This window comes from Chelonia mydas, chromosome 1, assembly GCF_015237465.2.
Source record: "Chelonia mydas isolate rCheMyd1 chromosome 1, rCheMyd1.pri.v2, whole genome shotgun sequence".
NCBI classification, from domain to species: Eukaryota; Metazoa; Chordata; order Testudines; family Cheloniidae; genus Chelonia; species Chelonia mydas.
This window is the reverse complement of record NC_057849.1, coordinates 261,961,914-262,106,092: the sequence shown is the minus strand read 5'-3', so window position 1 is coordinate 262,106,092 and position 144,179 is coordinate 261,961,914. Positions and strand designations below refer to the sequence as shown.

At 41.5% G+C, this 144,179-nt stretch overlaps 1 protein-coding gene across 13 annotated transcripts; it reads left to right on the top strand.

The window, feature by feature from the left end:
* Nucleotides 1–29,096: 29,096 nt before the first annotated feature.
* On the top strand, nucleotides 29,097–143,272 carry CNOT4 (CCR4-NOT transcription complex subunit 4). 13 transcript variants are annotated; one of them, XM_007069281.4, is made up of 13 exons: nucleotides 29,206–29,499; nucleotides 77,275–77,541; nucleotides 95,820–96,017; nucleotides 100,177–100,263; nucleotides 100,852–100,953; nucleotides 101,518–101,643; nucleotides 104,934–105,058; nucleotides 109,288–109,443; nucleotides 112,685–112,742; nucleotides 113,104–113,353; nucleotides 115,731–116,228; nucleotides 140,911–141,123; nucleotides 141,901–143,272. In XM_007069281.4, the coding sequence occupies exons 2-13, from the start codon at nucleotides 77,368–77,370 to the stop codon at nucleotides 142,200–142,202; spliced, it is 2,289 nt and encodes a 762-aa protein (XP_007069343.2). In that variant the 5' UTR covers nucleotides 29,206–29,499; nucleotides 77,275–77,367; the 3' UTR covers nucleotides 142,203–143,272. The 13 variants fall into 13 exon arrangements, with proteins under 13 accessions (XP_007069346.2, XP_007069343.2, XP_007069344.2 ...); XM_007069280.4 differs by having other exon boundaries at nucleotides 29,225–29,499; nucleotides 104,934–105,067; XM_007069282.4 differs by lacking the exon at nucleotides 109,288–109,443.
* Nucleotides 143,273–144,179: the final 907 nt, after the last annotated feature.

The window sequence follows — 144,179 nt, the reverse complement described above, 5'->3', positions numbered from 1 at the left end:
GACATTCTAGGAGCTACCTACTATAATACAAATAAATAATAATATACATAGACATCATAGTTGTGAGCTAAACCACACATTTATAACAATGGGGTTATTTTAGTATCTTTTTCAATTTACCATAATTTCTTTTCTAGGCTTAATTATTAGTGGCCTTGTTATCACCTGCAGCTTGATGAGTCAGAGTGAAAATTAAAAGGCATTTCTGCATTGTAGCAAACAAAAATGGCTTGTAAAAGAGGTACTCCTTTATGCAAGTACAGTACATTCTTTAAATTGTGGAATGTGCTTGTGCATCCCAAATGTTGGAAGAGATGTGGTGTTGACTACTGATCAGAGCACAAGAATTTCTGAGACCTGTCCCTGCTCTGACATTGTCTGTGTCTCAGGCCTGGTCTACACTATGAGTTTATGCTGGATTTAGCAACATTAAATCCAAATTAACCCTGCACTTGTCCACACAACGAAGCCATTTTTTCGACATAAAGGGCTCTTAAAACCGATTTCTGTACTCCTCCCCAACGAGGGGATTAGCGCTGAAATTGACATCGCCGTTTCGAATTAGGGTGAGTGTGGACGCAATTCGAAGGTATTGGCCTCCGGGAGCTATCCCACAGTGCACCATTGTGACCGCTCTGGACAGCACTCTGAACTCGGATGCACTGGCCAGGTGTACAGGAAAAGCCCCAGGAACTTTTGAATCTCATTTCCTGTTTGGCCAGGGGAGCTCATCAGCACAGGTGACCATGCAGTCCCAGAATCAAAAAAGAGCTCCAGCATGGACCGAACGGGAGGTACTGGATCTGATTGCTGTATGGGGAGAGGAATCCGTGCTATCAGAACTACGTTCCAAAAGATGAAATGCCAAAACTTTACAAAAAATCTCAGAGGCTATGAAGGACAGAGACTACATCAGGGACGCAACACAGTGCAGCATGAAACCTAAGGAGCTCAGACAAGCGTACCAGAAAACCAAAGAATCAAACGGACGCTCCAGGACAGAGCCTCAGACATGCTGCTTCTATGCTGAGCTGCATGCAATTCTAGGGCGGGCCACCACCACTACCCCACCCCTGTCCGTGGACTCTGATGATGGGATACTCTCCGCCATGCCTGAGGATTTTGCGGATGGGGAAGATGAGGAGGAGGAGGACGAGCTTGGGGAGAGCACACAGCACACCGTTCTCCCCGACAGCCAGGATTTTTTTATCACCCTGACTGAAATACCCTTGCAACCCAACGAAGCCGGAGAAGGGACCTCTGGTGAGTGTACTTTTTTAAATATAATACATATTATAAAAGCAAGCATTTTTAATGATTAAGTAGCCCTGAGGACTTGGGATGCATTCGTGGCCAGTATTGCTACTTAAAAAGTCTGTTAACGTGTCTAGGGATGGAGCAGGAATCCTCCAGTGACATCTCCATGAAGCTCTCCTGGAGGTACTCTAAAAGCCTTTGCAGAAGGTTTCTGGGAAAAGCAGCCTTGTTCCGTCCTCCATGGTAGGACACTTTACCACGCCATGCTTGAAGCAAGTAATCTGATATCATTACATGACAAAGCCTGGCAGCGTATGGTCCTGATGTTTGCTGGCATTCAAGCAACATCCGTTCTTTATCTCTCTGTGTTATCCTCAGGAGAGTGATATTGTTCATGGTAACCTGGTTGAAATAGGGGAAATTAATTAAGGGGACATTCAGAGGTGCGCGTTCCTACTGGGCTGTTTGCTTGTGGCAGAAAAGAAATCCTCCCTGCAGTTAGCCACGCGGTGGGGGGGGGGAGCATTGGCGCTGAGCTGTTCGCGTTTGGCTAGCAGGGATCTTCCCTGATACCAGCCAGGTGGTGGGGGGAGGGGAAAAGCGATCATCCCAGAGAATTGGATGGGGGGAGGGGGTTAGTTTGGTTTCTGCTGCTGCACATTAACAGGAAAACCACAGCACTAAATGACCAACTCAACAGGCTCTGCTTGGTATGGGAAAGGAGGGCGCTGCTGTCATGAAGGTTGCAGAAGCCGAAAGGCTATGGCTTACCATGGCCGCCTGCAAGCCGAATTCTGTTGCCCGGCCCTGCATGTGTGATCTCTAACACCAAAGCCGCAGGCACTCAATATAAGATGCAAAATGCGAGCTTGTACCAAAATTACATGTGCTATGTAATGTGAATAGTATTGTTCACCGTGAAAGAGTATAGCCATTGTTCTGTAAAATGTATCTTTTAAAATACTTCATTCCCTTTTTTTCCTCCAGCAGCTGCAAATGTTTCAAACCTCCCTCCTTCGTCCCAAAGGCTATCTCAGATAAGGCGGTGAAAAAAATGCATGCGTGATGAAATGTTCTCTGAGCTCATGCAGTCGTCCTGCACTGACAGAGCTGTGTGGAGGGACACAATAGCAGAGTACAGGACAGTGGCCAATGAACGTGAGGAGAGGTGGCGGCAGGAAGATCAGAGGAGGCATGAGGCAACGCGGGGCCTACTGTGGGATCAAACGGACATGCTCCGGCATCTGGTGGAGGTTCATGAACAGCAGCAGGATTACAGACTGCTGCTGCAGCCCCTGCTTAACCGCCCTCCCTCCTCCCCAAGTTCCATAGCCTCCTCACCCAGATGCCCAAGAACACGGGCGGGGGAGGCTCTGGGCACCCAACCACTCCACCCCAGTGGACAGCCCAAGCAACGGAAGGCTGTCATTCAACAAGTTTCAAAGTGGCCTTTCCCTTCCCTCCTACCCTCCTCCCACACCCCACCCGGGCTACCATGTGAGTTATCTTCCTATTTTTATAATCAATTAATAAAGAATACTTGTTTTTTAAATGATAGTGACTTTATTTCCTTTGCAAGCAAGCTGTGATCGAAGGGGGGAGGGCGGGTGGCTTACAGGGAATTTAGAGGCAACCAAGGGGGCGGGTTTTCATCAAGGAGAAACAAACAGAAGTGTCACACAGTACACTGGCCAGTCATGAAACTGGTTTTCAAAGCTTCTCTGATGCGCAGCGTTTCCTGCTGTGCTCTTCTAACTGCCCTGGTGTCTGGCTGTGCGTATTCAGCGGCCAGGCGATTTGCATCAACCTCCCACCCCACCATAAACATCTCCCCATTACTCTCACAGAGATTCTGGAGTACACAGCGAGCAGCAATAACAATGGGAATGTTGGTTTCGCTGAGGTCTGAGCGAGTCAGTAAACTGCGCCAGCGATCCTTTAAACGTCCAAATGCACACTCTACCACCATTCTGCACTTGCTCAGCCTATAGTTGAACAGCTCCTTACTACTGTCCAGGGTGCCTGTGTACGGCTTCATGAGCCATGGCATTAAGGGATAGGCTTGGTCCCCAAGGATAACTATAGACATTTCAACATCCCCAACAGTTATTTTCTGGTCTGTGAAGTAAATCCCTTCCTGCAGCCGTTTAAACAGACCAGAGTTCCTGAAGACGTGAGCGTCATGAACCTTTCCCGGCCATCCCACGTTGATGTTGGTGAAACGTCCCTTGTGATCCACCAGTGCTTGCAGCACCACTGAAAAGTACCCCTTGCGGTCTATGTACTGCCTGCCCTGGTGGTCCGGTCCCAAGATAGGGATATGCGTTCCGTCTATAGCCCCACCACAGTTAGAGAATCCCACTGCAGCAAAGCCATCTAATATAACCTGCACATTTCCCTGAGTCACTACCTTTGATAGCAGCAGCTCAATGATTGCATTGGCTACTTGCCTCACAGCAACCCCCACAGTAGATTTGCCCACTCCAAATTGATTACCGACTGACCGGTAGCTGTCTGGCATTGCAAGCTTCCACAGGGCTATTGCCACTTGCTTGTGAACTGTGAGGGCTCCTCTCATCTTTGTATTCTTGTGCTTCAGGGCAGGGGAGAGCAAGTCACAAAGTTCCATGAAAGTGCCCTTACGCATGCAAATGTTTCAGAGCCGCTGGGAATCATCCCAGACCTGCAACACTATGTGGTCCCACCAGTCTGTGCTTGTTTCCCGGGCCCAGAATCAGCATTCCATGGCATGAGCCTGCCCCATTAACACCATGATCTCCAAATTGCGGGAGAACGCAGTTTTAGAGAAAAGTGTGTTCATGTCCTCATCACCGCCCTTCCATCGCCTCCTTGCCTGGTTTTTCATGTGCTGGTTCTGCATAAACTGCACGATAATGCGTGAGGTGTTTACAGTGGTCATCACTGCTGCGGTGAGCTGAACGGGCTCCATGCTTGCTGTGCTATGGCATCTGCTCCTGCTTGGGCAATCCAGGGAAAAGGGTGCGAGATGATTGTTTGCCATTGCTCTGATGGAGGGAGGGGCGACTGACAACATGGCTTACAGGGTTGGCTTACAGGGAATTAAAATCAACAAAGGGGGTGGCTTTGTGAGAAACAGAATGGCTCCCTCAAGGATAGAACTCAAAACCTCAAGGATAGAACTCAAAACTGGGTTTAGCAGGCTGTTGATTTCACAGAGGGAGGGAGGGAGGAAGGGAGGAGAAAATGAATACAAAACAAATCTGGTCTATTTCTTGTTTTGAGCCACTTCATCTATCTTTATACATCTTGCTGGCAGCAGACTGTGCAGTACGACCGCTAGCCATCGTCATCTCCTGGGTGCTCGGTAGAAGACGGTACAGTATCACTGCTGGCCATCATCGTCTCCTGGCTGCTCATTAAAAGACGGTGCAGTAGGACTGCCAGTAGGACTGAATCGCTATGAGATGAAACTTAAAAGGGTAATGACCTGACTGAGTCATTCCCATGTTTGCCCAGGCGCCCCGACCTCATCAAGGTCGGTTAAAAGAGCACCCTGGAATACGTCGACAATGGCTACCAGTCATACTGCACTGTCTGCTGCCAAAAGGCAATAAACTGCTGCTGTGTAGCAATGCAGTACCATATCTGCCAGCACCCAGGAGACATACGGTGATGGTGAGCTGAGCAGGCTCCATGCTTGCCGGGGTATGGTGTCTGCACAGGTAACCCAGGAAAAAAGGCACAAAACAATTGTCTGCCATTGCTTTCACGGTGGGAGGGAGGGAAGGGGGGCCTGATGATATGTACCCAGAACCACCCGCGACAATGTTTTAGTCCCATCAGGCATTGAGATTTCTACCCAGAATTCCAATGGGCAGCGGAGACTGCGGGAGGTGTGGGATAGCTACCCACAGTGCAATGCTCCAGAAGTCGACGGTTGCCTCGGTACTGTGGACACACTCTGCTGACTACATGCACTTAGAGCATTTGTGTGGGGACACACACAATCGACTGTATAAAAATGCTTTCTACAAAACCAACTTCTATAAATTCAACCCAATTTTGTAGTGTAGACAAGGCCTCAGGTGTGTCTACACTACAGAGACTATGCCAGCATAGCTATGTCAGCGTAGCTGTGCTAGTATAACCCCATTGTATAGACACAGCCTGCACCAATGGACAGGGTTTTTCTATCTCTGTAGGGATGTCACCTCCCTGAATATCTGTAGCTAAGTTGACAGAAGCATTCTCCCATTGCCATAGCAGCGTCTACACTGGTAGTTAGGTTGACATGGCTCCAGCATTCAGGGCTGTGTTTTTTCATATCCCTGACTGTTGTAGCTATGTAGATCTAACTTTTAAGTGTAGATTAAGTCTCAGTTTACTCATCTGTAATAAACTGGTATAATATTTCACAGTAGGTCTGGACTGCTGAGCAATTGGGTGGTTACTATGGTAGAGATTGTGTCCCTGCCTAGACTTGCAAAAAAGGTGTATTTTTCAATTGTGTTAGCTCAACTGCATGAAAAAAAAAACCCTTACCACTTGTTAAGATGCAGGTTAACATATCTGAAACCTTGTTAGCTGACTGTGGCTATGTCTTCTCTGAAAAAAAGCTATGTTTTATACATCAGCTGTCTCAAAGTAAAATCTTAGTGGAGGCAAGCCACAGGTAGTTTTTACCTCAGTGTAACTAGATCAGCAGGAGGTATAGGGCTACAATGAGGCAATGACTACAGTACCTTGTCTCTAGGAGGATTTTACATGAGTTAGGGCTTGTCTACACTTAAAATGCTGCAGCTGTGCTGTTGTAGCACTTCAGTATAGACACTATCTATCTAGGTAATCCACCTCCACAAGAGGCAGTACCTAGGTTGAAGAAAGAATTCTTCCATTGACCTAGCACTATCTACATAGGGACTTGGGTCAGCTTAACTATGCTACTCAGGGGGGTGGATTTTTCACACCCTGACCAACATAGTTATGCCCACCTAGTTTTCTAGTGTAGATGAAAAAAACACAGCTTTTTTTGCAGTGACGACATTACCTGTGCTGTCACTTAGGGAGGAGCAAAAAGAAAAGGAGTACTTGTGGCACCTTAGAGACTAACCAATTTATTTGAGCATAAGCTTTCGTGAGCTACAGCTCACTTCATCGGATGCATAGGGAGGAGCATAGATTTTAACTTTATCAGTTTAGCAATTGCAATTTCTATGTCATGACTAGAGTTTTAGAATGTGTTAATCACACCTCTGAATCCTAATTTAGACAAGACCTTTAGCTCCATAGGTTTTCAAAAAACAATGTATCTCTATCTGGCTTCCCATCCTAGGTGCTTCCCATGATACCTAGACTAGTCAGGAAAACCATACTAAGTTGTTGCTAGCATGGTTTCAACTGTAGCAAGGAGACGGGTTCTTCCTACTCCAAGGCAGAAAATGGGCTGAAAGGTCTCAGCGTTTCTTGAATAACTGCCTCAGAATCTGCATGGGGGTGAACATTGACATCTATTGGCCCTCTTACCGGAATTGCAACAATTAGCAATTATTATACTAATAATATCTTTTTGAAATAATTATTTATTTGCTTAATAAATAATACCAATAATCTTTTCTTTTCAAAGGCTGGATCTCTCCGATCATACATTCATGCTAGAGCAGTCAAATTAAATTACTATTATTGGTCAGATGATGCATCCTGATTTGTGTGGAGAATGGGACTTTTCATTAGATAATTCCTGCTGGTTGGTCCACTGGTCTGTTGATCTTTTTAATCTTTGTTCCCTGGCATGGGGTTAAGAATATGTTTTGCCCCCCCTTCAGAAACAACTTCTGATTTTAGCTTCTAAAGGGAAGGGGGGTGGGCCCAGGTCTCAAAAATAATCTGATGATTGTGACAATTTATCAGATGGTGGCTGATGAAAGAAAACATAGTTAACATCTCCCTGTTACCACATAAACTGGGATTCTCCCATAAAAAGTGACTCTAAAAATGGCAGTGTGGAGTTCCATATTACTACTAGTAATTTGTATTGTAGTTGTGCCTAGAGCTTCCAGGCCCCATTGTGCTAGGCGCTGCACATATGTAAATAAAAAGACAGTCCATGCCCCAAAGAGTTTGCAATCTTAGCATGTTGTGAGAGATAATAGTTGGGTAAAACAAACAAAAGGGAGAATGAAGCAGGAGATCAATGTACAAGGTATCAGGTAATTATAGGTCTATCAACCTGACATTACTCCCCGGGCAAGATAATCAAGCATGAAGCATCTGCGTGAAGGAAAAAGGGATACCATTCCCCTGAGTCAGAAGTCCACCACTGGGTATCTGGCTAATTAGCCCAGCCGCTGCACCTGGGAAAAGACCATCACACTTAATTGGCTGATCTTCATAAAAAGAGGAGCAGGAAACAGAAGGGGGTTGCAATGTCTGTCAGAACCTGGAGCAACTGCTGGGAGGAAAAGTACAGACAGGTAAAAGGAAGGTTGGGGAAAGTCCTGGTATCACAAAGCCTCTAAGATAAGAACCAGGAACTTTGGGGTTGATGAACTTGTTGGGTAAGGGACAGGCTTGGAGTAAGGGATTTAATCCCTACAGACTCTGATGGGAGAGGCTGTGAAGGTTTGGTCCTGTTTTTGTTAAGAAGGTTGAAATAAAACCCACAGCAATTAATCTGTCTGGAAACTACCCTCCCTGGATTCTGTGAAATGGCTCCAGGCAGAATTTCCCTGGGGAGAGAGTGGTCTCAGCTGGAACTTGTCTAGGAAGAGCTGGAAGAGGGTGCTATAAGGTAGGCCCCAATCCTTTAATGTCTGGCACAGGACTTGATTAGTAAAGAAATTAAAGGAGGTTAATGTAACTTAATGCAAATCAACATGGGCTTATAGAAAATAAATCCTGTCAAACTAGCTTGATACCTTTTTGGATGAGATTTCAAGTTTGGTTGATAAAGGTGATCATGTTGACATAATATATGTGGATTTCTGTACCACATTTTGATTAAAATTAGACCAATATAAAATTAACATGGCACATGTTACATGGATTAAAAACTGGCTAACTGATAGGTCTCAAACTGCAGCTGTAAATGGGGAATTGTTATAAAGGGGGTATGCTTCCAATGGGGTCCCTTAAGAATTGGTTTTTGGCCGGGGGGATGAGTTATATGGGCCCATGGTGCCCGGGCTCCACCAATATTATATGTGCCCATGGTGCCCTCGCACGCCTCCCCTGGAGTATCGCTGCCTGGGCGCCAGCTCTGCTGTGCCGCACTGTGCTCCTTCGCCTGCTGCTGCTGGCCACAAAAGGGGAGTGGTGCTGGCGGCAGGCTGAGGCGGCAGCTGTGCCGCCACCTGTGGGAGGGGGAGGTGCACACGTGATAGCAGTGGATGCGAGGGGGCTTCCTGGACCTGACAGGGGACCTAGCAGATGTGCAGTGAAAGTGGTGTGGGGTGAGTGTGCTGGAGAGGGGGGCTGCTGCCCTACAGAGCTTGCTGAGGCTGGTGGGGAGAGGGCTGGGGAGAGTCCTCTCTGGAGCAGCCTGTCTGTACCTCCAAACTCCTGATCCCTGGCCCCACCCCAGAACCTGCAGCCCCAGCCCTGAGCCGCTTCCTGAACCCCTCGCAGTCCACACCCCAACCCTCTGCCCTAGCCCTGAGCTCCTCCCAACTCCCTCAGCCAGAGCCCTCATCCCCCTGCAGCCCAATCCTCTGCCCTAGCCCCCTCCCAAACCCCCCATCCCCAGCCTCACCTCAGGGCCCCCACCCCCAGCCAGAGTCCTCATCTCCCCCCTCCACACCCTCCATATCATGCAATATAAGAAAACTGTTAAATGCTTATTGTTTCCAGTCCATTTTTACATTTAAAAAATAGATATCGGCTTACAAGGTGGGTGGGTGGGACCTGTTCTGGGCACCACCAAAAGTATACAAACCTGCCACCCCTGTTCTTGGATGACCCACATTGGAACCCATAGGGGATATCCTCAAAGAATTACAATCCATACTCGATGGGGACCACGTCCTGAAAGAAATCTTTTCCCAAACTCCCTCTTCTGGCCTTCCATCAACCCTCCAGCCTCACCAAGCTCATCAGAAGCAAGCTCCCCACAGACCAGGACACACCAATTCAAAGTGGCACTGGACCCTGTCAGAACAGCAGATGCAAAACTTGCAGATAAATCTCCATTGTAACAATGATCAATACCCATCTGTCAAGATTTATGGGTCATACATGTGCATGTCACAACAGGTGGTGTACCTCCAGTGCATCAAATGCCCCAACAACAATGTGGGTGAAACCAGACAATCACCATGCTCCCAAATTAACTCCCACAGAAAAATGATAGACAAAAACTCCATATCACCCACTGGTGAAAATTTTTCATAAAGTGATCAGTCCATTTCTGATCTTTCAATACTCATCTTTAAAGGAAACCTGCACAACATCGTCAAAAGACAAACTTGTGAACTTAAACTCCTAGCTCTGATAGACACCAGAAACCATGGACACCGGTTTTACAGCTCATTACAACAATTTGTAACTCACCCCAATGCCTGCTCTTTACTTGCCCTCTTCAAACTCCTTATGCATAACACTCTAACCCTCACTTGCCCACTTTTTTCAAGGGGCATCCTACAACATTACCCCTTATGTTTAACTATCTGTCCCAACTTGTATTTAGCTCAGACACTATTTATTCCTTTTCCCCAGACCTGAAGAACAGTTCTGTGTAGCTCAAAAGCTTTTACCTACCAACAGAAGTAGGTCCAGTAAAAGATTTTTACTGCACCTACCTTGCCTCTCTCAAATACAAATAGGCATATGGACCCATCTGAAAAGAGCTTAAAAGAGGAAAGTGGTGTTCAAGTGGATTTGAAGAAAGAATAGGAGGAAGTTTGGCACAAGGAAAATGGGGGACTTCACCAGGCAGGAGAGGCAACATGGAAGAGATAAGACCAAGAATAGGAGGAGGAGGAGAGGATAAGGGAGTAGAGGAGTGAGGGGAAGCAGGGTAATGAGAGGAAGTGTAGACAAGTGGGAATTGTGCAGAGGCTTGAAACTAGTAAAGTGACTTGAAAAGAATGTGTAGCATATCGTGGAAACTGCAGAAGACATTATATACACACAGACCATGAAACAAAACTTCCTCACACCCCACTCTCCTGCTGGTAACAGCTTATCTAAAGTGATCATCAAGTAGGGCCATTTCCAGCACAAATCCAGGTTTTCTCACCCTTCCCCCCACCCCCCCCCCCACACATACAAACTCACTCTCCTGCTGGTAATAGCCCATCCCTCTTTGAAACCTCTCTTTATAATGCGCATGATGGGGGGGGGGGGTGAGAGAACCTGGATTAGTGCTGGAAATGACCCACCTTGATTATCATGCGCATTATAAAGAGAGGTTTCAAAGAGGGATGGGCTATTACCAGCAGGAGAGTGAGTTTGTATGTGTGGGGGGGGGGGGAAGGGTGAGAACCTGGATTTGTGCTGGAAATGGCCCTACTTGATGATCACTTTAGATAAGCTGTTACCAGCAGGAGAGTGGGGTGTGAGGAAGTTTTGTTTCATGGTCTCTGTGTGTATATAATGTCTTCTGCAGTTTCCACGATATGCTATGCATCCGATGAAGTGAGCTGTAGCTCACGAAAGCTCATGCTCAAATAAACTGGTTAGTCTCTAAGGTGCCACAAGTACTCCTTTTCTTTTTTCTTTTTACGAATACAGACTAACATGGCTGTTACTCTGAAACTTGAAAAGAATGGTGCATTGCAAGCAGCAGGAAGTACCTTTGTCTTGTCCACTTCACCTGCATGCTAAAGTTGGTTTGAGTTTTGTAGAAGGAAAGGATTCTCTGTAAGAACTTTGTCAAACTGCAAATATCCTTATATTAGATGATTCCATAGTCCTTTTGGAACTAAAATTGGAAGCAGAGATTAGAAACTTTTATAAATGAAGAGCTAATTGGTTTCTTCTACAGGCTCTATGAATAATTCAGGATCTTTAAAGGAGAGAGCTCAAACTGAGCCTATCCTTGCATTCCCATTTCCTTGTTTTTCTGTAGATACTAAGTATACTTAGCATCATTTAGATATCATCTTAGTAATTATAGGCCTGTTAGCCTGACATTGATCCTGGGCAAGATAAGGGAGCTGCTGATATGAGACTGGATTGATTAAGAATGAAAGGATGGCAATGTAATTAATTCACATCAACATGGGTTTATGGAAAACATATCCCAGCAAACTAACTTGATAGCTATCTTTGAGATTACAAGTTTGGCTGATAAAGGTAATAGTTTTGACATAATATATTTATATTTCTGCAAGGTATTTGACTTTGATTTTAAAAAAAAAACTAGAATGATATAAAATTAACATGGCATATTAAATAGATTAAAAACTGGCTAACTGATAAGTTTCAGATTGTAACTGTAAATGGGGAATTGTCATTGAGTGGGTCTGCAAGGATAGTTCCTTGGTTCTATGATGATATTTTTATCAATGACCTGAAAGAAAACATAAAATCATTGATAGTGTGCAGATGATACAAACATTGGGAGAGTGGTAAATAATGAAGAGAACAGGTCACTGATTCAGAGCAGTCTGGATAGCTTGGTAAACTGGGCATAAGTAAACAATATTGTGTACATATTAAAACAGATCTAGGATCAAATGTAGGCCCTACTTACAAGATGGGGGACTCTACTCTAGGAAGCAGTGACTCTGAAAAAGATTTGGGGGTTGTGGTGGATAAACAGCTAAACAAGATCTCCCCATGTGAGGCTGTGGCCAAAAGAGCTAATGCGATCCTGGAATGAATAAACAGAAAGGTTGTTTTACCTCTGTATTTGGCACAGGTGTGACTGCTGCTGGAATACTGTGTCCAGTTCTGGTGCTCACAATTCAAAAAGGGTGTTGATTAAATTGGAGAGGGTTGAAAGAAGAGTCATGAGAATGATTAAAGGATTAGAAAACATGCCTTATAGTGGTAAACTAGAGTGAGCTCCTTGAGTCATCTTAACAAAAAGAAGGATAAGGGGTGACTTTATTACAGTCTATAAGTATCTACATGGGAATAAATATTTAATAAAGAACCATTCAATTTAGCTGAGAAAGGTGAAACATAATCCAATAGCTGGGAGTTGAAGATAGACAAATTCAGGCTATAAATAAGGTGTACACTTTTAATAGTGAGTAATTAACCACTGGAACTATTTACCAAAGGTCCTTGTGATTTCTACATCACTAACAATTTTTAAATCCAGATTGGATGCTTTTCTAAAAAAGATACCCCAGGAATTATTTGAGGTAAATTCTCTGGCCAGTACAGGAGGTCGGTCTAGATTATCACAATGGTTCCTTTTGGCCTTGGAATCTGTTTAGTATAATAAATTGCAATGTCAGCAAATCAACTGCCTTATTGGTATTCATTGGGTTCAGTAATTTCCATATCTAATTTGCAGGCAGTAGATGGTTTTTTTTTAACTGACAGCCCCACAAACTCAGTCTGGGTTTGGACAGTTGAGCTGGGTTCTTTCTATCTTGCATATCATTTTGCATCAGTTGTATAGCTTCTGCAGACTAAATTATGCCCTCAATTACATTTGTACAATCCCATTGATTTCAGATTATGAATTTGGTGAAATGAATGTGACCCAACATAAAGGTAATGAGATTGCACAGGAATCGAGAGCATAATCAGAAGGTAATGGGATGCAAAAGCATATCTGTGGTCACAAGATAACCTAGTGCAGTGTTTCCCAAACTTGGGACGGCGCTTGTTCAGGGAGAGCCCCTGGCAGGTCGGGCTCGTTTGTTTACCTGCTGCATCCGCAGTTTCGGCCGATCGCGGCTCCCACTGGCCGCAGTTCGCTGTGCCGGCCAATAGGGGCCTTGCTGCTTTCCCTGAACAAGCAGTGTCCCAAGTTTGGGAAACACTGACCTAGAGGGTCTCTATTACTGCAGGAGATGAGGGGGGGAAAAAACCCAGCTTGATAGAGCCCATGCTAAATTGGCAGAGCTGGCAATTTAATACTTGCAAACTAAGCACACTTCCTATGGGAATAGGTGAGACTCAATGAATATCTACCCCACATTTTAGGGTAGAGCCATGTTTTAAATACTTCACAAATTATATTGCTATGCCATTCATTATTTTGCAAGGTGCAAGTTTCTTTAGTGTTCTGCATGTATTCCTATTCCAGTAGGAAATCTGAAACAAAGCCTTGTTTGAACCATCTGCAGAATCAGTACAAGGGTAGGAAACTGTAAATGGAAGGAGCAGCTTTCTGCTCAGACGTTTAGCACCTACTGGCTTGGTTATAGGGATGTTCCATTTTGGTTCCCCTGAACCTGTCTATGGACCATGTCATAACCATACAGCTAAGAGTAGCCTAGAATTCCTCCTTACCTGTAAGGGGTTAAGAAGCTCAAATAACCTGGTTGGCACCTGACCAAAAGGACCAATGGAGAAAGAAGATACTTTCAAATCTTGGAGCGGGGGAAGTCTTTGTTTATGCTTTTTGTTGGGTGTTCTCTCTCCATCTCCTCCAACCAATCCTGAACCAGTCTCTAATATTACAAAAATAGTAAGTAAAGCCGGGCAAGGCGTGTTAGATTATCTTTTGTTTTATCTTGTGAATTTTCCCTTTGCTAGTGGGAGGCTTATTCCTGTTTTTTGTAACTTTGAACTAAGCCTAGAGGGAGTTCCTCTGTGTTTGTGAATCTTTTAACTTTACAGGATATCTTTCATCCTGATTTTACAGAGGTGATTCTTTTACCTTTTCTTTAAATAAAATTATTCTTTTAAGAGCCTGATTGATTTTCAGTGTCCTAAGACCCAGGGGGGTTGATCTGTGCTCACTTTGTAACCAATTGGTTAGGATATTATTCTTAAACCTCCGCAGGAAAAGGGGTGTAAGGGCTTAGGCTCCAAGTGACCCTCCCTGAATGTTTGTTTAAATCACTTGGTGGTGCCAGCATACCGTCCAAGGACAAAAGGGATTTGTGCCTTGGGGAATTTTTAACCTAAGCTGGTAGAAATAAGCTTAGGGGGTCGTTCACGTGGGTCCCCACATCTGTACCCTAGAGTTCAGAGTGGGGAGGGAACCCTGACAGACCACAAGGGTCTTTGTTTATGCCTTGGCAGAAATAATTTAAAGGACACACAAGCACTGAATCTAGTCACTGATGGGACAACTCTATTAGTTGATTGTTTCTCATTAATCTTTCCACACACAGACCACATGAAAATGAAAGAGGGAACTGTAATGGATGTGTGGTTTGTAATTCATTACTTTTTTAATTGGAGTATGAAGTGTTGTTGGTAGTCATGTTGTTAACTGGAGGTCAGACACTAGAGTAGACACAATCTCAGCTACTATGGGGCTATTATTGAGACTACAGACTCAATAATTCCTAGTGAGGTGACACCTTAGATGTTGGGAACATTGAACTACCTGATGTGCTTGGGTGATGAAGGCTGAAGTTTATGGTTCATGCTCACTCAGTTGCTCAACTGCTTACTAGTGGGGTAGGTAAAAACATTTTTCTTCAGTGCAGGTTTCTTGAGTGCTTGGCATTTGTAACTCATAAATCTCTGAACAATGTTGGTTAGGTGGTCAAAATACATGGTTGTGACCCTCCCTAATACTAGAGAACTTTCCTATCCTAAAAAAGGCTGGTTCAGGGAAGCTAAATCTCTGCCTTTAAAATCTGGGGCTGAAAAACAATTGATAACTAGACCAAACTTTAAAATAAAATGAGCACCAGCCATTAAACAAGATGAAATTCTCAGTGTTAAATTTGTATGCCTGAATTAGCAGCAAAAGAATGGCTCATTGATGTAGACAGCAATGATATGAATTTGAAGAAATGTGGACCCTGTTTCTTGATACATTTTGATAAACAATGCTGCAATGGGTCAAATGCCATTCCACCTGACCTGTCTGCTTTTCCCCCTTCTTCCCAGCTCTCTCCTTTCCTTTTAGGCCTGTTTGTCTATTTTTTCATTTTTTTTTTTAAATTGTTACCCCCTATCCTAATATATTCTCTATTAATATTGTCTGATTTTGCATGGCCAGGTCTTTGTCAAGTTGTATATTGCATAACTGCTATAATTTTATTAACTATCCTGTGAAATGTTATTTGTTACCATATTCAAGGTGCAAGTTGTTTACCTCTTTTTTTGTTTTGTTTCTCAATTTAAATTCATAAAAATTATTTACAGAAATACAGTAACAAGTGTACAGTGACAAGCACTCTGGAGTGCCAATCATTGACTGGGACTGCTAGGCTCTTCTGCAACCCAGATAAATAATTATAACAATCATCAAGTGAAGCTTAGAGAAAGCATAAAGGAAGATGAAACTTAATTGGGAGGCTATCCCTGTATCTGTCTTCAGTGTAAGATCTCAATTTGTACATAAAATATTGGTTTGAGAAGCAAGGTTTCAGAGCTTAAGAAATCTCACATCAAACAGTGACCCACTTCAGTTGTGGGCTTTTGTCTGCACAGAGACATCACACCAGTTGTCCTGTAATATTGTGGTAACTGCAGCTTGTGAATATGACTTCAGTAAATATAAGATCATAAGTCTTTTGTCTTTACAGAACTCAATAAATACTTGCCTGACATTACTTCTCTAAGCACTCAGTAAACATCACTGTGTTGCATCCCTAGGTGACATGATCTCATTAATTACATCATTTCATAGCTTTTTTTATGTCTCATTGTTTTAGCATTACTTAATGTACAACAAGGCTGTACAGTTTAAAGGGTAGGGCAGAGTAGGAGCTGGGAAAATTTTGAGTTATTGATTCATTGTACAACACTGGGGATGAGGCTTGCTTTATGCTCACTCAAAACAAGCAGCCATATGGGGAGAACCAAGCTGTAAGAGGCCATCAGAGAGGGCTTGGACTTCTTTGTAACAAAGGCTTCAGTGTGCCTTTATTTGGGTTACAGTGCTCTATTCTAGAGATTCTCCAGGTTTTGCTTCCATGAACAACCTTATAACTGAAGGATCCTCCCAAAAACCCAATCCCTCACTGTTTGGTTTTCTAACATCTCATTCTGTGTAGCATCAAAAAAAGGCCTTACAGACATGTTTGAGAACCACCCCTCTAGACTAACTCACCTGGTAGTGGTCCTGATTTATATGCAGCTGCCTCCCCATTAAACACCATGTTAAAGAATACACATCTGTGGTAACTTTTGTAACAGTTGCCACTAGAGGTAGTGGATACTGAACTGTCATGTGACAGAGGTACTCATCCTTTTTGTAACCTTAAGCAATGCCAGGTTCCTGGAGCCAGGAAACAAAGTTTAGGTTTTTATCAGTGCTCCTGTGTCACACCTTATTAAGCTTTACCTCCAGGCCACTGCACTGCAGCCATTAGCCCTCTACACCTTATATTTGTCTCCCACTAAAATAGTCATGGCTCACTTTTAGAGTGTGTGTTTGAATAGCTGCTGTTGGTTGGGCCTATGATTTTAACAGGGGTAGTGTTTTTACTTTTGAATCTCAAATCTATTAATGTCTCTGTCAATCAGTGGGACCGGGAAACATAGTGCTTTCTCTTTACAGCTTTTTCTTTAATAAGTCTTAAAGCTTTAATTTTGTTAGTAAAATCTCCCACTAAAAATTCCCTTGCCTTTGACCCCTTATGGAGCACTAATAGGTCACTTTAGGTGCTGGGGGTGAGATCTTTGGACCTGCTCCAGCCCCTCAGAGGCAGGTAAAAGGGCTGGAGTGGTGTAAAAGGGATCTAAAAGCCCCTCTAAAAGTTAGGGTAGAATCCCCTAGGTGCAAGCACTGAGCAAGACAGCATCCAGCTCAGGCTGCCTTCTGAGCCTCCTTCACAAGCCCTGCCATGGAGGATGTTTTGGGAGCAAAACATAGACCTACTCTGATTATAATCCTAGCTCTGTCACATACCTCAAAGTAATCCACACACATCCTCATGTCACAAATATACCTTTACCAAGTAGGCCCAACTACTGCCTCTACCATTTTGTGTAGGTACACCAAACACCCAGTGTGCTCACTGAACCTATGGTGTATTCAAATAATTCCCATTGGCTGCTGCCAGGGGAACCGAAGGAAGGTGGTGTGTGCCCCGACAGACAATATCCTGAACACTCCCTATGGAGTTAAGATAAACTTTACTGAATGAAGATAAACCTTACTGAGTTCATTGTATGACAAATGCAAATGTTTATGTACTGTTGCAAGATTGTTTGGCACTTCTTTACCAGGAAGACAAGACTAATGCAATCTCTGGAAGGTATGAGGGAGTTCAAAGGACTGTTTGGAACAATATGTGAAGTGGATTTCCTTAGGACATACACTGAGGTGAGGGGAAGAATGTGTTCCCATCTGAAGTCAGCTGTTTGAAGCGATGTCCTAGGGTAAGAGCCTCTTTGTATACAAATGACCTGCTTCTGAAAACTCCAGTTCAAAGACTCTTGAACTGTATGAAAAGGAAATTGAACATGTTATGCGGGTGCTTGTTTTGAGCTGAAAATACGAACGTGTAACCCCTAGGATACCCATAGGGTGGGGCATTTAGACAGCACTTGCTGGAACTCTTGTGAGAATTGGGATGAACTTTGGTAAGCTCATTAGCATGTGTAGGTTCTTATTTTCTTTAATAAAAAGAGAAGGAGTACTTGTGGTACCTTAGAGATGAACCAATTTATTTGAGCATACGCTTTCGTGAGCTACAGCTCACTTCATTGGGCTTATGCTCAAATAAATTGGTTAGCCTCTAAGGTGCCACAAGTACTCCTTCTCTTTTTGCAAATACAGACTAACATGGCTGTTACTCTGAAACCCATTTTTTTAATGTTTTGTTTGTAATGCTTTGTACCTTAAGAATAAAGTAAGCTTGCTTAGAAAACTGTGTGGTAACTTTTGTCTGTAACAATTACACTGTTATCAGACTCTGGAGAGAAAGCAAGCAGGGCAACCTATGTGTGCTGGGAATGACACAGTGAAAGCAGGGAACTGTTCAGCCTGAGAATGCCATGGTCCAAAAGGAGATGGGTGTATGATTCTACCAAAGAGGCAAGAGCTGGAAGCCTGATAGTGGGTGCCCTTGTTGAACCCCTGAGCAGAAATACACATGCAGTTGACCTCAACTATGACAGCGTGAACTATCTTTTTGTTTTGGGGTTTTTTTGGTCCTTTAATAGTGTTAGATGGAATCCTGTGGGTGAGCATGAATGGGTTGTAAAAGGAGGTGAAGAGTTTGTACATTTCAGCAACTGTGGGGTTGGGGCATTGCTGAAAGAGGGCAGAGTTAAATTTGCATGGGCAAGCTTAACTCTGCATTTCCTGGTTTTCAGAAGTTGAGTTTTGCTCAATTCCGTGTTCTGCAAAAGGGATGGCGTACCACCATGCAACCTGAACTTTGTGACAGTTTTTTGCCATTGAATTCGTCATTACTTTGCACATTGTGGAATCACTTATACCTTTGAAAAGAGGGTGTAAAATGCTACCAGATCAGTATGGGAAATGTCTATACAAGATGTAATAAGTGGAGAATCAAGCTTCAGGAACCCTAAGGTGCCCTTGCTTGGACAAGTTATGACTTCTTTGTGCCTCCATCATCCAAGATGTAAAGCTTTACTGTACAACTTGGTGTACCTACTCAAACTACCTACTCAAACTAAATACAGTATGACAGATGAGCTTTCCTAGCCAAATAAATTAACCATAAAATTTTGGCTGTTCAGTTACATCAACAATTATAAACTTAATGCATAATAAATCTGAATTAAGCCATCTATTTCTCTGTTGTGTAATCGTACAACAGAGCCATTGTTACCCCCTCAATGGTTCTATTTATATATTATGACTCACCAAGAACTGTGTGTGGTGGTATTCCACCTTTTGTGAAAATAAGAAGGTCCATGCAGCAATCTACATAGGTTTTTATGCTGCTCCTGATGCAATAGTATCAACACCTAATCAAAGGGTGAATGGGAAATGTGAAACTGAAACAAAGAAACATTTTTCTTTTATTTGTATCAGCTGTTCTTCATAGATTCCAAGGCCAGAAGGGACTGTCGTGATCATGTAGTCTAATCTTTTGTATAACAAGACATAGAACTTCCCTAAAGCAATTTATAGAGCAGAACTTTTAGAAAAAACATTTATTAATGTAGTTTAACTGAAAACAAGGCTTAAAGGTCTTGGAAAGGAAACCAAAGCCTAAGGAAACCAATGAGGTAATATCTTCATTGGTGTACAACCCCCCCACCCCACAAGTGTTCTTGTCACACAGTAATTAACGTAAGGTAAATCCTAAGGAAGAGAACTCAGTTTGTAGTTTTCACATGTGTTAGCAGGTTGAGGCAAAATCTAGGCTCCCCACTAGTGAACGTGTGCTGCTGGTGGCCTGCTTCTTCACTCCTATGTTTAAGAGATAAGAGTCTATTCACCAGCCTTGCTTCCTTCAGTAGGATTTTATCTCATGTTACTATGAGTTAGCTAACCCAAAGTAAGAACACACCTTTCATCCTAGCAAGCACAAGGCCCGAGGCTCTTTCCATCGTTTTCCTTGGCTTTTAATCAGGTCCAAAGTGAGTAAAGGTATGTTTTATGCCCATTAAGGAAGAAAGGCTCGTCAGTAGACTCCATCTCCAAAACTTGCAAGTGGAGAGGCAGGCCACCAGCAGTTCATCTTCTTCCACCGTCCTGATTTCTGCAGGAGGAGCAGACTTTCAGCAATCTCTCACTGCAATCCATTTGTTATCCGAGTGGGAAGAGACTGATTCGCAGCTTTCACCTATGATCTTGATCCTCTTCTTTCCATGGGGGAGGAGGGCGAACTGACCACCAGGATCTCACATGAAGTGGCTTTCTCTGAAGGAAAGCAGAGCTGTTCAGTCACCCCATATCAGAACCTGCTGGCACACATCACATCACCTTGGGTATCTTGCAGTATTGTAACTTCTTAATACTTATCTCAGCAGATTTTTAATTACCTAGAATTCTTCTCATTGTGATTTTTTAACCTGAAGTCTTTCTAAAATGTATCAGAACACACAATTAAACCTGCTAAACTATGAATAGGTTTGTAGATTACATGTTTTGTTGTTTGCATCCTAGTACTTGCACATTACAGCCACCATTTTCTGATATGGATATTTAAAATTCAGCACATAAATCCATAAGTGAATGACTTTCAGAGGTGCTGAGCTCTCACTGACATCACTTGAAGTTGCAGATGGTCAGCACATTTAAAAATCAGACTTTTTTTATGCCTAAAATGTGGATTTATGTGCATAAATTAGACACCCCATTGATAAATGTTGTCCTTCAGATATGGAAAATGATTATATTAATTATGAGGGCATTTGTATAACTGAAAAAAAACCTCAGCACTAGAAACTTACTCTAAAAGTTGTACAGTACTTGTACTTGTACAGTACTCTAAAAGTTGTACAGTACTACGCAGTTGTACAGTACATTTCCTAGGTTTGGCCCAAATTGAGTTTGTACAGTCAAGCTGTTGAGAATGGCTCCAGACCATGAGTACCAACCTCAGGGCAGATTGCTACAAACCAGGGCACAAACCCCAAACCGGTTGTGAGTTCCATACATAGATCTCACGAACCAAGCATCAAGCGTGAACGCCTTAAGCACTATGACAGCCTTAACATGGAGTCAATCCCTTTGGGTAGTCTGGTCTATCTTGACACCCAGGCAAGCTTGCCTTTGTGATAGGTGGTCTCATACACTGAAAATCATAACAATATTCAGCTTGCTTTGTCACAAAGGCCCAGTCACTCACCTCCGGTCAACAGCATGTTACATCTCACACCACAGACAATGCTTGTAGCTAATCCATAATGAACGAGCTAAAGATTTATTAACTAAGAAAAAGAAATGACTTATTTCCAAGCTTAAAGCAGGTAAACATACACACACAAATGAGTTAGTCTTAAGTTTCAAAAGGTGGCAGATGCTTCTATAATAAGAAAATAATATGTCTTTTAGGGCTAACCAAGGCCAAGCATTGGGGATCTTTTGCTTATGCTTTGTAATCCTTGCCCCTCAGAGTCCAAGCAGCATAAAAGGTACAGTTTCTCCTTGTCAGGGATTTTTACTACCTTCCCCTAGAGTTCAAGCTGATGGAACAAGTGCACAGGCATGTCTTCTCTTCATGGGTGTGCATGGCAGGGGGGGCATGGCAGAATCTCTTGTCTGATGTTCCACAATGGTTTGTCCAGTGTCTATGGACCTTGTTTTGTTGGGCAGGAGATATCGCCTCCTGTGGCAAACTTGTATTTCAGTTGGCAGTAATGTTTCTCTCCTGCCTGGTGGTTTAGTTTTAGAGCAAACATTTTTACAGTTATAGAGCAAACACTTAAATATTTACCATATAACATGGGATATAGACATTATAAGTGAGATTAATACATGCAGCAACATACCAGCATTTTATAGAGGCTAAACACATTCTTATAAACCTAACATCTATTTTAACAATGCTAACACACAAGTGAGCCAAACTGGTTTCCAACTACATATTGGTCAATGTTCAGTGTAGGTCTATGGGCCGACACATGAGTTGGCACCTGGTCTGCCAGCATCACACAAACCAGTTATAAACATCTCAAAAAAGTGTGACACAGTACCATGGAAGAGCAATGACAACAACTTTAACTTTAGAGCCGCAAGAGTTGCTATTGTGAAATGGGTTATCAGTCTTATTTACAGCTGAAACTTTTATACAGTTATTTATTATAATAACTGTATAGAAATTTTCTACAAGTAATTCCATTTTGGTTTTTAAGATATGATATACTGCCACAATCAAATTGCAGCTTGCAAATAAAAAACACTAACATTTTATAACCAAGTTATAAACTCAAGTAAAACACGGCCTCCTCCTGTATTTGACCTACAATTCACACTTGGCTACTGCAGGCTGAGAACTGAGGTGTTTTTGTCTATTTTTTTTAAAATCCAAATTTGAGTAATATTTATTAGATCTATTCAACATTTCTAATGTACAATTTGTCTTGTAGCACTGAATTCTAATATCACATAACATAGCAAATATTTTAAAAATTCTGTAGAGGAAAAAACACATTCCCATAATATATTCTGTTAGTTTCCTTGTTTAACACACATTTTAAACCCTCTCCTAAAATATAAACTTTTAAATCCTTGGTGGTCATGGTACCAGGCTGGCATCTTTCCCCTCTGGATATATGCCCTGCCAACGCCTTCAGTGGCAGTCAATCTGCCCCTGTAATGCCAAATGGCACTCAAGGGACCTCAATGTAGCAAGAGAACAGACCAGAAAACAGCACATAGCGTAACCTTCAGTCTGTCAACATGTCAAACACAGGCTGTAAAAACAAGGAAATGTTCTGTAGCAGAATAGAAAGCTCTGGTTCCTTTGTACAGCAACCAAATTTGTATGTCATGTAGTTGTGATTAAGGCTCTGTCTATATGCAAGACAGATCTTATTATTCTAGGCTCTCTAATCTGTCCTCATTGTAATATGTTTCTTCCAACTCTGTAGGAACATCTTCATATTCCTAGTTAACATACTTTGGCTTTCTATTTAATCTATTTTAATTTCTCAAGCTTCAGAGGGGTAGCCGTGTTAATCTGGATCTGTAAAAGCAGCAAAGAGTCCTGTGGCACCTTATAGACTAACAGATGTATTGGAGCATGAGCTTTTGTGCGTGAATACCCACTTTGTCGGATCCAACGAAGTGGGGATTCACCCACGAAAGCTCATACTCCAATACGTCTGTTAGTCTCTAAGGTGCCACAGGACTCTTTGCCGCTTTTAATTACTCAGTCTGTCTAATGTCAGACTGTCTGTCAAACATCAGGATTTATAAATCAGTTGTGTTATCTAACATTTCTCTGGCAAAGGAAAAATTAAGCCTGGACAACTGCAAATTATAGCTGGAGCTTGTGTGCTGCTGTGATCTTTTTGCTAGTGTGTATGTGTACCACTACACATTAGTGAAGGCAATGTCAGACCTTCTCTACATGTGGGATCATGTCACACCCAGCCCATGGAGGATGTAAGTCTTAATGCTTAGAGTTAATGGAAATTCTCCTTTCCACAATGGCCATGGAATCAACACACTGGGCAAAGTACTGCATTTTCCCAGTTCATGCAGTTTTTACTTAATCTCAGCAGAGTCCTTACATCTGAAGCATTTTTACAAGAGAGCTACTAAATTGGAAATCGGGAGGAAGTACTACATGCTGTTGAATGCCAGCATGGGGCAGTGGAGAAAAAAAATAATTTCTTTGACTATAACAATAAATGTACTTAACTTACAATAATACACAATACTTTCTTCTTATAATGTATGTTATACTCTTTTTAAAAGCTGATCACTCATCAAAAATAATAACCAATATTCTGCTTAGACCTTGTCTAAATGGGAAAGTGTTTTTTGGAATAATTAGTTTTTTCCCCACATAAACAGCACTGTATCTAAACACAGTTCCCACCCCTCCCTGAATTAACCTGCTTTTTATTCCAAATTAATTAATTCACTTTTGAAGTGAAATACTCTGAGTAATGATTTTTTTTTTTTCCCAGAATAAGGTTTATGTGGATGCATGTGGCAGTTGTCATATTTCAGATTAACTATTCCACTTGTGGCAGTTCTCTCACTACTATCCCATGCTGCATTGCTTCTTGCCTGGCCTGGTCTGTGTGTGCTTTTCTGCTCTGGGATCATCTTGACCAGAAGTTTCCTCCCCATTTAAATACTGGTGTGCTGCCAGATGTATCCCTTTTGTGATACCAGCTTGTGGCAAGTTCACATATCCAGAATCACATACCCATTGTTGCAGCCATGCCCTGTGTTTCTAAGCATACCCCGCGGGAGGTCCTGGACTTCCTTGCTCTCTTGGGAGAGGAGCATGTCTAAGCTCCTCAGAACAGCAGTCACCAGAATCCCAAGATCTACAAGTGGCTGGAAGAGCAACTGCAGGAGAAAAGGTACTCCTGGGACATCGACTAATGCCGTATCAAAAAGAGCTCCAGCAGAACTACAAGAATACAAAGCACAAGAACAGGCCCTCCAGTAATTCTACCTACCCATACTATCAGGAGCTGGACTGGACTTTTGCAATGGAGGGCACAACTGAGCCCTGGCATGGGGTTCTGAATAGTTTGGGAAGGAGAGCCTTGGAAGGCACCCATGTGACACTGAACCTCAACCAGGAGGAGATTCTTCCAGACAGCCAAGATCTTTTCAGCACATACCACACTGTAAGCCAGAGATCCAAGTGCTGGAGATGGCCTCCAAAACCCAAGCAGCAAGCTAGCCTGCAAATGCTGCATAAAATGGAGCACTACTAGTAATGTGCTGTATTACAACCATATAAGGGGATTTAAACCATATAAGGGGATTTGTTCTGGGTATCTGTTGGGTGCTGCCATTTTGGCTGGATGTAAGCTATGAGCCTTTCTTCACCTGCTTGGCTTCCCCGCCATGAGCATGCTCAAAATGTCATCCCACAGCTATTGGCCAAATGTTCTGCCCCTCTAACCTCCTTCCTGTGTTGCTCAATTCTCCCTCTCTCTCCCGGTCAACCACGGCACCACAGGAGTTAAAAATCAAACACAATAAACATGAGTACCATGCAATGTAACAGCAGATACAGAAAGAGGAAAAAGCATTTTGACTGTGTTTTTACATTTTGCGAGGTAAACTGCCAAAATTAGCCCTAGAGATTATAGTCATGGCTATTTTTCATCAAAGCCTCAGCATTGTTAACCCCTTGGTTTCAAACTAATTACTTCAAAAGTCTATTTATTTTGTAGTGCACTTTTAAAGAGCATTTAAGGCAAATTTCCGTTTTGACATGAACATTACAAGGTAATGCAGCCTTCTTGGGGCAGGAACAGCCTCAGCCATTTTGCCAGTTAGAGCAGAAAACACTTCCTGAGCAGCAGAACAACAAAAAGAAACTTATCCCCTCCCACCAAAAAGACTGAGTGCAGCAGTTCACTGCCCTGAGGAAGTTGGTTCTGTCATGTGCTGCATCCCCCTAGAACCATCCCTGCTTCCTGGGGATGCCAGGATCACCAACACCAGATGGTATTCACTCAAGAGTATGGATGGAACTCCAAACATGAAAGTGCAGAACTACTAACAGTAGTATGTAACCTATTGCTTAAATCAGACTCTACTCCAGATGAGTACTGGCTAACTAACGTAATGCCAATTTTTAAAAAAGGCTCCAGAGGTGATCCTGGCAATTACAAGCAAGTAAGCCTATCTTCAGTATCATTCAAATTTGTTGAAACTATAGTAAAGAATGGAGTAATCAGACACATAGATGAACACAATATGTTAGGGAAGTGTCAACACAGCTTTTGTGAAGTGAAATCATACCTCACCAGTCTGTTACAATTCTTTGAGGGGGTCAACAAGCCTGTGGACAAGGGTGATCCAGCTGATATAGCATACCTGGACCTTTAGAAAGCCTTTGACAAGTTCCCACACCAAAGGCTCTTATGCAAAGTAGGTAATCATAGGAGAAGCGAAAAGGTCCTCTCATGGATCAGTAACTGGTTAAAAGATAGGAAGCAAAGGGTAGGAATAAATGGTCAGTTTTCATAATGGAAAGAGGTAGATAGCAGGATTTCCCAAGAATCTGTACTAGACCCTATGCTGTTCAACATATTTAGAAATGATCTAGAAAAAGGGGTGAACAGTAGAGGTGGCAATGTTTTCAGACGATACAAACTTACTCGATAGCTAAATCCAAAGCTCACTGTGAAGAATTACAAAGAGATCTTATAGAACTGTATGACTGTGCAACAAAATGGCAGATGAAATTCAATGCTGATAAATGCAAAGTAATGCACATTAGAAAATATAATCCCAACTATGAATACAAAATCATTCAGTCTAAATTAACTGTTATCACTTAAAAGAAAGAGATCTTGGAGTCGTGTATAGTTCTCAGAAAACACCTGCCCATTGCACAATGGCAGTCAAAAAAAGTAACAATGTTGGGCACTATTAGAAAAGGAATCGATGATAAGACAGAAAATATCATAATGTCACTATATAAATCCATGCCATGCTCATACCTTGAATACTGCATACAGTTCTGGGCACCCCATCTATTTTAGAATTGGAAAAGGAACAGAAAAGGGCAACAAAAATTATTAGAAGTATATAACAGCTTCCATATGAAGACAGCCTTAAAAAAACCTGTTCCAATTAGAAAAGAGATGACTAAAAGGGGTTATAATAGAGGTCTATAAAATCATGAATGGTGTGGAGAACAGGAATAAGGAAATGTTGTTTACTCCTTCACATAAAATGAGAACCAGGGCTCATCCAACTATATTAATAGGCAGCATGTTTAAAACCAACACACAGTCAACCTGTGGCACTCATTGTCAGGGGATGTTGTGAAGGCCAAAAGTATAACTGGGTTCAAAAAAGAATTAGATAAATTCATGAGGACAGGTCCATCAATGGCTATTACCTAAGATGGTCAAGAATGCAATCCAGTGCCAGAAGCATGACAGGGGATGAATCACTCGATAATTGCTCTGTTCTCTTAATTCCCTCTAAAGCATCTGGCATTTGCCACTGTGGGAAGACAGGATACTGGGCTAGATGACCATTGGTCTGACCCGGTATGGCCATTCTTATATTCTAAGACAGGTGGTTTTTCCGTTCCACTCCTGTACCAGCTAGGTGGACATCATCCTGGTAAACAGCAGTGCTGCATATCTTCCCAGTTTGTTCACTACCTTTTTGAATAAGACCCTGCCCTACCTCTTGGGGACATGGCTTACAGTAACATCCTCCAATGTAAGCATAGCCTGCAGAGATACACATGCAATTACTAACCTGCACCCTGCTGCCTCCCCACCTGCCAACACTGACACAGCATTGATTCAGGGATTCTATAGAAAGGAGAAGTAAGGTAGAAAATGTCTTACCATCTCCAAGTGCACCCCATACAGGGAAAAGCAGATGGCAATGACATTGCAAAATTGAGAAAAAAGAAACTTTTTATCATTGTTCACATGAAGACTAGTATTGGCACTCAGGAACTGTGGCAGAAAGAGGAGACTGTTTATAAAGTGGGGAGATTTGTGTGAGGTGCTAGAGAGAGACAAAAGCAAATGTTAGCTGCCATTGACTACAGGGCACAGGTACTTTACTGGACGCTTCTGCATGAAGGTTGGTGTGCAGTTTATTGCTACCACTGCTCAAGAAAACAGGACCTAAGTATATTTTGTAGTTAAAGAAATTACACCAAGAAAATACCCCACTCAATGTCACCTATTTCTATTCCAAATGAGAAACTGACGTGCAAGGCTCTAAAAAAATGCTACTGCTCAGAAAAGGGGCAACAATATTTAAATGATTGTTACCATATAATAATGAGGTCTGTGCACACACAAATGCTCAGCAAAAATGGGGAGGAGGTTTACAGTGATGCTGAGTATGCCAGGCAAGGCAGAATGACAGCTTCCACTGGGGCAGCAGCAAGAAGTGGAGCAGTATCAAAGGCTGGGGCGAGGTGCAGTGAAGACAATGGAGATGACGGGCAACCTGATTGGTGGAAGAGGAAATCAAATTCTGCAGATTCAGAGGCAGATGTCTTCAAGAAGATGGTATCCTGTCCATCAGGAAGTGCTACTTGATCTCTATTCCCAGAACATCTCTGCAGCTGTGGGGCTAGATTAGGGGGATTGGAACATGGGGGAGGAAGGAGACCCACCACAGCTGGGGACTATGGCAGTCAATTAGAGGATATTAAAAATGGAGAGAGCTGTGGCACTGAGTCAAAAAGGTGGCACAGCACCTACAACTTGTAGGGTGTGTGAAGCCATCAGGAGATGGCTTATGTATTCACTATACAGAATAAGAAACCACTACAGGCATCCCTAGTGTACACCACAACAGGGTTGGGCAACAGTGCAATCTGTCAATGGGAGGTCAGGGTGCAAATATATGTGATCCCTGATAAAGTAGCAAACCACTGAGAACATAATCTCGCACACCTGAGATGTTATCATAAAGATTCCCCGCTTTTCTCATGCCTGTAAAATGAGTAATCGTTGCTACAAAATGTATTTCCATTTAAGTCAATGGCAAAAAACATCCACTAACATCAGCAGAAACAGGATTGGGCCCATAAAACCCACTGAAATCAATGGGCTCAGGCTCAAAACTATTCACAGTAAGGATTTTAACAGCTTTCCTTAACTAAATCCTATTGCTTGAAATATACCTGATAGCATGAATTTTTAAAAGAGAGTTAACTACATGGACAATCTAAAGGAGTAAGTAATAACCAACTGGTTTTGATCTAGGGGAAAACGAAGCCAAACTTTTAAATCAGCATAACTTTTGAATGAGCTGTAACAACAAAACAGTTTGTTGTCTTTTCAGCTGATTTCGCAGAAACGTTCCTCCTTTGCCCTTTAAATAAGTGTGGTGAGGTCACCCAGTTTTCAGGTTTGGTGCAAACCGTGGCCATGGCAAGTTAGAGTGGGGGTGAGGCTGGGAAATGGAGCAGGTGAAAGCCCGCGGCAGGTTGTGGGGAAGGGCAAGGTTGGGAACTGGAGCGGGTCAAAGCCCATGGCAGGTTAAAGTGGGAGAGGTAAGGCTGGAACTTGGATGAGTGCAGGATGGAGCAGACGGTGGCAGGGCAGCATGGTGCAGAGACAAGAAGAAGGTGACAGGAGAAAGTAGACACACAGCGATGCAGGGTAGAGGGGGCGCAGTGGGGAAGGAGAGGCAGGGTGATGCCAAGGCCTCAGACAGAAGCTAGCGAGAGAACCGGACAACCCCAGCCCCAGATCCGCAGCTGGCAGTGGCAGGTTAACGCAGCCCATCGCCACCCATCAACTCCCCCAGCCGCCTCCGTTTCCTGCCCAGCCAGACTACAAGTCCCAGCGTGCCCCGGGCGGCCGCCTCCCTGGCGGCACGTCTCCTCTACCCCGCCCCCTGACGGCTGATGCGCACGCGCGTTGGCGGCGGCGTCTAGGGCAGTCTCCCTAATGTAAGATGGTGGCCGGCCTGGCGGCGGAGCGCACGGAGCCCGGAGATTACCCGTCTCTCACATAAAGGTCGTCGGAGGAGCTACTCCGCCCCCTCCCGCCAGGCCCGGCGCTACCAGAGGTCCCGCCCGACAGCGCTGCTGCTCCTGCCGCCCGCTCGCCGGCCGCCGTGAAGCAGGAGAGACTGCGGGCGGGGAGGGACGAGGAAGGCGGGTGAGTGTGCGAGCAGGGGCCGGGGGAGCCGGGCTACGAGAGAGCGGAGGCTTCGCAGGGACCGCGCAGGCCTCAGTCCACCCCCCTCCCCCGGTTCGGCCCCCGGGAGCGGCGGGACCCCGCTGTCTAGGGGGAGCGGAGGCGCCCTGCCCGGGAGGTCGCGAGGGGCGCCCAGGGGCTGCCCGTTTTCCGGCCCCTCGCGGCGAGGGGAGTGGGGGTGGGAGGGAGAGCTCGGGGCCGCGCTCGGCACCGAGGGGCTGCTGGACTGGGACGTGGGAGAGGAGGGGGCTGTGCCCGGGAGCGTCTCACCCCACCCCTTCTCTCCAGCCTCCGGGGGAGGCCGCACTGGCTTGGGTTATCTATTTCAGTGTGATTCTCTTATGGCTTGGTGGAAATTTCCTCTCTTCCTCCTCCTCCTCCCCAAAACTGGGCTCCATTTGTTCTGATTCTCACTTTTGTGGGAGACAGATGGTAAATGGCAGCCGTCTCTTTTTTCCTATTATTTTGGACAGTTCATTTAACCTTCTCAGATTTGTCTCTTAGCACATCCGTATTTAACTTTCCAGGGCTTCTAAAACATGCTCAGTCCTAGAAACCTTTTCATAGGCTGAGTTAGGAGAAGGAAATGACAAGGCTATGGGCTCACATCGTGTTCCATGGCTTGCCATATGCTCTACCTGCCAGTTTCAGTGTGAGCTGGTGGTGCTTTCATGTGCACAATAAAAGGAGGAGGTGTGCGCTGGATAGTCATCCTGGAACACTTCACTGCTACAGTTCAGAGGATTCGTATGGCTTTGGCCTGTGTGCTTGAGACACTATCAAATGCGGAGTTATTAGGAGGGCAATGAATGCTATGTAGGGCAGTGGTTCTCAAACTTTTGTACTGATGACCTCTTTCACATAGCAAGCCTCTGAGTGTGACCCCCCCCATATATTAAAAACACATTTTTATATATTTAACACCATTATAAATGCTGGAGGAAAAGCAGGGTTTATGGTGGTGGCTGCTCGCGGACTCCCCCCACCCCGTAATAACCTCGTGACCCCCTGAGGGGTCCCGAACCCCTGATGTAGGGTATATGTTACATATTATTCTTTAAGCTGGATGTGCAAGTCCTGAAAAAGGTTGGTTTAATTTTACCAAAAGTTGTAAAGGTTATGTTAGCATATAGCATGTTTACTGTCTCTGTACTTTTTTCTAGCTTATTGTGCTTATCTGCAGTACTGCCTGTGTTACATTCTATTTTAGTTTTAAAATATCTGGACTTCAGTGAACAGATATTTTGACATCACACTTATGTAAGCATGATCACAGGCATTGACTAAAGGATAAACAGTAATACTGAAAGACAAATATGTGGAAGAATTAAGTTGTTTTCCCCTCCCCACTTTGTATCTGGAAACTCAGGCTACGAAAAGGAAGAGCAGAGCGAAGAAGTAGTGTACCTTAGAGGTTGGATGGCGTTCAGGTGGCCTATGAATACTCCAAATATACATCTCAAGTATACTTTTAGTTTTTCAGTAGCATTGCTAATAAAAGGAGAAAAAAAGTAAGTGCACAGTCTAGAAGTCAAATGGAGTCAAGTGTATTACACCTCAGGGTTTTTATGGTCCGGTAATAGACTCTTTCCATTCCATAAACAAGACTAACGCATGTATGGGTTTAGAAACATTTGGCAGTCAGTCAGACTAGACTTGACTTGGCTGACTGGCAAGGAAAGCTCATGGTAGGAGAGGATTGTTTTTGTATGGTAAGGGGTACTGACTATAAAATGCACTCTAGTTCTAATTAGCATGTTTTCCTTTTAAGTTCCCATTAAAAGTTTTTAGGTGGCTAGCTTAGTTTTTTCTTACAGAAAATGCTATAGGTGCTTGTCAGTCTTAGGGCTCTAGTTTTTTTTTAATTTGGAGCTGATTATTTCAAATGGATGACGTGTAAACATACAACTTCAAATTGTCTGATTATAAAATGTATTTTAGGCCTTAGACAACCAAATCCGTCATTTATAGACCTGTCTCAGGGTACAAGACTGTACCTTGCCATCTGGTGCAACCAAGCAAAATTGCTTGGCAAGGCCACTGTATCAGGGGTTCTCAGACTTTCACAAGGGTGAACAACATCTTAATAGACTATCTGGACCACCTTTCATCCCACTTGCGATTGCATAACATCCCTGTGTCAACTTCAGCAATTGCTTTTTTTGTAAAGTAGTAATAGGAAAGTATTCATATATTTTTAGCAGTCTTTAGTATGCGGTGTTCTTTTTTGAGAAAGTTAATGACACGGTCTTTGCCATTCAGTTCAATACATCTCCTTCTTCACTATCTGTTCTTTTCCTCTCAGCTGGAAATGGCAAGAAGAGTCTAGGCCATAGGACTGCCCATCTCTGTGAACTACTACTGATCCTTTGACCACAGTTTGGGAATCTCTGCAGTAGGTTACAGAAATAATACTCGGTTCTTATATACTTTCATTTGTAGGTGTCAAAGTGCTTTACAAAGAAAAGTAGTAGTATCCTTGAATGACCAATGGGGAAACCAAGGCATAGAAATAAATGATTTTCCCGAGTTCACACATCAGACATTGTTGGAGCTAGGATTAGAGCTCAGGTCTTTTGTTTGCTTAGCAGTGTGGTGGGCCTTCTGTCAGGCTCTGTGTGGTTCTACTGTGCAGGAGGGAGTGCAAGATTTGAGGCATTTACGGAGGTTCTTATGCCAGGTGAAATGAAAGGACAACGTTGGTGATAGATGGTGGATTGAATAAAAGCATTTCTGTAAATAAAACTGCATTGTTCCAGGGTAAACTCTTTGGCTCAAAGATAGCAAAACCAGATAAAACACACACTTTCTACAGATATCTACTGAACCAGAAACTTCCATTATAAATTAGTTATTTTGCAGGATATTTCCCTAGTTCAAAATAAGCAACCTTAGAGCAAAAATTGTCCAGGCCCCACATCCTGTGTATTTTTCCATAGTTGATGCAGTGGTTTTGAAGCTACTTCAAGTATCAAATTGTTTCTAGTAATGCAGTGAACATTTACAATCACAGGCTTGACTTCTCACTCTGTTTGGAACTCTGGTCAGCTTCACATTAGTTAGTGGATTGACCTCCTGTTTAGCTTTGATAAAGAAATTACAGTGCTCAACCGAGTCATTTGTAAATGGCAGGAGAATGAAATTCCATTATTCGAGATCTTTCTGGTGTTCTAGGAACATTGTAACTAAAACGCACTATATAATTTCTCAGACTTTCTTCATCCAAACTAAGCCCGTAAGTACTTCTACTGGAGGAGGCTTGAAATATTCTGGAATTACAAAATAGTACTTGTGTGACCTAGCAAGTTTAGGAAGCCTGTGTCCAAATTTATACAGGAATTCAGGGGCTGGAGAAGGACACTTCTTTCCATCTCCTGCACAATCTGTGAGATGTGTACAGTTTTTTGTTTCTAGATGTCATCTTAGTTACTTCCATAATCTGTTAAATACATAAACAACATTTGACAAACCAGTCATTAGATCACAAGGCAGAAGACTTAACTTGCTATGAGTACTCATACTGGGAACTGGGGTTGAGGTGCTGGTGGAAATGGGGCTGTTATATCTGAAGCAATTTTAGAGCTTTTTACAGTTCAGAGGTAAAATGTAGATGGATCCAGAAGCTTGAGTAAACACTACTGAGGTGAGTGGAGACAGGTCACGCTTCCTGGAGAAATCCTGGTCCCTCAGCAACATAGTGGGCCTTGTGTCAGGATCTGTGCAGGAGGGAGTGCCAAATTTGGGGTATTCTTGCGAGGGTTTCCCATGTGCTGCTGCATAAAAAGGATTTGGGGTGTGGACTGCTGCTATACCTCCCCACGCAGGGAAGATGGCTCTAGCCATAAGCTAAACTATTGGCTATAAAGAGGCTTCACTATTGTATTGTGGTGAAGTTTTTTGGTGGGTGTGAGGAAGGGTAATATATACCTTCTCCCACTCCAGTGTAATTCCTAGGAATATCTGGGCCTTAAACATTTACACCTGTAGAGTTTCAGGTTGACTGTCCAGATGCATGAAAACCCTACATGCATTTGATTGATACTTAGGTTTACTTTGCAAATAAGTGCTAGAAATGCAATTATTTTTAAAACGAAGATTACATGCTGATGAGTAAGTCTGCAAAGAAATTCGTGGCTAACTGCCTCACTTTTCAGAGAGTGGCAAGTAGAAAGCTGGTGAGTAAATTTATCAAACCCTGAACATAATACAAGCAGCATTACAGTAATGACCAAAAAGTTGTGGTCATCTTGTGACAGCATTGGAAATGAGCAAGTAATTTAGTGAGCATCCAAAAAGTACTTTATTCCTAGTTGTTGGTTCTGCACACTTCAGGTCTTTAGGCTACAGGCCATCTTACTGTAATCTTGTTAGCCAAAGATATAATTTGTTTACTAATGCTCGTTAGAGAGAGTGTTATAAGTGGCAATTTAACTTCTCAGTGTAAGAATACTCCTAAGCAATTTTGTCATACTCTAAACTAGTCTGTATTAAACTGGTAATCATAAAAGGAAAGCAGTGATTTAACTTTCTGTAGGGTAAAACAGTGACTGCTGCATGAGAAGGTTCATCAGCAGTAGCCCCTCTTGGCATACTGTAGAAGTGATAAGGTGGTCACTTACCTGCTGCAGTGAAAACTTGGCTGCAAAAAAAAATCTAATTCATTAGGTGAGCATCAGTTGAAGGCAGTTTATCTAGTAAGACTTGCAGTTTTAAAGGTTACTTTGCTGTTGACAGTATAGATTTAAACTTGAATTCTGCTTGGGTGGTATATATTAATTTTAGATTAGATGGTCAGTAGCCCAAGACTACTGAAGGTATAAAATACAGTACTTCCCATAAAGATGGGTTTTTTTATTATTAGAATCCAGCCTATTAATGTCACAGTTGCTTACCCCCTGGCCTTTGGAGAGCTGCTCTGCTTTACAAAATATTTAACAACATTTGAGGACTGGAATGCGAAAGGGTAGTGTGTTGAAACAGGGGTACTGGTAACTTAAATTGTTCGCATTAGAAAGTTCCAAGTGGGCGGGGGTTTGGTGTAAGGAAATGCTTGGGGTAAAAAATGGAAGTGTGTTGTGGCTGTCACTCAAGATTTCTGGTTTGCAGTACAATTTAGAACAACAACAAAATGAGGTCAGGAGGGAGTTCAGCAGTAACAACTAAATGTCTGTAAAGTGTACTTAAAGGTTTGTGTTTCTGTTGGTTCAGCGCAACAAATAAAAAGGGGTGAACTGACGGGCAGTGCTACAGTAAAAGATCTGAAGCTTCATTATGATGAGTAGAAGTTACCCTAGGCTTTCAAATATATTATCAAGCAGAAACCTCCCTCTCCCTCCATTTATCTCCTGTTTCATCGCCAGTGGTGCTTGGAATAAAATGTAGACTGAAGGTTTGTCTTCATGTACAGTGCTACTGTGCCGATGGGAGACCTCCCATCAGCGTACTTAATCCACCTCCCTGAGAGGTGGTAGCTATGTTGATGGGAGAAGCTCTCCTACAGATATAGGTCTGTAGTGTTGACCTGGCCTTAGTTTTCACCATCTATTTATACTGTCATTGAGTCTTCTGGTAATCCCTAAACTAGTAAGAAAACTGTAGGTCAGAATTATGTTATAGGTCAATTTACCTTGTAGTTCAGATCTGTTTACATGTTTTTCCTATTTTATTAATATTATGGACCTGAATCTCATTTACACTAAGGCTCCTTTATGCTGCCAGAATTATGTAAAGAGGCCTTAGTGTAAATAAGAAATAAGCCTAATAAAACACCTCCAACTTGGCTAGTGACTCAGTCTCACCGCTGTTGTGGATCCATGCAACCATTTTTCTGTAAAGCAACCCATTTTGTAAATTGTCTGTTGATGTCCTCCCTTTAAGTTGGAACTTTCCTTCCAGCTTTTGATAAAACACAAGGATCGTGGCATTTGTAACGGAGAAAACTTGTTTTCAAATGATAGCTCATTTTTGTCCTTGAAAGCAGCAGTAAAGAAATTTTCAGCACTCATCTGGCAAAGGATATATTAAGTTGAAACTTCTTGTATGGATAGCTTCATCATTAGTAGCAAACTGGCTCCAGAACAGCAGATTGGAAGTCTCTGGAAATTAAATGATGAATTATACAGTTTACAATAGCACACCAATTCTAGTTCAATCATTTTGTGTAGTTTAAACGTTATTCTTTTAAAATATTAAAGACAAAAGTTGGGAAATTCAAGCAATTATTAGCATTTACAATAATCTGCAGAAGTTTAAAAAAAAAAAAGTAGCTTACAGCTACCTTCTTTCCTATATGGGTGGTAGCTGAGTAGGAATTAATACTAGAACGATCATGTGAACAGCTCACAACTATAACAAAAGGATTACTGACATTAAGATTTTTAAAGATTTGTTACTTAAAAACTGCAAGATTTGAAGTCAGCTAACTATGCCCTATGGCAGGCCTGTTGTCCTATCTATTTGTACTGTGGCTAGTGCACTGAGACCCTAAGTCTGACCTGAGGACTTAGGTATTTCTGTTTATATAAATCTATAGCACAGTGAAACTTCATGCAGACCACCTGCCCTTGGTGAGCACTCAAAGATCTTCCTAGATAACACTAAAATGCTAGTTTTAAGAGAACATCTTTCTGTGATCAGAGACAGCCTAGAACTGATGCCAAATACAACCGTACCTTTTTGGGGAAAATGGCTCAACTACTTTTGACTTTGCTGTCAAGTGCACACTGTGTATAGTCTTTTCACAGAGAGTTCTGCATTTTCCCTAACTCAATGTATTGCAGTAAGTTTTTTACACTGAATCACTAGAAAGTAGTTAAATGTAATAGAAATTACGTTTTTATTTCACCTGTGCTGAATAACTGATGGACAGAGCATTATTGGCTGCAACAAGTAACCTGTTCTACGCTTAAAAAACAAACAGCCCCTCCCCCCAATGCAATATTTGTATTTGATTTTTATAAACTACTTAATCTAAATGTTGGTATATTAAGTGACTTGCAAACAATAAAATAAGTTTTGGAATCAGGTGTAATTTGGTTTTGTGTGATTCCTTTCAGCTTTCTGTGTTAGGGTCTTTTAATAAAGACAACAACTTTTTATAAGTCCTTGAGTGATCAGTTAATGTAGTTTCCCCTGTACTTAAAATGTCTTGGCTGGGAGAATGGTGGAAGATAAGTTCATTGAAAATTGGATTAGCATTTGACAGCACCAGTTCATTGTTTGATGTTTATAGTGGGGTCAGATACTGCTGAAGACCAGAAGGTTGCCAGTGTATAGCCGCATAGGGGGAGGGGGAAGGGAAGGGTGCAAGTGCATTGAGACAACTAATTCTGTTATGTACTCTATTTCAGAGGTGACTTTTCCCTCAGTCTGATTTAGCACGAGCAGAAATATTTTGGGGCTTTCTTAGTGTCTACTCCTTTGATTTTAGACTTGTGCTTACATACTCAGTCTTTCTAACTGTTCTTCTCTTGACCTTGTTAAGCCAACCTTTTGCATGTTGTGTGTTAATATATTTTTTCTGTCTGAAGGAATTTGTCCGCTCTGAGGGCAGTAAAAATGGAACAACTGTTTTATCCTAAGTAGAAAATGACTCCAGGATCCAGCCTTTAAGTAGGCAGATGGCTGAGCCAGTATGTTTGCCATTAACTTTCTTTTCAGACTAAGGTTTTTTTGCAGGATACATTTGTGTGTTCATAGACTAACAGATAACTTGCTCAAGGTGTTACCTTACAAGTTTTTGTCATGCAAGAAAGGTCTCAAAAATTTTACCTACCCAAATAGACCCAATCAGGTGTAGCTAGACAATTGGGGTGATGATGGGTAGTGAACTTGTTACTGTTTTTAGATTGTAAAAGATATTTGATTTAATGCTTTGCTTTTTGGCACTTTCCTAGAACGCTGCCATCGCTGATGCTTCTTATAAAAGATTACTTAATACAAGAAAACCACTTGCATAGGACTTTTTGTCCCTTAATAGTTCAGGTAACTTTTAGGTTTTCTTCCATTTCCCATTTATCTTCCCTCCCATAACCTTTAAATCCATGACAATGTCCAGGTTGTGGTGGACTCCAGAATCTGTCAAATGCAGCATCTAAGATGTCTAAATGTTTATGCCAAGCAGTGATGCACTCCTTTCTGCTAAAAGTGTTTCCTTGAAAGTGCTCCCAACTTCTTTGACCTTGTGTAGTAACACATTTGTATTTCCTGGCATAGTGGAACCAGAGGCTGACATTTGGTGTGCCATCACAGAAATCCCCATTGTCCTGCAACTTTTGCAGTTTTGAGTGAATCTTGCTTAAGACCATCACGCTTTTCTGGGTTACCCATAGGTGTACAGGGAAGCTGCTAAAGCATCCTGCAATCCTTGTAAGTTTTACCTGCTTCTGTTACCACAGTGGTGCATAAGCATTAAGTGCAAGATTCCTTCATTTAGCACTTATAAGTATGTGACTGTGTAGTGGTGTTGTAATCTTGATCCAAGTTTAAAATAGCCTTCCTAAAATGTTGCTCTTCTCGTTCGTCAAAAGACAGAAATGACAAGGCCACATTAAAATTCACCTTTCTTATATCTAGTCCTGTTTTTTTTTTAAATTTAGACTTGTTTAGACACAAACAACTATGTCTTGTTTTGTTGTAACCTGGAGGATTTTAACTTCCAGTTGCCACCTCCTGCTGAGGGCCTGTAAAACTGCCATTATTATTAAAGTGTAGGACTATGTGATGCTGTTCTTGGAGCCTGTAAACTGCACCCAGTCAGCCACAGTAGCAACATTTGAGTAATAGAAAACAATCCTTCCATCTGAAGAATAAGCTTATTTCCCTATGGTAGGACTTTAGCTACTTTAAAGTCTTCTACTTGTGCATTTGTCAGCCTTTGTCTTTGTCTCTGTTCACGTAGACTTGGTAAATTCCTTACCCCTTATTTCCCTTGGAAATATACTATAATTACTAATGTGGGAAGTGTAGATTTTTTTTCCCTCTCAGGCTGTCCATCTTGACAAAAATCACTGGCAGCCTTTTTCTAAGGATATAACGTGGATGTTAAGACATCTAGACTTGTACTTCTGAGACTTGAATCCAAAAATACCAAAAGTGAGATGTGACTTGAAAATTGTAACTAAGGTTGTACAGTGTTTTTATTTAAATTAACCTTAAAATTTAAATCACTTATTTGCATTTTGTTAGTTCTTCACTTTATTTTGTTAAAGTGAATATTTCTTTTGCTTGTTTTCTTGGAATTAGTGTCATTAATAGAATTTCAGATTTTTACGTAAAGGTTTTCTCTTAAGCTTCTCACTTATTTCTAATTCATGTTGAAAATGGCCAGCCCATTTCTTACTGTGAGAACCAAAATTTTCCTCCAAAATTGATCTACTTCTCAAAGCTATTAATTGCCCCTTTAACCAATTCACTGTAAATCTGCCTTCACATCCCACTTTGGAAAAGTCTGGCAACAGTTTCAGTGTATGCTTTTCTCCTTTTGTTGCCTCTGGGGAAGTACTCAGGGCAAAGACCAATAGCTCTGGTATGAACCGTTGGTGGCATTGTTCTGTAAGACTGTTCTGTTCTTTTACTGAATTGTGAAAGGAAGATATGGGATTGTGGGTACCCCACACCAAGCTGGTCATACTTTGTGTGTATGAGTCTGCTTGTTTCATAGAGGTTTGGAAGTTGTGTTGTCTATTGACGGACCTATATGAAATGAGTGACTAGCCCTAGTGTGTGTGAAATGGATTGGTAGCTTTAGCATAGAAGAACCCGCTTATTGAATGGAGACAGACTGAAAATACGCTCTCTTCCTTAGAGGTATTTCTTGACGTGAAGGCTGAAACACACTCATGTGGTATAGAGAAATCTGTATTACCATTGTTGCATCTGATCTGTTGCTAGAAGACTTCAGTTTGTAGAACTGTCAGTCCAGCAGCTTTCAGAAAGGCAACATTTCAAATCCAAAATGAAATGCACAGTAGTGGTAGGAAGGTAACCCTCTTACTTTCCCATACCCTGTCCATGGTACTGCATGTATGTGTCCTGCGCTTAGTGAGTAGAGCAAGTCTGAGAGGGTATTTGAGTCTTGGCTCAACAGCCTATCACTTCTGCATCTTAAGGCTGGAGCAGAGGTATGTGTATTAGTCACAAACTGCGGCAATGATTTTTTTGTTTTTGGTTCAGATTATGTTTCTCATTTGCCTTTCGTGCTAGGTGCTAATTTTTAATGCCCCAGGAAATAACAGTGGCCTGGCATATGGTTAATGCTATAGATGATGATAGTCCCTTCTCTGTATGGTATATATGAATAACTTAAGTGAGACAGATTGTCCACTATTTAACCTTAATGTATTTTTACATTAAAAAAACTCCAAAGTAGCTTATGCAGTTTATTACTGCAAAAACATCAGACTGATTTGTTGCAAAATGTGAAACTACTTGGTTTTGTGGTTCAACTAAGAAAGCTTTTCATTATGTTGGGGTCAGCAGTAAGTTTTTTTCTTTTTTGGGAACCAAATTCTAGATAAAAATTCAAATTGGTTGCTGAAAGTAAATAGAGTAGTTCACTGCTTGTGCAGGAAATGCCCAGAAAGAGAGGGCTGTCTGGCCTTGGCATATGTATATTGTTTTTTGCTCTGGATTGGACCTGCCTGGTCGTGTGAATTATAGCATTAGTCATGGATTTGACAGGCACTATCTACAGATTTGAGGATTTGTTTTTATGCCACTTAAGAAAATGTTTATAATTAACTTAGTCATGTTAAAAATGTTAGATTATAGAGCTCAAGGATACAGAAATAGCTGCAGTTTTTTTGGGTACTTGAATTACTGAGTCAGTAATTGAGACTAATAACTCTTTACTCCTTTAACCCAACCTTTTAGTCATACAAATGTCAGAGGTTTAGGGTGGGGTAGTCTTATGGAGAACAACTTATTTATCTAGGGCCAAAAAGTGTATTAGGGCATTAAAAAAAGACAGGTCCCAATGTCTGAGAATTCTGTTCCATCTTGTGAAAAGTGCTGACGTGACAGTACTGGATATTGAAGCCCTCTGATTGTCCAGTGAACAAGTACTGCTTGGGTAATGACAATGCAAGATTCATCTACCAATGTACTGTGACCTGGAAATGAGGATAGCTCAGCCTCCAGGCTGATTTAATCCTCTGCTTCTTTAGATTCCTGCTAGACTGGTGTGTGTGTGGGTAAGTACTGCCTGTATGGACTCTTGGCAGGTGAACTGGACTGTGGCTGGCAGATATGTAATAACCTGGATTAGATTTGAGCAGGTGAGCTAAAGGTGGAAAACTGTGGAACCCTGTTACTAATTCTTGGTGTAAAATAGCCCTCTAGAGAACACACATTTGAGTTCCTCTCTGAGGAAAGCAGTGGAGATGTCTTTGCCAGCCTTTTCTGCCTAGACTCATCAACTCTTATTGAAAGTGTTGAACATAGCAAGATTATTCTTTTGTAATTTGCCTACCTCTATAATTTGTGAATTGCATTTAGCATCTTTTCACATCCAAAGATTTTATTGAAAGCAAGTATAAAATATCTTCTTAGCCTTTCCTTGTCTAAAAATAAGAATTTAATGTTAATTTAAAAAAAGTTGTAAAAGTTTAATCGTCTAAAAATTTCCTCTCCTGCTTTCCTGAAAGGTCCTTTACTGTACTCAGTGAGAAGTCCCTCACCTTAACTCCCTCAAAGCCAGCCCACACAGTTGATTGCAAACCAAGGGGTTATGTGAACTCTGTTTTCCCAGAGCCTGCTTTGAAGGACAGTTTTCCTTTAAATCCTGTTAGCCTCCATATCATCAGATTTCAAGGAGAGCAGTAAATTACTAGGCTTAATACTTTTTGCATCAGTTAGCATATGTCTGCATATATTTCCAGGCAAAACAACATTAAGGTAAATTTGAGAGTACATGTCAATAAGGTAGCATAATGTACATTAAAGGAATTTTGCAGTTATCCAAAAACAGTGTGTTAAGATCAAGAAATTCAGTATTAAGGTTAAATTTAAGAAATCCAAATATGTTAAGGTATGGAAATGCACAATTAGGGCACTTGAACAACCTTCAGTACTCTGTAGGGATGTCATGCAATAATCATTAAGGCATTTTAATGCTTTTGTTCCCAGATAAGAGTAAATTGATTTTTAAAGACATTCAGTTTCCCACTTCAGTATCACCACAGGATAGTGCACCTTGCATTTCTCTCTCCTGCACTCTAAGGAGATCTGGTACAATGGGTAGCTTATTAAAAGAAATATTTAGGATACCAGTCACTTTTCATAACAAAGTTTGTCAGTAGTCTGGTGCATAAAATCTTCTTCAGAAACACTCACAAAGAATTGCCCCGTGTCCATTATCTTCCTACTATTAAAAAGAAAAGGAGGACTTGTGGCATCTTAGACTAACAAATTTATTTGAGCATAAGCTTTTGTGAGCTACAGCTCCCTTCATCGGATGCATTCAGTGGAAAATACAGTGGGGAGATTTATAGAGAACATGAAACAATGGGTGTTCCCATACACACTGTAACGAGAGTGATCTGGTAAGGTGAGCTATTACCAGCAGGAGAGCAGGGGGGGAAAAAACTTCTTCCTATTGTTTTTAGTGAGACTGAGGCCATAGCATCCCTCAATTAGTGCACCCCCTTCCAGAATGGTGGAAGCCTCCCATTGTTTCCAGGGAAAGTAACAGGGAAAATGACTAAAGTCTTTTTTATTTAAAAAAAAAAAAAGTCTTTCATTTAGCCTGTGAACAAGATTTCAGTGAGTTTTAACTATTAGGGAAGTTGGAGTCAGTTGTATTGGGAACAATCAGTCTGACCCCAAGTGCTAATTTTAAAGAACCATTTTAGTTAGTTTTTTACCTCTTTAACCAATTCATTCTGTAGTCAGAGTAAGTGCTGTAATTTTCTCGGAAGGTACCTTGTATTCTTCACGTGTAACAGTGGTTGAATGTCCCTGCTTTGTATGCGAAACTGAGCCTTAACTGTGGAACCACAAGTGGTACTTCCATAATGTGACCTTTAGAAATGTATGGTGAAGGGTTCTTTGGTCTAATCTAGACCAATTAGTTTGTACACCTACCATTCAGTCTTATGTATAGCAGTATATAAGCCAGAAGCTGGAAATGGGCGACAGGGGATGGATGACGTGATGATTACCTGTTCTGTTCATTCACTCTGGGGCACCTGACAGTGGCCACTGTCAGAAGACAGGATACTGGGCTAGATGGACCTTTAGTCTGACCCAGTATGGCTGTTCTTATATTCTTATGTAGTATATTTCAAGGAAAAATATGCTATAATTTTAAATTTCACTTAATTTAAAACACAATTAGAACATCAGAATTAAAACTGAAACCGTTTCACTGCAATGTTACTTCTGAAAGTGAACATTTTGCCCCCTGACCTGTGTGTGTGGTTTAAAAACAAACAAAAAAAAACCACTATAGACAAGCCATATTCTTCCTAGTGGCAGGTAGAAGCATATCCTAGGTAGAATTCTATACAATTGGCCTCATCCCCCTGCAGTTATGGTAACAGTGATTGGCTGAAAAAAAGGCAAGAGACCCGGGCACCTGCTATTTCAAAGACCCATAATGCCAAAGGACAGTAGGGATGGTGAGGGAACACCTGTGCTGCTAACATCTTCAAAACATTCATCCTGCTGGGAGGGGAGGCTCTCTGTGTCCCATAAGTACTATAGATTCTTCAGGAGACATGAGTGCTCACCCATCTTGAGTCTTATACCTATGGATCTTTTGAAGTTGTAGCAGCAGCAGCAAGAGTACTTTTTCTCTAAGCAGCTGTTGGTTACCTCTCCCTGTCATGTAATTTTGGGATCTACCTGGGTGGTGCATCTTTCTAAAATTGGGAAGGAGGGTGCAGCTGGGAGCCATAGACATCTAAAATTTGCAACTGCATCTTTAAAACAAGAAAGATTTGCCACTTAGTTACCCTTGCCCTCCCTCATTACAAAAGTTGCTGTAAGTGCAGCCATATTAAGATTTTTCAGACAACCTTAACTCGGATCCTGTACGAATGTTAATATAATATTTAGCCATTTGAAACCCCCTTCATCGTAACCATCAATATCATCCACACTTCCAGTAGTAACCACAAACCTTCCTTTACCGCACAGTGCTGTACTACAGGTATAGAACCTGTCAGTCTCATATTGGCCACAAACCCCTTCTCCAGTTCACCCTATTCGTTACGAGGCATTTCTTCATAAAATCTCTTCTTGTATACGGCACTGCTTTTCTTTCTACTGTTCCATTGAGCCAACGACTGTGATCTACTTCATCTATTGTCCACGGTAATACTTAATGCTTATTCTCTTCAAAATGCTTTACAAACACTAGCTAATTAAACCGCAGCATTCTTCTGGGAGGATTTATCTTTATTTTATGGCTGGGAAAACAGACACAGTGAATCACTGGTACAACTAGAATTAGAAGTCCTGATGTCAAATCCTATGCTTATGTAAAATAACTCCTCAGAGTAGGGTTATTGTGTTATAATTTGAAGTACATCTGGGGGTCAGCCTGTCCCAAAACCAACAACCAGGATTTAGTAGTCGTCTGTTGCAGTGGTGGTATAATTTACTCGCAGCTGAGAGCTGTGGGGTGTTACACTGGGATAAAAGGTTATTTAATGGTAGACAAGATGATACAACTGGTATGCAAAAAACCAACCCCAACGTAACAGTGATTTTATTTAAACTCGAACAAACAAAGCTGGATTCCACCTACATACAATAACATTAAATAGATTAAGAGTGTGTGTGTCTATATTTATATATTTATATAAATATATAAAACTTCTAAGTGCACTAAACTAAATATAACCCTCTAAATAGAGAAATATATTTATCTCTGTATGCACAGGCTATTACCTTTATAGGTTGTGGTTGAGGGTAAAATTTTAGTTCAAAGTCCCTTTTCTCCAAATCTCTCACTGGGTACTAATGCCCAAGTTAGTCTTTGAGACTCAGATGCCTCTCTTGATTTCCTGAAGAGATGGACTCGACTCCGCTGGTACTTGTTTGTGGGGATGCACATTAGATTAGACCCACAAGATTTGAACGGTTTTTGGGACTCCTATTCCGGGGCCATGTGAATCATAAGAGGTGACTGGAGATGATGCTCAGGAGCAAACAGGAACAGATGCTCAGGAACATGTCATCAAACATGGACTGATCCTGAACAGCTGGCTTTAACTTAAAGGGACTCTCTTCTGCATGTCTCTGTCCTGCTCAATCTCACTCTCCACTTACTCTCTGTTTCTCTTAGTCCTGGTTTCCCTCCCTCCCTCTCCCCTCACTCCCTTGCCCTGTTTCTCTCAGGTTACTCACAGACTCCGTTTCTCTCTGTGTCAAGCTCCACACTACCTGCCTCTGTCCCTCAACTGCCCCCCTCTTTTCCAACTCTCACTTACCCTCTCCCTGAGGGGGAGCAGTCATCTCCTCGCACTTTCTCAGAGGGAAGGGTTTCCTCTTCTCCATAGAAAATTACGCTGTATTCACCCTGAACACACCTAAATCATATATTCCCATATAGGGTCGAGTCCCTTTGTTGTATTTACATTTATTTCACTACTAGATCACATTTGTCAGCCAGATGGGGAATATGTATCTCAGATCTCACCCCTTCCAGAACAAGACTCGCATGAGCTTTTATGCTGCTCACTCTTCACAAACTGACTGACCATGAATGCCAGAGTAGAACAGTCATCAAAACAGTAAGACGCTTGCATCGAAGTAATTACATTTTAATTTATAGTTAATCATTTTTCACATAATTGAACTTGTTCATACTGATTAGTATCTCTATCAGAGAAATGGTGAGTGGGGGTGGCAGGGGGTAGGGAGGTGCCAGTCAAAGTTGTCTGCAAAATCTCAGCTCTGAATTTCCTGCGCTTCAAATATATTTAGTTTGTTTAATTGATTTTTACAACCTTAACAGTATCTTTCCTTTTTGTGCTGAAATTATCTTTTTGGTAAAGGTGTGAAAACATCATTATGTGAACTTTAACTATCCTGTCTCTGAACTCCACTGGTTTGTCTGAATGCCAGAATTTGCAAACTTTGCAGGCTGTACCTGAAGAGGGAAAGACGGAGCCTTGTTTCCTGGCCTTGAAAGTTTTACTTGGATTAAATAGGAGGAACACGTGGATAGAACCCTTCATAAGTACACATCACCCGGGAAACTAACAGGGAAGAAGTTTAGGTTGGTCATGCGTGATCTCCTTCCAGGGTGACAATTCACTAAAGAGGCTCATATCCTTTCATTGGTTTTCTACAGCCTTCCTCCCTCCTCTACAATCTTGAGTTCTTTACCCCTGCCCATACTCTGTGTGTCTCTGAAGACCCTCTGGATCTTGTGGCCTTTCCCATCTGACTGTGCTGGGACAAACAGCATGCTGCTTCACTCTTTCCATTATATGTGTGGGTGTGTTCTGTGTAGATTCTTATACCACACTCATGTAAGAAAAAATGCACTTGGTTTCACAAAAAGTATTCTTACAACTTGGGGGAGGGGAGTGCTGGTTATATCCAGAAGTATTTTAAGTGGCCTATCATAAGAGCAAATCTGCTTGCTTCTGAAATGGCAAATGTTTGTTAAAGGCCTAGAATTAAATCTCTGACAGGGATAATTTAGAAGTATCCTGAGAGGGCATGGCTCTATTAGAGACAGTAAAACCATAACAACTCTCGCTTTAATCTGGTATTTGAACAGAACAAGGGCTTCCTGGTTGCCCTTTAAAGTACATTGTTAGTGTTCAACACCTTGTAGGAGAGGTCCCTAAAACCTAACTACAAAGTCACTGCCATGGTTTGTAATTGCATAGCATCCGTCACAAAGCTGGGAACGCATGTTTGACCCATTAGTTTTTGTTCTCCCAGTTCTATGTACAGTGGGGAGTTAGATTAACTAGAACCTTTAGTTTTTGTTTAACCTGGCTATTTAGCTTTAATGGAAGTTGCCGAGTTTTCTCAAAGTATTTGCAGGTTACCTTTACATAAAGTTCAGTTAAGCACAGAAAACAGCTAATTTATGAAGCACAGGATCAGCAATGTACTTAAGAGGGAAGGTCTATGTTTTGTGTAGCAGGACAACTTGCATAAATAGATGTTAGGATATAAACCTACAAAAAACTGCTCTAATAAGGTGGGTGGCAGGAGTAGACTTGAAGAAAAATATTTGATGGGCAGAGGTTGGAAAAAAGAGCATGCTGCACGCTTTCCTTTTACTTTACATCTGAACTCTCTTCCCTATTGTGAATCTACAACACTTCAAAGAAAATCAGCTTCGTTTCCTTACATCCTTACCCACTGGCTTATAGGATCAGGGATTCACTTGTAATGTCAGGAATTTGTGAATTTTCAGCCTCCAACCAAGTGTCAACATCCAGATGTTAGTTACTTAGTTCTTAATGGAAATTCCCAAGGAAATGAGTGAATCAAGCAGAGGCTGAGGCTCTGCAGACTTCCTCCCAGAATTCTGGTTTAGCTAAAGTAGACAATAGGACCCTCTTCCCTCCTGAGGGATGAGGACCCTGAGGCCTGATCTACACTTAATAATTGGACCTACATAGCTATGTCAGTTAGGGTGTTTTGGTGCTGGGGGTGAGAAGCTACTGCTCTCAGGGATATGGTGTTATGCTGACTTAACCCCCCTGGTGTAGTGCAGCTGTGTCGATGGAAGAATGCTTCATACACCAATGGAAAAAACTAGGGCTGTTGATTAATTGCAGTTAACTCACGTGATTAACTAAAAAAATTTAATCACGATTAAAAAAATTAATTGTGATTAATCAGTTTTAATCATAGTGCTAAAGGATAGAATACCAATTGAAATGTATTAAATATTTTGGATGTTTTTCTACATTTTCAGTTACAACACAATACAAAGTGTACAGTGCTCACTTTATAGTTTTTTATTACAAATATTTGCATTGTAAAAACCAGGGTTTTGGAGCAATCAAATTTTTGAATTGCTCTGCTCCAGCTCCGCTCTGGCGCCAGTAGTGACTGCTCCAGCTCCGCTCCGATTCCGCTCTGCGCTCCAAATCAAATTAATTTTTAACTAAATAAAAAAGTGCATATTGTAATTTTGAAAAATTTTTATTCAAACTTTTAAAACAGTTTAAATGTCATCAACAATGGTACGAACTAGAATAATTCATAAAATAAAAAATTATTGCAGCAATCAAGTCATCTTTCATAGCTTGCTGCAAATCATTTAAAATTAACTTTAAAGCTGAAAATCACTCTACACTAGCTTGAGTTGTTGGCATGCTCGAAGCAATTCTGCAGGCAGCCTGAATGCGGTGTGGGTAGCTGTGAATTGCCTCAAAAATAGACTTAACTTTTAGCCTACCAATAGACTTCATCGCCTCACAATCTTCCCGAAAGTTTCTCTCAATTAATGCTTCATTACAATTATGAATCGCAGAAACTCACCGCCATCTGTCTTGTTCATCCAATTCTTTTTCGAAGACGTCATCTTCTGGAGAATTGGTGCTTGAATTATTTCCATTTCCCTGTGATGGTTGAAGACGTCTCGGGGATGGACGCTCAAACAAGTTCAGAGTGGAGACAGAAGTTTGAGAACAGCCTGCTATTTCTGAAGGATGTGAACTTTCTGAAACTGCAAATTCGATTGTTGATGACTCCTTTTGTTGTTTCATTTTCTTCAACCTCTTTCGCCAAGTTCAAATGTAGCAATAGATTTTGTTTTCGAGTCTTTGAGCAATATCAAGGAGCCCTTCCTTTGTCTTTGCCATTTCCCTTGAGGTAAGAAGAATCAGATTCCGTGGGTCAACATAAACTCCAGCAAGGAAATGAATATTGTCAAAAAGCTTCTCTTTGTGTTTCTGCATGGAGGATAGAATTCCTTCTGAAATTTGTCCACCATTTTCTTGCAAGAATTTTGACAGTTTTCACCATTCCTTCATTAAAACTCCTGGGGTTACATCGACAGCTTGAAGATTCACGGTTGTTTGGTTTGGCTTTGCCAAGAGGTGTTGCAGGTTCTTCACTTCATCCCATTCAGCTTTTGTTAACTTGAGTTCTCTTGTTCCAGCAGCAGCCACTTGTTCACATAAGGTTGGAAAACGAGAAGCCGATCAATCATCGCAAATGTTGAACCCCAGCGAGTCACAGTATCCAATGATTGAGTTACCCCATGTAGATCAAGCAGAACACTTCACATACTTGGGGTTTGTAGTTTGACAACGACTTGTCGAATTTTTGCCAGAAATTTCTTCTCATGTTCTTTGTTTAGTCCATCCCAGATTGCCAACGGAAGAGTGAATACCACACCTCATCAGTTGGACTTCTGAGTCATCCTCATGAAACCATGTTGGAAGTCATTAACCCAATGCGCAGCAGCATCCATGTTGAGTTCGATTTCATCCATTCCTTTAGTTCCTTCATCAGGCAAAATAGCTTCAGTTCTGTCCACATCCCTGGTCTCAGACGTAGAAATGGTTTCATTGTCCTCACTGAAATTTTTGACGGCACACGTCATGTTTGCTGCATTGTCAATGCAGATGCTCAGCACTTGCATTTCACTGATCCCAAATTTTTCTAAAATAGCTTTTACTTGACTTTTCACATATGAAGAATTGTGACGCCCTTCAGTGTCGATTATGTCCAAGGTTTTTACCGCAGCTTTATCTTTTCCTTCTTCGTAGTACTGAGCATTGATTGCAAGGAAATTTCTGTTTCCACGGGTTGCCGCATCCATTTTCAGATAGCACAATTTTTGCTCCAAAGCTTTCTTGAGCTCTTTGTGACCAGACTCAGCTGTGTTGACAACTAAACGATGAACCGCATCGTGCCCCGTCGAAACACCAAGCTGCCGACCCATTTCACCTGCAATTTTTTGGAATCCTTTGTTCTTTAGCCTGAAGGTAGTGAGCGGTGTTGAACTCAAGCAAACCATTTCTATCAGCCCTTCACGGAAAGTATTGGCATCCAGGGAGACTGTAACCTTTGAGGACTTCAAATATGAGTCAAGTTTTGTTGGCTCAACTTTGGGTTTCTTTAAGGATGAACTTCTACAAAAAATCTTTTCTCCAGGAGTTTTCAAATAGCCAGATGAACGTCGTTTAGCCATGTCAGCTTTTTGTTTTGCCTCATCTTCCTGGTCCTTTTTTGTAACCAGAGCTGCATAGTTTTCAAGATGGTTATGTTTTACATGCCACCAAAGGTTGAAACTTTTTACGGCATTTGCTTCACTTGTCTTGAAGCTACATGGTTTGAGCTCGCCATTCACCTCCTTTTCCACCTTGTACGTTGCCGATTTCTTCTTTGCTTTTCCCAAAAGCCCAAATTTGGGCTTTTCAAATTCAAAAGTAAAGATGTCGTTGAGATCCTTTCCCATAAATCGGCTATCAATCATGGGGGGCAGATTAGATTTTTTTTGTTGAAGCCGTGGCCAAATCTTTTTGTGCTGCTACCGAATCCAAATGTTTCTTGTTATGATCTTTGAAAAGCAATTAACAAAAGAATTACAATTTTTTTATAATGTATCTGCTTGTGATATCTTAATCACTTAAGGTACTTTGAATTTATTTTGGATTTTCTGGACAAAAATGATCGCGTTTTCTTTTTACACAATTATTAAAGTATATTTTAATATTTTAACATGTTTCTTGCAGTTTTAATGAAGTAAGTAGTATTGATATACATAATATAAATTTTTATTTATAAATTGCAAGTTTTTCTTATGAAATTTTGCGATAAAAATATTCGAAATATTTTCCAAGTTTTTAATTAATATCTCAAACGCTTTTATATAGATATATCAATGAAATTTGGTATGTGCCATAGCATTAGTACGTGCTATTGCTGTTCTACAACATTAATGGTTGGGAAGTAATGAGGCTACACGTTACAAAGTTGACAATAAACTTTATCGGGAAAGCGGATTCAAATTGCAAGCACAGTCCTTTTAGTAAAGAGAGCAAATTTTCGGAAATATGTTTTTGCTTCATCAGGTAGAGCAAATAACAGGTTCTATCTTGTATAATGTTTCCAGGCTGATGAAGGAAAAAACATTTCCGAAAATTTGCTCTCTTTACTAAAAGGAGTGTACTTGCAATTTGAATCCGCTTTCCCGATAAAGTTTATTTCCAATGCTATATCATACAACATCATTCAAATAAAATTATTTAAACTACAGGCGTCGTGAGCTGGGGGGACTGGGCCAATTTTATTTATTTTTTTAAGTCTTTGACTGTTTAACAGAGATGATTTTGGAATATGATTTAATGCTAAAACATGCATTAAAATGGTACTCTTAATTGATTTTGTATAATGAACCGTTTCAGAGAAAACTGTTTAAAATTTTTAATCTGCTTAGATGCTTAGAATGATACAGTTTTACTTATTCCTTATTTTTCAACTTTGGAACCATCAATTTTAAATGTAATAAATAATAACCAAAAATTAACTACTTATGGAACAAGAAAAGGAGGACTTGTGGCACCTTAGAGACTAACCAATTTATTTGAGCATGAGCTTTCGTGAGCTACAGCTCACTTCATCGGATGCATACTGTGGAAATTGCAGAAGACATTATATACACACAGACACCATGAAACAGCAGGAGAGTGAGTTTGTGTGTGTATGGGGGAGGGGGGGTGAGAAAACCTGGATTTGTGCTGGAAATGGCCCACTTTGATTTTCATGCAGGTTGTAAGGAGAGTGGTCACTTTGGATAGGCTATTACCAGCAGGAGAGTGAGTTTGTGTGTGTGGTTTTTGGAGGGGGGTGAGGGGGTGAGAGAACCTGGATTTCTGCAGGAAATGGCCCACCTTGATTATCATACACATTGTGAAGAGAGTGGTCACTTTGGATGGGCTATTACCAGCAAGAGAGTGAGTTTGTCTGTGGGGGGGCGGAGGGTGAGAAAACCTGGATTTGTGCTGGAAATGGCCCAACTTGATGATCACTTTAGATAAGCTATTACCAGCAGGAGAGTGGGGTGGGAGGAGGTATTGTTTCATGGTGTCTCTGTGTATATAATGTCTTCTGCAATTTCCACAGTATGCATCCGATGAAGTGAGCTGTAGCTCACGAAAGCTCATGCTCAAATAAATTGGTTAGTCTCTAAGGTGCCATAAGTCCTCCTTTTCTTTTTGCGAATACAGACTAACACGGCTGTTACTCTGAAACCTGTACTTAGGGAACATAATATTACCGCTCGTAGCCAGGGGCAGTTGATGACAAACCTTTCTTGAAATATGAAATGACCAACTACCAGTTCGGGACGGCTATGGTTTAAATAATTTTGGATAATGTAATATGGTAGCACATACTAACGCTAAGACACAAACATAATTTCATTACTTCCTATTAAAGCATTTTTGAGATTAATCAGAAATTAACTTCTCATCGCCTCCCTGAAGGGACTGTAGCTCCCTTAGGAAGAATTTTAGGACACGTGTTCACAAGCGTTTTTTCTTAAAATGACGAAAGGATTCACCCCCCAAAGTTGTGCTGGACATTTTCCAATCACTCTGGATATATCAAAAAAATCACTCCTAATTTATGCAAAAATGTTTACTATATATTTATATGCCTGCTGCTCGCGACTTATTCAGTAAATTTAAAACGACAAACACTACCAAAAGACCATTGAACAGATGACATATAAAATAAGTCCGCCAGAGTGACTTATTACTAAGTATTAGTGATGTGGGAGCATGTACAAATGTACCGGTAATGGGAGCCTATGTGAGAAATGAGCTTAAGTGGTTAATATCTCTTGAGATATAAATATATCAATAAACAGAAACATTATTTTTTTTGCAATATACCTGTTTGTGATGTCTTAAATGTTGCGTCTTGCGTGACACTTTTCTTCTGTAATCACAGCACTCAGCGCATCTCGTTGATCAACCCTTACAAAAGTAGTATGAACACATATTAATCTAACTAATCTACATGAGTACGTACTCGCCTAACCTTGGCACAAGGGTGGGAGCAGTCTGCAGTGTTGCCAGATGCCTGATAATTATCTGATTCTTTAATAAAACATATCTCCAGAAAACTTTGTAATTTTGTATCTGTACATTAAATCTTGATTTCGGCTGAAGTGAGAATAACTGTGACATATTACGTAAAGTGGTAAAGTAGATGTTAATATCAATTATTATACAATCTAACTTTTTGGCACCGTTAGGACTTTCTTGCTAAATATCATTCTTTTTGGATTGAAAATGAAAAAAGAAAAAAAAAAAAACAACCTGGAGCAGTCAAGGTTTTCTGTGCTCCGGTTCAACTCCAGCTCTGGGCAAAAACCTGCAGCTCCACTGCTCCGCGCTCCAGCTCCGGGCTCCGTTCCAAAGCCCTGGTAAAAATGATAAAATGTATTTTTCAATTTAAGTCATACAGGTACTGTAGTACGATCTTTGTCGTGAAAGTGTGCCTTACAAATGTAGATTGTTTTGTTTTTGGGTGCAGTTATGTAAAACTTTAGAGCTTATAAGTCCACTCAGTCCTACTTCTTGTTCAGCCAATCGCTAAGAGAAACAAGTTTGTTTACATTTGCGGGAGATAATGCTGCCCGCTTCTTATTTACAATGTCACCTGAAAGGGAGAACAGGCGATCACATGGCACTTTTGTAGCAGGCATTGCCAGTTATTTACGTGCTAGTTATGCTAAACATTAGCATAACTTTGTGCTTTGGCCACCATTCCAGAGGACATACTTCCATGTTGATGATGATCATTTAAAAAAAATGTGTTAATTAAATTTGTGACTGAAATCCTTGGGGGAGAATTGTATGTCTCCTGCTCTGTTTTGTACCTGCATTCTGCCATATATTTCATGTTATAGCAGTCTTGGATGACCCAGCACATGTTTATTTTAAGAACACTTTCACTGCAGATTTGATAAAATGCAAAGAAGGTACCAATGTGAGATTTCTAATGATAGCTAGAGCACATGACCCAAGGTTTAAGAATCTGAAGTGCCTTCCAAAATATGAGGTGTGGAGCATGCTTTCAGAAGTCTTAAAAGAGCAACACTCTGATGTGGAAACTACAGAACCTGAACCACCAAAAAAGAAAGTCAACCTTCTGGTGGCATCTGACTCAGATGGTGAAAATGAACATGCATTGGTTTGGATTGTTAGAACCCAGTAGCAGCATGGATGCTTGTCCTCTGGAATGGTGGTTGAAGCATGAAGGGACATACGAATCTTTGGCGCCTCTGGCACTTAAATATTTTGTGATGCTGGCTACAACAGTGCCATGCGGATGCCTGTTCTCACTTTCAGGTGACATTGTAAACAAGTAGGAGGCATCATTATCTCCCATAAATGTAAACAAACTTGTTCCTTTTAGTGACTGGCTGAACAAAAAGTAGGGCTGAGTGGACTTGTAGGTTCTAAAATTGCTTTGTTTTTGAGTGCAGTTGTGTTTAAAAAAAAAAAAAATCTACATTTGTAAGTTGCACTTTCACGATAAAGAGATTGTCCTACGGTACTTGTAGAGGTGAACTGAAAAATATTTCTTATTTTTACAGTACTTGTATTAGGTGAATTGAAACATACTATTTTATTTTTTACAGTGCATAGATTTGTAATCAAAAATAAATATAAAGTGAGCACTGTACACTTTGTATTCTGTGTTGTAATTGAAATCAGAATATTTGAAAATGTAGAAAACATCCACAAATATTTAAATAAATGGTATTCTATTATTTAACAGTGTGATTAATCATGATTGATTACAGCCTTAGGAAAAAACCCTTCATTCAGTGTCGGCTATTCTACACTACGGAGTTATAGCAATGTAGCTACAGTGACCTGTATAGTCTCCATAGTGTAGACATACTCTGACTTGCAGTGCTGTCAGTATCCACAGGTGGTGTATGATATGCCAAGAGGCTAGAGGATGCTTCTGATAGAAAGTTAAAAGCCAATAGACCTGCAGGGACTGAAGACATAAGGGCCTTTTCTCTGTTACATTTGACTGTGAGGTTACCTACTCTTCTGCCTTTGGGTCGCTGTCAGGACACGGAGGACTTCTGAAAAGCCCCCATGATACATTTGAACTCTGTAGGATTTTGATTTAAAAAAAAAATAAGGAAGAGACTGGATGCAGTACTGTCTGCATATAGAGGGTGTCACAATGGGAGGTATCAGTTGGTTCTATTAATTTCAGTAGGATATTAACTGAAGCTTAATTTAAAATCTCAATATTAACTATTTCACTGATCATTTTAGCAGAAGCTTTTGTCAAAAAAATTAATGATTGCTGTACTTTTCTGTCCCTTGTTTAGGGCATGAGGAGTAAGTTTTATATACAAATCTATACCATTTTCCCAGAGTTTTGCTCTCCACAAATCAGTAACCAAAGTAGCCAATAGTTTCCACTTTCTCACCTCATTCCAACTCACTGAACAGCTAGAAAAGGGAATTTGGAGGAAGACACCAAACAAGTAGGTAGAGGCACAGAACCAATGTTCTCTGCTGCACACTATCAAAATTTAACCTTACCAGATAGGGAAGATGGAAGGATGGCATCTCTACAGAGACAGAGTTAAGGTTACTTGGATCCCATGATTCTTAAAAGAAATTCAAACTTTCAAAAGTACGGAAATTCATAGGCAAGTCTAACCTTAATTCTGAACTTCCTGGGTTTTGAATATGTGGCTTTTAATTCTCATATTGAAAGTTAATATGCACTGAAACCACTGGTACAGACCCTGCAGCCTTGGTTACACCTTAGCTAAGCGTTTTGTATAGGAATAATATAAAGGCCTGTCAATACTGCTTTTGTAAGAATTAGAATCATAGAAGAACAGGGTTGAAAGGGACTTCTGGAGGCCATCTAGTCTAACCCCCTGCCCAGAGCTGGACCAATCCCAACTAAATCATCCCAGCCAGGGCTTTGTCAAGCCTGACCTTAAAAACTTCTAAGGAAGGGGATTCCACCACCTCCCTCGGTAACGCATTCCAGTGTTTCACCACCCTCCTAGTGAAAAAGTTTTTCCTAATATCCAACCTAAATCTCCCCCACTGCAACTTGAGACCATTACTCCTTGTCCTGTCATCTGCTATCACTGAGAATAGTCTAGATCCATCCTCTTTGGATCCACCTTTCAGGTTGTTAAAAGCAGCTATCAAATCCCCCCTCATTCTTCTCTTCCACAGACTAAACAATCCCAGTTCCCTCAGCCTCTCCTCATAACTCATGTGTTCCAGTCCCCTAATCATTTTTGTTGCCCTCCGCTGGATGTTTTCCAATTTCTCCACATCCTTCTTGTAGTGTGGGGCCCAAAACTGGACACAGTACTCCAGATGAGGCCTCACCAATGTCGAATAGAGGGGAATGATCATGTCCCTCGATCTGCTGGCAGTGCCCTTACTTATACAGCCCAAAATGCCATTGGCCTTCTTGGCAACAATGGTACACTGTTGACTCATATCCAGCTTCTCGTCCACTGTCACCCCTAGGTCCTTCTCTGCAGAACTGCTGCCTAGCCATTCGGTCCCTAGTCTGTAGCTGTGCATTGGATTCTTCCGTCCTAAGTGCAGGACTCTGCACTTGTCCTTGTTGAACCTCATCAGATTTCTTTTGGCCCAAACCTCCAATTTGTCTAGGTCCTTCTGTATCCTATCCCTACCCTCCAGCGTATCTACCACTCCTCCCAGTTCAGTGTCATCCGCAAACTTGCTGAGGGTGCAATCTGCACCATCCTCCAGATCATTAATGAAGATATTGAACAAAACCGGCCCCAGGACCGACCCTTGGGGCACTCCGCTAGATAACCGGCTGCCAACTAGACATGGAGCCATTGGTCACTACCCGTTGAGCCCGACAATCTAGCCAACTTTCTACCCACATTGTAGTGCATCCATCCAGCCCATAATTCTTTAACTTGCTGACAAGAATACTGTGGGATACCGTGTCAAAAGCTTTGCTAAAATCAAGGAATAACACATCCACTGCTTTCCCTTTATCCACAATTGTGCCTCTGTAACGTGAGAATTCCAACATATGAAGAAAAAAACTGTTATAATTTCAAAGACTTCAATAGACCTTCACAAGAGTAGTAACTGATGAGAGATAATGATCAGTCAAGCATTTAAAACTCTCTGGGAGAGAAAGCAGTAAGAATAAATGGCCTGTTCTTAATGTAAAAATAGGTTAATAGTGGAGACCTTGTACTAAGATTGCTATTGTATGCTTTCTAGATGAGGGCTGAATAGAGGTGGCAAAAGCTTTTTGAGGACACCACTATTTGTTTAATCAAATATTTTGCTTTTTTAATTATTTAATATGATTAAATAATTTGATTATTTCATCAAATATTTTGCTTTTTTAATTATTATTTAAATATTATTTAATCAAATATTCAGGATGTGGGCCTACCATGGATTTATATAGAGGCAATATTTTCTTCTTTATCCCTTCCTTAATTATGCCCAACATTGTTTGTTTGCTTTTTTTGACTGCTGCTGCACATTGAGTGCATGTTTTCAGAGAACTATCCACAATGACTCCAATATCTTTCTTGAGTGGTAACAGCTAATTTAGACCCCATCATTTTATGGATGAGATTTGCTTTCCAATGTGCATTACTTTGCATTTATCAACATTGAATTTCATCTGCTGTTTTGTTGCCTGGTTACCTTATTTTGAGAGATCCTTTTGTAGCTGTTCGCAGTCTGCCTGGGACTTACCTATTTTGAGTAGTTTTGTATCATCTGCCAGTTTTCCCCCTTACAGTTTACCCCTTTTTCCAGATCATTTATGAATACGTTGAATAGGACTGATCACAGTACAGACCCCTGGGAGACACCACTATTTACCTCTCTCCATTCTGAAAACTGATCATTTGTTATTCACCTTTGGTAACTGGTTAAAAGATAGGAAACTATGAGAAGACCTTCCCTCTTATCCCATGACAGCTTTACAACTGGTAAAAAGTATTCTTTAGTGCAAGCCCAGATTTTGGAGTTTAGTCTCTCCCTGCTAATACATGGAGACAAAACACCTGAGTAATTGAACTGACATCCTTCTGAGGATTCTGAAGCAGCAAAATCCTTAGTTTGTCTTGAGCAGGTAGAGCAGTTCTTTAGTCCCCCACACCACAAATTCCACATACTTCAGAGAGTACATGAGCCAACACTTTCAGGTGGAGCTGCTTAAATATCGTGGTTATCAATCTAAGTGGCTTTAGTTCTCAGGTACAATAAGCCCCTAAGGGTACTTCTGTAGCAGGAGTGGCCAAACTTACTGACCCTCTGAGCTGCATACGATAATCTTCATAACCTTGAAAGATGGGCACACCTGCCAGGGCTCGGGGCTTCAGCCCTGTCGGGAGCACCTGCTGGGGCTCAGGGCTTCTGCCCTGCAGTAGGGTGCTGGGGCTTCTGCCCCATGGGAGGCATCTGCCAAGATTCGAGGCCCCAGGAGGCATGCCCTATAGGGCTGAAGCCCTGAGCCCCACTACCCCACCAGAGGGCAGAAGCTCCAAGCTGCCCTCCCCACCAGTCTGTTAGGCAGAAAATGTGGGGGGCATGATGGGCTCCAGGAGCCGCACTTCAACTGTAAAAGAGCCACATGTGGTTCATAAGCCACAGTTTGGCCACCCCATTCTATAGGGCAATAAAGTATCTGTGGCTAGCCTGAGTCAGCTGATTTAGGTTTGTGGGGCTTGGGTTGCAGAACTCTAAAATTGCAGGGTAGCTGTTCAGCCTCAGGAGCTTACAATATGATGATTACAATATGATGGACAGCATCAGAAGCAATAAGAGTGCTTTAAAGGCTCTGGCCCATCCTATTACAGCACACGTCTGTTTAGATGTGGGTTTTGGGGGACAGTCCAAAGTCAAATAGCTTTGTAATTTTTTTTTTTTTAAAAAAAGGTTAGACATTTAGTTTCTGCAGATTTGCGAAGATTAAAATGTCAAGGGCTACCAGTCCTACAGGGAAGCAGTGAGTTTATATGTAGGGTCAAGAAATTTCCCCTAATGTGCAGTACATTGTTGTATGCATTTTACTGGTTTATACTTTTCCTTGAAACCTCTGGTATCTCCACTGTTGAAGATTAGATTACTGATATATAGTGGTATGGTAACTGATTTTTATTATGAGGAGACTAGGGCAATGGATCTTAAAGTCCTATACACGCAATGTGACACATCTGAACCACTTTTTGTGGACTATTATTTCACAAGATTATGCCAGGAATTATATGAAGCAGCTGGCAAGTAAGTGGCTGTATTTGGTATATTCAGATCATGTAGTTGAATGGATACTATGTTGTATTTCAGTATCCTTTTATCTGTATGAGGCTCTATGTATGTATTTACAGCCTATATTAATATTGTAAATTCAATCTCCATAATTACTTCAAGTGTTACATCATGTTAGTTAGCCTGTAACTCAGAATTGCCCATATTAAGTGTTCAGGTAGACTAATTTGCCAAATTGATGTTCTACTGAGGTGTGTGTAATCTTTTGGGATTCATGGCTTTGTGTTATGTAGTTTGATCTGTTTGTGACAAGACTTACCAGTCTGTTAACTGCTGTCATTTTCGCTTTACACTTGAAGACTATGGCAAGTATAAATTTTAATGATCTGGAAAACAGTCATTCAGTTGTCTGAAGAGCAGTCTGAGTTGTGAAATGAAAAGGTGCCAGCAGGTGGGGGAAGACACTTGCTGGAGGACTTGACCTAGCCAATTAACATCAGGAAATGTCCACTCTGGAGGTCATTACTGCTATTATAAGTTAAAAAATGTAAACAGGGAAATGGATGTACAATAGAACCCCCAATTATCTAAATATCTGACACTTAATATAGACTTGACCGTTCTGGCTGGTTCTCTTGATTAGACAGCTGGTTGACTTCACCAATAATCTTACTCCTGGGGGAATTCTTGTGCCAAAAAAATTTAAAATTCTGAGCACAATATTTTAAGATTTTGCAAATTTTATTTGTCAAAATAACACTATATAATCATGCCGGTTTCAGTTATTTTGGTAAGTTATTTCAAAATACCTCTCTGCAGTTATCTCTAACAATATAGACACACACACATTCCCTCAAGAGTAGAGAGTTAAAGAAATCCCTATGACAACCTAGTTCCTGTTTCTCTGCCCCCATGCCCCCCCCCCGCCCTCCAGCCCAGCCAGGGGGCCAGACACCCTGCCCTCCAGCCCAGACACTCGCATCCTCTACCCCCCAGAGGCCAACTGCACCCTGGGCCCTCCCTCCCACCCCCCGCCCAGATACTCTCACCCCCTACCCTCCTAGAGCTTAGGGATCCAGAGGGAGAAACCGCCTGATGCTAGGTCCTGGGCTTGCACAGGGTTTCCTGCATGCCACCACCTCCTTCCTTCAGGGTGTGCTAGAAACTGCAGCTGCTCAGAATCCTCCAGTCCTCCCCTTCCTCCTCCCCCCTCCCCCCATCCTTGTCTTCCATTTGTGAGCTGGGCTCTGCCAGGTCCAGTGGATCCTAGTGCCGGCCAGCATCTCTGCATTCCCCATGTCTGTGGGGGGAAAAGGAAACTCTGTGCATGCAGTATTTCTGCAAAATTCTGCATTGTGCAGTGGTGCAGAATTCCCACAGGAGTATAATTTCCAGCTCAGTAGAGGTGCTAGAAGAGGCAACTGCTGTGAGGAAAGGGATATGTGTCTGGAGGAGGGCGCTGTGGGTGGTTCTATTGTGAAGAGTTTTAGGGACCCAGAGAGAGACCTTCCCACCTTAGAACCTCATCCAGGCTTCACTTATTTGAAACCACCGGTAGGACATTACCCTGCATTGGTGTGTCATTCAGATAATTGAAGTTCTACTATAATTGCCTTTTAATATGAATCTTGAGCTGTGTGCGCGTCTATATTTAGTGCTGGGCTTCTAATAGTTAAAGATCAGTACAGTAGGACTCCATTCTAAATATTTTGTTTCTAACATATCATTCACTTTGTGTAACTTCATAGTAACATTTATTTCTTGTTCATATCAGTGTGCCAATGAAAGGTCTTTATAGTCTCTTCCTCCATGTTATTGATACACATTTTAAAATTGCTCAGAAGCCTTTTATGTATTAAGCTCTTTCCGATCTGAGTTTTTTTTGAAGAATTTAAATAATCCCTAACAAAATAAATGTTTTTTGGTCTTATCCTGCCATCATACCTCAAGGTCTCTTATAAGAAATATATTTTTCAATACTAGGTGAACAAATGAAAGGGAGGTAGGTAATGGTGGGCCATATGAGTCCTTGGTTTGATTTAGAATATAAAAGAGTAGCAGTGCCCCTGACATCTTGGCTCAGGAATTGTCCAATAGGTAGCACTAAAAATGATTGAAATAATAGCGACGGAAATTGCGTACATCGGGAAACGTACTCATTTGTTGACAATGGGTATCAGCAACTGGTACAACTAGATTGGTTCGGAGTGCTTTAACTGGAAGTGTGCAGTACCTTACTATGTGCCTAAGTGTTCTAGAAACTGTGGTTGACCTTGGATTTGATCCTGTCCATGTTTGTGGGGGAATCATTCTTGGCACTGATTCAACTGCATGTGACATCTTTTAGCAATGGGCAAATTTCTTGACATATGCAAGGCTTCAGTGTTGCATGCTTGATATTGACGTGTTCAGTCCAGCATCACGTTATCACAGTTGATCCATGGGAACATGTGGAAGATGTCTGTGCTAGCCTTTTTTCCTTAGGTTTTGCACTGTTACCATCACCAGTATTATCAACAGTGGAAGTGCAACACCTAACTTTTTAACCAGTCATCTAGACGTGCTTTAAAGTAGAACTAGGCAAAGATGCCAATGGCTGCCAGAATCTTGTCTATACAAGTACTACTACTGGTGGAGCTGGAAGTTATAAGGGGGGGCGGGGGGGAAGGCTAGTGTGGGGAAAAAAAACGTGTGTGTAAATTTGAAACTAGGAAAACTAAGTTTCTGAAACTAGGACTGGGAGAAACATGGTCTCTTACCTTTCTGTTTGGGTCAGCCCTTATTTCAGTTAATAGTAGCAAAAGATGTTAGGATCTTACAAGGTCCTTAAGCATATACATTCTAGTTTTTTAGCCTTTCCACTTCTATTTTGCTATTACGTTTTTTTCTTAGTGGAAAGTAGCTAATTTATAATGTTCATTCATATTTTTCATCTTTGAGATGACCTGCTTACCAAGGATTATCTAATTACTAGTCACATGAAGCCCTAATATTCAGGATGGATTGGTTGAAGTTGCTGATTTTAATAATTTAAGTCAGCAAGCAGGAAACCTTGATTTGAAATAATTGATTTAAATTGTGTTTTTGCATTTTTACTTTTTAGCTATTTTCCTAAAAACAAAAAACCCGCACATTGATTCTTGTTGGCTTGTAACCATTAAAATATGTTGATTTTCAGCTAAATATAGCCTTTGTACTAAATTTCGTGGTACTTGCTAATTGGAAGACTCTAAGCACATTTATTTAAGCCGTTATATTGCTTAACTTACAAATTTTAACACTTTTTTTTAAAGGGTTAAAAAATGGTGAATGGCATTTATTCGATTTTTGGTTTTTTTAATCTGGATTTGTCAAGTTCTATTTGGATGGAAACTGGAATTCAATTAAAATGTTCAAAACCAGCCTTTAATTGTTTTACGTGCTGGATGCATAAGAAAAAAGATCAAATCATATTTTGCGTTCAAAAATGACTTAAACAAAGGAAGTATTAGCTGACTGTCTCTGATCAGCATGTCTATCAAGATTTTAGAATTAGTAGATCTCTCACCTCTCACCTAGTTCTTATTCACAGATTGGAAGAAAACAAGATTTCTTGCTTTTTCAACCCATTAAACTGAAATGAAGAAAACATTCTCTGCCCCTGCAGAAGAGGCTACTGCTGTCAAAAGCTGTGTTAGTGCTTCAGCATTCTGATTCCATGTATTTAGCCCACAAATTCCACAACCAGTTCAATGCTTTGACTTTCTTTAAAACTTCATCAGAAAACATGTAGCTAAATCCCATTTTTATTTAATTTAAATTATTTTGATAGGTTTAGGACCACCTGTATTAAGGCCTAATGTCAAATTAAAGTTTAAATAGCTTTATTTTTAAAAGTATTTCATTTAAGTTAAAATCAGACTTAAACTCATTTTTGGTTATTTTTTTATTTAAAATCACTTTTTTATCCACTCTAATATTTCAATAAACTTTTTCAGACACTTTTTTGTAAAATTTACTAAGGAGCTTGCATGAGTCTGGTGAGTGTGTGTGTGTGTACACACACACACAATGTGATACTTTTAAATTAAGCATATAATTGCTTTTGGTGCTCATAATCACTGCTGCCAAGTGAAAATCTGAGTGAATAGGAATCTTTTTCTGGTGAGTGTCAAAGTAAAATTTAAGCCTTTATTTAAAATGTTTCTTGCCGTGATGATTGCAGAGAACTTTCTGAATTTGAAGTGGTGCAGTGTTCCTGATCCTGCAGATAGCTGAGATGGGATTACAGTGATGTCATCTATCATGGCTACACAATAAGACCATAAAGATACTGAACCTAGTGCCAAATGTCTGCCTTCTTTATTAAGCAGCATGTCATATAAAATACTCTGTACTAGTGTCCATACTCTGTACTGGCTGCCAATAAGTATCCAGGTAGAGCTGAAGGCATCGGAAGAGTGCCTAAAATCTCAGTTATTGGTTTTAGTTTTTAAAAGACCTAAATGCTTTGCAGCCTGGTTGTGTCAGATCAGCAGAAGCACTCAAACTGGAACCACACCTTGGCTTAAACAGAAAAGAGCCGTTGAAAGGGCTTTTTAAATGAAAGCTGCTCTGCTTTGAGACTTGCTTCCTCTCTATTTAACAGCCTGTATATACCTTACACAGCCAGCACATTAAACTGGTTGACAAGGAATATATGGGGGAAATGATTTGGTTTAGTAATAAAACTGAATTCATGTGTCAACACGTTTTGTATCTGTTGCTGTTTTTAAAGGTGATCTGCAAAGCACTTTTGTTTTGGGTGCTGTATGGTGTAGAAAGGTCTGAAAGTTTTTAATTTTTCTTTCTTGATTATATTTTATCTTGGAAGTATCCAGTATTTCCAATATGATCTTACCTGGTTTTTCTGGAGAACCTTTGGAGGAATTGGAGCACACAGTAAATATCGTAGTGCCTTAATTGAAGAGGAGATAGTGTTGAATCAAAGCTTTGAATAAAGGAAGCCTTTGTCATTTGAAGTTAAATGGATATTAAACAATAAACAAGGTTCTTAAACTGTACTCTGAAGAATCTCTTCCCCTCTAAATTGCTTAGGTTTCACACTTTGCTTTAGTGACTTAGCCATTAGAGCTGGGTGAGACTTTCTGGATGAATAAATCAGTTGTTGAAAAATGTAGTTTGGTCAACCCAAAGGCCTATTTGCCTCATAGTTTAAGTCGGAAAACTTTTTGGGCTAGATTCACAAGAGGACTTTGCCATTCACAAAACAGGACTCAAGAGATGCTTGTGGTAGTGCTCCCTTAACTTTTAGCCCAGTGATTTGGGGCACTCACCAGTGATGTGGGAGACCTAGGTTCAGTTCCCTCCTCTTCCTGATGTGGAGCAGGAATTTAAACTTGGATTTTGCATCTCCCAAAACAATGTGGGTGTTCTGGGGCAGCGCTCTCTTGCCTGTTGAAGCTGCTTCACTTTGTATGAAATAGTTGAGTAGTTATTGAGACAGAGTATGTGACTCCAGCTTGGTGGTTAGTACACCTGCCTGTTCGGTGGGAGATCCAAGTTCAGATCCTGGCACCACTGAATATTTAATTCAAACAAAAAGGAATAGTGTCAACAGGAGAGATTGAGACCTACTTCCAAAAATTCCATAGCCTGGTGGCTATAGCACTTTTCTGGGGAAGTAAAAGACTCAAGTTCCTCTGCCTGCTGTGGAGCAGAGATTTGGAGGAACTGAACCCTTGTCTCCCAATCCTGGGTAAGTGCCCTAACCACCAGGCTAAAGTTACAAGAGTGGCACCTCCTACTTGGCCATTTTGTAAATCTAGTTCTTTAAAAATGTCTGGAAACTAATTTTTTTGGGATCAAACCATGTGCTTCATTTGACCCAAAATGGCCTCTTTCTATTTGACCTTTTTTTGGAAAAGTTTCAGATTCAGCTTGATCCACCCTCCCCCGCCCCCATCCAAAAAAGCCTGCAAACCAAAAAAAAAAAAACCCCCCCCACCACCGTTATTTGCCGACCTCCAGTGGCTGTAGTCTTCAAACCTAAACAGGACCAACATTTCTAATGTAAATAAACAAGCATACAATTTTGGGGGGAAGCTCTCAGGCCATTATACATTAAAGAAGCAAATTGTGCAAGTGCTTTTTTCCCCTTGGGCCTTCTTACATTTTGGAATGTCAAGAAGTGACCCTGCGAGACTGAAAAACAATGTATTCCTTACCTCAGAAACTCTTGACTGATGCAGTGTGATATCTCATTTTACCGTTTCTCTGACTCCAGGATGCTGCAAAGGTGGAACTATGGGGCTCCTCACTACACTTCTGTACATCCTCTTCCCTGTCTCCGTTGGTAGGCTCTGCCCTCCCCTTTTACTATCTCCACTCCCTTGTCCGGTTTTTGAAGTGCAGCATTAGTATTTAAGCTGACTCAGTTCTTGGTTTCACTGATGTCCATCGGATTCTGAATAGCAATATTGAAACTGACCTGGTGTTTTTTGTCTCACTTCCTTGTTTCTTAGAAAAAATTTACAGTAACAGAAGCATCACTGCAGTGGCTCACATTTGGAAGGTTATATTTACTTCTATATAAGGGCTAGAAATTTACTTTAAAAGCTTAGCTTCTTCAGAAATTAATGCCTTGGACCAGGGTTTCCCAATTTTACCCTCTTAGTGTGGACCACATTTTAATACTATCATGTGAACTATCTCCTTCACCTTGCATGATTCTGTAGCATCCCTATGGAAACTACAGTTGTTAAATTGTGTTTAACTGATTTAATGCATTTAACAGCTGGTCATAGGATTCTGGCTCTTCATTGCAGCTAACTTCCAATTGATTACCAGCACAATTCTCTACTGGCCAGTTCAGGAGCTTCTGCCTTAGCCCATTTACCCACCCACTTGCTATCGGAAGGCTTCTGCTTGCCTCTGGACAATGGATGTCGCTTTCCATAAGGAGTTGAATGTTTCTGGGACATTGGTAAACAAAACTCTCTAATCATTAATGTGTTAGGGACAGCACCCGCTGCACATCTTCTACATGATTTATGTAGTCTGTTAGCTGTCATTGTCCTAAGAACAGAACATAGTGTCCAGGTATATTAAGCTACTTGACAGGTTTCAGAGTAACAGCCGTGTTAGTCTGTATTCGTAAAAAGAAAAGGAGTACTTGTGGCACCTTAGAGACTAACCAGTTTATTTGAGCATGAGCTTTCGTGAGCTATGCATCCGATGAAGTGAGCTGTAGCTCACGAAAGCTCATGCTCAAATAAACTGGTTAGTCTCTAAGGTGCCACAAGTACTCCTTTTCTTTTTAAGCTACTTGAGATATGAATACTGTCAGTTTCATGTAACTAAATAAAAAAAACTTGTTATGTAATGCACCTTAATATATTGTTTTTGTTAATTGCACCATATTCAGAAAGTGCAGTATGCGATGACTGACTCAGAGGCATGTAGCAGAGGATACTTACAATTTAGAGGAAGACGGTTATCTAACTTGATGCTAAAAATATATATAGGGAGCAGATTGAGGGAAGTCTTCTGGAATTGAAGGTTCTCCAAGTTCATTCAGGAAAGACCATAGGTCGGTGTCTCTCTCTCTCTCTCCCTCTTCCCCTCCCCCCCCCCCCCCCCCCCCCCCCAAAAAAAAAAAACTAACATGGGAATCTGTGTACTGCATGTGTTTTGATCCTTTGTTATGCTATTTATGGGCTGCAACAGGACTGAGTGGTTTTGTGATCTCTAAGACCACTGCCAATCCTGCTCATTGCAGTATCATGAAAATTAAAATTCTTAATTTAAATCTCAAACTATTACCTTATGTAAAAACTGAATTTCACTTAAGTAAGTTTTGTTAACTACTTTCTAATAACATTCATAGTTGTGTTGCTACGTTCCATGTTGCAGTGCATTTCAGTGGTGAAGTGACTCCTTGTGCTTGGGTATCTGTGGAATAATCCCAACTGTAAGATTTGTTTTATGGGAACTATTTCAGCTGGATTCAGAGAGTAAACAAAAGTCCCACTGTCTGATTATTGGATAAAATGATGGCTGCTGGTAGGTGGCTCTAAAATGCCAACTATATTTAAATTTTACAGTCCCACATCTCTACATGGGGTAAAGTGCTTCACTTTGTGAATTTTTAGGTTGGCTTTCTGTGCAAAATATAGCTCTCTTCAGAACTAAATGCTGTCTAGAACTGAATATAGAAATATTGGCTACATTAAAAGTCTAGAGATAAACTAGTCTACAAGATGTCTTTGTTACAATCACATGTTACAATCACATGTTCTCATGCCTCCCCTTCACTGAAAGAAGGAAGCAGGCTGAATGAAAACCCTAATATGCAGAAGCCTTGCACACCTAAAAGTTGGATTTCCTGCCTGCTGGACGTGTTGGGAATATGCTGAGTGGCATCTGACTCAGCAACATTGAGATGCCAGTCAGAGGGGAGAGTGGTAGAGGAATAAAGAACTGAACTGACTTGGGTGGGGAGAGGAGAAATGAGCTAGCTGCTAGTCAGAGAGGCCTACTTGGTGTAAGCCACACATGTAATGCCTTGGGAGAAGGAGAGAGAGGACGAGAAATGCACTGCTGAACATGTCTTGAGTCAGAGCCTTGGTTGGAATGTACTGGGGCTTGTCTACGTTGGAAAAACTGGGCTCATGTAGTTGGATTTTAAACCTCTCTAAAGAAGATGCACTTAAACAGTCTTAACCTTTCTTATATCAATTTAGCTTGTATTGGTAAGGTACTGAATTAAGCTAAACCAATTTTAAGCAGAACTTAAATGTGTGTCTCTGAGTTTGCACCACTGTCAGTTGATTCAAAATCAATTTAGTTACACTGGTGCAGTATTTCTAGAGAAGTGCATAGTACTTTGATCAGAGGTCTTTGGGGAGGAGAGCAATTGCTCTGGGTTCTTTAGTAGTTCAAACACCATCTTTTGACAGGCTAGTATCAGGTTTCCAAATGAGACAGTTGCCTGTGCAGTAACATAAACTTCAGTTTGATTATTTTATTATTTCAGCAAAACGTGATTTAATATTTTGAATAGGGAGATGACCTTTCTCTAACATTTAGTCTTGTAACTGCAAAATAGGGTGGTGCTGCCTAGCTTAATTTGCAAATTAGTCTTTAATGCTTTTAAACACATTTTAAAAAACAAACTAAAAATGATATGCACACAGCATTGTTTGGGTTTTTATTGAAATGTGTGGAACACCTCAAAATACCCAGTTGGGGTTCTTTTAAAAAAAAAAAAATTAAAAAAAATCTACCTGACTCAACCAAGAACACTGAGGGTTCTGAGTCATATAAGTGTAAAACACATGTGGTAAGAGAAATTAGATGTAAAATTTACTTTCCAGAATTCATGGAAAGCTCCATGTTCATGAGCCTCAGGTCAGAAAGATGAAAAGTTGTGTATTAATTGTAGTAAGCACAAGAAGCTTTCTGATACAGGCAACCCTACTATAGTTATTGTAGCAGTCCTAAAGGTATGTCTACATAGTCTGTGGCAGTGAGCCTCCCAGCCCAGGTTCACAGACTCAGGCTAGCTGGGTTTGCGCTAGCGCTGTAAAAACATCTGTGTAGACAGCGCTTTGAGGTTGCAACTTGGGCTCTGATGCCTAAGGAGGGAGTAGGGTTTCAGAGCCTGAGATGAAAACTCAAAGGACTTTCCACACAGCTGTTTTTTAGAGCACTAGTGCAAGCCTGGTTACCCTGAGTTTATCAGCCTGGGCTGGGTGGCTCGTTGCCGTGGGCTTTGTAAACATATGAGTCCAAGTCATAGATGAGGACTGTGTTGTGCTATATGCTATACAAACAACAACAAAATACTCCATGCTCCAAAGAGCTTACTATCTGTAAATATAAAACAAGGAACAGATGGATCCAGACAAATGGGGGAGTACATAAGAACAGCCACACTGGGTCAGACCAAAGGTCCATCCAGCCCAGCATCCTGTTCCAACAGTGGCCAATGCCAAGCACTGCAGAGGGAATGAACAGAACAAGCAAACATCAAGTGATTCATCCTGTCGCCCGTTTCCAGCCTCTGGCAAACAGAGGCTAGGGACACCATCCCTGCCCGTCCTGGCTAATAGCCATTGATAGACTTATCCTCCATAAACTTATCTAGTTCTTTTTTGAATCCTGTTGTAGTTTTGGCATCCTCTGGCAAGGAGTTCCACAGGTTAACTATGCATTGTGTGGAAAAAATACTTCCTTTAGTTTTAAACCTGCTGCCGATTAATTTCTTTTGGTGACCCTTGGTTCTTGTGTTAGGAGAAGGAGTAAATAACACTTATTTACTTTCTCCACACCTGTCATGATTTTATAGACCTCTATCATATTCTCCCTTAGTTGTCTCTTTTCCAACCTGAAAAGTCCCAGTGTTGTTAATCTCCCCTCATATGGAAGCCATTCCATACCCCAAATTGTTTTTGTTGCCCTTTTCTGAACCTTTTCCAATTCCAGTATATAAAGAAAGTGACACAATTTTGGCTAGTATGATGGGCAGTGGTCTCAGGTCATCAACTGCCTAATGGTTGTCAAGTGTAAAACATTTAGAACTGGTTTTTTTTAACGTGCAGATTAGAGGACTGTTCATGTGAAATGCATAGAAATAGCAAATATCACTGTCAAAGTTCCTATTGCTTAATTGCTTCGCTAAGTAGAACATGAAATCCATATATTTTTCCACCTTAACACGATTTAGTCACTAAACATGACTTCCATTTGAGAGATTTTTGAAATGCTCCAATTTACAGGTCGAAAATGACAATCTTAGATCAAATGATATTACCATTCACAAAGTGAGACTTTATGGAAGCAATTTCAGAACCTCTTAGGTAAATGGCACAAATGTATACAGATAGCTACATTTTATTGTGCTTGCAGAAGATTCCACTGACTGGGCTGCAGCTGATCAAGAGTCACTGTACATGAGGTTTGTGTAGGAAGAGAAACCTTGTACTCAACTTCCATAATACACATGGAAGCTGGAACACTTGGTATTGTGTGGAATAAGAACAACTTTAGGGGTTGTAAGGATTAAGGGAAAAGAACCTAATTCAGAACTGACCTGAATTCAGTTGGTCCAGCTTACTGATGTGTTTGAGGCAATGGTAAACTATATCGTAGCTATCCACTACGTATGTTGGGTTGCTAGTCTGGCCAGACTACTGAGGGTGATAATAGCAAAAAGTTACTTGACTGTCAGCCATTTAAAACATATGTACTGTAGAAATTGAGCTTAGGGGCTGATGCTGCCTCAGTTAGGGATGGTCTTAAGGCAAACAAACTTGAGCGCACATCATTTCATGATCTTAACTGCTGTTAGGACTGAAGTTTGTTTCCCTCTTCAAGGAGAGGATATCTTGTTAGAGGCAATGCACATCCTAAAAAAAGGGCTATGTTGGAACTCGGAGCAATGAAAGCCTATCTTGGCCCTTATGTCTAAATCCTTACTAGGTATGGCACCCTTGAACAGGTACACGTTTTTGAGTTTAAAGGCAAAGGTACAATGTTTGAACCTTTCGATGTTTGAAGCTGCTGCTGAACATATGGATGCTAGATTCACCAGGCCACAGTGACCACCATTTCCACAGAATCTGTGTTGCCATCATGGCTTAGTGACTAAAAAATATTGGCCAATTATGGTAATGCAGAAACTGACAGTCTGCTGGACTACTTTAAACAGATGTTGAGTGCCCTATATCAGTGACTGTCTTTACAATTAAATACTGTATTATCCACAACAAATTACTGCACATGATGTTTAACAAAGCTGTTAACCACTATGCCATCTGCTTTTCAGAATAAATTGGTTTTGGTGGAAATATTGGTGTAATTGTCCTATATCAGTGGTTTTCAACCTGTGGTCCACAGACCCCTGGGGGTCCATGGACTGTGTCTAAGATTTCCAAATGGGTCCACACTTCCATTCAAAATTTTTTAGGGGTTCTCAAATGAAAACAGGTTGAAAACCACTGTCCTTGAGCACTGCAGTGATAGAATGTGGGTCTTCCACAGGGAAATCAATCCAGATGAGCCTGCACACACATGTGCAGCAAAATATGTGCTAGGGCTTAATAAAGATAAGTATGAGTGGTCCAAGTACAGTGGTCCAACCCTATCAAACAATTATTACTGGCTTGGAAAAGGGACCAGAAACAAAATGTCTTAGTGGAATCATCCCTGTGACCATTTAACAGCAGGCAGCCCTAGGGGAAGATTAAACTTGTGTTACTGTATGATCAGATCTAGATTTCAAACCAGGTGGACATTATAATGATATTTAGATATTGGATTTCTTAAAAACTTGAATTTTAAACTATATAATCTAATTTCTGTCCCTGTTGTTGGCGCTGAGAGGCATTTTAACTTTAATTAAAAAGTGATGATGAAATTAAATGTGAAAAGCAAGTAAATTGACACAAACACAAGAAAGTAAAAATTAGCAACTCTGCCAGTGTAGTTCAAACCAAGAAGAATGCAGTGAAATTCCTTTAGGTACTCTCACAACACTATTTCACTTCAACTGAGAGAATAATACAGCCTGAATACAGGGGCAAGCACATTTCCATGTTGGACGAGACCTGAAGTTTTAGCTGCTTGTGGACAAGTGGTCAATCTTTTGTTCCTAGCCTGTAAAGTTTATTAATGGAGGTCTTGATACTGTCCATGGCACGCAGTGAATCAATTCCTTGAGAATACGTAATCTCAACATGTTTATTTCAAATTATGTGCGTTATGTATGGTGTGTGCTGTTATCTAGCTGTACATAATGGCTTATTCTCTAAGCTTACATAAAAATTTATGTGGTGGCCAACTTTTGCTTTGATTAATAAAAGGGAGAAGATTAATTCTGTGTACATAACTTTTCTTTTATCATATACCTATCTTAAAATAGTTCTGCTGAATGCTAGGTCTGTAAACAGTGATCATGTCACCTCTGATTCAGCAGTTGGCCATCTGACACCTCTATTTTGGCTAGCAAGATGCCTTGAGGCCATTCTATTAATTCTTCAACTTTATATAGAGAACTCTATTCAGGGGCATTGTGCTGACTATCTTGTGGATTTCATTTTGCCTGTTTCAGTTGCTGGTGAATATTGCCTGGTACTGGGGGATACTGAGATGCCTACTTGATTCTCAGTGAATCTTGCTAACCTTACAGTGTCCACCCCTTTAACTCTGACACTTGTGCAATGGTTGTATTGTGATCAAGTTGTTAATATAGACCACAATACAGCAATCTGTTCTTCCAGAATGAAGACTGGGGGAGAAAATAATTGCCTAATTTTATATTCTGTGTTGTAATTAAAATCAATATATTTGAAAATGTAGAAAACACCCAAAAATATTTAAATAAATGGTATTCTATTTAACAGTGCAATTAATCGCAATGAATTTTTTTAAATTGCTTGACAACCTGGGTGTGGGTGTGTTGTGAGGTGTTTTTTTGTTCTGTTGAGAGAAATGGACTCTCCGGGCTTGATGGAATTTTTTTTATAATTTTGATAAGATTGGTTTGTGTAAGCATTTTTTATTTTAGCTATTTAAATTTTCATAATTGCAGGAAATAGGGGCAGTCAGACAATTTTATGGCATGTTGAGATTCAAAAAGTTAAAGCTTTATCATTTAAACACAAATTGTCAACATCTGGTGTCAAAATGTGTAAATATCCTTATGCCCTTAAACTCTTAAGTTGTCAAGCAGCATTTTTCTTACGTTGTCTATCTGTAAATTTTGATTATTATAAATGAAAATAATTTTTGTCAGTTTGTGTATATGGGGAAATCAACTTTTACCATCATTTTACCAATAAAAATCTAATCCTTCCAAGCCTAACTTTACAGTGGAACAGTGAAGCTGACTAGACACAGCTGTCAAGGGAACCAAGTAAACAAACTGAAAAATGGAGAAACTTTTTCACTTTTCTAGTTGTTTGGATCTTGGGTGTTTAGCTATGGTAGGCACACAGTTTTCAGGTAAGTGTAACTTACAGGTTGAAGGTGTCCCTGGCAAGCAGCCTATTAATTAGTTTCCTATTTCACCTATTTGCTTTTCTCATGTAGACATCCAACAATCTGGAGGACTGTACTAGGTAGTGTCCAGCTGTGCTGCATCCTTGTGTAATGTGTTAAAAGAAGGTTGCCACCAAGGGTCTCCCAGAAACAGGAAGTGGAACTATTAGAGTCCAATTTGGCTGCCTTGTGTTGTCTGACAGAGCTTTTACTTTTTGTACCTTTTTGAGGCTTTTTCTCTTCTGAGAAGATGTATTCGTTTTTTTTTACTTTCTTTTGGAACTTGATCTTGAAAACCAGATACTTTTGATTAAATGCAAGATATTAAAAGGGGATGTGATACAGTGGGAAAGCCAAGATGATGGCAACAATCATACAAATATTCTGAACTGCCCTCCAACTGGTATGACCTTATTGCTGACTAAATATCCCTATGTATTTTAGTGGCTCTATATGAATAGTCCACTAATGCTGCTTTGTTCTGCCTTCTATTTACTATTCCATTGTGGAAAATGAGCATTGTTCTTGTGTGGCAATGGCACACTGTCCTGGTGTATTAACATCCCTGGAATGGGGAGAGACTTTGGTGGAATTTCTTTAAATAACCTTTTCCAGAATAAATAAAAATGTTGCTTTTCTCTTAGTTTCAAAATCACAGAACACAGCTGCTCTTTACCCTTGGCTGGAATATAAAACAGGCCTATGGCAGACTATGCAGAAATCTACTGGCTTTATTACCAGCAGCTGCTGAACTCTTAGTGCTAACTTAAACAGCTCATAAATGTTAATCACTTTGCAGTTTTGCTAGAGAGCCTGTCTGCATGTCTGAGGCACTAGCTAATAAGTGGTATGTTTTTCATGAACTGGTGACTTTTTCTAGCAGAAGGTCCAAATATCAACTTCAGTTGTCAGTAGAATTATTAAATATGTTGGCATCCTTTCGAAATTGTCACATTAAAAAGAAAATTACTTTCATTAGCGTTGGCATTGCTTGATTCAGACATATTTCAATAGCCTTAGATTTGCTGAACGTGCAATGGAATGAGTAGACTGTTCAACAGAATACATTGTTTGCTTACTGGCCTGTTTTTAGACATCTGACTAAATGTAATCCAAATCTAATCTGAAGAAACTCCATACAATTCTCCCTGCACTTCCTAGATAGAAACTAATTCCACCACTTACTCAGTTTAGGTAGTCTACTTCCAGCAAAACTGATCGTTAAATACAAATGCAATAACTGTATTTAATTTTTGCAAATTTAATGTCAGGAAATGTAAACTTTAAGGTTTTAACTGAAGTGTTAACTTGACATTGCACGCATTTGCTTAGTAAACCCTCCAACAGCAATGTATTAAGGTATCCTTTTTAACAAGAGAAACAACATAATACAGATGCCTAAAATAAGGGCAAATTCCAAGGCATGGGGATTCTTTTATTTTTAATTGTTTTGTACAGAATGTACTACAGAAGGGTGCTGAATCTGGCTTGGGCCTCTGGGTGCTACTGTAATACTGCCACTAATAAAAGAATTGTGTTGTAGCAATCCTAACCCTTACATTTTGATTTTTAACTATATATCCTAAATTTCATTAGTACGTTTTTTGCTTTTTACCTTCCTAGGGAATCAAGTAGGAAGGAAAGGGGGGGAAACTGGGAACAGCAGAAATATTATTGGTGCATGCCAACTAGAAACATTAGTACCTTTGATACGTCTGCTCCTTTTAATCTCATCATTACATGAGCACTAAAGGTAGTGGGCACTTAAATACACACTGTTACTTCTTTTACCAGGACTGCACCTGACTTCATATACTTGAGGACCAATATTCCATCTAATTTTTTCCATCCCTGTGCGGAATAAATTTTATGTGCACAGATCTATGTGCGGATGTGTGCCACCAGTAGAAACAAAAAATCTAGATATAATGTATACTTTTTAAAAGTTACCATAGGGATAATTACTGCAGCCAGGACAGGTTAGGTGTTTTAGAACTCACTATTCAAAGAATTAAATTTAAGTGTAAGAGAAATAAAAAGTATGAAATGCATAGACCAGTCAAAACACTAAAATAATACATTTTGAAAGAATAAAATTACGGAGAATATATGTGCATTGCAGGAAGTACCCAGAAGTAACAATAATAATAAAGTATGTGTTGGGAGGTGAGTGTGAAAGACTGTGTGACCCAGAGACAGTGTGTGTGCTGGCTGCTGGGGACGTTTCTGAGAGATGCTGAATGCTGTCTCTTTAAGGCACTCACGGAAAGCTCTCCTGCTCTGTCCTGAGCCCTGTCTCCTCTCCCCTGCTCTGCGGAGATGGGATACATGGGCAAGGGGTGTATGTGAGTGACTGCTGGGGAAGTCTTAAAAACCATGCACTGTCTCTTTTTTTTAAGTAAGGCACTCACTGTTCAGACCTCAGACCGCAGCAGCTCAGAGTCCTGAGCCAGCTCTGTGGAGCTCCCATGCTCTGTGGAGATGGTGGGCAGGGGGAGGGGGACAGCCTGACAGCAGCAGCCACCCATCCCCCTGCTCTGCACAGGCAGCAGGAGGGTCCTGGGAGCAGCTGTGGGATGGAGCAATGTGGCTGCAAAGCAGCAGGGGGAGGGGCACCTGAACACACACTGCCGGATGTGTGCACTCTGCTAATCAACTGGGCTGCACTTGAATCTCTGCTGGGTAGCCACCCAACCGTGCAGCTTACAGGGAACACAGTTGAAGACCCTCATTTTCACCGGACTAACCAGGGATTGGTATCAAAACCCTCCTTGCCTCCTTTCCCATCTAGGGAGGGGGAGGACCTGACAGACCTGCTCGTCAGACAGGTGATCTGGGAGCGGCCTATGGATTTGCTCTGTCATGTATTTTAAGCTTCCTCTATACTCTTCATACAGGCAGTAGGTCCTTCCAGTTCTCTTACAGTGGCCAGCCACACTTCTCTTAGATGGTGCTAAAGATCCCTGCAATGACAGAAAAATGATTAAATGTGACCTGCACCCATGTGCTGCAGAGGAAGGCCAGCCCTGCCCCCATCCCCTAAAATCACTGCTAATCCGATCTGGGGGAAAATTCCTACATGACCCACATAATGTGATCATTTAGACCCTGAGTATGTGAGCAAGAACTAGCCAGCCAAGCACCTGAGAGAAAGCAGAGCCCACCTCACCAGTGTATCATCTCTAGCTGTGGCTGTCCCTGTTACTTCAGAAGGAAGAAGAGGAAATAACTCCCAGAACACATTGGGGGAATATTTTCCTGGTCCCTGCCAGTAGCAGGTTGAAGCATGAGCTTTAGGAGCTTAAGATATAAACCGGAAGTAAGCCCCAGGGCTGTTGAGCCCTGCTCCCCATCCTCACAAACAATGTTAAAAATGTCTGCCTGCCAAGTTTCAAATGTAAAAGTAACAGTTCCCTAATCAGATTTTTAGCAGGAAAAACTTAATCCATCTTCTCCGTCAGCATGCACCCAAGCAGATGAAAGGATTTTTCCCTAGGCTTATAAATTTTACATTTGAGCAAAAACCAATTATTGAAAATCTTTTCTAAAAGCTATCCTTCTGGAAGAAGTTGAGCACTGAAAATGGGTGTTACAATAGAAGCCATTTTCAAAACTTAGATGTAGTATTAGTTATGCAAAATGTAATTAAGCAAATGCCATAATAGCTTTTGTCAGCATACCAATGGTAGTGTGAATTTGGCACTGATGAAAAGCTCCAGAATGATGCCACTAGGAAAAAAAAGTGGTAGCCTACAGAAAGTGGGTTGATCAGTTGCGGTGGACAGGCTTATGTACACATCAGCTGTAACTTAATGGACAGCTGTAGCTACTCTCAGCAGTGTCTGAGAATGCAATAGAGACACACTGAATTCCTCTCTCATAGTTGCTTCAGGTCAGGGTTGAGGAAAAGAGCTTTTACTGCCTTTTTTGTTAAATTTCTGTGCTTAAAAAGGTTTCTTAACCTACTGACTGAGACTGGATTTGAACCAGTGAGCTTGAAATAATTCCCAATCTCTGCAAATATTTTATAAAGCAAGTAAGTTCATTTTTTCACTTCATTGCCACTTACCGAGATCGACTTCAGACACTCCCTAAATGTGTCCAGGAAGGTTTGCATGTACTCCATGTGTTGCTTTTAGGTATTTGTGCTCATCTGCAAAATCTCAAATCTAGGGTTTGTTGGGCAAGGACACTTGGCCAGCAACAGTCAGAGCAATGACTTGCTAGGTAGGGAAACACCAATAATAGCACCTTTCCAACAGCTCATGTGACTCAGAAGCAGAACGAGAGGCCCAAGTTGGACTTAGTGAATAACTCATGTAGGAAAGACTACGGGGGTAGAGAGAGAGAGGAAAGGCTATGGAGAATTGAAAGATACAACCAAAAGTCTAAATTTGTCATTTGGGTTTTCTGTGTTGTTAAAATGGGTTTTGCAATATAAACATGAATACTAACTCAATGACACATTTGTCTTATTTTCTTGCAGATCTTCAAGTTGCTCCATTTTAATTATCAGTGCAGACCTTTCTGCTCCCTTAAGTTATTATAAACTTTTTTGCTGCTCTGCAAACACGTGAAGATGTCTCGCAGCCCTGATGCGAAGGAAGACCCTGTGGAATGCCCTCTTTGCATGGAGCCCTTGGAGATTGATGACATCAACTTCTTCCCTTGCACCTGTGGCTACCAAATCTGTCGCTTCTGTTGGCATCGTATCCGCACTGATGAGAATGGACTTTGTCCTGCTTGCAGAAAGGTAAATATCCTGGAATAACTGCTTACCTTGCATATGTCTTGAGGTTCTTGCATTGGTTAGTACTCTTTTACATCAGGGAACCTTGCTTCAAATGACAATGTAGATCTGGTGTGAGCGTCTCACTGTCTGGATGCCATCTGTACCTATGCAAATCATTATGGAACCAGTAGTCGTCTCTGCGGAATAGATCGAAGTGGAATAGCAGTGGAGGGTGCAGGTCAGGACTGAGGTCTGTGGGTAGAGTTAAAGGAGAAATAAAAAATTTGGGAATCAGGATAGTGATGCGCTGATGTATCTGTCTGGGGATAGATGGCGAGGATTGGAACAGCAGGATACGCTTCAAGTGAGGGTTAAGGTATGGTGGTGGAGCTGTGTGGGAGTTCATAAAGCACCCCTTTTTGCTGTACTTGTTGAGCCAGAGCTATTCTTCATTTTTATTGACACCCACTTTACAAGCCATTAGCTCTTGGTGAGAGTGCTTGACGGGTGTCTAGTTTCTTGCATCTTTGTTACCAAATGCTCAATGAATTTTGAGTGCCATACTTAGACTTTGCCCATTCTATCCAGTCACAACTCCAGTTACCTGACATATTTTGGTTCTCTCTTTTTAAACTCCCTAAAACTGATCTTCAAGTCTGCTGCCCTTCGTGTCTCCTAGGGTCACAACCTTGGAATCTTTGACTTTTCTCTTTTCTTTCCTCCTCATGTAGTCTCAGCTAAAATCTGTTGCTTCCTTCTGCCTTCATCACCCAACACACCTCTTCAGAAATCCTTGGTAATGTCTCCTTTAATTATTATAACTTCCTCTTGTCTCCTTGCTTTTCACCTTTTTTCCTCTAAACCCAGCTACAGAGGTCCCCCCTTTTTTCCCCTGTTCTAAGCATGTCCCTGTCCTCACTGAATCCCTTCATTGGCATCTTGTCTCTTTTATGGTATCAATTCCAGCTCCCTTTCTAGGCCTTAAGTAACCTTGCTACACCTGCATCTGTGCACTTGCTGCCTCATTCTTCCATATGCACCTTCAGTCATCTTACCATGTTGCTCCTTTGGGCCTTGTCTACAGTAAAGAAATTTGGCATGCTAATCACTGTTTGGAGACTCTAGCAAGCCTGAAAAGCACCACACATTGACATACAGGTGTAATCAGTGGTGCACAGAAGCTAGCTTCACTGTTTTGGATTGGACTTTCTACAAGGAAGACTAATCAGTGTCATCGGTCACTGTCTGTCTCCACCAGTGCAATGCCATTGTCGACAGTAAATTCTATTGTGATAATGCCAATGATATGATTATTCCTTCTGCTACAGTCCCACAGTACCTGCTTATGGAGTCTGTCTGATTTACCTTCTGTACTCTGCTGGCTTGAGGACAAGCTTTCTGGACTCTTTTTGCCTGTACAAATATTGCTTCATGCCCCCGAAATGTTGTTGTACAGTACTTCTTGCCAGTATTCACTCCTTTGTGATTACTGTGTGCTTGCAAACTGGTTTTGGAGCATGTCTCAGGAGCCACCGTAGAAACATGCTGCCAGGTATTCCTCAGCAGACTTCCGGGCACTAGTGAATGTCTGGATTAAGGAGATCGTTACAGCTGACCTCTATAATTTGGAACACTTTGGCTCATGACTAGGTGTCTGAATGCCTTACTGAGCTGGATATCATTTGCTCAGGAAAATAGTGCTGGGAGAAAATAGAAGGACTGGCGGTGCAATGTTAATAAGGCTGGGGATGTCAACAGCCATTCCAGGGCAGGGAGGAAAATCTGCCCTTATGATGAACCAGACCACGTTCTTGGCACTCTCCCATCTTTGGAAGCATGAGATGCTTTTGGACAGAACTGTGGTACCCACCAGTGGGCTGTTGAGGAACCTGGAAAGAAGAGAACACCACCTCCCATGGTGCTCTCTGAAACTAGTGGGGCAGACCAGGATCCAGGAATGCCAGAGGCTCTGCCAGGATCCCAGTAACATCTGTCCAAAACTCTGAGGTGGTAGCTGCAGCAAAAGCAGTCATGTTGGTTTGTGAAGATGACACCTTTGGAGACTGAAGGGATATCTGCGCAAGGTATATGTGTTTGTGTTTTTTAACTCAGGTTTTTGCATGGCTTGGGGTTTGGGAGCAGTTTTCTGGGTTCACGTGAACATTCATATGGGTGTGAAACAGGATGAAGATGATGTAGCATCACGTGAAGATAGAAGTCCTCTCTTCCCATCTGCCTTCTCTGGTTCCCCTGGTGCATCAGCCCTCTAATTCCCTCATCCTCTGGATATTGCTAGTTTTGGAAGTCCCACCCGTAATGCCCATCACCACCTTTCCCCATTCACCTACATGGATCAGTTCTGAGGGCAGAAGTACCCTGCTAGCTGAGCCATGCCATGTGGTCATTCTAAGGCTAAGTGCACTGCACGGCCTGGTATAGAGTGCATTCACTACACACCACACCTCACCAGCACAGGTATAAACCTCTGAGTAGATGGTGAACCATTGCTTAGGTGAACAGAATATGTGCCAGAAACTTAGGGCATATACCTTACATGGCTCTCTGTGCCCAAGCAGTGCCTCCCCATCTACACTGCTGTTTTTAGCAATGTATTGTCCCACTCCTGGAGCCTCTCTCGCTGCTGCAGGGAAAGGTTCTGGCCGGGGGAGGCAGCAGGCAGAGGCTCATTGACGTAAGCATATTGACTCACTCCATATTTCTCTTTTCAGAGACCACTTCTGCAACAAGGCAACAAATGGGAAATGTTTGGCATATCCATTACATGGCAGGAATGTGACCATGCATTTGGGAATACAAGAAGCAGAGTGCTTGACAGACCCCTTGGCAAGGAACAAAAACTAGATCTGTTTTTCAGCGTTCAGAAAAACATGGAAAGAAAAAATTTGAAGTTTGAAGAAAAATGCAACTTCTCTTTAAATGCCAAGGGAAATTTATGCAAGAGGACAGAGTGTGTGACGAGCTATGTACATCATGATAAAGAATAAGACTTCAAAACAAAATTTTGAACTTTTGATAGAGTACATGCAGGGCCAATAGCAGTTTGCACAGTTAGTCCATATTTCAGCATAAAACAAAATCTGGCTTGCTGTTTTTTGTTATGTATTAGCTACATTTTTGAAGGTGGCTTCCATGTTTCGTGGTAAAATAAATTATGCAAATCAATCTCAGTTAATAGTTCAGCAGGCATAGTTTGAATTACCTTAAAGAGCACTGCTTTACTACCCCCATATCCTCTGTGTCCAAAAGCATCTAAATGCTGGTAATACTTTTATTAAAAACTAATTTATTCATGGTATCAAACCCACTAGCAACTATAGAATCAGTGATGTTAAGTTAAACTGCTAACATTTCAGTATGCCGCCTTCAGGCATTAAGCGCATCGATCCCCTTGCATTCCTACAACAGCAGAATTGAGCACAAAGCAACTCTGATTTGGTTCATATGCCTGTTGCAGGCAATGTTCATAATTGTCACGTTTGGTGGCACACCTTTGTCCACCTCCATTCTTTGCTGCGAGACTCATGCCTTCCTCTGTCCATTGTCAAACACCTCCTTTGCTTTCACAATATTGGACAGAATACAACAAGCGGATATCACGACACTGTTCACTGTATTCAGTAGATACTTCCACTTTGCTTTCAGCCTTTCAGAGGCATACTTGACCACCTTTCTGCACACACATTGTAGCTGTATCACTCTCCCCTCGCCCACTCCAGTAAACATCTAGGAACTATGCACCATGATCTTGTAAGGCTTTTGTCACCATGGAGTGGTAGACTTTTGTTAGTTTATTCCTGGGCTTGATCAGGTGCGCATGGGTTCATCTATAGCTCCAGAAATTCAGGAAACCCAGCTGTTCAAATCCATCAGTAGTCTTGCAGATGTTTGCTAGCTTGATTGTATGCACCTGAAACACTTGATCTCTGTTGCTATATTCAAGGGTTTCCAGTCCCACTGGTGCCTAATTGACCAGTTGCTATCCAGGGTAGACCTCTTCCTTGGGACAAACACTGCTTTTTTTCTACAGAGAATGACGCTCTCATGCAGGTGATCTGGAGCTTCCCAAAGGGGTGCAAAAGTCTCCTCCTTCGAGTAGTGTCCCTTTGGGTGCTCCACTGTAGGTGTATCTGTTTTCCCGTGCCTCTTATCGGAGATTTTGGTAGCAGTGTCCATTTGGCCAACACATGAACTCTTCCTGCCTTGAGGCTAACTAGTACTGCATGGGTGAACCATCCCCAGTTCCTTCTCAACTGCACTTAGCCTAAATCAGAGCAAATTGCAGTCCACTTTCTCTTTACACCAGAGTTCGAGTTCAGTTTCTTAGCTTCTTTTAGCATTTCCATTAGATTTTTCTTAGTTTTATAAGGTTTCTGGTTTTTTTACTGTTTAAAAAAAAAAACTTGCCCCCGTTTTTTCCCTTTTTCTCATCTGGGGATCACCCCCAGTAAAAGGGCATGCCTGACTCTCCTGGGTTTAAACGGTGTCTTTCCTGCAGGGAGGCAGTACTGGTTACAGATGACACTGCTACTGCGTCGGTGCTTTGGAGAGCTCACATTCCACAGAAGTGTACCTTCTGTCAGCAGTTGAAGGCTAGATCCAGAAAGAGCCAGGAGTTAAAGTTGAAACTCCTTATGGAGGATGTTCTTAAACCAGCCTCTGACCCTGGTCCCGAATCCCCTCCACAGTGAAGATTGTCCCCAGAGCCTTCTACGTCAAAGGAGGGAGAACCAAAGAGGAAATCTTTGTACTCTCTTTGCAAGGCCTCCAAAACAGAGCTGCAAGTCCTCAAACTGAGCCCTGGACCAGCCAGAGGAGATCTCTGGCATGGTCAGTCACCTCGGCTACAAAGCACGGTATCCAGAGGAGACACGGGTCCTCAGGTGCAGACACCACTTATAAGCCTAAAGACCTGAAGGGCGGAGGCTCTGAAGCGGCGACACCACCTGTCAAGAGCAAGAGCAAAGACTGTAATGTCTCTGTGAAAGCAGTACTGATGTGGAAACCCTTGGTATCAGCTACTTCCAAACAACTGTCTTCAGACTGGTCATCTCGTGCAAGATCTCTGCTGATTTCCTCAGTATCAGTGAATCAGCACCAATAAGCTTTGATGGTGCTGATCACAGTGGTACTGCAGGAGTTTCATTTTCCCAGAGATCTCATGGTGGCTGAGACTCTGAGTTTCCCACTTGCTTGATACCAGGGCCCTGGTACTGAGCACATCTCGATCCCTGGAATCATCACTGGCACCAGGGTGTTGGCCACCAGTCTCCTTGTCAGTTCCAATGCTGTCCAGTGAGGACTCTGATAGTGACCAGGATGATATCCTCTCACTGTCCTCACACCATGGCCCATTTCTACATCAACCAGGGCCCTTCCAGTTACACCCTCAGTCCAAACCTCAACCTTCTTGGTATGACCACCTGTGGGTTCCACCATACTGGGAACATGGGCAACCTACAGGCACCATACTTCTCGGGCATCTGGTGTCTCCTACCAAGCGTCAATAAGATGGTCTCCTTCATCCTCTGCATCCAGAGCTCCAGAACCTCAAAAGAAAACTTGAGCAGGAGGCCAGTTAAAGAGGTTACACCACAAACCAATATCTCCTCCTTCTCACCAGGTGAGGCAGTGATGGCCCCCTCCATCATCCATGGAGGATGATTTTAAACTATTTCATGATCTTACAAGAAGAGTAGCAGATACTACAAATTCCCCTTGAGAAGGTGAGACCTGACAAACTCTCCAGTCCCAACCTGTGGATCCGCCGACTCAAGACGTTCCTCCATAGTTCCAACACACAGACCTGCTGCTCCAAGGAGGTACAAGAAGTGTTGTTACAAAGTAAACAAATTGTCTACCTGCCGTGTTTACCTGCAAAAATGGAAAAGATTCCAGATTTGGTATAATTCCAAGCAAGTTACCTTGGTATCTTCCTCCCTCCCCATCGTGCTAAACTACATACTAGGCCTCAAGAGGACAGGGCTATCTCTCAGCTCAGTCAAAGTACATCTTGCAGCCATAATGGCTTTCTACAAGCAGATAGAGGGATATTCTGTTTTCACCCGTCCAACAACAGAGATTCCTCAAAGATATAGCAAAAAGAAAAGGAGGACTTGTGGCACCTTAGAGACTAACAAATTTATTTGAGCATAAGCTTCGTGAGCTTATGCTCAAATAAATTTTAGTTTCTAAGGTGCCACAAGTCCTCCTTTTCTTTTTGCGGATACGGACTAACACGGCTGCTACTCTGAAACCTGTCAAATATAGGAAACCTCTTTCCCCAAATCAGGCACCCCATTCCAGTGAGGGACCTAAATCTAGTTTTAAAGAGCCTAACTAGACCGCCCTTTGAAACTATTGCCCCTTGTTCTCTTACACATCTACCAATGAAGACAGCATTCCTAGTAGCCATCACCTTGACATGGAGAATAGGGAAAATAGCAGCATTAATGGCACATACACCCCTTCACAATTTTCTTTTAAAGTCAGTCACTCTGAGGTCACACCCAAAGTTCATCCCCATGGTCACCTCATCTTTTCACATGAAACAGTTCATTCACCTTCTACCCAAAGCCGCCTCATGACAACAGGGAGGCTACACTACATACACATGATGTTAGGAGAGCCGTGGCCTTTTATTTGGACAGGACAAAGGCCTTTATGAAATCTCCTAAGCTCTTCCTCTAAATTGTGGAAAGGTCAAAGGTGTAGCAGTATCAGCTCAGAGACTCTACAAATGGGTCTTGAATTATATTAACTAGTGCTCCATGATCGTAATTTGCTACCCCCATCTGGAATCCATACGCATTCCATGAGTGTTTTCCATCTCTGTCACGCCGTTAAAAATGTTTCTATGCCAGAAATCTGCAGGGCAGTGACTTGGGCATCTGCTCATATTTTCACAGAACACTATGCAATTACTAGATTTTCAGCTCCACGGTGTTGTCATCCATAATAGACTAGACGCCGAAGCCCTGACCCTCCATTGGGGATACTGCTTGGGAGTCATCAATCTTGGAGTACCCATAGGGATGCTACTCAAAGAAGAGGAAGTTACTCACCTTGTGCAGTAATGATAGTTCTTCAAGGTGTGTCCCCCTTGGGTGCTCTACAACCCTCCCTTCTACTTTGGTGTTGTCAGTAGGGGAGCTGCAGTAGGGAAGGAACTGAGGGTGGTTCACCCACATAGTGCTAGTTAGCCTCAAGGAAGTGCTCTCCCTCCCTTGTGCTCATGTGTGGGCCAAACAGACAGTGCTATCAAAACCTTCAATGAGGGACGCAGATACACATACAATGGAGCATCCACAGGGACATCATTACTGCACAAGGTGAGTAACTTCGTCTTCCTCACTTAATTCTGCAGTTACCTTGGATAAGCAACAACCAACAACCCTCACACCATTTTTAATCATGCTCCTGACTTCAAAATGGCATGCAGTCCACTGAACTTTGTCTTGAAGCAGCTCATGGAGCTGATTACTTTGATCATGGTGGAGAATAGAGCCTTTCATGCAACATGAATTCCACTGTTGGACTCTTCCTCTGACTTACTGTCTGTATTGCTAGAATTTGTTCCTCTTTCTCTTCTGGGTCACCTGGGATGCTTGGTGATTTAATGTTGAGGATCTCCATTCTGAAAAAAAGGATGCATAGAATGGAGATCTACACTACCCATATCCTCCTTTACACTGGGGCAAACTGTTTTAGTTTTAAGTGGTACGGTTACCTATTATAGATACAACCTTGGTTTCCCTACGTTCTTCGCCTCATGCCTCAATCCTCACTATCCCCTATAACTGAAAGCTGCCTTGTGTGCCAAACAGCCTTTCCTCCAAGTTCCTCTTAAGAAACTCTACCTACTTCTAGGTAATATTCTTTATCCTCTTCATCGTTTAATAGTCTGCATACAATTAGACAAAGAGCTATTCAAGTTTAAAAAAAAAAGTTCCTTACTTCAAAGAGCCAGCTATCTGTGAAATGCCATATAAACTTAATGCTGTGTCCTTCTAAAATGATTACCCGAGTGTGTGTGTCGAAGACATAACTTGTGATAAGCATGGCTGTGACCAAGCCTCAAGAGTGGGTCATTGATTATGATCCAACAGTTATTCAAGTGAAGTGTGCATGAAGGATTGACTGTTGCATGGGGTTTGTTCTTCAGTTGTGGTGCTACAATACCTTGATTTTAAGCCACATTTCCTTAAAAATCCAAGTTCAAGGGTAGATCAAGTCAATATGGTGTTGCTGTGCATGCAGTTGAATGCATCTTTTCCATTAACACTAATAGAATGTGTCGACTTTTAAATTCCTGTGCATGGCAATGAAAAAGTATATTCCCTATACTTTCAGTACAAGCTCTATCCTTTGCATATCAGCTCAAGTACTTCAGATTAGCTGTTTGTCCAGGACAGTGTAGAGAGACTGTTTGTTTGATATCCTGCTTCTAGTACTGGTCAGTGTATTGTAATTCAGGGGAAGGTTAAATTCCTCTATAATGCACCTAGTCAGTCAAGTCTGTTGGGTGTTAGAACATGGGGAGAGAATTCCCTGTTTTCTGTGTAATTAAGTTTCATATTTTAAACTGTCAGCCCCAGAGGAAATTCCATAATATGTGCACATGTCATATCTTTAGCATCACTTCAGTAACTTCTTTATTCTCATCAATTTTAAATTTTGTCTTACGATGCATTGTGTATATATTGTGATATATAAACTTTGTTACTGTATGTCTCAAACTGTTATGAAGACTAGTTATACATTTTATAATTCTGAGTTTTGTTTTCAGGACTGAGAACGGGTAGGAGTGCCTTGTGAGCAGCAGGGTGTGGAGGATAAATATATAATAGCCTTGACATGCTTTCTGAGTTGTATGTCTTCACTGCAAAAAGGGGTGGTTTTACCTCAAGATGGCTGTCTCAGTGTGAAGCCCGAGGAGTGATGAGGCACTGCAGTTTTTGTTCGAATGCTTGTTTGTGTCCATTTCATGTTGGGGGGTGTGTGTGTGTGTGTGTGCTGCATGCACCGTTGCTAGAGATTTTTCCATCCATCAGGCTGGCTCTAGTGCCCTCTTGTGTGCCGTATAAGGAGTGCCACCAGCCACGGACCCTCTCAGTTCCTTCTTACCACCTGTGATGGTTGCTGAAATGTCTCCCCTTGCTTCAGCAAGGTGCCTATCAGTGGTTTTCTTCTCTGTATTGTAAGTTTAGTCTATAGTTTGGTTATAGTGTATACATTGTAAATAGTACGAGTAGTACTTGTGGCACCTTAGACTAACAAATTTATTTGAGCATAAGCTTTTGTGGGCTAAAGCCCACTTAATCAGATGCATGCACTGGAAAATACAGTAGGAAGATATAGATATAGACAGAGAACATGAAAAAATGGGGGTTACCATACCAACTCTAACAAGAGTAATCAATTAAGGTGTGCTATTAGCAGGAGAAAAAAAACTTTTTTAGTGATGATCAGGATGGCCCATTTCAAACAGTTGACAAGAAGGTGTGAGTAACTGTAAGGGGGGAAATTAGCATAGAAAAATAGTTTAGTTTGTATAATGACTCATCCACTACCAGTCTTTATTCAAGCCCTATTTAATGGTGTCCAGTTTGCAAATTAATTCCAGTTCTGCAGTTTCCCATTGAAGTCTGTTTTTGAACTTTTTTTTGTTGAATAATTGCGACTTTTAGATCAGTAATTGAGTGTCCAGGGAGGTTGAAGTGTTCCGCAACTGGTTTTTGAATGTTATAATTCTTCATGTCCGATTTGTGTGCATTTATTCTTTTGCATAGAGACTGTCCAGTTTGGCCAATGTACATGGCAGAGGGGCATTGCTGGCACATGATGGCATATATCACATTGGTAGATGTGCAGGTGAACGAGCCTCTGATAGTGTGGCAGATGTGATTAGGCCCTATGATGGTGTCCTTTGAATAGATATGTGGACAGAGTTGGCTACGGGCTTTGTTGCAAGGATAGGTTCCTGGGTTAGTGTTTTTGTTGTGTGGTGTGTGGTTGCTGGTAAGTATTTTCTTCAGGTTGGGAGGCTGTCTGTAAGCGAGGACTGGCCTGTCTCCCAAGATCTGTGAGAGTGAGGGATCATCCTTCATGATAGGTTGTAGATCCTTGGTGATGCGCTGGACAGGTTTTAGTTGGGGGCTGAAGGTGACGGCTAGTGGCGTTAATTTCTTTGTTGGGCCTGTCCTGTAGTAGGTGACTTCTGGGTACTCTTCTGGCTCTATCAATCTGTTTCTTCACTTCCGCAGGTGGGTATTGTAGTTGTAAGAACGCTCGATAGAGATCTTGTAGGTGTTTGTCTCTGTCTGAGGGGTTGGAGCAAAAGCGATTGTATCTTAGAGCTTTGCTGTAGACAATGGATCATGTGGTGTGGTTTGGATGAAAGCTGGAGGCAAGTAGTTAAGTATAGCAGTCAGTAGGTTTCCTGTATAGGGTGGTGGTTATGTGACCATTGCTTATTAGCACTGTAGTGTCCAGGAAGTGGGTCTCTTGTGTGGACTGGTTGAGGCTGAGGTTGATGGTGGGATGGAAATTGTTGAAATCATGGTGGAATTCCACAAGGGCTTCCTTTTCATGGGTCCAGATGATGATGTCATCAATGTAGCGCAAGTAGAGTAGGGGCGTTAGGGGACGAGAGCTGAGGAAGCGTTGTTCTAAGTCAGCCATAAAAATGTTGGCATACTGTGGGGCCATGCGGGTACCCAGAGCAGTGCCGCCGACTTGTAGGTATACTTTGTTCCCACATGTGAAATAGTTGTGGGTGAGGACAATATTCAGCCATCAGGTTTGCTGTGACATTATCGGGGATACTGTTCCTGACGGCTTGCAGTCCATCTTCGTGTGGAATGTTGGTGTAGAGGGCTTCTTCCAGAAAACACCATCCTGGCCACTATGGATGTAGATCACCAATGGATTGTAGTTTCCTCAGGAAGTCAGTGGTGTCTCGAGGATAGCTAGGAGTGCTGGTAGCATTGGGTCTTAAGAGAGAGTCTACATAGACAATCCTGCTGTCAGGGTGCCAATGCCTGAGACGATGGGGCGTCCAGGATTTCCAGGTTTATGGACCTTGGGTAGCAGAATACCTCTGGTCGGGGTTCTAGGGGTGTGTCTGCAGATTTGTTCTTGTGCTTTTTCAGGGAGTTTCTTGAGTAGATGGTGTAGTTTCTTTTGGTAACCCTCAGTGGGATCAGAGGGTAATGGCCTATAGAAAGTGGTGTTAGAGAGCTGCCTAGCAGCCTATCGTTCATATTCCAACCTATTCATGATGAGGGCAGCACTTCCTTTGTCAGCCTTTTTGATTATGATGTCAGAGTTGTTTCTGAGGCTGTGGATGGCATTGTGTTCTGCACGGCCGAGGTTATGGGGTAAGTGATGCTGCTTTTCCACAATTTCAGCCCGTGCACGTTGGCGGAAGCACTCTATGTAGAAGTCCAGTCTGTTGTTTCGACAGGAGGGGTCCACGCAGAATCCTTCTTTTTGTAGTGTTGGTAGGAAGGTTTCTGTGGGTTAGTATGCTGTTTAGAGGTGTGTTGGAAACATTCCATGAATCGGAGACATCAAAAGTAGGATTCTAGGTCACCACAGAACTGTATCATGTTCGTGGGGGTGGAGGGGCAGAAGGAGAGGCCCTGAGATAGGACAGATTCTTCTGCTGGGCTAAGAGTATAGCTGGATAGATTTACTATTTCCCCATGCTAATTTCCCCCTACTGTTACTCACACCTTCTTGTCAACTGTTTGAAATTGGCCATCCTGATTATCACCACAAAAGTTGTTTTCTCCTGCCTGGTAATAGCCCACCTTAAATGATTACTCTCTTTTGCGTTGGTATGGCAACCCCCATTTTTTCATTTGTGTGTGTGTGTGGGGAAAAAAAAAATTTCCTACTGTATTTTCCAGTGCATGCATCTGATGAAGTGGGCTTTAGTCCATGAAAGCTTATGCTCAAATTTGTTAGTCTCTTAGGTGCCACAAGTACTCCTTGTTCTTTTTGCTGATACAGACTAACATGGCTACCACTCTGAAACCTGACAACCATGCAAGGCATTGTAAATAGTGTTACTGAAGAGGGTACCCTCTCCCCTTATTGTTAAGGGTCTCCCATTACCCCTGGAGCTGGGCTTCAAATCTTTTGCCGCCTGTGGCAAGCCTATGCCTAAGCCTATGTGAGCAACCCACATTCCAGTTGTCTGAAGAGTCTGGGAGAATCTCATATGAAAGATCACTGTCAAATTTGTTGAGACTTTAAGCCTTGCGCAAGGGACAGAGTGATCAGACTTAAGGCTATCCTAATGGAAGCCACTCTATAGACTGGCTTCAGAACCAAGCTACTCAGATTCAGCACTGAGCACTTCGGCCTTGGTGCAAAGCACTTCTCCGGCACTGTGTACCTCCCAGCACTACTCTCCATCTCTAATGCTGAAGAAGAAACACTAAAAGCAGCACACCAGCAGAGGGCACTTGCCAGTGCCAAAGAATGGCAAGCAAGGGGAAGGCAGTGAAGTGCAACCTGCGTCGGGCCACTTTTCCACCTCTGGTCCCATGGCGGCACCGTTGAGATGGTTGAGTCTGGTGCTGGATCCCTCATCGACACTGGGAAGTTGTTGCGGTGCCAGCAGAATTGCAGTGCCTCCAACTCGGGAGTCCTTTGCAGCGGCTAGAGATTTGCTGTCACTCCTGGTCCTGCCTACCCTGTTTAATCAGCTGCCGGCTCCGTCAACCTCGAGCAGGAGAGAGCACGGTGCTCCGAGCACCTTTCTGTCACCTGGCCCTCTGGTACCTTCTAGAGGGAAGCAGTCTCTTTTCTCCTTTTCTGTTCACCGGACCCTTGGCACCAACTGGAGGCAGCAAGAGGTACTGCTCCCCCATGGTCACCTAGAGAGGACTCTTTCTTTGAGTCCAACGTGGAGGTCTACATTCAGCCTAAGAGCCATCAGTACTCATCCTACATGCCATCAGACCTCCAGTGCGGTGCTGGTGCCTGGCCAGGAGGACAATGGTCTGTGCAGTGGCCATGCTGGAATCCTTGGGGTTTTCCCCCGGTACTGGGTCCCCCCTCCCACCAATCCTTTCAGTTGCTTCTGAGAAGTGGTCTCCCACTCCTCCACATTCGGCACCGGACACTGACTCCAGTACCGACCCTAGTACCGATCTACAGGATGTGCCCCCTGTGGAGGTTACTGAAGCTGAAAAAGAGAAAGAAGCCCCCTTTTCCAGTACAGGCCTCTTCCTTCTCCTCTTCCCCGGGTGAGGCTGTCTCAGGCCCGAGCAGCTTACTACCACAAGATGACTTTCCTGCTCATCAACAGCGCCTAAAGCGGATAGTGGCTAACTTGGGGCTAGAGATTGAAAAGCTCAAGGGATCATCCCGCAGCCCCATTGACATTCTGGTTGCAGCAGCTCCATCTAAGGTGGTCTTATCCATTAATGAGGTGGTAATGGATCAGGTTAAAGTCCTGTGTCAGACACCATCTTCTCTTCAAAATAAGGGGCAGAGGAGAAATATGTGCCAGCCAGTGGGTATGAGTATCCGTACTCTCATCCCACTCGTATCACTGGCTAATGAAAGGGACAGACAGGGCCAGTCGAGTGCTACTCCCAAACAGAAGAATGCAAAGAAATGTGATCTATTTGGGAGGAAAGTTTATTCAACAGGTGGTCTACAACTACATATCTCAAACCAACAAGCCTTAGTGGGGAGTAAGACTACAATTTGTGGGACTCCTTGGCCAAATTTAAGAACTCTGTGCCCCAGGAATCAAGGCAGGAATTCTCAGCCCTCTTAGAAGAGGGAGGGAATGTTGCCAGAGCCTCTCTCCAGGCGGCACCGGATGCAGCAGATGCATGGTGAGGACAATGGCCTCTGCTGTCACCATGAGACTATGCTCTTGGCTGCAGCCCTTGGGACTCCCTCACGAGGTCCAGCAGTCAATCTGGGTCTTTCAAAGGCTCCTCATTATTTTCAGAGGAGATGAACATGAGACTGCACGGCCTGAAGGTTTCAAGGGCTAGCCTCATGTCCCTGGGTCTCTATGCTCTGTCTACTTTGAGGAAGCATATCAAGCCCCATCAGCCATCACGCTTCCCAGCTCAGTGTCTGAGAAGGAACCCTGTAAAAGAAAGGGGAGAGGTTATAAGCACTGTCAACTACTTCCATCCACCTCAGCCTCCCAGCTGGGCTTGCGTAGGCACTTTGGTTGGCCTAAGCAGGTCTTTTTGAAGGTGTGCCCAAGGTGCTATACCAGTTCCCCCTCCTCAGATCCTGCCTCTCCTTTATTTTTGGACTGACTGTCCCACTTCAGTCCGGCATGTTCCCACATAACATCAGGCCTCTGAGTGCTAAAAACAGTGGTGGTCGGTGATACCCTTCAGTTTCCATCCACCTCTACCTCCTGCCCCCTATCCCCATCCCTCTTCAGGGATCCTTCTCACAAGCCTCTCCTCACCCAGGAGGGTGCAGACCCTCCTACGGATGGGGGCTCTGGAGGAGGTACTGGAAAACTTGAGAGGGAAGGAGTTTTATTCCTAATATTTTCAAATCCCAAAGGCCAAGAGAGGCCTTTGATTCATCCTGGGCCTGTCGCCTGAACCAATATCTCAAGAAACTGAGATTCTGCATGGTCTCCTTGGCCTCCACCATTTCCTCCCTAGATCCAGAGGACTGGTACACCGCGATTGACTTGAAGGACACTTACTTTCACATTTCTATCTTCTGTGACCACAGAAGATTTCTCAGGTTTATTGTGAACCAAACTCATTTCCAATTCACTATTATTCCCTTCAGCCTGTCCGCAGCCCCCTGGATCTTCATGAAGTGCCTGGTGGTAGCTGCCTTCCTCAGATGGCGAGGTGTTCTGGTCTACCTGTACCTCGACAAGTGGCTGATCAAGGGTTATTCAGAGGCTCATGTAAAGACCAGCATTAGCGTGGTTCAAGCCACTTTCCGAGTGCTGGGCCTCTTGATAAATGAGAAGAAGTTGACTTATTCCAGTTCAGAGAACTGTTTATCGGGCCAGTGCTTGACTTGACCCAAGCCAAAGTCTTCCTTCCAGAGGTCTGATTCCAGATTATGTCAGATATGATATCCAAAGTCATGGTTGACCCAATTACGACAGCCCGGATTTGCCTCAAGCTACTAAGTCACATGGCCACATGCAATTATGTGGTCTGGCATGCAAGGCTACACTTCAGGTCCCTGCAGACATGGCGAGCTTCATTTCCTCCCTGAACAGACACCATTTGGACTCAGTGCTTGCTGTTCCAACACTGGACCTCTTTTCTCTCGACTGGTGGTGGAAGGACCCGCTGTCGGTAATAATGTGAGTCCTGTATCTCGCCCCGACTCGGCAGTGTCCCTAGTCTCGGACATGTCAGACCTAAGTTGGGTAGCCCACCTCAACAGACGCAGGGCTTGTGGTCCCAGGAAGAACTCTTCCTGCACATAAACATCAGGGAACTTGGGACAATTTGCTTAGCCTGCCAACTGTTGCTTCCCAAGGTCTCAGATAAGGTGGTGTGAGTTCTGACAACACCGCAGCCATATTCTACCTCAACTACAGGGAGGAGCTTGATCCTCCATCCTGTGTCAGGAGGCTGTACGTCCGTGGGACTTGTGTGAATGACTCGATCCACCTCAAGGCTTCACATCTTCTGGGAGCCCAAAACGCACTGGCCGATCACCTCAGTAGATCCTTTTCCTCTGACCACAAGTGGTTCCTTCACCCGGAGGTCACCAGGTTCAAGCCTTAAAGGTGGGGTCTCCCCAAGTGGACCTGTTTGTGACCAAGCAGAACAGAAAATGCCATTATTTTTCTTAATTGCCCGGGCACAGTCCAGGCTCTCTCTCTGATGTCTTCCTGCTTCCATGGGCAGAATTCCTATTCTGTGCATTCCCACTGGTCCTCTGGTTCACAATGTCCTCCTGGAAATCAAACTGGACAAGGCAAGAGTTATTCTTAGTCTTGGCATGGCCACACCAACACTGGTTCAGCACGCTATTATATCCATCAGTAGCAACCCCACTTCCTCTCTTCCTGGACCTGTATGGATGTTACATGGCTGAACCCAGAGGAGCAGGCCTGTTCAGAACAAGTTTGACAGATTTTGCTGGGTAGTAGGAAGCCATCCACTAGGGCTACCTGCCTCACCAATTGGAAGTGTTTCTTGATATGGTCATCCCAACAAGACCTCATTCCAACTCAGTCTTCCCTTTAGTCTATCTTGGACTACTTGCTCCATCTTAAACAACAAGGTCTGGGTCGTGTCTATCAAGGTGCATTTAGCAGCAATTTTGGCCTTCCACTGACCAGTGAACAGCAGGTCAGTGTTCTCTCATGAAATGATGGTTCATTTTGTTACAGGGCTGGAGAGACTTTATCCTTAGATCCGCAAGCTGATCTCTTCTCTTCCCCCACCTCCCCCTCCCCCCAATGGGACTTAAACATGGTTCTTTCAAAGCTCACAGGTCCTCCCTTTAAATCGCTGGTGTCATGCCCTCTACTGCTTCTCTCTTGGAAGGTCACCTTGCTTGAATTGATCATCCAGAAGAATCTCTGAAGTCAAGGGCCTTTCATCAGAGCCACCATACATGGTGTTGTTCAGGGACAACGTTAACTGCACCCCACCAGGCCTTTCTGCCAAAGATGGTTTCACAGTTCCATAGCAACTAGGCCATTTTTCTACCAGTCTTCTTCCCGAAGCCTCACAAGAACTCAAAGTGGCGACTTCACTCATTGGATATTAGGTGTGCCCTTGCCTTCTTTATTGAGAGGACTAAACTCTTTTGCAGATCCACACAACTCTTTGTAGCAGTAGCAGAAAGGATGAAAGGCCTTTCAGTGTCAGCCCAGAGGATCTCATCCTGGATGACCTCCAGTATTCGGGCATGCTATGAGCATGAGAATGTTCCACCATCATGACTGCTCACTCCACGAGAGTTCAGGTCTCTTCAGCAGTGTTCATCGCAGAGGTTCCAATCCACAACTTGGATTCCACAAGTTGGTGCCTACTATTGCATCCCACTACACCATCACCCAATAGGCTTGAGACAATGCCAGGTTCAGGAGAGTAGTGTTGCAGTCTGCATGTCCATGAGCTCCAAGCCCATCTCGTGGGGTATTGCTTGTGAGTCACCTAATGTGGAATGGACATGAGCAAGCACTTGATGAAGAAAAATGGTTACTGACCTTTCCGTAACTGTTCTTTGAGATGTTGCTCATGTCCATTCCATGAGCCACCTTCCTACCCCTCTGTCAGAGCTGGCCAGCAAAAAGAGACTCAAAGGGCGCATGGCCGGCAGTGCCCCATATACTAGCTCATAAGCACACGGCACCAGAGTGCGATAGAGCCAGCCCGATGGATACCACCTGGGGAAACCTCTCTGGCAATGGTTCACCCGGCGCGCGCACACACCTAATGTGAAATGGACACAAGGAACACATCTCGAAGTACAACCATTATGGAAAGGTTCGTAACTGTTTTTTAAACTCCTGTGTAGCTCGTTGGGGTGAACCCAACTTGGGTTTACTTCAACTAACTTCACTGCGATAAAACCTACAGTGCTTGTCTTCAGTGAGAGAGCTATCTTGAAGTAAAATTGTGCTTCTTCCCCTCCCCCCAGTGGAGACAAAGTCTGTCTGAAACTGCGAGGCAAACATGTTAACAGTACTATTAAATGATCCAATGTAGTGGTTGTTGTAGTAACCTGCCTCTATACCAAGGGAAGATAACACAAAGAATGAACTAAACAATAGCAAAATTCTCTGGTCAGAAAGCTAAGAGGACTCTTGAAAACCCAGAGGTGCACATTTTGATTTCATGACCATGACCGTGACCAAATGGATTCTTTTGTTCTATGTTATAGACTGGCTTTTAAAATATTCTTCGTATGTATGACAGAATTAAACTGGATATGCGATGACAGGGCCCTGCCTTTTCCCATGCTTACTGTGCCACCTTATTGAAATTCCTTGGGAGGATTCTGTCCTGTTGCCAATGCTTATAGAATTCTCCAACGGGGCGAGCAGCAGAGTCAGTGTAATGTTTGTCAGTTTCAGTATTGCATGAGTGCAAGTAGGGGTATTGTTTGAAAGTAATGTGAGATTCCCCTCTCTTCCTAAGGGGCTGTGTACACTGTCTCCACAGAGCTGCCAACCAGAAAACTACATAACATTAACATCAATTTGTATATCTAATTACTGAGATTAATTGTTCTCAAATATTTAGTCTCTTAACTGGGTTGCATTTAATGGTGTTTTTTATGTTCAGCCATATCCAGAAGATCCAGCAGTGTACAAACCACTCTCCCAGGAAGAGCTGCAAAGGATAAAAAATGAAAAGAAACAGAAGCAAAATGAGAGAAAGCAGAAAATATCAGAGAATCGCAAACACCTGGCCAGCGTACGGGTTGTACAGAAGAACCTTGTCTTTGTGGTAGGGCTGTCACAGCGCCTAGCAGATCCAGAGGTAAACAGTTCACATGTGCCAGTTCTCCCTGCTGCCTAAATACTACCATAATCAGAATATCTAAAGACCACATCTAAAGTGTGGTATCCTTGTGCTTCACTTGGATGGCAAACTGCATGTCGGTTTTTACTGATGCCAGATAAAACAACTCTCTAGAAATGGCTGCTCTGATGCTTAGGGTCCCTTCACTTTAAGGGCGTGGATGAAATTCCTCCCTCCTTCAAACCTCACCAGCTGTTCATTGTTTTTGTTTCTGTTAATACTAGGTGTACTAACCTTTTTTTGGAGAAACACGTTTGGTTTCTTCAACATAAAATGAGCTGAAGGATTCGGATATATGAGCTTTACCTGTGTTAGACCCACAGCTATAGCACCACTTTCCATTGCAAGTGTCTTTCCCCTACTTCTAGAGTGGTGTCGGTGCCCCTCTTAGTCTCATTTGGTCCACCTACCTGCTGTACCTGGCGTGCAACTGGAGGTGAGGAGTAGATACTTAACTATTTCAATGCAAAGGTATTAGCTGATAGGGCCCGGGAATCCCCCTACTGTTCCACTGATAGATCAGACTCGTAGAAATTCTGCTGTATTATGTCCCAGTATTGCCTCCATTCAGTTGCATTTTCTTATGGCAGCCTTATCTGGGAGGAAAAAAATCCAGAACATAGGAAGGGAGATCTAAGCATCTGGGTCAGGTGGGCGACAAAAGAACTGAGTTGCCTAAATTGCAGGGCCGTTATCTCTTATCACTCCACTCCTCATCAAAGATGAGTACAAAATTTTCTGGTTAGTAAAGTGTACCCACCACTTTCTGTAATAGTTTTGCTTTAATTTTAAAAAGTTTCTAATCTTCATAGTTGCAGAGAACCTTCTAAAAGTGACAAATGTAGTTCTATCTTCCTGAAACTGCAGGTGCTTTCTGAATACAGATATGAATTACCAAGGCCCAAATCCTGTCCCTAGTATGCAGTGAAACTGCTGGACTGTGCACTGCAGAATTTCTCTTTGGTTTGGGTTGGAGGAAAAGTACTCCCTTCCACTCCTCTCATGCTGTTCCTTAGATGCAGAGCCACTCCATAGTTGCATATCCAGCCTCAGAACTGGATATGCAACTCGCTACTTCATCTCCCTCTACACTGCCGGGGGGAGGGTAATGGCCAGTGGATTGATACTGCGATTCTCTCTGCAAACTCCATCATTGCACAGGTAGCTACTACACAGCTGGGCTCTTTAATGTACAGGAAGTGTGCCTCCCTTGATGAGCTCCCTTTATCATGTTCCTCTGCAGAGTGGAGCTACACAGATTCTGCTAGAAGACAACCCTTGCTGCAGGGGAGGGGGAAGCTCTTTAAAAAACTGCTCCAGAGGTGATTCTCGCAATTGCAGGCTGGGAAGCCTAACTTCTTAGAACCATAGGGTTAGAAGAGGCCACAAGGTTCAACTAGTCTAACCTCCTTACAAGATGCAGGATTTGTTGAGTCTAAACCATCCAAGACAAATGGTTTTTCAGCCTCTTTGAAAACCTCCAGGGAAGGAGATTCTATGACTTCTGCAGGCAGTTGGTTCATTGTCCTACTCTTCTTACAGTTAAGAAGCTTTTCCTGAGATTTATTTTAAATCCGCTATGCTGTAATTTGAAACCATTGCCTCTTGTCCTGCCCTCTGTGGCAACAGAGAGCAAATTTTCTCCATCTTTTTTATGGCAGCCTTTTAAGTATTTGAGGACAGCTATCATGTCCCTTAATCTCCTCTTTTCCAAACTAAACATGCCCGGTTCCTTCAGTCTTTGCTCATATGGCTTGCATTCCATCCCTTTGATGATCTTTTGTCGCTCGCCTCTGGAACCCCATTTGAGACCTCCTTCCCATCTGACATTATACCATTAGTAGTTAGTTTCTGTGGCTGTTTAACCAGTTATGTATCCACTTCACGGTAGTTCTACCAAGCCTGCATTTCTCTAGCTTGCTTAGGAAAATGTCACGTGGGACAGTGTCAAAAGCCTCGATAAAATCTAAGTATATTTATGTCCACCGCATTTCCCCTATCCATCAAACCAGTAACCTTGTCAAAGAAGAAAATCAGGCTGGTTTGGCATGATTTATTCTTCGTAAATTCATGTTGGCTGCTAATGATTACGCCTTCATCCTCTAGGTATTTGCAAATTGACTATTTCATACATTGCTCTAGTACAGAGGTCTCAAACTCAAATGACCACGAGGGTCACATGAGGACTAGTGCATTGGCCCAAGGGCTGCATCACTGACACGCCCTCCCCCACTGCCCTCGGCCCTGCCCCCACTCCATCCCTTCCATGAGGCCCTTCCCTGCCCCCCATTCCAACCCCTTGCCCAAAGTCCCCACCCCAACTCCACCCCCTCCCTGCCCAGGGGATGCAGGAGGGGTGTGGCAGGGGCTCAGGGCAGGGGGTTGGGGTTTGGGGTGCGGCAGGGGGCTCAGGGCAGGGAGTGCAGGAGGTGTGCAGGGTACAGCGGGGGCTCAGGGCAGGGAGTTGGGGTGAGGGGTGCAGGGTGGGGCAGGGGCTTCGGGGTGCAGGAGGGGTGTGGGGTGCGGCAGGGGGCGGGCAGGGAGTTGGGGTGCGGGCTCCAGCCTGGCCGCTCTGCTCCGCTCCAGGAAGCAGCCGGAACCATGTTCCTGGGGCGGGGGGACATGGCTCCGTCTGCTGCTCTTGCCACTCCTCCAAGTACCACCCCCAAAGCTCCCATTGGCCGTGGTTCCCTGTTCCCAGCCAATGGGAGCTGTGGGGGTGGCGCCTGGAAGCGAGAGCAATGCATGGAGCTGTCGGCCGCGTGACACCCTGCCCCCAGTGGCATGGTTCTGGCCGCTTCAGGGAGCGGCACGGGGCTCGTGGTGCCATGGGGTAGGCAGAGGGGCGGGGGGAGAGGGGGTGCGGGAGCTTGGCCAGCCGCACGAAAGAACCCCACGGGCCGCATTTTTGAGACCCCTGCTCTAGTAGCTTCCCAGATATCGAGGTCAGGCTGATTGGTCTATAGTTACCTGGCTCCTCCTTTTTCCCTCTTTTAAAGATGGGCATTACATTAGCCCTTCTCCAGTCTTCTGGGTTCTCTTTCAGTGCCAGGCAAGTAGGTTGAAACTTTAATAAAGAACAGAATTATCAGACACACAGATGAACATATGTTGGAGAAGAATCAACATGGAGTTTGTGCTGGGAAATTGTGCTTCATCAATCTGTTAGAATTCTTGGAAGGCATCAACAAGCATGGGGACAAGAGTGAGCCAGTGGATATAGTGGTCTTGGACTAGCAAAAAGCCTTTGACAGGGTCTCACACCAGTGGCTCTTAAGCAAGTAAGCAGTTAGAGGATAAGAGGGAAGATCCTGTCGTGGTTCAGTAACTGATTAAAAGATAGGAAACAAAGAGTGGGAATAGATAGTCGCTTTTTTGGACAGAGGTAAATAGTATGGTCCCCCAAGCACCTGTACTGGAACCTATGCTGTTCAACATATTCATAAATGATCTGGAAGAGGGTGTGAACAATAGGTTGGCAGAATTTGCAGGCAATACACAATTATTCAAGATGGCTAAGTCCAAAACTGATTGTGAACAGTTAAAAAGGAATTTCACAAAATTTTGTCTGTCTCCGTAGATGAGTTTTCAAATCACTTTTTAAAATTAGGACTGATGTGATTGTTTTCTTACTCCAGAAATTACAAAATAAATGTATCTTTAAAACATGGGGAAATATTAGATCAACCTGATCACCCATGGGCCAGCTTTGTGCTCCAGTCAAGTTCTGGGGTAGCTATTACATAACTGTGTTATGTGTGCACTGGGGGGCAACCCTCTGTAGTAGGCATCAGCTGATTATTGCAGGATTTGGATGTCTTGGGTTCGAAAAGGAGCTACAAGATTCAAGTGTAAGATATGATGAATACCTGTCATCCTGGCTCTTTGGGGCAGTGTTAATGTTACCAACATTAAGAAAAAGTAATGTAAATCTTTTTTAATTGAAGGTTCTCAGAATAAACTTATCTATATGATCTTGTCCTCTCTCATTTTCACTAGTTAAAGGTCTTAATTGCAAAACTAAGTTATTCATTAAAAAAATTAATCCTTTAGCAATATCATTGAGTTGCTATTAACTTCCCAATATGTCTGTTTAATTTACTCATTCCTCCTGCAGGTTTTGAAGCGGCCAGAATATTTTGGGAAGTTTGGTAAAATACATAAAGTTGTCATCAACAACAGCACATCATATGCAGGCTCCCAGGTAAGCCATGGTAGGAGATTCCTGGGCTTTTGTTGCTCTGGTATTGTGGTGGCACTGTTCATGACAGGAGTTATGGGTTCAAGAAGAATCTGGGCTACATTTTCCTGATTGAGTGGTGGCTAATTATCATGGCAAATTATCATGGCAGGTTGTGGGGCTGGGGTTTGGAGAATTAATACTACAGCAACAGAGTACATAGAGTAATATTGATTGTATCCTTAAATGACTTTGCACACGCAGTCCTTGGAAAGTGTCTGCAAAATAATGGAGGTCGTGGTAGGAAAGCAAAAGATAGAATCTTCAGAAAAGCCCTCTGGAATAATAGTGTGGTATCTATTCTTACATTTCCAGCTACCAAGTACTTTAATAAACCATATTTTAATAAGCTTTTCATTTTCACAAACTTTTAAGAGCCTTAAGCTTCCTTTTTTCAGACCTTTACATTTACTACCTTTCAAGTAAATGAATTGTTTGATTTCAAACAAATGTAATTTTAAACCTTGTTAAATGAATTTTAGCCAAATAGTAAAGGAAAATTAAAAAAAAATTAACCAGAAAGAATTCCACATTGTTCAATTCTTTCTCTAGGGTCCGAGTGCAAGTGCATACGTAACCTACATCCGATCAGAAGATGCTCTCAGAGCCATACAGTGTGTCAATAATGTGGTGGTAGATGGCAGAACACTTAAGGTAGTATTTTGTATTCTGTGATTGGCACATGCAAGGACTTTTACATCTAGTGCAGATACTAAAAATCTGTTTCAGATTTGTTGCTATATTTTACTCAATAAAAACATCCAGTTAGACACAGTATTTATATAAATCAGGAGAGCTGGTCATAGAATCCACGTGTCTTGAGTTTGAGCTCTTGTGCCTAGTGTTTTGTGGGAGGGCTCAGAAATGAATAGGGGATTAACTCAGAAAATACCAACTTGTAATTGAGATTTTTTTGGCCCTACCTTTACAAATATGAAAGTAAATCTCTACCCAACTTTGGTCTTGCTTGCTTTTATTTTGATTTGATTTTTGAAGTACATTCTGATTATCTAGACCCTGGATATGAGTCTCTTATGTTACTGATATCCTATTTAGGCCTTATCAAAAAACTTGTTTCAATGAACTCCAATTTTTATGAAGGTATATTGTCTTCTGAGACCTCTGTTAAATTCAGAGGGCTTTTCTGTGCTTGAAATGTGGCTTCTAGATTTCTGTGCTTAGCTCAGCTACTCAGTCTCACTTTTCTTTCTCCTTCAGGCATCTTTAGGTACAACAAAATATTGCAGTTATTTCCTAAAGAACATGCAGTGTCCAAAACCTGACTGTATGTATCTACATGAGCTGGGGGACGAAGCAGCCAGTTTCACAAAAGAGGAGATGCAGGTAGATGCGCACAGAAAGGAGGATCCTAAATTGTAGTGTAAATGTCTGTTTTTTTCCTGTGTATGACTTATATTAAAGTGTAGTGTAGCCAGCCTTTAAATATTATCATAGCAAAACTTTTTTTTTTTTTTACCCAGAAGATACTTAGCCACTTGGGCATTGGTGGTTTTCCAATAAGTGTGCTTTTTTACAGGCTCAAAAGGAGTCAATCTTCCAAGTATTGGATAGTTAAAGGTTTGTAAGACAATTGTGGGATAGTTTATATTTCCTACTGTATCTCATGAAATGGGTGCTAAGCATTTGGAAGAGTATTAAGATGTTATGAGGGTAATTTATTAGCACGTAATACATCTATAAGTTTGCATTAACCAAATTTTAGGTTCATGATTGTCATGAGCATCTCAAAAAAGTGGATTTTGTTTAGGGATTGGAAGGAAACCATACAGGTTTCTGTTCCTCCCATAATCCAGTAGTTTGGCTTGCATGACTGAAGGTGTGGGCTTTGAAGAATTGCCTTTTGAGTATAGATCAGAATAATGTAGTGGTGTCATAAAAACGGAGTATAATTTTTTTAACTTTGCATGATTTGGAGACTTTTCTCTGAAGTCTTGTGCTACTGAAGGGGGTGTATAAGGTCTCTAACTCTGATTGGATTACCTATGATACTTAGTGGAAGTGGGATGCATAATCAGTACTGTTTGAGTGAGCCGTAGTAAGGTAAGTAAAGTAAGGACTGTTTTTCCCCCGGTACTACTTAGTTTTGTATGAAATGCTTTAAAATGAGAAACAATACTTCTGCTGTTTTAAAAATGTAAGGCTAAAAAGATTACTTTTTGATTGAGTTGTAATATAGTACAGTATTTCTGGGATGACTTGACATTGTCATGAATAGTTCAATTGTATTTATCTGAATTTTTTTTAACCCTGATGGGTATAACTGAGGGCTGTTTACATGGGTTGGCAATGTGCACCATGGGGGTGCGATTTCCAAAGTGCACTCATGCTTTGCACATTAATTGATCTCGTATACCCTGCTGGTGCACACTAGATTTCCTGGTGCACTTCAGCAACGTACTGTTTGAAACAGTACTATGTTAAAGTTTACTAGGGAATATTTAGGGTCTACATGGACCGGTTAGTGTACAACATGTTTGAGTGCTTTAGGAATCACACTCCATAATACGGATTACTGGATTCTGTAGACATACCGTTTCATGACACTATGTACAAAGTATGTGTTAAAGGTGTAATGAACACTTGATACTTGCAGAATGATGTAGTTCCAATTTTACAGGAGTAAAATTTTGCTTCTGTTTCTAAAGTGCCTATCATAGTGTTGAGGGTCACTGGGCACAAGTGACTGGGCATTTTAAATTCAATTTGTTTGCATTTTGCAACTTTAGATTTAATTTAAAATTCTTGTAAATATTGAAATTAAACTTGCATGTAATATTACCTTGTAACCATTCTAACCCAAGCCTCATACCAAAAACTTCCTTCAAATTTGGACAGCTTTGGTTGTTGGAAGAGAGAAGGCAAAATATTTTAATATTTAGTCTAACCCTATTTCAGTTATCATGCTTAAGTGCCTTCTCTCAAAAAATAAATAAAACATAGAAGAAGCTACTCTGCATTAGATTGAATAAACTTTAAATAAATGGTTCTAATATGTTCTAGGAATGCCAAAAGGATAGACCTGAATTGAATTAATCTCATCCCCTTCTTCACTCCGAAGTAGAGTCTGTGCAGTATGAGTCATTCAGGCATAGAAATCTCCCCAGTTCCTGAAAGCAGCGTGCATGTCTCCCTGTAATACTTTGCTGTACAGAAATCCACTTCTGTATTGAACAAACTCCAGTCACACTAACCAGAGTGCTTTTGCTTACCCTATTGACAGCTGTGTGATGCTTTTGAAATAGTCTTTGGAATGCAGAACTGTTCGCAACAGCAAAGAAACTCTTTGAAATGAAGAGACTATCTCTTTCTTTCCTCTGGACAGCTTAATATACATTAGGGAGATGTAAAATGCATGTTAAGAAAAGTTAGCACATGTGACTTTATTTTGGTTTGGGGCTTACTATTGTTTAAATGCCAGCACATTATACACCAGGAGGAGTAATTTTTAGATACCGAATTTGTGTGAAAATTCTCCTGCTTGTTTTTAGCTTGCCTTGATTTGCAGTATTTGGTTTTTGTTAGCCTTTGACTTTTTGTTTTTTGGCCTTGATGTGAGGCTTTTTATTTTGATAATAAAAGTTACTGATGCATGGCTTTAGGACCATGCTGTATAATTAACATACTGGTATAGCACGAGGAATGCACCAAGCAGGAATAGGTGGTAGATAAGACAAGGGTTTGTTTATTGGCTAAGGTTTCCGATGCACGAGGGCAACATGCTTTGCTAAAAAGTATATAACCTTTGTATAATCTGTATTCAGGGTCCCCTCCTGGCTAGCAGGGGGGCACCACGCTCGAGCGTAATAAACTTAGTGCCTTTTGGGAACTCTGCAGTTGTGGACTTTGTTTCTGTGCCTCAGCCTAGATTCGAACTGTGCGTGTCCTATCAGGTATAATTCGCAGCACTTGTGTGCGTGTCCTAACAAGGTGTAATTCGTAGCACTTGTGTGCGTGTCCTAACAAGGTGTAATTCGTAGCACTTGTGTGCGTGTCCTACCAGGTGTAATTCGTAGCACATGTGTGCGTGTCCTACCAGGTGTAATCCGTAGCACTTGTGTGCGTGTCCTACCAGGTGTAATCCGTAGCACTTGTGTGCGTGTCCTAACAAGGTGTAATCCGTAGCACTTGTGTGCGTGTCCTAACAAGGTGTAATTCGTAGCACATGTGTGCGTGTCCTACCAGGTGTAATTCGTAGCACATGTGTGCGTGTCCTACCAGGTGTAATTCGTAACATGCAGACTACACACTTCTCTTGGAAACTTACTTGAAACTTACTTGGACTGTACTACAACAAACACTTTTGCTTGAACTGGAGAATAAGTCCTAGGAAGGCTTCAGTAAATTGGTTTTCTTCTTTAAAAGGTACCAAAAGAGAAAATGAATTTCATATTAAACCACAAGCAGTTTGGCAAATTCAGCTGGTTGAGTGTATCTGAGAGCATGAGCCTCTGACTCCTTGGAATAACCTTTTGACTGCAAAATTGGAAGCCCAAACTTTCTATTAGAGAGTCAAGCAAAGCCTTATAGCTTTGTGTGCCCCAAGATCTTTCAGATCGGGGAGGGAATATGAACTTCAGCTTAGGTTTCATTGAAAATTTTAACTCTTTCCCCAGGCAGGAAAACACCAAGAATATGAACAGAAGCTACTGCAAGAATTATACAAACTAAACCCCAACTTCCTCCAGCTGTCTACGGGTACAGTTGACAAGAACAAGAACAAAGTGACAGCACTGCAGAGGTATGATGTGTAAGTACTGACTCCAGACTGACTGACAACACTTCCCTTTTAAAGTTATTTTCATTAAAATTCCTAATCCTCTCTCCCATCTCACCCAATGCTTGCTGTTTAATATGGAAGGTGTGAAATGTTCCATCTCAAATTTTCGCTTACATACAAATGCAGTATTATGCAGTACTTCATTCTAGTTGTAACAACATGTGCTAAATCTTCTTTGATAAATGAAAGGATTCCCCCTTCTTGTACCACATGGATTTGTGCACATTAACTCTAAACAAGCTGTCGTCGTTTTGAAGCAGATATCAGAAGGGTTTTATTTAATATTTTCACAATTTTTGCAATAACATTAATGCAATTCAGTGAATACTATTAAGCAGCAAATTCTTGGTAATTATAGCTAATGTGGCGTTTGCTTTGTGATAAGAGGGCGGGCAGTCTCTGCTGTCACGGTGGCTGAAGTGTCTAAATATTTGAGTTTATTTAATATTTACATACTTCAGTGTTAAGATTTGAACACAGACTAAGGCCTGGTCTATGCTAGGAAATTAGGTCCATATAATTGGGTAATTCAGGGGTGTGAAAAATCCACATCTCTGAGCTATGCAGTTAAAGGGACCTAGCTTCTGGTGTAGACAGTGATAGGTTGATGGGAGAATTCTCCTGTTGACCTAGTTACCGCCTCTTGGGGAGGTGGAGAACCTATGTTTACTAGAGAACCCCTCCCATTAGTACAGGTAGTGTCTTCACTGAAGCGCTACAGCGGCACAGCTCAAGTGGTGCAGGTACACTGCTGCAGTGTTTTAAGTGTACACAAGCCCTAAAAATCTGGGCAATTCAAAGTAAAACAGTTGAACTTTCGTCTTTGCTTTTACCTTTGGCTGAGAAACAGGAACATGGTGTGAAATATCCTTGGGTGCTACATCCTAGCAAACTTAAATGGTGGTTTTGGTTAAATATTTGAATTGTAACTTCTCTTTCTTTGCGTCTGTCTTCCCATTACTGCTTGTTACTAGATATTTTTCAGCTGTGGTCTATTTTCCAAAAGCCACCTCCTAACAGTTTTTTTCATCCAGCAATTTACAACCGTACAAAAAATAAACCAAAAGCTAAAACAAGTGGCTGGTGTGTTTTGCTAAATGTTAAATTTAAGATGAACAAAGAGGAGCTCTTAACTACTTTCCATTCAAGAAGGGACTTTCATACTGGGGGTAAACTTTTAAAATATGCCTTACATTTTATATAGCACTTCTGATGCAGGATCAGAGTTTTGTGGGCTTGTTAACCCAGTGCTGAAACGAATTCTGGCAGCAGCACTAGACAACAGTTTATGCAAGAAAATGAAGAAAACCATATCAAAAGGAAACAGCCAGGGGAGTTTGGATAGTTATATTCTATCTACCAGCACTGGAATCTGACTAAGAGACTAGGATTATCTCTCCCTACTCTTACAGGAAGTGTCATAATCGTTAATGATTGCAAGTGATTGGGATCGCCAGATTTCTCATCTGAAGCACTGACACCGACTGTCATGCCTTGAGCCTTCGTTTCAGTACTAACTTGGAGAGAAGAGTGTAACCAAGTTAACCCAACACACCAACTTTTGCAATAGTCATGTGTTGATGGGTTTTACATCCAGGGCCTGAACCAATTCTGCTTAACTTGAAACCTGATGGGATCCCAGCACAAGACGTTACAGAACAGGAAGTGAAGAATTGCTCCATCTGAAACTGCTGCAGGAATTCAGGTAGTTGGAAAGCAGTTATGAGCATTGGAATCTGGCCAGGCCCCCAGAGCTATCATCCTGGCACTTGTGAAAAATGCAAGTGGACTGAACTTCAGTTTGTCATTCATCTGAAATGCATAACTACAGTGGGAAACTGATTCGGTACTGCTGTGGAGTGGTGGACAGTATCGTCTGGATTGCCAGTGTCCTTTCAGCAGTGAGGAAGTTGGAGGTCTCCATTCAAATATTAATCAGACATGGCCATATGTAGTTTGAGAGCTGATTAAATTATAGACTAATCATATTTAAATTGCTAACCCCTTCACAACTTTCTACTTATAAACAGCTTCTCATTTGTCTGATTCCTTGCCTTGTGACTGTCTTTCTCCTGTTAAATTCTACATCTCAGTCAACAATTTCACAATCGTTCTCTTGACTGTCCGGTGTTAGGATTTCACTGAGGGATCAAGCAGAAGCTGAGCTCTGAGAAATATATGTTCAAATGTAAGCCTGCAGTAATAGTAGAGAAAACATAATTACTGGGCAAAAACTTTGTATAAACATTATTTTTCCAAGTTTGTTCCAGTGTGAAAGTCCCTCTTCATGCTATTTTTTCCCTCATTTGTGTGAAAGGCAAATGCTGTAACTTCCACCTGTGTGGGTGTGTGTCCGTAAGAAGTACCTATTGGTACAGCATTCCATAGTTATACAGTAGAAGTAATGACAGTTGTATTCACTTAAAAAATATAGGGTGCTGATACCAGTGGGTTGATTTTAAAAAGTTCTGGCCCTCTTTTTCTTCTGCCACTTTCCTCAAACTTGTTTTTAATGGGGCAAAATGATTGATGCTTTCTTGTAACACTAAAAATGTTTGTCGCTGGCACATAGAGTGAGGGATTATTGGTGGAGAACAGCTCTTAGGAAGCATTTAGCTTTCATAAGCACTTTAAAACATTTTTTTCCACAGAAAAGTCTATGCTATGATTTGAATATTTTGGGATCTGTTAACCCATTAGACATTTTTTTTTTGGAGGGAGGGGAAGGAGGGAAATGCCCATTGCCGTCTGAAGTCACATCTAGACTAGAATTAAAATGAAATTTTGTCTGGCTTGAAAATTAGTCTCTTGCGTCAGGATAGAATGGTGCAAAGGGCAAAAGAAAATTTTTAATCATGACATGAGATGTAGTATAAATTGATTCTCAATTTGTTAAAAGGTAGTTGATAGGGTGCCGTATTTAACTTCTTCTCTCAAAGGTGTAGAGATCTAAGATGAGTTTTATGCACAAATGAAAGATTTGACCTACTTAAATGTACATAGGAGTTGACCCACACAGAGAGAAGAGTAGATGGAGACAAAATAGTAAATCTTACAATATCTGAGGTGTGGGGACAGCCAAGATTATAATGAGATATTAAGACTGAATAGGAATTTGGAAAATGTTGCTATTGCTAAAGAGCCATAGGAATCTTCCTGATCCCAATTCAGAACTTATTAAATCCACCTGTATATGTGGAATGAATACTTGGGCAGGCAGTAAGTCTGTTATACTTATGAAGAGAAATCAGAAAGCAGGTGTGTAAGAAGACTCAGCTTTTAGTGTATGCCCTTTTACAATGATGCGCTTGTACACTATGCAATCACTTGCCTTAAATGGGATGCTGTTTTCTAAAGTGGATAGGAAAGAACAATAGGAAAAAATGAAGGGAGCTAGAAATTAATAGGTTTTGTGTTGTGGTATTAGCTGATGACATATTTATTATATAAATGTACTTTTACAAATAAACACATAGAAACTGGCTGAAGTGTTGCCTAGGGATGTAATTCCCTGCAGCAGTAAATAACTTCCACTTTGACTACTCCCTCTGAAGTCATTCTTCCAGATCAGATACATTTCATGGAGTGAACTCTACTTTTGTTTTGTAGAGGAAATCATAAAGGTTTTAGATTAAAAGAAGTGAACTGGGCAGTAATTTGGATAGACTGCTTTAAAGTGTTCTGGAGTGGCTAATTTCATGGTCTAGTGATGGAGCTGTGGACCATCAGGCAGGCAACCAAATTCAATTTCAGCTCTCTCAGGCCAGCCTGGGAAAATCCTCAGGGAGATGGTGGGATGTGGAAGATCTTCAGGGGAAAAAAAAATGATTACTTTTTATAAAGCTACTAAATACTTTTGTGATACAGTGAAGAAGCTTTAACTGAGAGCAAGCCCATGGGATTTGTTACTGGAAGCTGTCTAAATGGATATTTTACAGTTGGACAAGTTTGGACTCCAATGTAGGTGATCCGGTATCTAATCAGTGGGTAGAACTCTGTTTCCTTCAATCTTCTCTCTTGAGGAGCCTCTTTTATCCATCAGCATTAAAATCTATTTGAAAGATATGCCCAGATAATTCCATTCCTATGGACTGTCTGGTGCGAGGATTCATTTCCTCGGTGGTTAAATTTTTTTAGAACACTTTCTTCATAACTTGAACTCTTCTTTTTTTACTCTTGCCTTTTTCCAGACCCAACAGTAATAACAAAGATGCCTGGCCATCATTACAGAGTTCAAGTAAATCAGCCAACGGTTTAACAATGGAACACAGGAAAACGCCTCCTATATTAGAAAATGGCACAGACCCAGAACACATGACTCCAGATGGTCCAGACTCAGATTTCGGGTAATTGTGCTGCCTTTTATACTTTAGCTAGCTTGCTTTCTCTCTCACTTAATGGTGTGGAGGGATGGTTCTCCGGACTCTCTGGTTGGAGAGCTGGATTCAAAACTTGATCAGGTCACATATAGAAACTAGTTTGGGCTCAGCCTAGCCTCTACCCCATTGCAAAAACACTGCATGTGTGACAGTTTGGGAAAATCCTAGAGCTAAGATAATAGGTGATGGTGCAGGTAAGGACTGACATGAATTGGCAGCACTATGGTCATAGGAAGCTTGTGTAGAAGCTTCCCACACTAAGCATGTCCTAGCCAGAGATAAGTCCCCCACATTTATGAACAACTTCAAAAGTTCTTCAAGAAAGGTATAATTCTTGTAGTCCATTAGGAGGCTTTTAGTTGATGACCTTTTGAAAAGTTGGCTTATGATGGCCAAAAAGGTAAATGTTGTAATACTAAATACTTACTTCCATCTCTTCACCTTGATGTGTTCTGGGAACTAAGCCACAATATTCAGGGTTTCCTATGGTTTTGTACACTAGCATGAACGGCAAGGCACCACAGTTTGCTGAAATTCCTTTGTGCCAAGGAGTCTCCTCTACTTGTTTGACCATTTCCCTACGTACTGTTACACTGGGTCTCTGAATTTCTTTATAGTACTGTTGGTATCCACTTCCATCATAAACATCGTTGGGCAGATTTTGCAACATCTTACAATCATATCACCCAGGCTGTGATTCCATTAGATCTCTGGGGCTAAACTGGGTTGGACTAATCCAAAGTTTAGAAGGGAGAAGACAAAGGAAAATCCAGAATATCACAGATGTAGTAGTGCTGATTGAGCAGCTATTCTTCCTTTTGGGTCAGTATTGAACCAAACCTTAGCATAAGAGAAATTTCACTGTTGAAGGTCACGCCTTTTGGTTGAGATGTAAGAGGAGTCGTCCTCATTTGTGTTCAGAAATCCTATGGTGCTTCACCCAAGAGTAGGAGTGTTAACAAAAGTGTCTTGGGCAAATTCCAATTAGGTAATTCAGCTTCTAAAATTTCCGCTCTAGTTTCAGTTAACTCTGATATTCTTCACTTCCAGTCATTTATTGCTGTGTGCAGCTAAACAATTGCTAAGTTTCAATCCAGCTGTGGCTGAATTTCACCGATGGACAAGCATAATATAGGCTGTACTGGGATCTTTCTGAATGGAATGCACTACATAAGCAAAATTATTAAAATGTAGGCGATTCATTGATTTTTGTTTATTGATGGGGTTGTAACTTACAGCTTGTAAATTCTGTTCACTTAAAGACCCTTTGTATAGATCTCAAGTATAATCTGTTTTGCTTCTCAGCAATTGGATTGTCATAAACAATCATGTACTTGCTTCAGGATGCAGCAGTACTATTATTGTCAATGTCTTCGTAGGGTTGAAATGTCATTTAAACATTTTTTTTCTGCCAAGAACTGAATACTTAAGACTTTCCTACAAAAGGATATGCAGGAAAGTTAATACGAATTAACTAAAGGTGTGAATTTGAAGTGGATTAGTTAAAACCACATTAAATAGTCTCTAAGGTGCCACAAGTACTCCTTTTCTTTTTGTGTGGATGCTGTTGTTCCAAATTAATGGCCTTAATTTGGTTTAGTTCAGTTCATTTCAAAGTGAATTAAGAAGGTGAAATAAGACCACTGTAATTCTGAATGAGGGTGTTAATTTGGGTGAATTTTCCGCATGTCTCTGTGAAGACAAGCTCTTAGTGAAGAGTTTGCAACAGAATTCTTGTGCTGTAGATATACATTAACCTTTGTCATAAATCTCTGTTCAAAATGTAAATAGGATAAGTTACAGAACTTTATTTTTCTTGAGATGAGCAAGAAATAATTAAGTGGACTACCTTGGAATAGTCATCTACTACATATCTGTTCCTATATGATGTTTGTCCTAAATTGTTTTAAAAATACTTGAGGCCCAGTTCTGATCTCTGTCGGGTTTAACCAATGTGCTTATGCACACAAATTGCTTTTACCCAAGTCCTGTGCTCTCTGATTAAGTTTTAAATTAATTCTAATCTCTTAAATGATGATGTTTTCTAGCTAGCCAAATGGCCTTGTACAATAATAGGTGCCCAAACTTCACAGCAGCAGGACATTTTAATAACTGGCTAAGATCTAGAGGGCTGCACTCAAGTAAAATAACTCAACATTAATACGAATAACTTTTGCACCAAATACCATGTTTGTAATTTGACCTGTATTGAACTGTGGCTTTCTAATAAAAATGTAATATTCTAAAGTTCTTCATGTTACTTTTGATATTCTTTCTCTGCAGAGGAAAGCATTTGGGTCTGTACAGTCTGACACTTGTACAGGCTTCTGCTGTGCTAGGGGTAGATAAGCTGTACTTGTGGTCATAGCCTGAATTTACAGGACTTTTGCATCTGGCCCTACACTGAAGCCCTAGGATAGCATGGAATTCAGAGCACTCTGGACTGTTCGTAAATGGCTGTCAGAATCTCTTATAATGGCTGCAGTGATGATTCAAAGGGATTTGTGTAGTTTCCAGTGAATAGGATTCTGAGGTGGCATTTTTGTCCTTTTCTGTTTTTGATTGTTTCTCTGCATTTCTCTCTTGATTTTAGACCTTGCCTCTACTCGGATTTTCTGAGTCTGGAGACTTAATTCCCTCTCCACCTTAGTAGTTGTCCAGGTCAAAGTTGAAACACCAGTGACAAGCCATTCTGGGAAGCTTGAACTGCCACTGCCTTGTCTGTCTTTCTCTAGATGAAGGATGTCAATCTTCAAGGCAGTCAATCTCATACCTCTTATAAGCAGTAAATACACATCAGGGAGTGGGGGAAATAAGTTCTTTGTGCATCTCAGTAACAAACCCATGGTGGTACTTTTTTTTTTAAACTGATGAAGCAGGCAGAATTGAAGGATAACAAATTTGGGATTGCAGATGGACCATTGGCTGCTCAGCAGAACAATGCACAAGCAGAATAGAGTGTATAGAAATACACCTCTATTGCCATAAACTAAAACTTGGCAAATGGTAAAACTGGAACACTTCTGATTTAAGAAGTCCTCAAACAATAGGAGGACTTTCCTTCATAATCTCTTGAAATTAGTTTTGGGCAGTTTCTGCTCTAGGCGTTTATACCACAAAATAAACCAACTTCTGATGTTCATTATGGTTATTCTGGTGGTTGCATATATCTTATTTGATTTTTTTTTCCCCCTTTCACTTTTTCCAGCCCTCTCGACAAACCTTCAGACGCTCTCAGTATAGGAAATGGTGACAACTCACAGCAGGTATGGCCTGAAAGCCAACATTATGTAAATGTCAGTTGTATTTGTTTGAAGCTCAGTTGCAACCTTTATTTTGAAAGAAACATATATTTTTTGTGTGTGAAATATCAATGTGGCATGTTAGTTTCTTTTGATAACTGTCAACTAATTTTAAATGTCTTTTGATCCAAAAATAGGCTGCATCAGGCTGATTTGTTTGACATTTAAACTGTGTGCTCACAGAACTAATCTTAATTTAATCTGATTTTTTTTCTAGTCTTCAAACTGAATTTTAAAATGTTTTTTTAATATGGAATGACTTTAAGTCCAAAGATACATATCTTATTCTATTGTCTTTTTTTTTTTTTTTCTCCCCTGCCACCAGATAACAAACAGTGACACACCTTCACCACCACCTGGTTTATCAAAACCCAATCCAGTCATACCCATCAGTTCATCCAATCACAGTGCGCGGTCTCCTTTTGAAGGGGCTGTAACAGAGTCACAGTCGCTCTTCTCGGACAACTTCCGGCACCCCAACCCCATCCCAAGCGGGCTCTCCCCATTCCCCAGCTCTCCACAGACTTCCAACGACTGGCCCACAGCACCAGAACCACAGAGCCTCTTCACATCAGGTATGAAAGCCTGGTTAAGGTGTTGGAAGTCATTTAGTTTTGAAGTTTATGCCTCTTTATTTTTTCACACTGTTATTTTAATTACATTTGATAGTCAAATAAATGCATGTTGACTTAATTCTTATCAAGAAATCTCTCTTCCCAACATCCCAACTGCTTGTTGGAATTATCAGAGCATCTAGTGTAGTAGTATTCATGTCTGTTTAAATGCTAAAAACACAATTTATTACAGATCTTAGTGTTGAAAGCATGTTGTTCAAATTTTTTTGCATAAAATAACAGAACAACGTAGAGAGGTATGAGTAATATATACCAAAGCCATATTTGTATTATCTGAAGATCCAGCATGCACAGGTTTGTAATTATATTTAGTGAAGTGATTATGACAGAGTTTTTGGCTGATGGCTATGCAAGCTAGCTTAGTCTCCATATTTTTTGGCCAGTGTTTGACTACACAACCACTCATTTTAGGAAGTGTGAAAGATATTAGGGCCAACTGCAGCCACTGAAAGGTAACTGCATTGCAGAGATGGTTTCTTTTAGAATATCCATTCACAGGAATGGGATGTTGTGCTGTATCAGGTACATGAACTGAAACTAGACATACTCTGTGGTGGTATCAAGTGTCTAGTGGTTAATGGCACATAGATGTTTGTTCAAGACCAGAATACTTTTTGCTTGAGTTAATATATTTTTCATGTTTATTCTTCACCTGAATTCATAATCCTGTTTTGTCATCAAAATTCATACTAAGGAAATGATTGTATTGGAGATTGTCTTCATGTAAGGAATAAGCAACAGTGGAGGATGAACTCCCAGGCAACATAGATCTGGTTTCCACTACTGTCACTTGTGCTTTATGGTTTGTGTTGCCATTTAAATTTTAGGTTATGTCTAAACTGTCTTGCAGCAGCACAGCTGTACCACTATCACCGTGCTGCTGTAAAGTCGCCCGTGTAGCTGCTCTTTGCTGGCAGGAGAGCGCTCTCCCGCTGGCATAATTAAACCACCCCCAAGTGAGCAGTGTTAGCTGTGTTGGCAGGAGATCCTCTCCTGTCGACGTAGCGCTGTGCACACCAACACTTTTGTCTGTGAAACTTATGTCAGTCAGGGGAGTGGAAAAAAAACAACAAAGTTTTACTGACAAAAACGATAGTGTAGATAAAGCCTAAATGTGGAAGATCTACTTTCCTCATGCCTAGGTGTCTCTTTAATCCCATAATTCTCATACGGGGGACAAAAGTGGAAGTTTAGATTCTAGTCTTCTGAGAAATGATGCACAGAGCAGTTTCCATAATTTCTCCAGTCTTCTCACAGTGGTATGTACTCCTCTAAGCAGTTGATTCCAGCATCTCCCTAATGGAGGGAGACAATGCAAATGCTCATTTGTGATACTGCCTTATAGAAGGGGACTTGCTGGCTCAGAATCTGTCTCCAGCATGTTGTCTCATACTTTCTCCAAAAACTGAATGACAGTTTCCAGTGTTCAGAGGCTATGAATTTAATATTTTTAAAACATATATAAATAGTAAGATGAACTCTCTCTCTCTCTCTGTGTACACACACACACGCGCGCTCGCGATGAAAATGCAAGGAAGAGTTTTTGGTAACTCATGTCCACAACAGTGCTTCAAAGCACTTATCAAAATTTATAGTACAGCTATTTTTCTTCAACTTCCTTTGTCAAGGTGCATATTTTACTCATTCACGTAATTTGGTGTTGTTTATACTCTGCAAGCTATTTCCCAGGGTTGCTCAGAAGTCATCAGTACTTCTTTTCAGAAGTACAAGAGGCCAAATCTTTTCCTCTCCTACAAAATTGTTACATATCAGCCCTGAAGTAAATATTCTGCTTTCAGTTCTAATATTGTAACAGCACCTTTATTTAATAAGACTAAGGGATTTTTACTCTGTTGCTCTGACTAATGCATTATTCAGTGGAAAACTTTTACTAGTAAAAACTCAAGGAATATTCTGTGCGAGCACCTGTTTAGTCACCCTATATTTCTGTTCTTTGCTTTTACTGAATGTATTTATTTGGTAAGGGCTTTCTTTTTTGCACTTTAGACCTGTTTCTGCTTTATCCTGCAATGAAATCAGTCCTGTCTGTACTATCTCAAATCACCCCAAATTCCTAGTTAGTTTATAGTGGAGTGAGATAGAAAGATAAGATGGGCTGCAAAAGTGGAAGCGCTTGTTCAAATACCAAATGTCTTTGGGGCAATGTCATAAAAATGTATTAATATGAAAGGTGGCCGAATGTTGACACTTAATAGTGTTGGATCTGAAAACTGCAGCAATAAGATTTTTTTTTTAAAAGACCACGGAGGTGAGATTAGTTGAAATGTTAAATGTCATCCCTCTTCTCCTCCAACAGAAACCATCCCAGTATCCTCCTCTACAGACTGGCAAGCGGCATTTGGGTTTGGCTCCTCCAAACAGCAAGAGGATGACTTAGGGTTTGACCCCTTTGATATCACCCGCAAAGCCTTAGCAGACCTGATTGAGAAGGAACTTTCAGTCCAAGACCAGCCTTCCCTCTCACCTACATCTCTTCAGAACCCTTCCCCGCACACTACAACTGCCAAAGGGTCAGGGTCTGGATTCCTGCATCCTGCTGCTCCCTCAAATGCCAACTCTCTCAGTAGCACCTTTCCAGTCTTGCCGCAGAGGTTCCCGCAGTTTCAACAGCACCGAGCAGTTTACAACTCCTTCAGTTTTCCAGGCCAAGCAGCTCGCTATCCTTGGATGGCCTTCCCACGCAATAGCATCATGCACTTGAATCACACAGCAAATCCCACCTCAAATAGTAATTTCTTGGACTTGACTCTCCCGCCACAACACAGCACAGGTCTGGGAGGGATCCCTATATCAGGTAGGTGAATCAAGGGAGCCATGAATGTGTCACCTGATTCATGCCTTCAGCTTCTCTGAGCCAGGGTGGGAAGAAGGGGATAGCCAGCTACCAGTGCTAGACCGCTACCAGGATTGTCTTCCAGGGATTCTTTTGGGGCAGCATTGTTTTAAATGGGCCCTCTTTCATTTTTTCAGAAGGTTTAATTGGATGTTTAGCCTTGTAACATTGAGCTTTATAAGGAAGGTGGAGTATCTTGTGCCCAATTATTTCATTTCAAAAGAGATTGGTATTTCAGTTCTTCAGTCTTGCCAAGCTCTGGCTTTCCATGAAAACTTAAAAGGAAGACTAGGCCTTGGAATTCCAATCAGACTCCAGTATCAACATGCAGGTGCTAATCCAAGTTTCAAAAAGATATGCAAAAATTCTTTGCAAGCATAAGGGATAAAGCCACCAGCCAGCTGTCTTGGTTAGATTGTTCCCTTTCACATGCAACCAAAACAAACTGCATATTTAATGCTCCATGCTTTATTTCTGCACTCCAAATGGTTTTAATGTTTTACATGCAATCTTTGAAGTCCTAAGAGAAAACAGGCCAGTTCTGGACCATGGCTGGATTGGTGGGATATTGCAACAAACATTGTGACTAGAGGGCTAAATAGCCAGAATATTGGTCTGGTTCACTTCTGGGATTTGGAGCTCATCTTGTACTCCCAAGCCGCCTTTAATAGTTTGGCCTGAACAGGTGTTTTCCGGGAAAAAATATTTGTGGCATTTTGTATTCAACATAACTAGCAATTTAAGGAAGAAAAAGTCTCCTAAGCTGTTTGCAGTCATGGGTTGAGGAAAGCTGCTCCTTGAGACATTGCCGCTATTATTTTCTTTGAGCATTTTGGAGAAACATGTTGCAACTTCCTAACTGGAAGAACAGTAGGACAATGGAACAGATGGCCTAGGGAGGTTGTGGAAGCTCCTTCACTGGAGGTTTTCAAAAGGATGCTGGGTAGCCATCTGTCTTGGATGGTTTAGACTAGTGGTTCTCAAACTTTTTTTTCTCCATAGACCACTTGAAAATTGCTGAGGGTCTCCACAGACCACTTAATGATCTTTCCAAATGTTGTTTGTACCATTAGGTAACTATTGTAAAGCACTTCGGATAAAAGTGTCATATGCAAAAAACCTTAATAATAATAAAGGTTTTTTTGTTCTAGAAATAAAAGCACACAACTCATATTTTAATATCAGTAGTATTACCTTTCTAATGTGATGGATTTGCCCTCTCTCCACTGCTGCGGCAGCCCCCGAGTTGGCCTGGGAGGAAGGGCTATCTCTCCTGGCAGCCTCAGCCCTGCACATCCCAAATTCCCCCCATGCCCTCTTCTCATCCCACTGCCCCCTCCCATCTACCCCCTATTCTCCGCAAGGCCACCACCTCACCTTACATGTGCATCTTCTCCAGGGTCCAGGCACCTAATTAGTGGAGCCACGCCTGCGTGGCTTCATTAATTAGGTGGGTGGCCCTTCATTCTCTTGTATGCGGCCACCCAGGTGCACACTTTAGAGGGAACTATCCGCGGACCACCTGAATGGAGCTCGTGGACCACAGTTTGAGAACCTCTGGTTTAGAGACAACAAAACCTGCATCTTAGCAGAGGGATTAGACTTGATGACCCTTGCGGTCCTTTCTAACCCTACGATTCTGTTCTAATGATTAAGAAAATCTAAAGGCGAGTGACCTAGACATTTTTTACTACATATTTTTGTTACTCAAGTGCAGAAGCTAATTTTGGCAGTTTCTTCCCTCTGCTTTGTCCTCTCAATCCTTGCTGGAGCCCAATCATTTCCATGCTTTTTGCTCGGCTTCCCTGGAGTAAACCAAATTGTAGCCTGAAACAAATGTTGGGAGTGTCCAGACAAGCGTTTACAATGAAGTTGGCTCCCTCAAGTTAAATGATGATTAACACTAGGTTTAAAAAACAAACAAAAAACTTTAAGGTAAACAAGAGGGCCCCTAGTTTTTTGCTACCTCATTAAGGTGTTTACGCTTACAACCTAACAGTGCAAATAGATCTTTTCACGAAATTAGATCAAATATATTTGCGCTTTCAGACACTGAAAATTATTCTGAGCTCTGTGACTTGATATATTTTATCGTGGACTAGTGGCAAAAGGTGTTAGTCCAAGGGACCAATGGTAGGGTTGAGGTTAGATATCTTGAGTCATTATGGTTAAAATAAATATTCTGTGGTGTTGCAAAGATAACCTCAGCTTTGCAATAAGGCTTTTGATTCTGGCAAGATGGGTTTGCAAGGTCATTCTTAAAATCACATCATTTATTGCCTTTTGGCCATGCTGTTTTTCCCTTTTTGTGCTGCACAAGACTTGGGTATCCTTCTTGGTATTGCTCTGGAGGAAGGGCTCCATGGACCTTTGTGCCCATGACTAGTATATAGCCTGTCACTTACACTTTTCACTACCTCTTTTTAAAGGACAGAAATAATATCCTTAAACACCAATGTTTTCTCTCAGTATGTAACCATTAGAACCAATTCATCTTCCAAAAATATTTTTAAGTACAGAAAACACAAAATAAACAACTGCTGAAGTCTCTATGGAAAGTTCCGTCATGTTAGCTTTGAACTCTTGTTAAGAAAGCAGTGCAGGTTGCCTAGTTCACAGTCCGGCAAGTCTGTTAGCTCTCCAACAACCCACATCCATAGTGGTTTTGATAAACTTCTTCAGAGAAGGATATCATCTGCATCGGTGCATTGGCTAGTCTGTTTTTCTCTGATCCAAAATTAATGTAAGTACAAGAAGGTCAGATCATTTTGTTGGATTATGGATTTCTATTGTATGGATTTGTTCTGTTTGTATGGCTCATCATACATGGGTCCTGTTCAATGACTGGGGTCTCCTAGGAACTACTGAAATATAAAATAATTATTCCTGGAAGATAGGAACTATACATTTCCTCCTATGTTTTCCCGTGGCATGTTGACCTATTAGAACACATCTTATATTTCCCACCACTCACTGATAGAGAGTTCTCATTTTAGATAGGTCTTCGATCTGCAGAGCTTTCTACAAAATTACTCTTACCTTGTCATGTGATAACTTCCTTTCCATGGGCTTCTCTATATACTGATATAATCAAAATGTTATGACCCCTTAGTGTGGCTGTAATTTTACATTCCATATGGGAAGAATAAGTGATCCCGGTATAAGGCACCTTCGTATGGATAATTGCAGCCATACTGGGGGACTGTACTAGTATAACTAGATTGGTAAAATCACAGACCTAACAGATAGTTATACTAATACTAAAATCTGTGTAGACTAGGTCTTTAAGGCTGTGTTTACACTAAGGGGCTGTAACTGATATTCTAAGAGGGTCCTGCATGAGATGGTGTGGGGGTAAGCTCATTTAGCGTACAAAAAATAGTGAATGATAAGTATACATAAAGTTCTATTTAGTTAGGCAAAAAAGTAACATTGAAACTATGACTATAATAGAGAATTTCTCACCTGTGTCATCAGTGGTAGTACTTCTGTAGACAGGGCTCCAACAGCATCCAGCATTTTACTGACATGGTGGTAAAAATACTAGAAGCTGTTGGTGTCTTGCCTACATTAGGGCTTACTGGTAAGATGAACACTTTCATGGATCAGAAACAAATGCTTTCAGGATGAATACAATTTACAAACAATAATCCTGGACTAGTGTTTAGAAAAAGAGGACATCTGAGCCTTCTACGCATCATCCAGTCAACTTGCCTTTCCACTCACCCAGCCATTTTCAATGTTTTTTTTATTTATATGTATATAAAACCAAACCTGATTAAAAGAGTCTCCCAAACTTTGATTTGAAATCAGCATACTGTTTGCTAGACTCTTCAGTGCCTTGATTTGCTATTTTCACTACAAATTATTTGGGGATGTTTAGCCAATTAAATTGCTGAACTTTTAATGCTATAATTTTTCATGAAAAAGTAACTTAGTGCCATAGAGTATGGCTCTTTCAAATGTTCTGTTTTAACCATTGTGGTTTCTTATTTAAGGTTACAAAGGGAGAGAACATTTTAAAATTAATATCGTTTTACATTGGTATTCATTACAGTTTTATTTTTCAGTGTTAACTTTAGGACACCATATCAATTTTATCTTCTGTTTAGTCCAGAACAGAATTACTTTATTTTGCACTCCTGTAACTCCAAAACAGCTGTTTTTGATGCCCAATAATATAAATGGAAGGACACTGAGGACATGGCACCATCTAAATGTACATAGGACCTGTATTAAGAAAAAAAAAATCACATGTGGATTTGACTTTGCTTGTTCTGATGTGATTCATGAAGGAAATGTGTGATGGTTGTAAGGCTACTGTATTTCTAATTACAAACACTAAATACTTAACCAGGCAGTTGGCCCCATACTCTTCTTTGGTATACATAGAAATTTTGAAACCGGAATGTTCACTGGGCACAAATGTACGCCTAAACCACCATTTAACCATTTCCCTCTTTAAAAATATGGATATTAATTTTAGAATTACTAGATGGGAGGGGGCAGTGATTCTAAAGTTAATATCCATATTTTTAGAGAGGGAAATGGTTAAATGGTGGTTTAGGTGTACATTTGTGCCCGGTGAACATTCCGGTTTCAAAATTACGCCTAAACCACCATTTAACCAATATCCTTCTTGCAGTGATTCTAAAATTAATATCCATATTTTTCAGTTGGCTAGACTATTCTAGATATTGTTTCTTCTGTTTGCAAGGGTTTCATGGTCACATTTTTGTAGGATGATTAACATTTCTCTTCTGGGATTGGAGTGATTGGAAGATCAGTATTCTACTGTACATATTGTAATTTAGTGTTAATATATAGTAGCACGGTATGATTATATACAACTGCAGAAAACTTATGGACATACCCGCTCTTCTGCATACTATTATGACAGTTGAATCATTTTCATCAATTTTGCTAAGCCCTGAGATTTGGAGAGTGTAGATAGGGGTTTTTTGTTTTTTTTTGAGAACCTTTGGTTCTGGAATGTTGGTCATAATCAGTCACCTTCAGGGTCTGGTGCCAGAATCATCTCAGACTTTTGCTTGGAGGTAGGTGTAATTGAGAAATTGCTTCTATTGAATCAGGGGTTGTATCGCTTGATAGCAAATCTCTTGTACGTACACACAATCTGATAGATGGGAGCACTCTGTAGATAGGAAAATAATGCCTGGGTGGACTCAAAGGAGTGGGGGATTCTTTTTTAAACAGGTTTAAATTTGTAAGAATATTGAGCACCACACAAGTCCTCCTATATTGCTGTTTCTACATACAAACACATTGACTGTTACTACATAACAACCAAGGTGACGGCTTACAAAAGTGCACCCTTACCTGTTTGCTTCAGGCCTCTAAAGTAGAATTGCCTAGAACAAAAAGGGCAAAGCAAATTATATCTATCTAATATCCTTATTTGGTGTTCCTTTTTTAATTTAACACTCCACATCTGAAAGGTTTCTCTCTCTGCCTTCTCCCACCATTTGAGTCATATGGCATCTCATCATATCTATCAATTTATGCTGAACATCAAATCTGTTTACCTGCTACCGTACCTCAGACAATGTGCTATTAACATCACTGCTTTACTAAGATGTTGGCCTCTGCTGCCTCCTTCCTTGAATTCCCATGAGTCAGACCACAGAGGAGGATGATGTATCCATCATAGCCAGTGCTGAGAGTCTCTCTCCTGCATTGACATCGAGAGAGCAATTTTCAGACTTTCTGATGTAACACCTTTACACCCAAGTCTAACCCTCCTTGCAGTTAGGAATGCCTCTACCTCACTGGTCTTTACCCCTCTGACCTTGTCACTCGTGTGTCTCATAATAGATTCTTTCTAGAGCCTATACAGAGCAAGGTATGGTGGTATGTTTTGAACAAGTCTTGGGAGCCATGAGCTCTTGAGCTTCTGACACGCGCTCTGACCTTGGCCAAATCACATGGTGATTCTGCTGCAGTTTCCCCTCCTGTAAATGGGGATACTTGCCTACCTTGAAGGGATATATTAAGTATGTTGTAAAATGCATTGATGGTGAAAAGAGCTATGTACGAAGTATTATCCAATCTGTTCCTCCATGGCCATGTGACTTCTAACCGCGGCATCCCATCTTTTCTAGTCTCTCACTCCCACTGACCATTCTGTTTGCATGTTCTCTAATGTCTCACTCAATTTAATATTTCCACCTTCTTATCCTTTCCTTGGCCACACGCAAAGGATTTCCATCCACCTTTAATGTAACTGGCCAAACTTGCAGCACTGTCACAAACACTTTATTCGCCACCTGTCACTCTTCTGACATAGTACTTTAAGGAAAACTACCTGTTTACTTGGCACTCTTCCTTGTTGGTTGGTCTTGTCTCAGCAGCATTGCTTGCAATATTTCAATCATTATCAACAATTCCTTTTTCTTCTGCTGCTACCTTCCCAACTCCCTAAAATCTGCAACTACTTGCCCTTTTGTAAGCCTTTCTCTGACCATGACATACACACTAATCACCAAAACTGAGTAGTAATTTTGGGTGCCCAACTTGACACCTTAAAGGAGTCTCCGTTTTCAGAAAGTGAACACTCACTATCAGATGCCAAGTTGATACCCAAGATCACTATTTAGTTTTGCAAATCTTGGCTGGTTTAGTCTTTAACCCCTTCTTTCTTAGCAAAATGATTGTGTTGCTATCAATGTTCAAACCATGTTTTGCACAATAGCCTCAACTATTTGTAATTCATGTTTCATTAAGACAGTTGCCTAATAGCATCTGTGCATTCAGTCTTCATCAACAAAAGTTTGTCTTGACCTCTGTGTAAATCTTGGCACTCACTGATTGACTTTGTCCTCCTGAATAGTCTCTGTAACTGTTCAGGTGTCCGGTTTCTTTTCATTGTGGTTCTTCCCCCTGTAACACTGCTTTGTCTCTGGTGATTCCTCCTATTGAAACTCAAGAGCTCAGTTGTAAGCCCTTTACTTCCCTCCTTCTCTCACTTGTATTTTAACTGCTACTTTTTCCTGTTTATCCTGATAAATGTTTCAACTGGTTCAGCACAATACATAGTAGATGGTAAATCCACTTATAACCAGTTTTCTGGGATTTCTTTAGTCTTGTCTATCCCACAGTGTTAGCCATGTGAACTCCATTGAATCAGTGTTAGTTCATAGTTGTTTCTGTATATTATATCCTTTAAATCAGTGGTTTTCAAACTGTGGGTCGCAACCAAGTACTGGGTCACGGAATGTAAGGCACTGGGTTGCGGTGGCTTTGCTCAGCGCCACCGACTGGGCCGTTAAGTCCCATCGGTGGTGCTGGCCGGCTAAGGCAGGCTAGTCCCTACCTGTTCCAACACTGTGCTGCACCCTGGAAGCAGCCAGCAGCAGGTCCGGCTCTGGAGGAGGGCAGGGGGACGGTGCTTGTGGGCAAGAACCACGCAGAGGCACTTGCACACCTCTACCTAGGAGCCGGACCTGCTGTTGGTCACTTCTGGGGTGCAGCACAGTCCGTGGTACTAGGACAAGTGGGAAGCCTGCCTTTGCACCCTGGCTGCGCCACTGATCGGAAGCCACCGGAGATAAGCCCGTGCCGCAGTTCCCTGCCCCAGCCCTGAGCCCCCCTCAAACCCAGAGCCCCTTTCTGGACCCCAACCCCCTCATCCCCAGCTCCATTGGGTCGCGCTCATCAACAGTTTTCTTCAACTTGGTCTCCAGAAAAAAAGTTTGAAAACCACTGCTTTAAATTACCACTCTTACGCTGATTGTCAAGGCTCTGCTTACTTCAGCCATGTTCCTTACGGATTAATCTTTCACCTAAATATCGGTCAAGGGTTTGTGGGAAAAATTTCAAACTCCGTTCTGCCTTCTGATATCCCATTTTGCCTTCCGTTCCCATAACCATGGCCCTCTCCTTGACTCTGAACTCCCCATATATGTTTTGGCTGCAAACTTGTGTATTGTCACTTCTGTAACGTTGCCTCTGTGTACCCCCTCCCCTCCCCGTCTTGATGCCACCTCTGCAGAGTTCTTTATCTTGCTTTGAATACTGTAACTCCTTTTAAAGTTTCTCAAGTTCCTGTTTATGTTCCAACATGTGCAAAATGTTGCTTTCCACATATGTGTAGAGTGGAAAGATCTCCAAGCATATACCCAGGCTCCCTACTCATTTCAGGGACCAGATTGACATTGCCTTGTTTTTAAAAACCAGCCATAGACGTTTCATTCTGCCTCTTGAATCTTGTCTCTTTGCTCTCCATCTGCGCCCTCTACTCATTTACTAAATAAGATGATGTTGAGAGAGAGAGAGAGATTCTTGTGTGTGTTCAAGAACTTTTTATACAGCTTCTCCCATTTGGAGCAGTCGCATTGTTTCTCTACATTTTTAAAATCTCATTTGTGTTCTTAACTTTGCTGTTAATTTAATAACTGTATTTAACCCTGAGGTGTTTCAGATACAGTTGTGTGAAAGACGCTATTCCTCGTAAACCTCTTTGTATAAATATCAGTGCGCTAGTCTACAGCAGTGGTTCTCAACCTTTTTTAATTTGCGGACCCCTAAAAAACTTCCAATGGAGATATGGACCTCTTCAGAAATTTCGAATGGAGGTGCCAGACACCTTTGGAAATCTATTGTCGGCATATATAGTTGAATTCTGTCCTGTCACTTTTCAGTCTGTCTTTTGCGGACCCTTTAGATTGAGTCCATGGACTACAGATTGAGTACTACTGATCTTATAGGACTTAGCTTTGGGCATTTGCAAGTTTCAATAAACTTTCAACCTGAACTGTCCTAACCTGATGAGCTAACTTGTACACCAGCACTAATAGTAACATTGAGGTTCCAAATTTTCAAAATGTTTTGAACGTTCCTAACTGACGAAATTAGAAAGTTTTAAATGTTTCAAGAACTCTTGGAGCCAAGCTTTTCTCCCTTAACTGCGACAAATTCAGACGGACTGCTAATGTCAATAACACAGCTAAGATGGAAATAAATGTTTTACTGGTGAAAACGGATTTCTCAGAGGATTAAGAGTGACTTCCTCCTGTAGGTTGTTGGTCTGTATTCAGGTCCACCAGTTGTGAGCAAAGATTATATCTAGTGGCTTTTTACTATGTTTCACTTTGTAGTGGATAGGTGGTTCATGTGGCTGACTTTCCTCTTTATTAGTGTCGCCCTTCGTGGTAGTTGCACTAGAGGAGCAAGGTATTTCATTAAAATAGATTGTGCTCCGTTCCCATCCCTGGTAGTGGGGAAAGTTAGCACTCTTTGTGGGTAAAAAATACTTCTGTCCTCATGGCTGTAAATTCGTCACATTTCAGTGCTAATCTTTGTTTTGCTTTTTAAAAAAGGGATTAATTGAAAGCTAAAAGATGTCTAGCCAGAAATGCATGTATAGACAGAATGAGTCCCCAGTTCTGGTTAGGGCCTCCGGATGCTGTGGCTATAGAAGGTAGTAGACTTCCCCTTGTGATAGATTTTTGACATGTTCTTTTTCTGGAAAGCGCTGATCCTTAGGGCCTAGAACTGCTGTAGCACATTTTTAAAACTTACAAAGTAAAATTCTAAAGTGTACAACTTGCTTTGTAAGTCAATCTAAAAGAAACAGATGTCACCAGTAGAATAGTGAGAGCACACTACAATGCATAAACAGATCTGACCTTGGATAGACTGAGAAGAGGTCAAAAGTTGAGGTCTTTCATGCAAAACTCCCTGTCACTTCTTCCCATTTAAACCAGAGGACTATTAGCATGCACACTTCAACAGGTTGGCTGCAGCAATATCTCAGAGGAGGATGATCTCTCATTACTGAGGGCCCTAAGTTACTATAGGGCTTTATTGGTCAAATCAAATATCCTAAATTTCAGTTAGAACCTATCTGGCAACAAATGCAGATGGCCAAACTCCGATAGTGCACGTTTCTGAATGAACGTGTTTCTGAGTAGAACATAGCTTTTTGCTATCTGCAATTTTTTTAAAAAATGGAGTACCTTAATCAGGTAACTTAATTTGAAAGAATATAAAGATCTCTATGTGAAATTAGGCTGTCTGACTTGTTTCAGTATATGCAAATTTGATCCCTTTCCTCAACACTGGAATCTTGTGTTGGGAAAAAGATATTAAGCTGAATTTGAAGTTCAGTTATTTGTAGGCATAGGTATCTTTTTAAACAAAAAAAAAAGTTTGCTTACGTAAGTGGGTCAACTATATCTGAAGATGACATTCAATAATCATACTGAATCCAGGTTCAGATGCCTTGTTTTCCTTTCAGCTTCCTTCTCTACTTCTCTCATCTGACCTGATCACAGAATAACTCTATAAAGGTGCCTGCAAATGTACATTAATGCTTAACCATCCTAATTTATTTGTTACAAAGACAGAAAAGTCAAGAATGGCTCTAGTGGTCCTCAGTGTGCACATGTGCACTGCACTAATGTTGTTCTTTTGCTCTGAGCATAAGAATTATAAAATCCTAGGACCAAAAATCCCAACTTAAAATTGCCGTCTGCATTTCACACATTTCTTAATAACATGGTCACAGCTAAACCTCATAAAATTCAGAGCACATTCCATATAGCACTTCCTGTCATTACACTCAACTCCACAGAAAATTCCAAATATCTGATTAAAAAAAAAAAAAAAAAAAAGTAACTGTCCACAAATCTTGTATGGGATTCTCCTTTTAGGGTCTGGAAGTCTTTTTTTTCACTGATTTACAATAATCAAGTGAAGGTTGAAGTTCTGCTTAGACTGCATCAGTCTTTTGCATTAAACATACCCAGAATAAGTTAATTTTGGTCATCCCGTGTGCATGGACGTTATGTACCACTCCATTTTTAACCAAGATGTGCTTTGTATATATCCCAGGTAGATATTTGCACTCATTTCAATGTCGTCATTGCTTCCCCTTCAGCTCGTCATTGCTAGTATTGGCCCTTTGGTAGTTCTCACTGTATAGTAGCTCATGTAGTATGTTATGTCCTTTCTGAAAAAATTAAAAATGCTTGGTTACTATCAACCAGTAGACATTCTGTGTGTATAATGGCAACTAGGTGGAGGCCTCTACTGACCAATTTTTCAAGTTTTTTTTTAAATCTGCTGATGTCACTTTGCATGAACAGGGCTTGATGCACTGTGGCCCCAAACTGATTAAGGCTTCTAGCTGTTACATTATGTAAATGTTAAATAACCATTTAAAAATTCAGCATCACAGATAAAGGTGTGCTCTGTGAAAACCAGTGGCATGAAGGTATGTATTGCTTTCAAATAACCTATATTCCTCCATATTTTTGGCAGGCTGTTTTCTCACAGCTTAAATTAAGTGGTTTGCAGCTGTAATGGCACCAAGTTTAGCTCTTTGTTTTCATAACCTTGATCTGTAAGCAGAAGATTACAATCACTCTCCTGAAACTACAGGTAAAAATCTCTTCTCAAATCTACTCTGTGGAACCCCATTCTAGTCTTCTCTCCTTACATGCACAGCTCTCCCATTGAATATCTGACTTCAGATATGCCTCGTGGCTCTCTCGAGGTGGAGGGTGAGTACTCTTCCCTTGAAAATAAAATTGGTAGGTGGCTGTTTTTTAAGTCTTATCCAGTCGCTGAAGGCCTAGTTAAGGATCATAACTCCAAAGAATCTTTCTCCCACATGGGAGAAAAGTTAATGGTCACAGGAGCTGAGCTGAGTTCCAGCACTTCCACAAAAGAAACGTTCAAGTTTGTTCCCTGAAAACCATAACTGATGTGAAGGGTGCATGAATGAAATAGATTAGAGGAACTAAAATATGAAAGAGAATAAATGAGGATCCGTTTGAACCTATTCTGAAGTTCATTCTTGTTCCACATCTACAATTTGTGCTCTATTGCTCAACCCAGAGCAATGATGCAGTGTTATGAAAATTTCCCTGCTTTCCCATCTGCCCCATGCGCTACTTAAAAGTGCATTAGAGGGGATTCTCTTTCTGTTCCCTGTTTTCTGCTCAGAACCACAATACATTCTGTGGGGGGTGTAGTGTTATACGCTGTTGTAAAGATGTGTGGTCCCTTTCTACACTGCTGTTGATACCACAGTGGAGCTGCACTAGTGGTGAATGTAAACATCTGACTTTGGCAATGCAGATGTATGCTAAGAGTTTCCATTTTATATCATTGGTAAATGACACTTTAACTGTTTTTTTCCCTTAGGAGACACATTGGCTATGAGTAGGGCTCTACCAAATTCTCCATTTTGGTCAATTTCATGGTCATAGGATTTTAAAAATCATAAATTTCATGATTTCAGCTATTTAAATCTGAAATTTCCCTGTGCTGTAATTGGGGACCTGACCCAAAAAGGAACTGCGGGGAGGTCACAAGGTTATTGTAGGGGGGGTTGCCGGACTGCTACCCTTACTTCTGCGCTGCTGCTGGCAGCTGCAGCGATGTCTTCAGAGCTGGGCAGCTAGAGAGCGGCGGCTGCTGGCTTGGAGCCCAACTCTGAAGGCAGAGCCATTGCCAGCAGCAGTGCAGAAGTAAGGATGGCATGGTATGGTATTGCAACCCTTACTTCTGTGCTGCTGTCTGCAGAGCAGGGCCCTCAGTCACCAGCTGCCACTCTCCAGCCACCCAGCTCTGAAGGCAGCAATGCAGAAGTAAGGGTGGCATGGTATGGTATTGCCACCCTTACATCTGCACTACTGCTGGCAAGGCGCTGCCTTCAGAGCTGGGCTCTCAGCAACAGCACTGCTCTCCGGCTTCCCAGCCCTGAAGGCAGCGTAGAAGTAAAGGTGGCAATACCAGGACCCCTCTAAAATAACCTTGTGACCGCCCCTTGCAACTCCCCTTTGAATAAGGACCCCCAATTTGAGAAACACTGGTCCGCCCCTCCCCCCCACCACCACGATGAAATCTATATAGTATAGTGTAAAAGCACACAAGACCAGATTTCGCTGAGGGGAGGCCAGATTTCATGGTTTGTGATGCGGTTTTCATGGCCGTAATTTCATAGGGCACTCACTATAAGCCCTGGTCATTAGGATTTTTAGACTTTTTTAAATGTTTTACCTACTCATGTCAATGTAGGTTGTAGTCAAACTGAAATAAAATGGTAGTGGTACTCGTTCAAGCTTTACTCACTTGGCTCTCAGAATAAGAACCTTCACAGTGGATTGTATTGATCTTCAAAATAGGATCATGCATATCTTCTTCACACCCCCTTGGTGGGATTTGGGTGCCATCGCAGGCTTCCCTATAGCGTGGCTTCCGAGGATCAGACTGGGAAAAATTATAAATGGTGGTACACTCCAAAGCTCCACTCCCAACCCAAGCTTTGGACCTTTGTGATAGCAATCGGATGTTACTGACAGTAGATTGTGCAGCTCTTCATATGATTGTGTCTCCTTTCTTGCATGCTGTGATCATCTAAATGCAGTATTACAAATTTACTATTGATCAGAAATGCAAATTACCTGTGGCATTGTTTCAGGTTGCCTAGAGACCTAGGCAGATATTACTGAATCAATTTAGATTTTGTTCATATTTTGCAGGTTATTTTTGCAACCATAAAGATTAAACTCTTTTTAAATAAAACCTTAAATTCTGAAGGACAACATGGTAGCCACAAGGAAAAAGTATTGGCTTGCTGGGCTGCTTGTTTGTCATTAGGCTTTTAACTAGGGCTGTTGATTAATCACAGTTAACTCACGTGATTAACTTTAAAAAAAAAAAAAAAAAAAACACCATGATTAATCGCAGTTTTAATCCCACTGTTAAACCATAGAATACCAATTGATGTTTGTTAAATATTTTGGATGTTTTTCTACCCTTTCAGATATATTGTTTTCAATTACAACATAGAGTACAAAGTGTACAGTGCTCACTTCATATTATTTTTATTACAAATATTTGCACTGTAAAAATAAGAAATATTTTTCAGTTCACCTCTACAAGTACCATAGGACAATCTCTTTATCATGAAAGTGCAACTTACAAATGTAGATTGTTTTTGAGTGCAGTTGTGTTTAAAAAAAAAAAAAGAAAAAAAGAAAAATTTTAGAACCTACAAGTCCACTCAGCCCTACTTTTTGTTCAGCCAGTCACTAAAAGGAACAAGTTTGTTTACATTTATGGGAGATAATGATGCCTCCTACTTGTTTACAATGTCACCTGAAAGTGAGAACAGACATTCACATGGCACTTCTGTAGCCAGCATTGCAAGGTATTTGTGTGCCAGATATGCTAAACATTCGTATGGCCCTTCATGCTTTGGCCACTATTCCAGAGGACATGCTTCCATGCTGATGACACTCGTTAAAAAAAATAATGCGTTAATTAAATTTGTGACTGAACTCCTTTGAGGAGGATTGTATGTCTCCTGCTCTGTATTTTACCCGCATTCTGTTGTATATTTCATGTTATAGCAGTCTCGGATGATGACCCAGCATGCAGTTCATTTTAAGAATACTTTCACTGCAGATTTTACAAAACGCAAAGAAAGTACCAGTGTGAGATTTCTAAGGATAGCTACAGCACTCGACCCAAGGTTTAAGAATCTGAAGTGCCTTCCAAAATATGAGAGGGGCAGGGTGTGGAGCATGCATTGAGAAGTCTTAAAAGAGCAACATTCCGATGCAGAAACTACAGAACCTGAACCACCAAAAATGAAAATGAGCTGCTGGTGGCATCTGACTCAAATGATGAAAATGAACATGTGTTGGTGTGCACTGCTTTGGATCGTTATAAAGCAGAACCAGTCATCAGCATGGATGCATGTTCTCTGGAATGGTGGGGTTTGGGGTACAGGAGGGGGCTCTGGGCTGGGATAGGCTGTTGGGGCATGGGGGGGAGGGCTCTGGCTGGGGGTGTGGGCTCTGGGGTGGGGCTGGGGATGAGGGGCTCGGGGTACAAGAGGGGACTCTGGGCTGGGATTGAGGGGTTCAGAGGGCAGGAGGGTTGTGGCAGGGGATTGGGGTGTGGGGCAGGTTCAGGGGTGCAGGCTCCAGGTGGCACTTACCGCAAGCAGCTCCTGGAAGTATGTTTCCCCCTCCCGCTCCGGGGTGCGGCCAGGTGGCTCTGTGCGTTGCCCTGTCCTCAGGCGCCACCCCTGCAGTTCCCATTGGCCAGGAACTGCAGCCAATGGGAGCTGCGGGGGCAGCGCCTGCCGACGGGGCAGTGCGCAGAGGTGCCTGGCTGCGCCTCCTTGTGCTACGTAGGAGCCTGAGGGGAGTCACACTGGCTGCTTCTTGGGAGCTGCACGGAGCGGGGCAAGCCCCCGACCCCACTCCCCAGCTGGAGCGGGGCAAACTCAGTGATGCAAGATTTCATGTTTTTCATTTCTTCTGTAGCCAGTAGCTGCTGACAGTGCAACATTAGTCAGATAAGCAGGACAGGTAATAAGTAGCAGCTCTGGTTTCTGGTTGAGTTTAAACTCCAATGCAATCTTAGCCATGTAGGAAGCAGAATCTGTGTTAGTTGTGGCTAAATTTTCCCAAGTTTGTTGGTATGTCTCAAACATGTCCATTACTGCTGCTTTGACAAAACAGATGTCAGCTGAGCAGATGAATGTCACACTGAGTACAAAACAGTGTGGGTTTATTTGCTTTGAAATAAAAAAATGAAAACAAAAGGCCAAGAATTGGATGGTCCAAAGCATCAGGAGACTCGTCAAAACTCGGATTAGACAACGTATTTCCATTTGTTTGTTCCATCAGTTTAGATACTAAAGCATTGTCGTTATCTTTCAGATATGTGAGTGAGATTGTCTGTCTGCATTAGGAAGGGTTTTTGCTGCTGGACAGCGTTGTCTCACAAAGTCACCAATAGGCTCCTCCGCAATTAACAGCGATTGTCAGCAATTTGTGAAACAAAGAGCACACACACATTTGTTGACACAATTGTGCTGTGTCTTCTTTCATTAAAGCCCTGGTGAAAACTCCTGATATTGACTGTTTACCCCAAAGCTGACTTTCTTCTTAAGCTTCTTGTCACTTGCTTTTGAAATGCTCCTTTATTTTGTCAGTGCGAGCACAGACCTAAATGCTGCATTACTTGCAGCGCAATGCATCCTCTTCGCTCCCGTCTTTACTTTCCTTGAAAATTTCTAAGCACTGATTTTCTTGTTGATATTCAGGCATAGATTTGTGTTTTTTGCCCCAGGTTTCCCTCTTTATCTGCAGAGGATTTATTGTTTAAATTCAGTGCTGCACTGAACGGACACAAAGGAACAGGTGGGCAGAATCTCCTTTTGAGGCAATCATAGACTGTCTATGCTACCGCAGTAAGTTGACCTAAGTTAAGCAACTCCAGCTACGTGAATAACATAGCTGGAGTCGATGTATCTTAGGTCGACTTACTGCAGTGTCTCCCATCGACTTACCTTACTCCTCTCATTCCTGGTGGAGAACCGGGGTTGACTGGAGAGCGTTCTGCCATTGATTTAGGTCTCCACTAGACCTGCTAAATCGACTCCCATCCCCCCAGTGCATCGATTGCCAGAGCATCGATCCCGCGGTAGTGTAGACATAGCCATAGTCTGATATTAATGTTTGATTTTTCCAACCTCGACTGTGTGTGTTCTGTGTTTAACTGCAGTATTGCTTCAGTCTTGGAGCTGCAGGACACAATAGTTGCGGAAAGTATTAGTGTTCAGCAAAAATAAGCACCCAAAAAATGAGTGGATTGATAACGGGTGTATATGAGTAAAAACCCAAACTCTTTTAATTAAAAAAAAAAAACTTGAAAATTTATTGGTCAAAATTAGTAAAAACTGAAAATGCAGTGCACTATGCATGAGCTGCACCTCCAGAGTGATGAGGGTTAGATTAATGAGTGGATGTAATTTGTCCTATTTTAGCAAATTATGCTTTCAGGATCCTAGCAAGTGAAGCCCTCAGTTGTGCTAAATAATGTGGGGTTACCACAAGTCATTGCTACACAGAATCATAAGGGTTCTGGCTAGAGGGAAAACATGGTGTCTCCTAATCCTGCCATTAACTCAAGTTTAAACTGTTAGTAGCTGTCTCCACTAAACCTCTTAGACTGTTTTACATTTTAGTTATCCCTTGATTGAAGAAGCCCCTATTTATGTTTAAACCTAAGTTTATTCTTTCTGCACAGATAAGAGATAGTACTTAAGATCAGGGGTTCTAAGCTCTCTCCTGTGGACTTAGTGCCTTGGTTGTATGTTATGTATTCTTAGGATGGTTTAAGGGACTGGTTCCTGTAACGCTTCCCAGGAAGTCGCAGTTCTCGATGAAGCATTACAACAGCCAGCACAAAGGATTGTCTTAAGAGCTGACAGATGCTGTGCTATAAGGGGGCACGGTTTCCTGGTACCTCCATTTGTGGTTGTGAGCAAGTTGAGAATCTCTCTGTCCTAGATTTTGGTGGGTCTCCTTTTGGTATTTGTTACACCACAATCAGCTCTCTTCACCCTTGCCGTCTTCTTAAGCTGTTCATGCTTTTAATGTATGCATCTTATCTTGGTGTGCCCTCTCTTCTTTCTACTGTAGTCTTGTGATCTTCTGGATTTTTTGCAGCAATTGAATGTCCTTTTTTAAAAACTGATCAGTACTGTACACAGTACCTAGGGCTGGACAAGGGCCTTTATACATTTAAGCCATTTTAGTGCTGACTATTTAATACATCTCCTTATTCTTTTCACTCCTTGTGTTGCTATATGGTGCAATCAGTTTGGTGGCATTGCTAGTATAATACTTTATTTCATCCAGCTGTGTTCCACTGAACTTTGCCTGTTTTGGGTTACTTGAAGTGCTCAGCCTTCTGCACTGTTGTGCTGTTATATCTTACTCTCGGTAACCCAAAGATCTAAATCTGAATCTAAAATTACAGGAGTGTTTGCTTTTTAATGGAACTAGAATTTATTTAGTATTTTGGCATAAAGGTTTTTGTATTTCATTATGACTTCGAGAACTATTATTGAAGTATGTATTGCAATGTAAGAGATAATTCACATGAGGCACTTATTCCTATAGGATAGGAAACTTGATCTAAATTAGACAAGCTGTTTCCATATATCTATTCTAGACTCCCTTGGTGGGAAAAGTCAAATTCATGTGGAATAGAGTGTAGGATGCTATAAAGATCACAGTCAATTATACAAGGTTAGTAAAGAAGCACAATATATCTGCTTCTGTATAATCAATCAAATGATAGGATTGATTATTAGTTCAAAAAATCAAAAACAAATTACTTTTGAGGAAAGCATAGTTAAAAACAGATGAGTCTAATGGGATGTAATTTTGTCATATTTAATAAAAAGGCAAGAGTAAATTAAGCTTGGGTTATTCATTATGTAAAAGCTTCAAAACAGAGCATATCTATTGTCTGCATTTTCTTGTGGTATCTCTTTATTCTGTCTTCTGGCTGAATGCAGATGAGTATCCACTCCAGTTTTTTGCAATATCTTGAGATATATAACTGAAGTTTGGCAAGACAAAGGATTACATCTGCCTTAAATATTTATTTAATAGGCATGTTATATTTTCTCTATAAATAAGTAAATCTGACTGAACATTAGTTGTTTCATGGCAAAAATTTGGTCCTAGATCTACATGTTGAAATTCAGGTGACAACTTGATATTGGTCTAATTTTGGAAAATTTCCTCTCAGCCACCTTGTCCGCCAACTAAATTAGACTAAAGTAGGAAGATAAGGGAAGCCACCCAAAGATCAGATTCATACATGAAAAGCCTAGGAAGGAAATTCAACCAAAATTGCTCCAGGTCCCAGATTTGGAGATAGCTTACTTCAACAAACTACTGTACCTCCCTCAAAACAAGCTGAATAAGGGATCATGAGAATTAAATTTCAAAGCTCTGACTGTTTACAAATTCCCCTATAAATACTTTGGAATCTAGTCAAACTGATGTTACCAGTGTAGTGTCTAGGCCTTGTCTAAATTAGTGTAGTGTAGTGTTTAGGCCTTGTCCACATATACAGGCATATGCTGCCAACCTGGTTTGGAGGGATAATCTTTAAACATAAGGATATTCTAATGTCCTTTGTATTTGCAGTAAGACTGTCCACTAAGGTATCATTGTGATAGTAGGATTTTTGGTGATGTGGAAACTTGTCCATTAGGAACTCAAACTATCAGTTTTCTACATAGATTAATGCTCAGACATCAAATGGTGGTACACGGTCGTTATCAGTGTGGGATGAGTTGAACTTCTTGTGGTGATGAAAGCTTATGTCACTATATACTTCCCTAATTTATCCACCATAAGGAAGGATAGGTGCTAATGTGTAAAGCTTTTTAGGTACAACTGTTGAATTTCGTGCTTGTGTATCACACTGGAAACTGAACATTTTCAGCAGAAGTGCCATACTTCGGAATCTGTTCACTTCTCAGTGGGGACACAAGTTTCCATCAACATGAACAGAGTTTATGAAATAATGCACACTGAGGAAACAATAGACCTTCATGACTGAAATGCTTGGTTTTACCTGAACCTGTTTTTTAAATGGGATTGGCTTTTTCATTGCAGCTTTACCAAAGTAATCTATTGCCATAGGAACAAAACCAAAGTTATATCAGACTTGTTTCTAAGATTATCTTGAGTCAGAATAGAAAACTTTTCCAGAAGGATTATGATGTGATTGGTGGATTTAAACTTGGCATATGAGTTCCCCCACATTTTCCTATCCTCCTCCACACACTGCTTAAGTTACTGAAAGAGGCTATGAAGAGAAACAAATGTGAGGATGAGGAAGTATTAGTCTCATATTACCAGTTTAATGGTGATAAATGGAAATAAGTCTCCTAAAAATATTCAAAATTATACCACCTTCTCTCCCCCCCTTCCCCCCCCCCCCCCCCCCCCAAAAAAAAAAAAAAAATCTGGTGGAAGTGGTACAGGGACTTCTTTGACAGACCCAGGTTCATCTGGGGTTTAAATTATTTTTTCATTATCCTCTTGTTTTTATATATTATGCCAGTTTTATGATGCAAATTGGATTAAAACTTGACTTTATAAAGAAAATAGTAGCAACTATGGGACCAGCCATGGGCTTCAGGAGCCACACTCTTAAATAACATGTAGGAAGCTTTATTATAAGTGGTGGAGGTAATGATGACTGTAGTTAAGGTTGCCCAACACTTTCCATATACGACTCTGTTTTCAGTTGCTTATAACTTTGCCGATCTCTAAGCATTTGGACTGAAATTTACCATACAGTGCTGCAGAAGTGTTGCATAAGAACAGAAGAATTGACAGGACACCTATCTGACCCAGTATGACTTTAGCCACTAATTGAGACTTCAGAAAAAAGTGCAAGAAACTTGGAAAACTATGGATTAACTTGCCAACAAGGGATCTTTGTGAACTGCAGAGGCCAGTGAGGAAGGCACAGACACCTGGAATTTTGATCAAGTGGCTGCAACTTTAATCCCTTAACAGAATAATTTTCTCAAGGCCATTTGTCCTCGGAGCACTGGGGAAGGCAATAGATGACTCACCTGTCATCTACCCCCGCAGTATCAATGCTCAGATCCAGAGCATCGTGTTCACAGTACTCAACCCACCCACTCAAAATAAGACCTCATCAAAGTCTGTATTATTCCAATCCCTACTGCATTTTACAGTGGTGGGTAGAGTGGAAAGAGGTCCTCTTCTGCTTAGCCTGGCCCTTAATTAATTGCCCAGTGTCCCAGCCAGCCAAACCAGGAGCCTGTTGCAGGCACCTGGGTTGCTCAGTGAGAGCTCCTCAGTTAAGCAGAGCTATCCCATTGGCTGAGTGGTGTCATGGGGCTGCCAAGTGGCTGTAGCCTTTCCACCTATCCCTACCCCAGAAAGCCATGTTGGCTGGAAAAGCCAGCTTGCCCTTCTTCCTAAACTTTACAGTCATTGGTTGGCTTACGCCCTAAAGCACAAAAATTTGTATGTCTTTAATAAACAAAACACCCCCCTTTACCCCTCCATGTCATGTAACTGTGAATGTTCTCATTATCCATATAGATGACAAGTCTTTTCTGAGATCTGTTAAGCTCTTGACCTCAGTGCCTTGCCAAGAACTCATTGCCTCAAATTAATTCTGTTGACGTAAAAAAAAAAAATAAAAATCTTGTAGTCAGTTTTAAATTTCTTACCTTTCAATTTCATTGAATGTCCCTTTTTGCTCTTGTATTAGGGTCAATTGGAGTGCCCAGTTTACCACCTTTATACTGTTCTATTAATATGTATATCTTCTCTCCAAACATAGTCCCAACCTTTTCGATCTCTCTTTTTATAGAAGTCTTTTACCTCAAATTGTTTTTTTCATCTCTCTCTGGACTTCTGTTTATGCTGCAGTATGTCTTTAAAAAAAAAAAAAAAAAATTGATGCCAGGTTACCAGAATTGATTAGGTAATGTGGCATTTAGACTATCTTTGGTATTTTCTGTCCCATTTCTTATACGTCCTGAGTCCTGACATCTTGCTTGCTTTTTTTGACTACTGCTGCACATTGAGCTGTTTACACTGATGGCATGGTGTCTTTCCTGAGTGTCACTACTTGCCACTAAATTTATATATTATAGTGCCACTCCTAATTACTGCCACATTAATACCAAGTAGGAAATGAACAGTATCTGGTCATAAAATCATTCTGCACATTTCAGGCTGGCAGGTATTGCAGAAGCATTGTGTTTGGCCCCTAGTTAGTCATTGAAGAGCATCTTGTCTAGCTTCTGCAACTAGGTGGTGTTGGACAGGTAGATCTCTCCAGTCTACATCCACTTCTGCTGCCATAACACGTGGCTCTTGAAGATGGTGGTAAATGCCCATTGAGAATTTCCCATAATCATTTTTCTGAGTTAATGAATTAGAATCTTCTTATATTGAGAGCTGAATCCAGCAACTTGATTTTTATGGTGCTATTTATGAGGGCCATGGGCACAAACCTAATAGGAACAGTTGTGACTTGGGTTGCAGCTGATTTTTCACCTCTTCCATGCCACAAATTCATTTATCTTTCATTTCAGCTAGACTTTTGGAAAACTCCTCTAGTTTTCCCATCCGTTGGCTAAACAAGAAGTTGCAAACACATGCCCAACCTTCCAAAGGAATTACAGGGAATAAATTCTAGAGAGCCCAAAACTAGATTAAAGTAAAATAGGAGGAATAACTAATTGACAAGTCAGTGAGAGCAAGTACAAGTGTGTGCACCAGGGTTTCACACTAAATGAGTGCAGAACAAATCTGTGAAAACCCATCACTTTCCTACAAGCATATTGTACAGGGCCTGATATGTTAGCCACTTGCCTGCCACATACTGTTGAGCATTCTGTAAGATTGTTTGATAATAGCATTATTCAGTTTTGTGAGCTCGGGTTGAAGTTAGTCAGTCCTTAAAGTCTTTATTGGCTTGAGAAAAAAGCTTCTCTGATCTCCTTTTCTGCTATAGCATGTAAGGTTTGAACCACGTTTGGTACTTGAATAATTTGCGAATAGTGAGCAGGCTTTTGGATTAATGATTTCTGCTGTTGGATTTGTTGACTCTTGTGTCTACAGTCTTTGCTCACTGGTTGAGACTTGACATTTGGTTTTGCTTCTCCTCTTCTTGAGATGTTACTTTATTTGCTAACTTCTGAAGAATGAGTAATTCTCTCGCCTCAGCCAAGGAGCAAAGATAACATCAAATAATTGCAAGTATTACAGTTTAACAGCTGATAAGATAAATTTTGTATCCTGAAAATTACTCTGTGGTATGGTGACCAGCCTCCAACTACTGTGGATAACTTCAGTTACTGTATAGTCATCTTGAAAGTGATTTGATGCCTTTGTCCTCTTCCTGGTTTCCACACCAGATATCTAAGTCTGACTATACTGTGCACAAGGGCCTTCACCCTTACTATGTTTTAGATTCTGCTTGCTGCCGTATAGGATGGAATACTTGGTCATGTTACATACATATAAAGAAATTGCTTAGAAAGGCTATTGGTGGTTTTTGGTTTTTTGGGGGGGCACGTGAAAGGTCAGGAACACCCTGCTGCAATCCTTATGGCACATTGGCTGGGTGTAGTGGATTAATATGGTAACTGGTCTTGCTGTTGATGCCATGGGTTCAAGTTTGGCTTAGATCACAAATAATGATTTGAGATATTTAATCACTTGTCCATATGTTGAGCAAAAATTCCTTCCATTGGAAATATAAACATTTATTCTCATGAGAAGTCTTGGAGAAAGAGGTACCATAATAGGACAGAGGTGGTGTTGGAGAACTTTCACACTGCATGCTCCCTTTAGTCCTAGGCACTCACTAAGGATATCTGTTCTTCACTCTGAGCAGTCACTTACAAATGACACTGAAGAATGGCTGGAGTTGGGGGAGTACCCCATCCTTCCCCTTCTCATCTTGTTGAATTGGAATCACAAATTAGATGCCACATGGTCCATTTGGTTGTAGTTCAAACTTCCTGCCAGGGCTTAGTCTCATCCAATGCTGGTGGAGCAGCATTGCCCTACAAATACTGCACTGTCAGAGGCCACTCTTCAGATGTGACATCAAACATCTCTTTTACTCTCTCTTTGGCTGTCAAGGTGGAAGTTGGCATCAATGATTTAAAAGAATAAGATAACTACAGTGTGCTGGCAAACATTTCCCTCAAATAGGAAATGGAATCTTGGCTGACTGTAAATTATTGCTAAATAGGGCTTTTTGCATTTGCTGACACAATCGCTGCACCATCAGTATCTTGATCTGTGAAGTGCTTTGGTATACCCAGAGTAGAAGAAGCATTGTATAAAATCAAGGTCTGCTCTGTTTGTCATGGTATCAGCCCCTGCTGTTTCTGTATTAGTGTTCCCTAAATCATTAAATGTAATCGTCAGGAGCTCAGCTACTGCAGTGACGAATGCAGTATAAGAACCTATATAGAAGAGAATCTTCCAGTGCCAATAGCTGTTATCCCATTGCCCTTCTTTGGTAATGGATGCCCTGAAACATCAGGGTGAAGGAGTTCAGCGTTCACTGTTTGGTGTCTTATTTCAGCTGGAGCAGATTGCAATGCTGGGAATTATTCTGAAAGATCTTTTAGGAATTTCCTCCTTTGCCCTTAGGCTGAAAGAGAGAGATACATTCTTTCTGACTTAATGCACGCATTGCTACCTTTTCCTTTTGAATCGCATCTGCAGTGCTGTAAATGAGCAAGCTGTAATCAAACAGCCCCGTTCTTTGGTTTCCCCAAGCGACTAATCACGTTAGACTTCAATAGCAGAGCCCTAGCCTTTCTTCACTTTAATATACTGGAAGGCATGCTCAATGGCAGGCTTTAGCATCTGCTGTCTATTCATAAAGCAGATGAATTGGGTAGACTAGCTGCCAGCCATCTGATAAAAGATCTCATGGGTCTTCTCCCACTGGTAATGAAAGAAGAACCATTGTGCCCTTAACCATTCAGGTCTCTAACTTGAATAAATGGTGACATGAGTGGGGAAGGAGTTAAATCTTTCCCCTGCACCATTACACTAAAAAAGTGAAACAATAAAACATGCCAACCCATCTTGATTAATTCATATTCCATATTAAAATCCCTAGCCCAGTTTCTTGACAGGGGAAACTGTATTAAATGCTTAATAGAGAAAGAAGATCCCCTTCCCCCACCAAAGGAGGACATCTGTTTCTAACTTCAGCTTTTTATTTTTTTATCTTTCATTTTTTTTGTTGGTAAATCTCCCAGACAACAGCAGTTCTGTAGAGAGTTTAAATATGAAGGAATGGCAGGACGGGCTAAGGGCACTTCTACCGAACATTAACATCAACTTTGGTGGGCTGCCCAATCCTTCTTCCCCCTCCAACGCCAACCACAGTGTACCAACGTCCAACACTGCCACCTCCGACAGCCTGAATTGGGACAGCCCTGGCAGCTGGATGGACCCCGCAATCATCACAGGTAACCATTTCTCACTCCTTCAGCTCCACTGGCAACCATCAGCTGGGTATTGGTACAAACTAATCGGCATCTGAAAAAAAAAAGTCTGTATGCGGTGGTCTCTTCCAGCTTCCATCCACAAAACTTCAAGGAGCCAGGAATCCTTGTGGAACAAATAGGTATAATGAACCCCCACTTAGCCCTTTCCAGTGCATGCCCAGGATCTTCACAGGTGGTTAGAATGCTCAGTGCATAACTGTAGGCTTATGTTGGCGTCCCTTCTGCTGGATGGTATGTCCAGTATGTGCACTGCTGGTCTTCTGTTAATGCCTTCAGTGCCTGGACTTCCTAATTTAAAAATGAACGTACTCCACTTGTTTATAAAGCTCTGTTTTATAAGGCTGTCTGGTTGTGTATCTCTGTTAGATAGGCTGAAGCATGATTCAAGCAGGGAGAGCAGGAAGAAAAGCATGCAGTAGTGGTAGAACTGGGTTTGGGTAGGTAATGGACAGGGACCTGGGCCTTGTGATTGGGGGGTGGGAGGGTTGGCAAATGCATGATGTAAGAATATGGACTTAATGACACAAAAAGTGTTTCTAGGAGGGAAACTCTCCTATTTGGATTTAAATGTTCATCTTTGTGGGAAGGGTGAGATATAAACTGTATAAACATGTTTTCTGTGCAAACTAATTGTTTTCTCACCACTGCCATCTGTTAGGTTAAATTGACCTCCTTCACACTGAACATGTTTCTGTTGTGACTCACCTGTTTTCCTCCCACTTTTTCTTCTCTTCACAGGGATCCCAGCCTCCACAGGAAACAGTTTAGACTCCCTTCAAGACGACAATCCACCACACTGGCTAAAATCTCTTCAAGCCCTCACAGAGATGGACGGCCCCAGTGTAGCCCCATCACAGACCCACCACAGTAACCCCTTCAGCACACAGATCCCTCTGCACAGAGCCAGTTGGAACCCCTACTCTCCCCCTTCAAACCCTACCAGTTTCCATTCCCCTCCCCCAGGCTTTCAGACAGCCTTCAGACCCCCCAGTAAAACCCCCACAGATCTACTACAGAGCTCAGCGCTGGATCGTCATTAGGAAAGGAGGAGGAAAAAACATGAGAAATGCAGGAATTGCCCCACCCTGATTCCTCCCCACGCCTGCCCACCCACCATTCCCTTCTCATATCTTTCTTTCTGAAGAATCTAGTTCCTGATCAAATCTTCCCCTCCACCCCCAAATGCAATGCGATCACAGGGTCATGACCGTATATTTTTTGTTGTAAAGTTTCTGCTGATCCAGTGTTTGAAATACACTGTTTAAAAATATTTCCTTAAACATTGTAAGAAAAAAGAGAGAGAGAAATCAAAGTGCTGTCTCAGTGCTTAAAAAGAGACTATATCAGTCTGTCTTTTGCACATAATGAGCATTTCTGCCTCGCAGAAAGTCAATCTACAGTAGGGGAGAAATGTAATGCAAAAATATAGAATGAATTGCAGAAACATGAACATTTTATTTTTAATTTAAACAAAATTACTGAACATATGGAGGAAAGCAGTGGCCTTGCAGTTATTTTGCATTCAGGTGTCACTACACAGGGAAATTGCTATGTATTTTTTTGGAAGGGGGTACTTTATGTAAGTCAGTAAGAAGTTTGACAAGAAGTGGGTCAAAGGACAAAATGTGTAGAAGTAACTGGCATGTTGCTAAAGAGTGGTTTAAAGAGGGGGAAAAGTTTTTTTAAAAATTTTTGGCTTTAGATTTAAAGTAAACTTTAATGTTTTAAAAGTATTCACAGATTTAATACCTAGCATATAACATAATATAAGCAGCTGAAACACGAGTGATATTTACTTCAGTCTTTCTGTCTCCTCTGTCAATCTCTCTTTCTTTTTTTTTAAATTCACCTGATTAGGGCACTCTGGGATAGCACTGCATTGGGGCCACATGATCACCATCAGGAGCGCAACCTTTGACCTCCTCTGCCTGCAGCTTTTACTTAACCCTGTAGTTTCTGGACGTTTGTGCAGTATTGAAAAGACAGGAAAAAAAGAAACAGATAAATAAACATGGTTATAACCTGACGCTAAAACTAAAAACAAGGAAATGTACCTCTTTCTTCAGAATTAAAACTAAAATCTTAAATAAAACAGAAAACTTGATGATGACTTTGTTTTCCTTTTTCTTGGTTTTTAACTCTGCATGGGGTTTTATGGAGTACCAGCAAATCCTAGTAGATTCTTCCCATTCATTTTAAACTAAAACTACTCATTACAATAAAAGTAATTTTGTCTTCCCTGGGACTGGGGACAAATAGCACAGTGGTGACATAATAGCATGATGGCACTGAAAGCTGAGCATTGGGGGGAGTTCTAGTTACTGCTTTAAAACTTGGTTTTTCAATCCCTGTACCTCCCAATGCCTAGTGAACATTTGGCAAAGGGATGTCTTTGTTTAAAGACTCAACACCCCTCCCCTTGGGTGCAAGAGCTGTTTACGTACACGAGACCTCTAAGGGTGCATCTACAGAGTGAGCGGCAACGAGTCTCCGAGCCCAAGTCAACAGACTCTCACTGCCATGGGCTGTGTAGATGTACCCTAAGAGGTCTGCCAGGGAGCCCAACCTTGGTAGTCACAGTATTTAAAATAAGCAAACTTTTTGATGGGGTGGGGGGCGAGATTAGGGGATGACACTTTCAATCCATGATTCAAGCCCTAACTTCATGTCCTCTGCAGGAGGCTTTCCATTCTAATAGCCCCATCGTCCACAAACCAGCTGCAAACTTGGCAAGCTTCTTAGTGATAGTGACTTTAGAAAGCTACTTCCTCTCTTCTCATACCACATTACCCTTCAGTGCAGTTTTCAGAGTGGCTGCTTTTCCTAGGAGCATTTATTTACTAAGGCTTGTTAACTGAACTGAGGTTACTGGTTCTAGACAGTCATAATTGAAAATAAGCCTTGTGCTCGCAGTGCTCAGAAGAATGCTTTTCAACCTGTTCGTGCCAAAAAAATCACTTGCCTGAAAACTATCAGGTGGTTTAATGGCTTCTGGATTAAAGGCTTCATTTAACAAA

Excerpts from the sequence above, each read along its gene's own strand:
- CNOT4 (XM_007069280.4), top strand. The coding sequence starts at position 77,368 with ATGTCTCGCAGCCCTGATGCGAAGGAAGACCCTGTGGAATGCCCTCTT. Across the intron at positions 96,018-100,176 it reads AGCGCCTAGCAGATCCAGAG|GTTTTGAAGCGGCCAGAATA; the intron begins GTAAACAGTTCA and ends TTCCTCCTGCAG. Across the intron at positions 101,644-104,933 it reads TCACAAAAGAGGAGATGCAG|GCAGGAAAACACCAAGAATA; the intron begins GTAGATGCGCAC and ends CTCTTTCCCCAG.